This window comes from Polypterus senegalus, chromosome 9 (genome assembly GCF_016835505.1).
Source record: "Polypterus senegalus isolate Bchr_013 chromosome 9, ASM1683550v1, whole genome shotgun sequence".
Lineage (NCBI taxonomy): Eukaryota > Metazoa > Chordata > Cladistia > Polypteriformes > Polypteridae > Polypterus > Polypterus senegalus.
Genome location: NC_053162.1, coordinates 169,464,042 through 169,573,923, shown reverse-complemented (window position 1 = coordinate 169,573,923; position 109,882 = coordinate 169,464,042). Strand labels below are relative to the sequence as shown.

The 109,882-nt window shown below is 40.0% G+C and overlaps 2 protein-coding genes across 4 annotated transcripts; both read right to left on the bottom strand.

Annotated features, from left to right (window-relative positions):
* Positions 1–28,044: 28,044 nt before the first annotated feature.
* On the bottom strand, positions 28,045–63,674 carry slc37a2 (solute carrier family 37 member 2). Of its 3 annotated transcripts, none has more exons than XM_039764204.1 (19): positions 63,278–63,673; positions 51,980–52,061; positions 51,132–51,222; positions 48,907–48,985; positions 47,066–47,201; positions 46,800–46,876; positions 44,331–44,497; positions 44,079–44,116; positions 43,532–43,684; positions 43,045–43,135; positions 40,114–40,176; positions 38,510–38,595; positions 38,372–38,420; positions 32,211–32,284; positions 31,790–31,868; positions 31,441–31,538; positions 30,440–30,504; positions 28,848–28,867; positions 28,045–28,452 (listed from the first exon to the last, which is right to left on the bottom strand). In XM_039764204.1, exons 1-19 carry the CDS (start codon positions 63,334–63,336, stop codon positions 28,289–28,291), a joined length of 1,671 nt encoding a protein of 556 aa, XP_039620138.1. In that variant the 5' UTR covers positions 63,337–63,673; the 3' UTR covers positions 28,045–28,288. The 3 variants fall into 3 exon arrangements, with proteins under 3 accessions (XP_039620138.1, XP_039620139.1, XP_039620140.1); XM_039764205.1 differs by having other exon boundaries at positions 28,325–28,452; positions 28,838–28,867; positions 63,278–63,674; XM_039764206.1 differs by lacking the exon at positions 28,848–28,867 and having other exon boundaries at positions 28,325–28,452.
* Positions 63,675–85,614: 21,940 nt separating this feature from the next.
* Positions 85,615–101,581, bottom strand: ccdc15 (coiled-coil domain containing 15). The gene is made up of 10 exons (XM_039764208.1): positions 100,215–101,581; positions 99,983–100,132; positions 98,130–98,327; positions 97,362–97,478; positions 95,474–95,653; positions 95,152–95,262; positions 94,754–94,857; positions 90,019–90,210; positions 88,661–88,809; positions 85,615–86,288 (listed from the first exon to the last, which is right to left on the bottom strand). Exons 1-10 carry the CDS (start codon positions 100,398–100,400, stop codon positions 86,170–86,172), a joined length of 1,506 nt encoding a protein of 501 aa, XP_039620142.1. The 5' UTR covers positions 100,401–101,581; the 3' UTR covers positions 85,615–86,169.
* Positions 101,582–109,882: the final 8,301 nt, after the last annotated feature.

The following is a 109,882-nucleotide window of genomic DNA, read 5'->3' as shown; positions in this document are numbered from 1 at the left end:
CTGACCTTCATTCCTCTCCTCTCATATCTCCACCTCTCCAGGGTCTCCTCAACATGCTCCCTACTATCGCTACAGATCACAGTGTCTTCAGCGAACATCACAGTCCACGAGGACTCCTGTCTAATCTCATCTGTCAACTTGTCCATCACCATTGCAAATAAGAAAAGGCTCAGAGGCGATCCCTGATGTGATCCCACCTTCGTTACTCCTACCGCAGACCTCACCACTGTCACACTTCCATCCTACATATCCTGTATAAGTCTTACATACTTCTCTGTCCCAGAGGGAAATGTGTTGCTGCAGGAAAGTACAAAAGCAGAAGACATTGTTCCAGAGATCCAATAGATAAACAAAGACACAACATTTGATAACCAATGGTATTGCATAAACACACACTCAAGATCAATACAAAGAAGAAGAATTACTTTCAACAGTAGATAAAATAGTAATGCAGAATTTAACAGTTAGCAGCATCCCTACAAGTAACAGAATTTAAAATGGGTATAACTCTAGGAATAAAAGAGTTCTTAAACTTGCTGCTCTTTACCTTTGAAAACCTAAATCTGCAGCCGGATGGCATCAGCTGGAATTTGGAGCAAAGAGGATGGCGTCTGTCTGACAGAACTGACTTCGCTTTCGTTCTAACCCATTTGCAATGCATTTCAGTGATAAACGTCTGCTGTGAACCAATACTTTTACTGCTAATTTCTATAATGTTGTTAAGATGATTCATATTCTTATTGCTGAGATGGCCTAACCAACAGATAAAAGCAAATGTATAATGGATCCAATAAAGGACTTATAAAGAAATTACATTACCATTTTGTCCACTTTAATTCTTTCAGAGCTAATTATTTTTTTCATTTTCTCCCAGGTCTGAATATTTTTTTTTTTCCCAAAAACTCAGTTTACATTAAACATTATATGTATGTAACATTAAACATTAGCTTTCTAAAATCGGGAGTAACACTTCTTTACACACTTACTACACACCTCTTTGCCTAACCTTTTATATTATGAAAGGGACGTTCTGGAAAAGAAACAACTACCTGCCTTTCGTTTTTGATTTCCAGATCACTGGCATTAAAATCGGAGTTTGATACGTCAGAGTCTGATTCACTGCGGTGGGTTGGCACCCTGCCCAGGATTAGTTCCTGCCTTGTGCCCTGTGTTGGCTGGGATTGGCTCCAGCAGACCCCCGTGACCCTGTATTCGGATTCAGAGGGTTAGAAAATGGATGGATGGATAGAGTCTGATTCAGCAATAATATGTAAAAAGCCAAAAAATTAATAATGCCCACGGAGGATTTTGTTTTGCACATTCGCTTTGCTCTTTTGCCCGATGTTGACGCCATTTCAGACGTTGCTTACGCTCCTCACACACACCCAGGGATTCGATGTCAAGTCAACGAGTCTAACAGTCCTTCTAGGACAGAGGGTCTACCCGTAACGTGATGGTGAATTTTGCTGACGTCTACAGATGATTATTACTCTGTGCCCCAGGATTTCAACTAAAGTCAACCTCAACCCCTGCTGTCGACACAAGTCGGCATGAGCCCTAAAAGAGGTACAACAACTGAGTTTCCTTTTTTACAGATTTGCACTGTATTAACGTCAAAGTTTAGTTTGTTGTCAATGACAGTTCCCAGATATTTGTATTGCTCCACCATCTCCACTGTGTACCCTTTAATTTAAGCTGAGGCGGTGGATGGTGTCACAAATCCTATTCTTTAGGCTTAAAAATGATCGTTTGTGATACATTTTGTAACAATGACATCAGCATCCTGCTGTTTTGTGGCATCACCACTTTGCAGTATGGAAGTGCTGCCAGCCTTCTGCTTGATGTTGCCAAGGCTGGCTCTGGACCCCACTATCACACTGAACTGGACAATCCAGGCTTGAGAATATTATGTTACGGTATGATTTATTACTTAGCCATTGTTTTTCCTTTCTCTCTTGTCTCTTGACCTCGGTCTAAATGTTACTGCTGCAGACCACCCCAAGTTCAGCCTTCCAGACGCACCACCTCAGTCTCTAGACAATAACTAGGCAGTTTCTCGCTGAGTAATGCAGCAGCCTTATGGTAACTACTGAACTTCTGTTTTTCTCGTTCTCCATAACAGCAGCATGGTGGCGCAGTGGGTAGTGCTGCTGCTTTGTAGTTAGGAGACCTGGGTTCACTTCCCGTGTCCCCCCTGTGTGGAGTTTGCATGTTCTCCCTGTGTCTGAGTGAGTTTCCTCCCACAGTCCAAAGACATGCAGGTTAGGTGATTTGAGTGTGTGGGGGCTTGTGTGTTCGCCCTGCTAGCTGGTCCAGGAGACCACCATGACCCTGTTCAGGACTAAGCAGGCTAGCAAAGGACTGACTAACTGTCCTTCATGACCTATTGGCCTCTAATGCTTTCTATTTGGTTTATTTTGAAACTTGACTATCTGCACAGTTTTTAGATAAAGCATGGGGCGCTTTATAAAACAGACAGACTTCAATATTACACTCATAAGAAAGAGTTAAAGGTACAACTTCACCCCTGTGCTTAGGCACGCTGCACATATACTGCTCTTGCACTGACATGTTCTTAAACGTTTTATAGCGAGACCCCCTTTAGTCTTGTTTGGCTGGCTGGCAGATGGAGTGATTCACATGACATTGCATGCGTCTGCTGCTGCACGTGGCCAACTCTAGTGTCTCAAATCACTTTAATTGCACCCTCGCTGAGCACTACTGAATGCAAAACATGGCGTGGAGAGGCTGTCAGCAGTGTCATAAACATCTGCGACCCTCCATCTTACCAAACACTTGAACTTCAATGGTAGCTGACAGTAGTCTGCCTGATCCTGCCAGTGAAGAGGCTCCCAGAAGAACAAAAGCAGCATAAGAGGATGAAACCAAACAATACCTTGAGAAGTAAAATCTGAAATATCCTGTTGTTGTAACGTAAGCCACAGGATGGTAACTCGAATGGAGGGGACTTAACACAACCGGGAATACCAGTGGTGACCAAGACGTAAATCTGTGGACACAGTGAATAATTTTGAAAGGTTTAGGAATAAGAAGGGTCCACACCACTGATATAAAACAAGTATGGCATAAAGTAGTCAACAGCCATACTTGAGTAAGAGTGGAGTTACCTTTCTTAAAAGTGACTTAAGTAAAAAACAGAATTGTCCCAATAGAAAGCTACTTAATTAGAAGTTTAAAAGTATCTGACATTAATTGTACTTGAAGTGAGCCTTTTACTTTAGTCTCCCTCACAATCTGACATTTTGGTCAGCAACAGGAGCGCCACAGTGGACTGTACTTTCTCCGGTCCTGTTCAGCCATATATACATCAGGCTTCCAATACAACTTGGAGTCCTGCCACGTACAAAAGTTCGCTGACGACACTGCTATCGTGGGCTGCATCAGGAGTGGGCAGGAGGAGGAGTACAGGAAGCTAATTAAGGACTTTGTTAAATGGTGCAACTCAAACCACCTACAACTGAACACCAGCAAGACCAAGGAGCTGGTGGTGGATTTTAGGAGGACCAGGCCCCTCATGGACCCCGTGATCATCAGAGGTGACTGTGTGCAGAGGGTGCAGACCTATAAATACCTGGGAGTGCAGGTGGATGACAAATTGGACTGGACTGCCAATACTGATGTTCTGTGTAAGAGAGGACAGAGCAGACTATACTTCCTTAGAAGGCTGGCGTCCTTCAATATCTGCAGTAAGATGCTGCAGATGTTCTATCAGACGGTTGTGGCGAGTGCCCTCTTCTACGCACTGGTGTGCTGGGGAGGCAGCATAAAGAAGAAGGACGCCTCACGCCTGGACAAACTGGTGAGAAAGGCAGGCTTTATTGTAGGCATGGAGCTGGACAGTTTGACATCTGTGGCAGAGCGACGGGCGCTGAGCAGGCTCCTGTCAATCATGGAGAATCCACTGCATCCACTGAACAGGATCATCTCCAGACAGAGGAGCAGCTTCAGCGACAGACCGCTGTCACCGTCCTGCTCCACTGACAGACTGAGGAGACCCCACACTATGCGACTCTTCAATTCCACCCGGGGGGGTAAACGTTAACATTATTCAAAGTTATTGTTTGTTATACCTGCATTGTTGTCACTCTTTAATTTAATATTCTCTTTTATCAGTATGCTGCTGCTGGAGTATGTGAATTTCCCCTTGGGATTAATAAAGTATCTATCTATCTATTATATAGTGCCTTTCACATCTATCTATCTATCTATATAAATAACATAGATGAGTATAACAAGGTGTACCAAAAAGGTGTTTGAAGTGAAGACTGAAGGAAAAAGGGTGAAGACCTAGAAGGGTATGGGAAGAAAACATCAAAGAAGCAGCCAGAAAGAAAGGACCATGGAATGAGTGACGCGAATGGCAAAACGTAGGAAAAAATATAATATATATATAAAATAGAATGACCGCAAAGGTATAAAGGACAAAGATAGAGTAAATATTGTGGACTAAGAGTCCTAAAGTATGTGAATTTCAATAAGTTCTGAAAACACTTCCTAAAGTAGAGAGAAGGGTTATACCACCAAACCACTGCTAGATATTAGAACAGTAAACCAATCCAGACGAGAAGAGGCCATTCAGCCCATCAAAGTTCACCAGTCCTATCCACTTAAGTCCTTCACAATAACATCAAGACGAGCTTTGAAGGTCCCTAAAGTCCTACTGTCTACCACACTAGGTAACTTTTTCCATGTGTCTATGGTCATCTGTGTGAAGAAAAAAGTCCTAATGCGTGTGTGAAATTCACCCTTAACAAGTTCCTAACTGTGTCCCCGTGTTCTTGATGAACAAGCCACTGTTTCGACACAATGCGCTAATTCCCTTCATAATTTTAAACACTTGAATCATGTCTCCTGTTAATCTTAATTTACTTTTGCTTAAATAGTATATTATATAGTATTATAGTTCAGTTGCGGCACTGATTTATTCGAACAAATCCGAGAGAGTGGCTGCAGGCCGAGGGAAGGGAGAGGCGGGACCTCAGGAGTTGGGAGCCGGTCAGGGCCCTCCTCAATCACGCGCCAGCCTCCGTTCCAGTCGGTCTTCCTCTCACCACGTGTTGGAGTGTACCCTGCCTCCGCTTAGCTAGTGATGCCTGTTTGTTCAGCAGACATTATCATCTAGATACCGTTAAGGAGTAACGTTTGACGTTTTTGAGAGAGAAATCACAGCTACGCGTATTTTAGAGGGTACCTACTCATTGGCAGAGATACCAGATACCATGGGCACATGCACATTGGCACTCTCTCATCAGAGCTGAACACGATCAGATACAGTGCCAACATTTGACGTTGGAGTGTGCCTACCTTCCGCTTGACCAGAGATACCTTGCCAACTTTTTACATTTATGCGAAAGAGATCACAGCTGTATTCTCACCCCTGATAGCAAAACCAAAAATATTGTATATCAAGAAGCCCTCGGATACGAATGCTATCAATATAAATTCTTCTTCTAAAGTTTGTCTTGTTTCACTACAATGTGGGTACGGGGGACAGCTAGTTATATTATACTAGCAAAATACCCGCGCTTCGCAGCGGAGAAGTAGTGTGTTAAAAAAGCAATGAAAAGAAAAGGAAACATTTTGAAAATAACTTAACCTGATTGTCAATGTAATTGTTTTGTCACTGTTGTGAGTGATGAGTGTTGTTGTCATATATATATATATATATAAATATATATATATATATATATATATATATATATTTACACACACACACATAAACATATATATATATATACATATCTATACATATACACATATATACATACATATATATCTATACTAATAAAAGGCAAATCACTCATTTACTCACTCATCACTAATTCTCCAACTTCCCGTGTAGGTAGAAGGCTGAAATTTGGCAGACTCATTCCTTACAGCTTACTTACAAAAGTTGGACAGGTTACATTTCGAAATTCTACGCCTAATGGTCATAACTGGAAGGTATTTTTCTCCATTATCTGTAATGGAGTTGAGCTGGAATGACATGGGGGGGCGGAGTTTCGTGTGACATCATCACGCCTCCCACGTAATCACGTGAACTGACTGTCAACGCAGTGCGTAGAAAACCAGGAAGACCTACAAAAAGCGCTTAAGAAAACATGCATTATATAATTGAGAAGGCAGCGAAACAATAAGAAGCGAGCGAGTGACATATACAACAATATTCATGAGTGCTGCTACCTCGGAAAGAAAGCAAGGTGTAAACCTAAACTTTAAATTAAGTTCATAGACAGGCTACCGCTGGCGTTTCACATGCCCACAGGTAATGCGGGATACAAGTTTAATGAGAGGACGCAGGATATAAACGAGAGTTTTGATCACTTTGTAACTAAGTTAAAATTGTAGGTGAAGGGGTGTGCTTATGCAAATTCGAGACTGTGTTTGTGGGGGATTGACAGTTAAGGCGGGTGGGGGAGTCACGTCATCATCTCCCCTCCCATTTACCTCAAGTTAATACACACGCTGTCTCTAGAGTTTCTACACACTGAATCCTCCAGGCACTACTTACAAAAGGTCACATTGACAATCGTGTTACGTTATTTTTAAAAACTTTCCTTTTCTTAGCACAAGCACAGCTGAGAAGCTTCGATGCATGTGCTCCATAACGTTAAAAATAATGCATTTAATCACACTTTGCATTACAAGCAGATTACATTGATCAGCGCATCTCAATTCATTTTACCCTCGCACCACCTTAGTTTGAGAAGAAGTATGAAAAAATATGAGGTTAACACAGAAAAACAGATCACCAATTCAAGCTTTATGAATAATCGATTCGCCATCAATAATTGTTTTGGTAAAGCCATCCTCCTTCCATTTTATAATTTTTCCGCCACTAGCCATGATTAAATGAACGGTAAAAAAGTAAGAGCAAAGCGAGGGTGACTTATTTAGGCAGGCATATATATGACAGCAACACTCATGACAATGTTAATCATGGTACGTTATTATTAAAATGTTTCCTTTTCTTTTCATTACTTCTTTAACACACTACTTCTCCGCTGCGAGGCGCGGGTATTTTGATATATATATATATCATATAATATATGAATGACCTCCAAAGATCGCTGAGACTTTTGATATCATGAACGAGTCTGCAAAAACTGTGGTCTTCTGCCCAGCAAAATTCGAGCAGCCAGCGCGCGTGCATAGCTGTGCCGGCCTTTGAGACGCTGACTGCGCTTATGCCTTAAGTCAAAGTGAGCACTTTTAATTTTTTTCATCCTCCCCCTGCGCTATAGCCCAGACAAGTGCAAACACGGGACCCCTTTTCTACACCACGGATAATAATAATATTAAGGCAATTCACACTTTCTTTTGCACGTGCCATCACAGCCGATTAATGGCAGGGACGTCTCACCAGTCTACACAAGACCCACCACGACTGTCCCCAAAAGCCGATCATAACGTCAGCGAACACATCTCTCTATACTATATAAAAGAAAAAGGCAACTTTCCTTTCTTTACACCTTTTTTCCTTTGATCCCAAACCAAAGCCTTTCTCGCTTAACACTGCAGAGGACACAAAACTAATTTTCTTTAAATGCCGGTAAGGCACATTACCAGAGGCACAAATTTGAACGTTCACATAGAAAATGTAATTTCTATACCACAGCCGTCGTGTAGCACCTTTCAAAAGGGATCTACTACCGAGAGATGATCCATATACATTTTAGCTGCTGTTAGTTTCTTACCTGTTGTGTTACACAGTCTTTAAAATGTAGTTTACCCACAACCACTCCAGTAGTGCTCAATGTACCTGTACTTCTTAAAACGTTAATGTTTTACTTTTTAATAACTTATAGACTATATTTTATTATTTCTCACTTGCACTCAGTGACCAAAGCTATACACACACATATATAAAAGCTATACACACAAGTATATGTATGTGTATATATATGTATGTATGTGTGTGTATATATATATATATATATATATATATATATATATATATATATATATATATATATATATATATATATATATATATATATATATATATATATATATATATATATATACACACACACACACACACACACATACATACATACATACATATATATAATTTGTGTGTGTGTGTATATATGATGTAGATAGGTACGTATATATATATATGTGTATATGTAGATATGTATATAGATATGTAGATATGAAGATATGTATGTGTATATATATGTGTGTGTGTGTATATATATATATATATATGACAGCAGCAATCCAAGCTGTGAGAAAACAGTAAAAAGGAGGCGTGTCAGACGTCGTGGTACATTTTCTGATGCAGCTAGACGAAAAAAACTTTGTGACGCTGCCAAATACACAAAACAATTACTTTGACAATCATGTTACATTATTTTCAAAATGTTTCCTTTTCTTTCTCTTTCCTTCTTTAACACACTACTTCTCCGCTGCCAAGCGCGAGTATATATATATATATATATATATATATATATATATATATATATATATATAGATAGATATGAGAACAACACTCAGTAACACTCACAAAACAAATACTGTATATTGACAGTCATGTTACGTTATTTTTAAAATTTTTCCTTTTCTTTTTCGTACCTTCTTTAACACACTATTCTCCGCTGCGAAGCGCGGGTATTTTGCTAGTATCTACATATATACACACATATACATACATACACACACATATATACACACAAATACATATATATATATATATACATACATACACACACACATATATAAACATATATATACATATACATACATATCTACATATATACACACACAGCTATTTCAGCATCAGTGCAATACGCTGTTTGTTAAAACGGTTGACTCTCGCTCTTACGTGCAATAACAGATCAAATCATTCAGTTGTCTTTGCTCATATGTCATTTTAGAGCTGGACGCCTGGCATCTTTTTTTGGCCACAAGTTCGTTTCTGTTTGGTGTGAGGTTCTGTGTTGTGGAGATTCTCAGGATGGATTGCAGGAGCTCATCAGTGAGGCGACTCCTGTGTGCTGTTTTGTTAGTCTTTATCACTGAGAAGAGCTTCTCACACAGATATGTGCTACCAAACATGCACAAGGTTCGAGCCGCATGTAGACGGACTTTTTTTGTTCTTCAAAGTCACCAAAGCGCCGTGCAAACTCAGTGCGCAATAACTCTAGCTTCGCAATAACTTGCAGCATCATAAGGTAGACTTGATTAACGCGGTAAGTGTTCGGCAAGGCAGCTGAAGCGCTGCATTATGGGATCTGTAGTTTATTGTGTTACCAGCGCTTCATATACCCGGGCTTTAATAACAATAATACAGTATATAAAATGATCTCGGGCGGATATAATTACACGCCGGGCTGGATGTGGCCCGCGGCCCTTGAGTTTGACAAATATGGACTAAATAGAACTTGAAAAGATATGTTTTTTAAATGTGATCGCGCAATTCAGATAGAGTTGACGCAAGACTACAGCCTGCATGCCTCAATGAGTCATCCTCCCCTCGCTCTTACTTTTTTACCGTTCATCTAATGAATACACTGAGTATGGCTTTACCAAAACAATCATTGATGGCGAATAAAGTATCCATTATTCGAGTATGTAGATCGGAATATATATATATACATATATATATACCCGCGTATCGCAGCGGAGAAGTAGTGTGTTAAAAAGGTAGAAAAAGAAAAGGGAACATTTTAAAAATAACGTAACATGACTGTCAATATACAGTATTTGTTTTGTGAGTGTTACTGAGTGTTGCTGTCATCAAGGATTTGATTATCATTATTTCTTTCAATCAGGTTCGTATTTGTAGGATGTGTTGTGTTCAAGTTACATTCCGTGTTTGTCAATCGTTGTAAAGATGACAGGTTTCATTCATCGATTCGTTTCTTACTGCATCAATAAACAGCTCGTCTTCTTCTTTATCTGAGACCTGACACACTGCATGCACGGGTTTTTTTACACTGTCTTCCTTTAGCGGGACATTGACTTTTTCCACCGTGTGCTTTGTTTCCGCAGTAGCTGGATTTATGAATATGCTTATCAGGCGCTTCATATTTTTGCTGCCTTTTCAATTGTGTAATTCGGTTTTTGTTCAGCGCTCTTTGGAACTGTTGCTTTTTATCTGTGCACTGCGTCAGTTCACGTGAGCCACTCGGTATACTTGCATCGAAGGTTCCCAGCTGTGCTGGTGCCATCTCGTGCTATGTCCATAGCTTTATTTAATGTTACCTTAGTCCTGGCACTTAAAACTTTCTCTCGCAGTTTCGCTGAGTTTGTGTCAAACACCACCCTGACCATCTCATCTTCCTCTCCATAAGCACAGTCCTTCACCCGTGAATATTTACCCGTGGCAGTTTGCTATTGGATTGCCGCTGACGGACGGCCTTATATGGGCAGGCACTAAATTACAAACGCCAGCGCAGCCTGTCCTATGAACTTAATTTAAAGTGTAGGTTTACATCGTGCTTTGTTTCCGAAGTAGCAGAACTCATGAATATGGTTGTATATGTCACTCGCTCGCTTCTTATTGTTTCGCTGCCTTCTCAATTATATAATGCATGTTTTCTTGAGCGCTTTTTTGAGGTCTTCCTGATTTTCTATGTACTGCGTGATTACGTGGGAGGCGTGATGATGTCACACGAAACTCCGCCCCCACAGCGTTGAAGCTCATCTCCATTACAGTAAATGGAGAAAAACTGCTTCCAGTTATGACCATTACGCGTAGAATTTCGATATAAAACCTGCCCAACTTTTGTAAGGAAGCTGTAAGGAATGAGCCTGCCAAATTTCAGCCTTCCACCCACACGGGAAGTTGGAGAATTAGTGATGAGTGAGTGAGTGAGTGAGTGAGCGAGTGAGCGAGTGAGTGAGTGAGTGAGTGAGGGCTTTGCCTTTTATTAGTATAGATTATATTATACTAGCTGTGCATGCCTATGCTGTAAAAAGCCTGGGGTCCTAGAAACTATTGAAATTGTCAGTAAAAAACTGAAATGTAGAGATGTCAGGTAATTGAAAGGAACAACTCTGGGCATTTCCCTCCGAGGAGGTTTCGTTTTCTGACGTGCTCGCCTTGCTTGTGCATTAGTGGCTAAGCAACTTTGTCTTTCTTCAGAGGTTTCATTTTCTGACGTGCTTGCCATGCTTGTGTATTAGTGGACGGGAGGAAAAGTAAAAGGGATTTTGCCAATTTTGCCGATGTGCTCTACTCGCTTCTGTATTAGCGGCTAAGAGAGTGACTTTCTTCGTTGGTTTCGTTTTGCCGACGTGCTGGCCTCACTTGCATATCGTCGGGGGTGGAGCCCTTACTCTGACTCCACCTCTCACTTCCGGGCTGGACAGACACACACACTTCCACGTGTAGACGTTTGTAGATAAGATTAGATTAGATATTATGGCAACAAAGAATCTTTATAAAAATAAAAAGGTTTATTTCCACAAAAAAATGCTTGTAACAAGAATGAACCCCCATAGAGGACAAAAGGCAAAATATACTGTAGATGCTTAAAACAAAATGCAATCCAGACAAACAAGGTCCTACTAAAGAAATCCAGAATAAGTTCAAAAAACAATAAGCTTTAAGGTTCAAAATTCAATAAACCAAAAGAAACACAAGAACACTCCCCAATGCGCTAGCACGTTTGTAATGAACTAGCACGTGGATTTACAGGGTGGAGAGCATTTTATGGTGGTGATTGGCATGTGGGCCCCATCTCTTAGGGTAACCACCCCTACAACATATGAAACATAACACAGGCAGCTTATGGACAAAATGAAAAACAAAGAATAATGCTCATAACCAACACAAGCAAAATGAACATAAATAAACAGAACAAAAAAAAAAAGACATGAAACAACACTTGAGTTGAGGAATCCCGCCTGAAACATGACAGTAAGAAAGTAAATTGAAAAGAAGAAAAGATGAACTTTTGGCCAGCAATTTAGTTAGATTAAGTCTACTGGACAGGTTTACACGTTAAGTATCAATTAATTAAGTGAATTAAACCTCTTCAGTCTTGAAAAGTAATAGCCATATGGGACCTCAAGTTTTTCGAAACCTTTAAACGCTTTAATAAGGTTGATTTCACAGAATTATTTCTATTCAACAATTATGAGCAGGGCCTAGCTGTAGACCTCCAGTAGCAGGACCCTGTGACGACATTCAGGGGCCTGAGACTGGAGGTGTGAAGTTGAGAGTCTTGGCACAGGGTGATATGTGCATGTAAATGTAGCTAAGAATGCTGAGCAAGAAGAATGAAATACATGTGGCTGCATTTCACTAGAAAAGAATGATATCATAAATTAACGTGCGTTACCAGGTACAGTTAGGTCCATAAATATTTGGACAGAGACAACTTTTTTCTAATTTTAGTTCTGTTCATTACCACAATGAATTTTAAATGAAACAACTCCGATGCAGTTGAAGTGCAGACTTTCAGCTTTAATTCAGTGGGTTGAACAAAACGATTGCATAAAAATGTGAGGGAACTAAACATTTTTTAACACAAACCCTTTATTTCAGGTGCTCAAAAGTAATTAGACAAATTAAATAACTGGAAATAAAATGTTCATTTCTAATACTTGGTTGAAAACCCTTTGCTGGCAATGCCAGCCTGAAGTCTTGAACTCGTGGACATCACCAGATGCTGGGTTTCCTACTTTTTAATGCTCTGCCAGGCCTTTACTGCAGCGTCTTTCAGTTGTTGTTTGTTTGTGGGCCTTTCTGTCCGAAGTTTAGTCTTCAACAAGTGAAATGCACGCTCAGTTGGGTTAAGATCAAGTGACTGACTTGGCCATTCAAGAATTTTCCACTTCTTTGCTTTAATAAACTTTTGGGTTGCTTTGACTGTATGTTTTGTGTCAATGTCCATCTGTATCATGAAACGCCGCCCAGTCAATGTGACTGCATTTAGCTGGATTTGAGCAGACAGTATGTCTCTGAACACCTCAGAATTCATTCGGCTGCTTCTGTCCTGTGTCACATCATCAATAAACACGAGTGTCCCAGTGCCACTGGCAGCCATAACACTGCCTGCCTCCACCGTGTTTTACAGATGATGTGCTGTGCTTTGGATAATGAGCTGTTCCACGCCTTCTCCATACTTTTTTCTTGCCATCATTCTGGTAGAGGTTGATCTTAGTTTCAACTCTCCTAAGAATGTTTTTCCAGAACTGTAATGGCTTTTTTAGATGTTCTTTAGCAAAGTCCAATCTAGCCTTTCTATTCTTGAGGCTTATGAGTGGCTTGCACCTTGCAGTGCACCCTCTGTATTTACTTTCATGCCGTCTTCTCTTTATGGTAGACTTGCATATCGATATGCCGACCCCCTGGAGAGTGTTGTTCACTTGGGTGGCTGTTGTGAAGGGGTTTCTTTTCACCATGGAAATGATTCTGTGATCATCCACCACTGTTGTCTGTCGTAGACATCCAGGTCTTTCTGCGTTGCTGAGTTCACCAGTGCTTGCTTTCTTTCTCAGGATGTACCAAACTGTAGATTTTGCCACTCGTAATATTGTAGCGATTTCTCGGATGGGTTTTTTCTGTTTTCGCAGCTTAAGGACGGCTTCTTTCACCTGCATGGAGAGCTCCTTTGACCGCATGTTGTCTGTTCACAGCAAAATCTCCCACATGCGAGCACCACACCTCAGATCAACTCCAGGCTTTTTATCTGCTGAACTGATAATGAGATAATGACTGACTTGAACACACCTGCCCATGAAATAGCCTTTGAGTCCATTGTCCAATTACTTTTGAGCCCCTGAAATGAAGGGATTGTGTTCAAAAAATGTTTTATTTGCCTCACATTTTTATGCAATCTTTTTGTTCAACCCACTGAATTAAAGCTGAAAGTCTGCACTTCAACTGCATCTGAGTTGTTTCATTTAAAATTCATTGTGGTAATGTACAGAACCAAAATGAGAAAAAAGTTGTCTCTGTCCAAATATTTATGAACTTAACTGTATGTGCTTTTATCCAGCCAATATCTACTGTAAATGTACTCTCTTGTTAAAGAATATTTCCATCACACACTGTTAATGTTTAGAACTTGCCTTGCCTTAATATTTTCGCAGCATGCTCTTTTAAGTGGTGGCTCTGAGGCTAGGGCTCTGCACTGGCAGATCGGAAGGTTGCCGGTTCGAATCCCATAAATGCCAAAAGGGACTCTGCTCTGTTTGGCCCTTAACCTGCAATTGCTCCATCCTGGGTATGACGTTAACCTGCATCCAGCCCTGCATGTAGGCCTTCCAACCTACAGGGAAATACTTGGTGGGAGAATTGGCACTCCAGCCACCATTGAAAAGCTCTTGTGGTATCACTTGTCCATACCGTGGGAAGTCTAATGTCACTAGTCACACTTTGTTGTATACTGTAACACAGACCTTCCCAAGACCACCCTGTTCACCTGCATGACAGGTCGCTGTCTGTTTGGTTCCTCCATCTTCAAAGCAATCAGATGGCTGCAATCGTACTGTATTTCCATGAGATAATGTCACAGTTGAATAACTAAGAATCATTTTGTGTTAGATATACTGCGAGTATTTCGATGAGACGATGCCAGGGTCCTGTAGGCTGGAGTAGCCACAGGGGGGTCTGCCACTGTAGGTATGCAGCCGTACTCAAGTGATTTTTTTTTACGTTTTGTTGCTGCATTTATTGATTATTAAGCATTGTGTGACAAACATTATAGTATATGTCTTAAATATCTTAAATTGTGATATCATACTTTTCAGATATTATCTGATTAATCCAAATGCAATTTAACTAGTTTTAAGGAGGGAATGCAATTAAAGGTGATAGATGAACTCAAGTTTTAAGGAGACGTCTCCTTTTTTGCTGCAGTACAAATGCAGAAGTAATAAATTACCCTTTGTTACCAAAGTCATAAAGTTGTTAATTTAGCATATCAGGCTTTCTTTAGTGACATGTGGCCACATTTATGCATTTATTTTGCATGTTCAGCATCCATATCTGCCTTTACATGCACACATCGCCCTGTGCCGAGACCCCCCACTTCACACCTCCAGCCCCAGGTCCCCTGAGTGATGTCACAGAGTCCTGCTGGTCTCCCTCTGGATGTCTGCAGCCAAACTCTACTGGGGGCTCAGGCACACTAATCATCATGAAGGAGGGAATGAACTACAGGCCCAAATCGATGAAGGTGAGTCTCTTGTTGGTGTTTAAGATGTGGATGAGATACCTTAGCTACCTGCCAGCTACCTGAATTAGCTTGCTAATGTGAACTGTTCTCATTTGTAAAAGTTCTGATGTTTTATTGTAAAGATTGTGACAGATAGGGGGTGCCATCGAGTCCCAAAACCTGGACAAACCCACCACAAATACAGTCACGGGTTTATTAGATAGATAGATAGATAGATAGATAGATAGATAGATAGATAGATAGATACTTTATTAATCCCAAGGGGAAATTCACATAATCCAGCAGCAGTATACTGATACAAAGAAACAATATTAAATTAAATAGTAATAAAAATGAAAAGAATTAAAATAAAATTAATGTTCGCATTTACTCCCCCGGGTGGAACTGAAGAGTCACATAGTGCGGTGGAGGAACGATCTCCTCAGTCTGTCAGTGGAGCAGGACAGTGACAAAAGTCTGTCACTGAAGCTACTCCTCTGTCTGGAGATGACACTGTTCAGTGGATTCTTCATGATTGACAGGAGTTTGTTTAGTGCCCGTCGCTCTGCCACAGATATTAAACTATCCAACTTTACTCCTACAATAGAGCCTGCCTTCTTAACAAGTTTGTCCAGGTGTGAGGCGTCTTTCATCTTTATGCTGCCTCCCCAGCACACCACCGAATAGAAGAGGGCACTCGCCACAACCGTCTGGTAGAACATCTGCAGCATCTTACTGCAGATGTTGAAGGATGCCAACCTTCTCAGAAAGTATAGTCTGCTCTGACCTTTCTTACATAGAGCATCAGTATTGGCAGTCCAGTCCAATTTATCATCCAGCTGCACTCCCAGATGTTTAAAGGTCTGCACCCTCTGCACACAGTCACCTCTGATGATCACAGGGTCCATGAGGGGCCTAGGCTTCCTAAAATCCACCACCAGCTCCTTGGTCTTGTTGGTGTTAAGGTGTAAGTGGTTTGAGTCGCACCATTTAACAAAGTCTTTGATTAACTTTCGGTACTCCTCCTCCTGCCCACACCTGATGCAGCCCACGATAGCAGTGTCATCAGCGAACTTTTGCACGTGGCAGGACTCCTGCCTCACAAGGTTTTCTTTAAAGGTTGCAGAAGCAATTGCAAACAAAATGTGTCTTGCTTCCTTCTCTCCTCTCTCTGTCCGTCTCCCTCCAGTGAGTGTTGCCTTCATTCGTCCCAACTTTAACTTTCTGAGGTAAAGCAACAGGCTCCATTTATATTGGACCTGGAACATCTTGTAGGGAGCACTTCTGGGTTGTTTAACTCCTTGAGGGCTGAATATTTGTTTTTCAAAAAAAAAAAAAAAAAACACAGTTTTCTGAAAAGCAGACAAAGAAATGCAAAAATGCAACATAAAATGTCTGTTGCTGTGTGCTGTGACCGCCCGTTTGTCGCAGCGCACCACAATCTGGTTTGCACATCTTGTCATGGCAAGTGGTGGTCCTCCCATACCAATGTTGCCATATGCATGTCAACTACATGAACCTCTTTAGCACCGCAATCAGATGGGGATGGATCAGCTGATGCTGGTATATCATATTCATTTTTGATTACTTATCAAAATTGGAGTCTGACAAGTCAGAGTTGAATTCAGCGATAATATGCAAAACGTTGTCCGTTGAATATTTTGCTTTACGCATTCGCTTCAGTCTCTTGCCAGATGTCAATGCCATTTTTGCCATTGTTTCCTCCTTGCTACTCACCCAAGTGCAAGGAATCTCAGTCAAACCAATGAAGTTAACTTTCCTCCTAGCAAACAGAGTCCAACTAAAACATAATGTTTTCAGTTGATCACCAACGTCAATCCCACCTTTTGACAAAAGTCGACGTCAGCCCTGAAAGAGTTAAGAACCAGGGCAGTCTTTCCCCAAACAGCACACTCTTGTGGTACCCAAGAACCCAAAAAGGGTTGCACTTCCGAATTCCACTTACCATGAACCCCGGCAGGTGTCCAAGTGTGGATACCTCCAGCAGACCACTACCACCTAATGCATAGGGGATGAAACTACTCCAGGCCTCTGACTTCTGCTCAGCCATCCCCATCTTGGTCAGATGTCATGCTGTCATCCAGCCGGGATGCCCGTCTGTCCTCCATGGCACTCACAAGATTAACACCAGCCTGTCCCTTTTACAGACCACAGATATTAAGCTTTTCTATTTGTACGTATAAATTGGATTGAGTGATAAATATTTGAGACTAACAAAACACAAGCCTGCAGACTCAGGCCTAGCCACGGTCTCGACATGTCATTTGAACTGATGGAGGTGCAACTGGAGAAACATGAAAATATTTGAGCTCTGTCAGTAAAACACCTCAGGATGTTGTTTAAAACAGTAAACTTCCACGCATGACGGTTCATTTTATGTAAATGTCAGATGATTTAAAACACACGTGGAGCCATTGTCAATTGGGGGGCTGAGAGTGCCACAGCACCCTCTACTGGAATGCTCAACATCCATAGTCATTCAAAGGCGATTTAAAAATACTGCCAATTTGTATTGGTTAAAGCAGGGGTTCTCAAAGTCGGTCCTGGTGGGCCCACTGTGGCTGCAGGTTTTTGTTCCAACCAGATTCATAATCAGTGACAACACCTGATAATACTGATCTCAGTTAATTAGCTGGTATTTTTTTTTCCATTTTTGCGAGAGATTTAAATGCTTAACTCACTTTTGCTGATTTCATTATATTTTGCCCTTTCTCTGTGCAGTTTGCTCCCTTCATTGTATCTTACTAATGACAAGCCAGTAAAGCAGATAGCCAGGCAAACAACACTGTATAATCAATGGCTGCAACTACTTTAGCTTTAGACCCACTAATTACAAAATAATGAATTAATTAAACAATTAGATCACCCGGCAAAAAACAGAATGAGAATCAAAATGAAAATATTGTTAAAAAGAAAAAAAAAGACATCATTCCCATATAACTGCTTGGTATATTTTAATATATATGTATATATATTTTTTCTTTTACAAAACTTAGTTTTCTAATTTCTATGTTTTTTCCCAAAACACAGAATCTGGAAAATAATAGTTCACTTAATCAGCCTAGGATTCCATTTAAAAATAAAAGCTGGTTGGAACGAAAACGTGGAGCCACAGTGGGCCCCCAGGACCGACGTTGAGAACCCCTGGGTTAAAGCAAGGGGCGCAGCATTATATTTATGGATATTTATTGAAAAAATGTATACAAGCTTGTCTTTGGCCATCAAACAGTGACAGCAGAGCTACCTCATTAGAGTCTGAGTTGTCACCTGCAGGGAACACTGGAATGGTTTACAGCCAAGTGTCATGTGGTTGGAATGACAACAAGCATCTCCAAATTGGAGACTGAGGTCATCTCTCAGTGGTGGTAGGGACCACGTCAGTAGCATCTCCAAGTGGGGCAACTGAAGTGCCTTCTGGTCTTGTGAAGTTAGAAATAATCATGAGTTTGACTCACTAATTTTATGGACTTTGTACCACACAGTTGAAATCCTGTGACAGAACTTTTAATTTAACAGTCTCTCTAAATCCTCACCCTCATCAATGTGTTTACAGTATGACAAAGAAGACACAGCAGTGCAGTAGAAAGGCCAGAGGACAGCGACTAGGCCCATTTAGAGACTGCAGGGGATGAGTTAATAATCTTGACCCCTCTGCCTTTGAAAATTTTAGACCCATTTCTAACCTGCCCTTCTTAAGTAAAATTCTAGAGAAGGCAGTCATTTTGCAATTAAATGACCACCTCAATAAACCTGCTATTCTTGATACATTTCAGTCGGGTTTTAGAACAAATCACAGTACAGAAACTGCACTCGTTAAAGTAGTAAATGACTTGCGGGTAAATGCAGACAGAGGCCATTTATCTGTTCTCATCCTCTTAGATCTGAGTGCTGCATTTGACACCATTGATCACAATATTCTTAGAAATCGCCTTAGTCAATGGGTGGGCCTCTCTGGCAGGGTCTTAAATTGGTTTGAATCCTACCTGGCAGGTAGAAAATTCTTTGTGAGTTGTGGTAATCAAATCTCAAAGACACAGGATATCCGATATGGTGTTCCACAAGGCTCTGTCCTGGGTCCGCTGCTCTTCTCAATCTACATGCTTCTGTTAGGTCAGATTATCTCAGGTTACAACGTGAGTTACCACAGCTATGCTGATAACAACAACAACAACAACATTTATTTATATAGCACATTTTCATACAAACAGTAGCTCAAAGTGCTTTACATATTAAAGAATAGAAAAATGAAAGACATAATTATAAAAAAATAAATCAACATTAACATCGAATAAGAGTAAGGTTCAATGGCCAGGGGGGACAGAAAAAATAAAAAAAAACTCCAGACGGCTGGAGAAAAAATAAAATCTGTAGGGATTCCAGACCATGAGACCGCCCAGTCCCCTCTGATGACACACAGCTGTACTTATCAATAGCACCTGATGACCCCGACTCCCTTGATTCAATTACCACAATGTCTGACTGGTATTTCTGAATGGATGAATAGTAATTTTCTCAAACTAAATAAAGAGAAAACTGAAATTTTAGTGATTGGCAATAATGGATTCAATGAGGTTATCAGAAATAAACTTGATGCACTAGGATTGAAAGTTAAGATGGAAGTAAAAAATTTAGGGGTAACTGTTGACTGTAATCTGAATTTTAAATCACATATTAATCAGATCACTAAGACAGCATTTTTTCACTTAAGAAACATAGCTAAAGTTAGACCTCTTATATCATTGAAAGATGCGGAGAAATTAATTCACGCTTTTGTTTTCAGTCGACTAGATTACTGTAACGCACTCCTCTCAGGACTACCCAAAAAAGACATAAATCACTTGCAACGAGTGCAGAATGCAGCTGCTAGAATCCTAACTGGGAAAAGAAAATCCAAACACATTTCTCCAGTTTTGATGTCACTACACTGGTTGCCTGTGTCATTCAGGATTGACTTTAAAATACTGCTTATGGTTTATAAAGCCTTAAATAATCTTGCTCCATCTTATATATCGGAATGTCTGACACCTTATATTCCAAATCGTAACCTTAGATCCTCAAATGAGTGTCTCCTTAGAATTCCAAAAGCTAAACTTAAAAGAAGTGGTGAGGCGGGAGGCATTCTGCTGCTATGCACCTAAAATCTGGAATAGCCTGCCAATAGGAATTCGCCAGGAAAATACAGTAGAGCACTTTAAAACACTGCTGAAAACACATTACTTTAACATGGCCTTTTTATAACTTCACTTTAACTTAATACTGATACTCTGTATGTTCAATTCTTCATAATAACTATTCACAGTGGCTCCAAAATCCATACTGACCCCTACTCTCTCTTCTGTTTCTTTTCCGGTTTCTTTGTGGTGGCGGCCTGCGCCACCACCACCTACTCAAAGCATCATGATGCACCAACATTGATGGACTGAAAGCCAGAAGTCTACGTGACCATCATCATCAGGTCCTTTCATGAAAACCCTAAATACAAAGAGGACTGTTTGACTTATGTTAGGTAGATTGCCCAGAGGGGACTGGGCGGTCTCTTGGTCTGGAACCCCTACAGATTTTATTTTTTCTCCAGCCTTTGGAGTTTTTTTTTGTTTTTTCTGTCCACCCTGGCCATCGGACCTTACTTATTCTATGTTAATTAATGTTGACTTAAGTTTATTTTTTATTGTGTCTTCTATTTTTCTATTCATTTTGTAAAGCACTTTGAGCTACATTTTTTTGTATGAATATGTGCTATACATGTATAAATAAATGTTGATTGATTGATTGAGTTACGAGGAGAGACTGAAGGAGCTGAACCTTATCAGTTTAAACAAGCAGAGATTAAAAGGTGACATGACTGAAGGGTTTTAAATTATGAAGGGAATTATTTGAATGGATCCCAGCTGTCACTTTAAAACGAGTTCAACAGGAACACACGGACATGATTGGAAACTCCTTAAAAGATTTCGCACAAATCACCTTTTTTCACGTAAAGAACCAGAGACCCATAGAATAATACTTCAGCTTAGCATACCCTGACTAGAGCTGCTGATTAACTGTACAGACTGCATCTCTGTTGTTGGTCATTAGCACTAAAACATAAGTGACATGATAGTTGGAATTTGTTACTAACCCTCACCTATTCTGTTTCTCTTATTGTACTCAAATGTGGCACTTAGTGCAACTGCCCACCTGCCAAGTGGTTTTAACTGCCTAAGGTAAAGTCATCTCTGATGGAGGATCACAGGAATAATCAGGTAGATGGGTCTTTTCATCGGATTGCTGGCCCGGCACTGACTCAGCTGTGAAATGGCCAATAGGGGAAGGCAGCTTGATGGCCGAGGTCTCCAGGACTCTGAACAAATCCAAATCATATTATGTGATATCATCTACTGTTGAATTCTGCTCTGTATTTGTAATATTTCTATTTAACTGTTATACTGTATTGAGGATTACTTATGTTCTGTTCTGTGTATTGTATTGTATTTTATTGTATTGTATTGACCCCCTTCTCTTTGACACCCACTGCATGCCCAACCTACTTGGAAAGGGGTCTCTCTTTGAACTGCCTTTCCCACGGTTTCTTCCATTTTTTTCCCTACTAGGTTTTTTTTTTTTGGAGTTTTTCCTTATCTTCTTAAAGAGTCAAGACTGGGGGGCTGTCAAGAGGCAGGGCCTGTTAAAAGCCCATTGCGGCACTTCTTGTGTGATTTTGGGCTATACAAAAATAAATGGTATTTTATTGTACTGTAATAAATGGCAAGCAGTGTAGTGGCAAGTAGAACTTTAGGGGCCTTCAAATCTCAACGTGATGTTATAATTGATGAGCTTGTTGGACTGAAAGGCCTGTTCTCATCACAATTGTTCTAATGTGAGGAGCTCTGGCTAGCGAGCAAAAGAATAAGATCACAATGACGACCTGCCCAAAATGAAGTTCTGTCACAGGACTGCTCGGTTCACTCTCTGCCATAGGGAGAGCAGCTTAGCATGGCAGGAGGGCTTCAGGGTGGCTTTTCTACATTGAGAGGAGCAGTCACAGGCATCCCGGGTCAAAGGAGCACGTCAACTCGAGCAGGTAAAAGAGAATTAAAAACCTCTTTAGTTTTGAGCAGCAAAGACCACAATGGAGCTCAACTCCGCTCTTCCAAATTTTTAAAGACATCAATAATGTTAATCCAACAGAATTCTTTTGATTAAACAACTAATCATCTACTTAAGGACCCGAGTATAAATTAAGGGGAAGTGAATTTAAGATTTGCAAGTCACAGAGATGAAGTGGAATCTTTGACAACTTTTACAAATGATCAGGATGAGATACTGGGACAACGTAGCTCTTAACCACTGAAATGAATATAATGGCCTCCTCTCATCTGTCGAAAGTCTCACGTGGTTTGGGCAAAGCCATTAATATACATCCTGGATGTCTCCAGCATTGGGTATACCAGGCACATACTACTGGGAGACAAACAAGGACACACTGGGGGAATTCGTGAAGACCCAGTAGTCTAGTTTATCCAGCTCAGCAGCTTTCCACCATGACCTTCATCAGGAATAGCAGAAAAGCTAAGGTGGCCTCCGTTTACCCAAACTGACATGGACTTCTCGTAAACTTGTGCTTTTAACAAAATTCTCTGACAGTCTGTATAAAACATTAAGCAATATACAGTACACGTATGATTCACATACATTTTTGCAGAGCGCCTATTATTGAAGATAACCTTGCAGTGTATTTTTGGAAATCGTTACTGCTATTAATTTAAACCATGACTCTTAACAATTTGAGTCATAGACCCTCTTCCCCAGAAATATTCACATAAACACAACTTTGCATGCAATGAATAAATGAGAAAGTTCACGCGAGAAAAATCAACAGCACCGGGCTGTATAGTGAATATAAATTTTAATTTTTATCTGACCCTCATGGACCCCCTGATATTAAATTAGCACACGTCATTTCTGCCAGTAGCAACTCCTCCTTCGAACCTCTTACCAGGACTCTTTTTCAAACATTCAAACGTCTTTCCTTGACATTTTCATACACAGGATGGAACTTAAGTGAGTTACAAGTTACAAGAAAATTTCTTTAACAAATTACTTGCATGGTAATTAAAAGCTTTTAGTCTTGTCCAAGTAATGTATTCCTAGCATTTAAAATCAAATATTAATAAAAAAAGGACATTTGCAAGACAGAATTTACTAAAATTTACACAACACTGATGCTGCTCCGACCTGAAAAGCATATGCTGCTTAGGAAATACATGCCTTTTGCTAAATGAAACTGAACAAATTAATTCTTCGTCAGCTCATTAACAAGCACAGATGACTTTCTTTTTTTTAACACGTTTATCTCCTAGAATGCAAATGGCCGCCACACCCCTAAAGTGTAATTGGCAGATTACTGACTTTCCCGTCTGGACATGCGCTCCCCAAAGTTTCAATTAACACTTATTAAGAAAAGAAAAAACAGCACACACACAAGGCCTATTTATAGCTCTCAACTTGAACATATAGAACACACACAAACAGTGTGCAGATTTTCAAAATTGCAATTAAGCAAGTCTCTTAGCTTCATTCCTGCCTCGGAAATCAGCTGAGCGTGATTATCAGGAGTAATTAGGGTTCATCTATCCCCTTTAATTGCATACCCTAGATAGTCAAGTTCTGTACATAAATAATTGCCAACCTTTCTATTCTTGATACTTTCCTAGTGTGTACACAAAGTGCGACATCCCCAGGGCTGAGGCGATGTGCTCTGGGGAAAAGCTAGAACTGTAGTGCTTTCGACAAATTTCCAAATGGACTTCCATTGATGTGTGAAGGCCGCATTCACCAGCACATAATATAATAAAACAATATTCTTATCAGTAATAATTTGCCTTGTGTAGAAACAAGAGAAGCGTGTATAATTTAAGCAATTTAATTACAAATTTGGCATGGATGGTGACAGCTGATGTGATCAACAAAGAAATACATAAATGCTTTGACAACAGGAGTCCATTCTCCCCAACACAGCTCATCATTTCCTATTCATCTAAACTTACAAAACTACAGCACTGAGGTTTAAGAGTCCCCAAGAGTTACTTTCAGCTGTACTGCTAGTAATTTGCTCCACATCACTGTGTCATACTTCCCGACATTTGATATTGACAATCAGAACATCTGCAGTCTTCTTAAAGAGTTATTTTAAATTAACATCTTTGACACACTCTAACCATAAAACACTTGTCATCTCCAATAAGCAACATTCTGTCACTACTTGTAAATCTCACAAACTGCACCCTAGAAAATAATAATAATTCTTTATATTTACATAGCACTTTTCTCACTACTCAATGTGCTCTCCATGCAGGGAGGACCTGGGAAGCGAACTTTCAATCTCTTTACTGCAAAGCAGCAGCACTCAGTCCCATCTAGTACTGTCTGTACCCTGACCTCCACTTTGCTGTTGCATCCTTTGTTTAATAAAGATGATGAATCTGCCCAGGTTATTTTAGATGTCATCTCACAAGTGCCTTTTACAGGTTATTCAAAACTTTTTTCAACTTTTTATTCACATTATGATACATAGCTTAAGCATTCTCTTAATTTTTTTTACCAAGTGCCATTTTACGACCATGTCTAGTTAGGAACACCAATATAAGTTAATCAATTATTAATACAGTTATTATATACACTAGCAGTAAAAGGTTTTAGAACACCTTCATTGTTTCAGTTCTTATGGAAATGCATGCAGTTTAATGTCTTAATGTTTCATGAAATGAAGACACAGAACAAATTAACAATGGAAAATATTAAAAAACAAGACATTAAGCCCGTTACAATAACGGGCGCTAGAACAGTAGTGCATAAACATTTGTATGAACAGTAGTGCATAAACATTTGTATGAACAGTCTATATTAAATGGCAAGGGATCTTGTATGTGGCTGTAATATGTGTCACTGTATTGTGTGCCTTTAATTTTCTCTCTCAGTAATACTGGTTTGTATTTCCGTAAAATGCCTGTAATTTTGTCTGACAGTAATACAGTGGAACCTCTGTTCATGACCATAACTCGTTCCAAAACTCTGGTTGTAACCCGATTTGGTCGTGAACCGAAGTAATTTCCCCCATAGGATTGTATGTAAATACAATTAATCCGTTCCAGACCGTATTAACTGTATGTAAAAATATATTTTTTTACATTTTTAAGCACAAATATAGTTAATTATACCACTGAATGCACAGCGTAATAGTAAACTAAATGTAAAAACATTCAATAACACTAAGAAAACCTTAAACAACAGAGAAAACTAACACTGCAAGAGTTTGCGCTATAGCCATACGACCCGCTCGCTAAAAACACCTTTTTAATGAGTTTTAAGCACAGGGAAAAAATGAACATTTGAAAAATCTGTAATTTAATAAACAACCAAGAAAAGTAACATTGCAACAATGTACGCACGTGCCTGTGTGTGTGTATCTCTCTCTCTCGCGGGCCTGTGTGTGTGTGTCTCTCTCTTAAGCGCGCGCCTCTGTGTGTGTGTGTCTGTCTGTCTCACACGCGCCTGTTTGTGTGTGTGTGTCTGTCTTTCGCGCACGCCTGTCTGTCTGTCTGTCTGTCTCTCTCTGCACACGGAATGGACAGGAAGAGACTGAACACGTGCTGTGTGGCCCCGCGCATGCGCACTTCACCAGAAGACACACACACACACGGACACCTGGACGCACACAGGGGTTTTATTAAAGAGGATAAGTCAAGGAATCATTAAGTGTACAAACGTTTATTCCAATTTTTGATTCATCAAAGTAGCCTGCACCTTTGCTGATATAACAGCCAAACTGTGTAACCTTTTTGATTCAGAATGCGATTCAATCTGTGCAAGTTACTGGATATGCCTTTGGCAAAACTACCCCAGACCATCACACTTCCCCCTCCATATTTGACAGTTGGTGTCACACACTGAGGAACCATCACCAAATTGATGGCATACAAACACCTTAAGTGATGAACCGAAGATTTCAAATTTTGATTCATCAGTCCGTCAGACGCTCTTCCAGTCTGCAGTAGTCCACAGCCGGAATTTCAAGGCCCTATTTTGTCCTTTAAGGAATGGCTTTCTTACTGCAACTTGCCCTGTCAAACCTGCAGCACAAAGTCTCCTCTTCACTGTACAAACTGACACTTGCTTTATGTCGACCTGCACTGTAAGTGACCCTCAGAAACTTTGGCTCTGCCAGATCTCCTCCTATCAGAGTTTCTTCCACTTTCCAATTCACCACTGGACTCACTGACACTTTGATTTTTTTTTTTTTTGCAATTTCTCTAAATGAAAAGCCTACACTTCTAAGGGTAATAATGCTCTCATTTTATTTGTTAATTGCTGTTTTCGTGCCATTATCACTGGAATGTAAAACTTTCTACAGTGTAATATTGTCCAAGTAGCACTTCAGGGGGTGTATTAATACAGTCAGTTCCAGCTCAGCTTTAAGACAGATGAGAATGTTTAAGTAATCAATGGAAGTTGTGAAACTTGTACAAATTGTTTTCTTCAACTTGAAGGGCTTCATGTAACTTAATTGTAACCTATTAATTGCTCCCTGCAGAAGGCCCACTTCTAATATTCTGTAATTTCCATTTTTTTCCAGTTTTGTTATCCTAAACTTTAAATTTAAACCTCTGGAAGTTTAATGCTTGCCTCTTCACCATTTTAGGTCATTCATTGCATTCCAGCTGATTCAATTTGAAGAAAAACTGGAAAAACTGATGTGTTGTAAAACTTTCGACCTATAGTGTATGTGTACCCAATGATCAGCTTTCTTGTGTACCTTTGTGTAATTGATGTTCAATCCCACTGCCTTGTGTTTAAGCTTTCTGATCCCGTCTGCACCTTACTCTGAATGTTTTCTGAACTTGACATTACTTTATTTATATTACCTGTAGCTAATGGCACACTTATGACCTCTTCAAAGCTCAGAATACAAAGTGTGCTGCTTACTTCCTGCATTTATATTTATGCCATGCTATTCTTAAAGCACTGACTTTCTTTACTGCTATGACACTCAAACAAGCTCATAAGATTAACTTTTGGATTACTGGAAATGCTTATGACACTTGCTTCAAAGAAAAGTGTGATGGAGTTCAATACCACAACATAGTAAATTCAGCCTGAGGAGAGCAGCACTAGAATAACTTACACAATGATGATGAACTAATCTTTCAGATGTGGTGTGTATACATTTTGAAGAATGTCTGTTTGTTCCAACTATGAATTCACCACCCTGCTCAATTAGCTAATTTCCTCTATAAAGGTTGTTAACTGGAGTTTTAAACTGTAGTCAATTAGCCATATAGTCTAAAAGCCGGATCTTCTGTTAGTCAGACTTTAGCTAGTGTAGATTTAAACCATAGTTCATTGATCTTTGAGCTGCTTTTACTTGACTAAATGTCTGAAATGTTGTATGGTTCCATTCTCTGTTCATTATGTGCAAACAGCAGAAAGTCCTGTCCTCAGCAAAGTGCTTTGCGCAAAAGTAAACAGAGTTAACTGTAATCATAAATACTCAAAATCAGAAGTGGAAAGAATTTATAACAAGTGACGGGAAGCTTTCACAAAAAAAAAAAAAAAAAAAAAAAGAAACAACTATAGCACACAGAAATTTTTTCACAAAGTAAAACAAATCAGTTGAACTTGTCTCTTTTTTAGAAAAACATTTTGACTGTACCCTACAACATTCAGCCCTTAATATATACAGTAAACTCCAGCTGCCAAAGTCTGTGAAGCCATTTAAGGTGAGACTGATAATAAAAAGAAATGATGCAGATAATGGATGTTGTGTAACTGAAGCCTTTGAAATGCAGAATAAATTATTCCACAGAGAGAAAGTTTCCCGGGCAAAGGAGAAAAGCACAGAATAGCATATGTTTAGAAACATTTTAATGACAAAGAGTACAGATCAGAGACAGTCATCAACCAGCAAAAACAAGCAGTACTAATTACAAATCAATCACTGGAAGGCCAACGGGAAGGCCATGGATATAAGAGACAATGGCAGCTTTAGACAGAGAACAGTCCTGCATTCTTCAATCTTCTCCCTTACCACACTCAAAACTCCTTTGACACATTTACTCCTGTCCACAGTTTAAAAGCTATACACGTCCCGTTTACGTGCACTTATTTTTTTTAAACGGGGTGGAGCTTTTCTTCAGCAACACACCCGCCGAGTCACAATCTCCATTGGTCCCATTTCTGTGGATCACACGGACTCTGGGTCTGTTTGGGTTAGTCAGACACATCCATTTGGTCCATCTGTCAGATTTCTTTGAATCTGCAACAAGCAAAGGAAAGATAATTAAAGTTGTCAAAATTTTCCCTCTGAAAGGAGAAAGATCGTGAGAGAGACAGAAGCAAATCCCCGCCAGCAAAGGCCCGACAAATAGTCGACTGTGCCACACCAGTCCCTAGCGCAAGAATTTTTGAGTCTGCAAAGCATGATACTCTGGAACTCTGATAGAAGTCCAGTTTGGAGCTTGTTTTTCCTATTATAAATGGCATACATCTCACAGCCTCAAAAATTCAAACCCGAATAAAAGCACTGAAAATAAAAATAAAAATAAAAAAGGAAGTAAAAGAAGAAGAAGAAGAAAACCACTCATTGATTTGGTACAACAAGGTGGCTAAGTGGCACACTATCTGGGATTAGACAAACTCACTTAGACAAACCTCTCACATCCATGTCTGTCCTGGGAAAACAAAAATACGAAAGGATATAAAGTGAATGTGGAAAAATGTAACAAAAGTTCAGATTAGATCAGGGGAATCCCAATCTTTTTTTTTTCTTTTCGTTTAGTTTTTTTACTTATTTTAACTACCCAGTTTTTATCTCAATTAAGTTCATACTTCCTCGGCAAAAACATGTTTACTGCTAATCTTTAAATACTTAGCTCATTCTTTAGGAACGACATGGAGATAAAAGTTTTTATTATTGTGTGTTATGCGCAGATGTATGACGCTTTATCTATATTTAAATAACGATTACAACAAATACATTTAGTGCGTACAAACAGAGTGGGTTAGATAATACAGTTTCAAGTACAGGTTGCTTTCATTGATAGTTGCAACACAAAAAGCTTTTTGTTTTTTTCACAAATCAATTGAAAAAAATTATTCTTGTTTAAAATCTACCTATTTTCTGATGTGAAATAATGGTACATTTTAAAATTTATTTTCATGGAACAAAAAGTAACATTAGGACTATTTTTTAGAAAGATACTAATTTCTGGTATTCTATCTTTTTCAGTGCTGGGACTTAAAAATGTGTGGAGTTGTTCAATGTACTCCATTTTTGTAAACCCCTATGACATTAATAATTATTATTTTAGCCATAGAAAACCCATTTTGTTTATTTCTGATTTAGTGAAGACATGAACGTCTTTCTATGGGAATTTTCTTTGTAATTTTTTTCTCATTAACAACTCACAATGCAGTTTTGCCAGACACAGTTGCAAAGAACAGTAACATGAGAAAACAGCCACCAAGCTGAAATAAACCTTCCATAAACCAGCCTTTTAAAATTTGCTACCAGGCAGGTTGGCATCAAGCTGCTTCAAGATAAAAAGCTGGACCAAATACACAAATTAAAACCATACCAACACCAAGGAGAAATGGCCCCTCCACCAATTACATACATCATGTTATAGAGCACAATGAACATTGTGCACAGTATAGAATGAGAGCTGAAGTCATCTAATCCATTCAATATGCACATTACTTCTTTTACTTTTTTTATGCTTATCAACCTCCTTTCGGCTATCATATTTACTGATTAATGAACTCATCAAGCTGTGAGCTAATCACATCCTATTGGTCCTGTTCTGCAGTTATATTATTTATAATTGATATGGCTAATCAGTTTCTTGAAAACACTTCCATTTAAATTCTCCATTTTGTATCCACGTTTTACTACCTACTCCATACCTGCTTGGAAAGGCTTACTGAATGAAAGAAATCAAATGCTTTTATTGTAAAGTTCTTGCTAGAATGAAGAGACACTGTCGTTCAGTTCAGAGCAAGAACTACTGATTCAATATAAACTCATGGACTCTATAAGACGTTAACTTTGACACACAATACTCTTTTTTTAATTAGCCTTCACTTAAAATAACATCTCTTACATATCAAATTTTCTGCTACTGTACAACAATCATCCACAATAACTAGTTACCTCTGATTACTGTCCAATTTGCTCTTCTACTGTAATTATGATACTTTATACCTAAAACTTTAAAAGTGAGGGGAAAAAAAAAGGCACTCACCCTCTCTGACGCGTGTAGTACCCACACCAACCTCTGACCTCCTTGAACACAAGCCGGGAAAGAAACTGCAAAAAGAGAGAATCTAGTCAGACAGGTTCCTGACTGGTGGATACCACAATGTTGCTTCACCCCACTGATTTCCAGATCAAGTGACTTCATTAAGTGATATGGCTCTTTAAGGATCTCTTAAGAATTTTTCACCACTTGTATCTGATACTTTGTGGCCCATAAAAAACTTTGTCATTGTGATGTTGAAAAAAAATACAAAAACACAAGTGTTTCATAAAAGTTCACTTCTAAAATTTGGAAGCTACATAAAGCTAAAAACATGAGAAATCTTTGGTAATTTATTTTACATACTTGGCACTTTATTGTATAAATTATTTTAATGAATATAAATTGTTATTGTTTTATTATTCTTAAGTGTTGCAGAATTTCTTTATGTCACTTACTGTTTACTACTTGCTTTTAATGAAAGTCCAATATATATGTCACTTTTATGCATACATAAAATACACCATGGTAAATAATCCAAACATACGAGTTACTCCAAGAAGAAAGAGCAAAGTCACTTCTGCTTATTGAAATACTTGCACTGCCAATCAAAGATGTTAGGAGGCATACAAATTTCTGTTCCCTTTATATGTGTATTAACTTTTTGGATTTTTGTGAGTCTTTCAATGTAATTGCATATCAGGAACATGAAATTTCTAATTTGAAATCACAGTTTGGAGAATTCTGTTACAGACAGAACCACTTCATTATCTGAAATCAAGAACTGTGAGTTTAAATTTGAAAAAGAAAAGCAGAGACATGGAGCATAAAAAAATAACAGCAAGAAAATGAACAAGAAATTATAATCTGCATTTTTCAGTCTGGCCTAAGAAAGTCTGAGGCTATGAGTTAAAAATATTACCCTCACATGTTCCCTTTTCTTGTTGGAAAAAAGTAAATGCTTTATTAGACATTAAAAATAAATGCAGACTGTTGAATAAACATACCAGACAGGCAAGGATGTCAGCAGTGATGAGCATGTAGAAAACATTATTCCACCCAGAAGGAGAGATTAAACCGGCTAAGAGAGGGCCTAGAGCAGCACCTACAGGACACAAGAGGAACTTTACCTGAGAAATTCATCAAATGGGACAGAGACCAAAACAATCACAACTTGTATAATTCTATAATTAAAGTACATGCCACTTTTTCTATGATGACCATTTGTGTTTTTATTCTAGACTTCAGTTTAGTACTCTTCTTATAAAAACCGGACTGGAAAGAAAATAAATTGAATACAAGACAAGTTTATGTCGTGAAGGGCATAGAAAATGGAATAAATGTTCTACAGCATACCTATTGATCCAGTTCCATCAATGATGGCTGTCACAGTTGATAAAGCCTTTGCATTTCCACGCAAACACTCATGAGTTCCCTGAAAGGAAGTGGAAAATATAGATTTATGAATCTGTCCTAAAACAGAAGCCAATGTAGTAGATTTAGATCCTAATATTATTCATTCCCATCGTTTTAGTGAAGATTGATGGAAAAAGACACAACAGACAACTTTTAAAACTGAATTATATTTCCCCTCATCAACAGTTCTCTATATCCATAACCATAATCCATATTACCCAATAGCTCTGTGTAATTCCCTTTCTTCAGAGACCCACATCGTGTTTATATAGTGCATATATCAGAGTTTAGGTTATTTTATACTATTGTCTATATATGCTTCCCTCAAAGTGAGTCAATGGCAGAGTCATGAAATACTCACCAGATCAGCTGATACAGCTGTTGTAATAAGAGCATACGGACCATTTACAAGGCTTCCACAAAACATGAGCATTCCTGTAACAAAAATTAAACGACAGGCATAATACAAAGATAATGATGTTTCATGAAAAAAAAAAAGAAAGACTAGAGAGCATGGGAATTATTCAGCACTCAGAGCTACCTTTTACAACTGTGTTGATAAATTGAGTATTTCTAAAATGAAAGGATACAGAAATGAAAAAAAACCCAGCTGTAACTTTTTCAGATGAGAGAAGGATCTGAAGATGTGTAGCAAACAGTTCAGTAAAGCTTTACGAGTGGCCTGGTAATTAACCTTTGCTGCAGTTCTCTGATAATACTTGCGTCTAGAAATTAAATTTGCCATTTTTCCCACTATTTTGTTTAAGTTCCTTGTCTACCATTTTTATGAGTGTTAAAAAAAAGGACAAGGACATACCAAATTAAAATTAACAAGATTTCATACCTAAAAGGTTCAATTACTACTACTACTTTTAAGATACAAACAAAAACAAAATAAAAAGCTTAAAGGTCTCTAGGAAATTTTTACAAATCAAGAAATCATTTCCAACTACCCAAAAGATTTTTCATTCTTCTTAGCCAGAGCCAGAATCTATTTCACCGGAGTTGTATACAATTTAGCCCAAGAATGTATGTTAGTCCAGGACATTGTTATATATGGAGGTAAGTAACAAATAAACAAGAAATAACTAAAGTAAAAAATTCAAGAATATCTGTATGATGAAAAAGATTGGAGTCATAATATTTCAGACACATAACTAATGAATTCTATAAAGAGGACATGTTTTGTTTCTGCACTCTTCTTTAAGTGTAGGAAAAACATTCTATTTTATTTATTTTTTTCCTTTTTAAGATATATGCTGAGACAGTCTTTCACTAATTCCAAACAAAAATTGTTTTAGAGGCCTATACAAGCATTTTTTCCAATAAATAAAGGAAGGACATTGGGTTCCAGTGTACATAGTGCAAGTGCTGCAAAGTCTTAGGCCTGGACTTTAATATATACTGCACAATGTTCTTGCTAGTTAGAAGTTACACTGTCAAAAGTAAATAGCAAGCAACTTTAACCATTTATTATGTACACTTGCACAAATTCTTAATCTAGCCTTAATTCAGATTTTCTCTCAGGAAAACATTAAGAATGACATAACAGCATTGTGACTGCACTGTCATGGTTAGAAGTACTGAGAAAGGATTTTTGCCCCAGAAGAAGCTTTCTGATATCATACACTAGAAAGATCATACTAGTATATCCAAATACACAATTATTCTCAGACATTCAGTATGCAAAGTATATAGACCTTTTTAAAACATTAAAATCTTCTAGCCTTTTTTTTTTTTTTACATTTACTAGTATTTAAACATTTAATAGCCTTAGATTCTGAAATATTATTCGACGATTGAGCTTTATTAAAATGGCTTGATAATGCATATACTGTACAGCTCTCAATAATCAACTGTAAATTATGCTGTTCGTTTTGAAGTGGGAAGTCAGAACTTCCGAGTTCCTAGTCAAACCTTTCAACTGGAACGCCCCCTTAAGTCAGATTTCCAATATAAAAACTCTGGGCTGTCAAGTCCAAATTTGTCTGGCTTCAAATTATGACATCAATCCAAAATGGCGACATACGCCACAAACTCTAATGAGCGCTGTAGTATTATACTGTTTATTAGCACTTCTGTGTCTACCTGTGGAAATGTTGATATGCTGTTTGGATACAACAAATACAGCATAATGAGTTGTTATCAACTGCTATCTATTCCAGTGGAAAAAAATGTTTAGTCACAAAAGACTGCAGCACTTGACTGTGAAATGTTGATGCAGACACATCTGTCCTTTGTGATGCCACAATTGAAGATTACCATGCTAACTCATCCTTTATATACAATGCACTTGCCTGATATGTATATTTTACTTAATTATTTTTTCACTTTAACAAATATATGTGATGAGCTGCCTTACTTAATAAAAGCACTGCTCTCTAAACAATGTGTCAGTGCCTATAACCCAGTTATAAGCTTATGTGCTAAAAAAACAGTAAGAACAGCTGGATAACAGTTTAGTAAAAAAAATTCCATATTGTAAAAAAGGTCTTCGAATAGAAAAACATGGGAACAAATTAATTAACTTATAAATACATAATAAATATCTGAGTGGTATGTGTAAGTTTTAAATACTAAGTAAATATGGTCTCCTTTCTGACAGAATAACAATCAGGAGTGATGTCTACTTAACATACCATTTTAATAGTACATGCTACTCCAATCAAACTCACAAAAATAAAAAAGTGGAAGACTCAAGCAACTGCGGTGGGTTGGCACCCTGCCGGGATTGGTTCCTGCCTTGTGCCCTATGTTGGCTGGGATTGGCTCCAGCAGACCCCCGTGACCCTGTGTTCGGATTCATCGGGTTGGAAAATGGATGGATAGATGGAAGACTCAAGCAATTAGCTTGATTTATCTAAGACTTTAAACTTATGCAGTACGTAAATAGGTTTACCCTGCTTGTACAGAGGGTAATATTGGGAGAGGCAGCTTAGTAGCATTATAAAGGCAGGGATGTGGAAAACTAGTTGCAGTGTAATGGCACATACTATACCTGTATCAGAAAGTCAGGTCAGGATGCTGAGGTCTAGGGAATCGGAAATGGCAGGGGGTAGATTTTTTAATTTCTACATGGCAATGGAGGAATACCCATTGTACATCTCTAGACAGATCATGGTGTATTCCTAGTTCATAGGTGAGGTCGATTGCACTGAAAATTGTATTAAACTTCACACTGAGGATTAACCATACTTTTAAATGTTTAATAATATTCAGTTTTATTACATTATTAAATTACCTTTCAAATATCTGGACTGTTTTTGTATGGCATAAAAATCTCCTAATTTTATGTCTTGTTTCAATTTCCAAATGCAAAGATGTCTGTACATGCTTAAATGTGACAATACTTCACCACTTGCTTAGGTGGCATTGGTTGACACCCAGCAATTTGCATAAACTTGTATCTAAGATTTAAGGAGAGCCTTCAAAGCTCACTCAAGGCTCTCTCACACTCTTAGCGGTATTGCAAGAATTGTTAAGCTTACTTAAGAGATTTTTAGTTAAGATTAACAAACAAATAAAGAAAATGTCAAAAACAACAAATTCTATTATCTGTTAAAATAATGTAAAAAAATATCTACTACAATTATAACAATAATGAAATAACAATATAGACAAGAAAATATTGCAGACGAAATAGTCATAAGTGTATCAGCTTTATTTATTTAACAAGTCAGCAAGTCTCAACAGCTGAGCTGGCATTTCCTAATGTCTTATTATTTTCTAACATAAGGCTGTGACTCTTGCTAGTTTGAGTGTGTGCAGCCTAAGACACACTAGCGTCATGTCCTTCCTGCCTAACACCTGCACTAGGGGTGAATGCTGCAGAACTGATAATAAGTTCAAGACCTAATTATGTTTAGCACAGGGCAATACAACAAAGGCCATACAAGTCATGTGGACCTGTTCCTGTTGAACTCAAGCTACTACCTCTAAGCAGTAAATTGCTCCACAACTCACTATTATTATTATTATTATTATCATCATGATCCAAGGCAACTTACAACATTTGAAAGATATCAACTGGTTAAATTTCTTTTACTTTTAGTTACTCCAATTGGAGTACAGGCAGGTGAAGTGACTTGCACATGGTCACATAGTGTCAGTAGTGGGTTTTGAACCCACAACCTCAGTGTCTGAAGTCTAAAGCATTAACCACTATGCCACACTGCCTGTCCAGCAACAAAATAACTTGTAATCATGAGATATAAATATAAAATAATGCAAAAATGAAGAATTGAACTTTTTTATAATATAGAGCAAAGCATTTTTTTGGCCTAAGATGACAATTACCCAAAAAAAACATAAAATGATACATTAAGATAAACTTAAAAGAATATTTTTAGCTGATGCTGAAAAGGACAGCCTTTCACTGCTTATTTTCACAGTTCAAGTTTAAATTCAAAACCTAAAAAAGCGTTTTCAGAACATATAGACAAAAAAGAAAAGGCAGACGTTTTGCATTGGGAATTGATAAATGTACAATCACAAATAAGAGTATCTTTAATCTATAGATCAAACTAGCAGTAAGCACCTCAAGCACTCCATATAATATACAGATACCTGTGATAAGCACACTATTAAGAGAACAACAGTTAGTGTTGCCTTTAATACAAATATTGGGTAACTTCATTTTTACTGTAATAGATTCTTATGTTTTCACCCTGCATCATTGATAGACAGATAGATACATATGTCCGATAATAACTCAGCCTGTTAAATGCTGTTTCAAGAAAAGCTTCTAGCTCCTTAAATCTAAAATATTAATAGCAATGATAATAATAATACAAGTTTGTGAAGTACAAAATCATCTTGACAGGAACAGAAAAACCTGTGTTTTTGGTATGAAGAGCAGAAAGAATTCCATACATAAAGGTTTAGATTATATTATTATCTCTATGCACTTTCACTGGGTTTTGTAGGAAAAAGTGTGCTCTGCAGACTTGCTGAGAGTTTGTCACTGCACTCGCTTACTCAAATGTCCATGGGTAGCTTGTCCTTTTACCTGTCACCATCATTTTTGCAATCCAAAAGATTACCACAATACTTTACACAGCCAATGGATAAAGTGCTTATTTGAACTTGCTCAGAGCAACACACCTATTTGCAGTTAAAGCAAAAACAAAATTGAGGATTAAACCAAGTTTTTCTACGTTTTGACCCATAAACCGAAAAAAAAGATTTTCAGTAGGTCAGTACTTCAAGGTAAATCCTATATAACTGGAAAATGGGATAAAGCAATTCAATGTTAGATTTGAATTGCAGTTAAAATTGATTATAAAAATGCACAATTCTCTTTCAGTTAGAGGAATTAGGAAATAACAAAGTTTTAACGTAATTTGGAGATTTCAATGACAAATAATACAATTCTGGCATATAAAATAGTTTAGTGCATGACATCTGCCATTCTTAGTCTTAATTTAGCAAGAATTTCAGGTTTAAGGAATAATGGTTAAAGATTCAAACATAACACACAAGGTTAGTACTTCAGTATATCATGCCCTCCATACAAAGGCTGCTTGCTTAAATAAACACAAAATAAATATGCATGAATGTAACCTGTGGTTGTGTCATTAAGCAAACACTTCACCCGCTCTCATCTACTGCTGTACTTTAGGCACTTTCATGAGGTAATATAGTGTAAAAATACCTTGACTGCAGTGTCTTTAAATAGGAAATTATACTGGATAAAGCTTTGTACACTCTATTCCATGATAAAAAAACATGCATCTGTTTGCTGATAAATTCAGGTGGTTTAAACGGTTAGCTGTTTGCTTTCAAGCTTAGATTTCTGGGACAAAAAAAGTTTGCTACAATTGCCAAATAAAAGTCCTTGGTCTTTAAAAATATCAAACCTATCCTTTAAAGTGGAAAATCTCAGATTTACTATAATATTAAGATACGTCGTATCTAACATGTATTTAGCTTAAATAAATATATTAATACCATACCTTGTTATGAAATTATACAAGGAAATATCATTAAATTGAATAAACCTGGCAGATTCTTTTAAAAGTGTCTCTTCATACCCCTGAAGAATCGTGATTAGTGATTGAATAGCACCTTTCACACATTACACAGAACGCTTCTGCATTTACTGCATTGTAGCAGAAAAAGAAATGCATTACTACACATATGTAGAGCAGCAAAAGATAATCAAATAAAGAAGAATGTGATTTAAAGTGTTCCTAATGCTGATTTTTTTCAAATGTAGTATTTATCATCAGCCTCATAATAATAAACCCATTAATTGAGAACATTTTTTTCCTACAAATATGGCAGAATTACTTGATTACTTGCCAACTACTCTATTTAAAAAAAATAAACTAGGAAAAAATTGTCCCCTGTGACTTTAGGGAGCAGATGTAAATGTTGTGTGCATAAAGGAGAAAATAATAATTAACAATAAAAATAAATATGTAAATAATAAATCAGTCTCGTTCATGAGAGAGTGAAGGTATTCTCTTAAAATTAGTTTTGATGAACTAGGATGCAAACTTAAGAAATGTCTGTAATTACCTATGGTGGTTGCCAGGCCATTCTGTCCAATATGATTGTACAAAAAAAGCTGGGGGTGGAGAAATAATCAGAAATAAATCACCCAATAATAGAACAATGAAAAGGCTTGCATGAGTCGTGCAGTATATGCCCACTTACCATAGGGGCTGCCACAACCAACATAACACAGCACGTCGTGGCCCTGCCTCCAGTGTAGTCTGATATAACACCAGCGAAAATTCCACCTGCATGCAGAAAGAAAAGATGTCAGCATCCAGCTAGTTGACTTCTGATGCTGCTGCCTACACAAAAGCTGTTGTTTGAGTGATCAAACTACACCCCTCTCAAAGTATCACTAAAATATCTTTAAAACAAAAGCCAAAAAAAAAAAAAAAAGGGTCACTGCTTTTTGCAGATGATGAAGTCCTGTTTGCTTCATCGGGCCATGATCTTCAGCTCTTTCTGGATCGGTTTGCAGCTGAATGTGAAGTGGTTGGGATGGGACTCAGCACCTCCAAATCCAAGACCATGGTCCTCAGCCAGGAAAGGGTGGAATGCCCTCTCAGGGTTGGGAGCGAGTTCTTGCCCCAAGTGGAGGAGTTCAAGTATCTTGGGGTCTTGTTCACAATTGAGGGAAGAATGATGCGCGAGATCGACAGGCGGATCGGTGCGGCATCCGCAGTGATGCGGGCTCTGCATCGGTCGGTTGTGGTGAAAAAAGAGCTGAGCCATAAGGCAAAGCTCTCAATTTACCAGTCATGAGCTATGGGTAGTGACCGAAAGAACAAGATCGCGAATACAAGCGGCTGAAATGAGTTTCCTCCGCAGGGTATTTGGGATCTCCCTTAAAGATAGGGTGAGAAGCTCAGTCATCCAGGAGGGGCTCAGAGTAGAGCCGCTGCTTCTACGCATCAAGAGGAGTCAGATGAGGTGGCTCGGGCATCTGATCAGGATGTCTCCTGGACGCCTCCCTGGATAGGTGTTCCGGGTACATCCAACTGGGAGGAGGCCCCGGGGAAGACCCAGGACACGCTGGAGGGACTATGTCTCCTGGCTAGCCTGGGAAGCCCTCAGGATTCCCCCGGAAGAGCTAGAAGTGGCTGGGGAGAGGGAAGTCTGGGCATCTCTGCTCAAGCTGCTGCCCCCATGACCCGATCTCAGATAAGCGGAAGAGGATGGATGGATGAATGAACAAAAGCCATACTGATAACTACTGTAAGCTAACTGCAAACAACACTTCTGGCCTTTTCTATGTAATTCCAGAGGTATTTAAATTTAGTTCTGTACAACAAAAAGAACTTTTGGGCTATCAGACAACCATGACACGATAAGATTAAAGGAAAAGTGGTGGGCAGCTCTTGTAGACCTACTCAGATTCTAGTTATACTAAAAAATCTCTATAAAGCAATTTTCCCCAAAGTGTACTTTGCACTCATAATATTGATCTTTCCCAATCCCTTCTCATTTTCTTAGGATAAGGGACATTAACATCTCATAAGTCCCTAGGATCAAGCATCAGGAGAGATCTTATCAGCGGAGTTGTGCAGACTTCACCATTGTAAAATGAAATCTTTTATTATATCTTACAGAACAATGGAAAGTATTTGTTGCTGGTTCCACTGAGGGAGAAATATTAAAAGTCAAATACACTAAAGGTCTCTGATAAATAAAGCCCAGGTTATAGTGCACAGTAGAGTGCTTTTCTCTTAAAAAATCAGAACTGTCAAAAGCTTACAAAGTGAAAAAAATGACTAACATCTTACCTAGTATACCTCCAACATCAAACAGGGTGGACATGTCCCCAGCACCCTTAGCATCAAAATGTGCTGAAACAGAAAGTAGCTATTTAGATTGGGGTCTTAAAATCAGTTTTATTTTCTCACAAATATTGTCCCCTCTTTGTAATAAGTTAAATAAAATTTAATATATCACTGTGCTCTGTGCAAATATATTTTATAAATCTACTTTTCTTTCTACTCACATGCACAGTTGACACAGAGCCAGATTTAGCAGAGGGGTTCACCATATAGAACTGCTAGGCAAGCATCGTAAGACAAGACAGTTAGGGACAACTTGCGAAATGGGCAGTCAGACTAATGACCACTGTATACTATTTTTGTGTGTCAAAATCAGCATGAAATTGTATCCTCTTTTGCCTTGTTTGGAATGGCATAATTTACCTAAGTGGAGGGCCTGCACATGAAGAAAGAGTATAAAGCCTTGGAACATTGCCCAGCACACCTTTGAAGCCGACGGACGGACGGACGGGAGATAACATTATCCGATCCTGAAAATCCTTCCAATGCAGCAGTGAAAATGGCAGACTCTACACACCGGGCTACCACTCCCAAACTGGGTTCTTGCCTTTGGCGTCCTTTGTCTGTTATGCAGCGTAAGCCATCATTAAACAAAGCTAAGTTATTTCTCCTATGTGATTCTTACCGTTGTATCACTAAGGGAGGGGTATCGCCTTTTTATATTATATCTAAATAGATTCGGGTTAGGTAACATGCTGCAGTTACAAAAGACCTCATTCCAACAAGGGAGCTAACACCCCCTGCTGGATATACCCTCCCCCTCATTTTTAAAATTTCTCAGATTTATATTTTGTAATTTGGTTGTCTAGTATTTACATATTTTTATTGCAAGAATGTATGTGTAACCAACTAGAATAGCAGAAACAATGAAAAAATTACACTTTACATTCTTTTTACAACAAGTGCACAAATTGCATATACATATATTAGTAACAGCAAGTTGTCTGGGCATAAATAAAAATTCATAATTATGTTTCAGGTCATAATTGAAAATAAAAATGCAATTTGTAGCATATGAATTCACAAAACAAAATGTACTCTTATTCTAATGTCCTAAACGAGACTGGTTTCTATTGACTTGTGGCTGTGCTTCACTTGACTTATTTCTATTAATGACACACATCCCCACTTAAGTACATGATTATGAAGTGCTCGCCATGTGACTCTCTCATTTGTGAAAAGTGCAAATGCTACCTTTGCGACCACTGAAAATTGCTGCCTTGCACTCTTCTAATAGTCAGCAAGTGCCGCTGAAGGAGAGAGACCCTTGTTTGAGGCACAGTGTAGATATATGCTCCAGAAAAGCTGTTGGTGCAACACCTTAAAATCACTGGGATATGGTTTTGCCCTGAATTGTACACTTCTTGTGTCTGTAGTTTTTTGGACATTGTTGGGGTGCCAGACACTGGTCACCTTGACATTTTCAGTAATTACTCCAATGCAAGTAGCCAATCCATGTGCCTTTACTGTTATGTATTCATAACTAAACAAATACAAAGAAGCATAACAGTATTTCTGTGAAGATAAGCATTCTCTAAAAGAACAATAAGGATGAACAAATTATCCAAATAATATAAAGATAAACTACTCAAAATGTTAATATTAATACATTTTTAATAATCTCTTCAAATCTCCAAATTCTGTATGTTTCTGTGTTTATTCTGAAATTCCCTTTTATATGTCAATTCTGCGATTGTTCCTGTGTTTTCCATATCAAGTAAATCATAGGGCTTGGATTTAAGTTAAAAGAAAAAAAAAATTCTTTAAAGGATAAGTTTGGTATTTTTTCCAAGTCAAAATTACTTTTTCACAAACATGGCATATATACATTTGCCAAGCAGAATTGTGTTCTAAAATTAATTGCTTTCTACAAATTTAAAAAAAACTTCTTGCCTGCATTGGCACTAGACATTGTAATCTATGAGGCAGACAGGAAAAGCTTCAAAACTTACCAAATACGTCCATTTTTCCAAGTCAAGACAGTTGTTGAGTATTGATCTGCGTCATGTAATTACATATACATTGTGAAATAGTTTATACATGTCACTTTTGAACAAAAAAAAAACACCAATAATATGAGATGCAGCCATTTTTAGAAGATGACTAGCCATGAATGATAATGTTGAAATTCAAATAAGTGAATCAAAAAGAAATCTTTACCACATAAAAAAAAAAGCAGTATCAAGAATATGCAATAAAAATGAGTATTTCCAGATCCCTTTTGTTGTCAAAAATAAGCATTAGAAACACAGAATGGGCGGATCAATACTCGACAGCTGAGAAATAGACATATTTGGCAAAGTTTTTAAGCTTTTCCTTCTTGCCCGATAACCTCTACTGTAAATTTATAGATAGTGCTTAACTTTAGAACAGAATTCTAAATGCATATATACAACATTTATGAAGAACTTTGACGTGAAAACTACTGAACTTATCCTTTACCAGTGCTTTCAGATATTTTGACTTTCAATTTGATAAAAAACTGACAGTAGCATGACTGAAAGTTTGCATCAAATATCTAAATACGTAAAATGGTGAAAAATAGAACTCAACTTAGGAGGTCAACCATGCCTTTCTTTCCTTCCCTCCTAAAATGCACATTCTATCAAGCATATGTCAATTTGTTTATACAGTACATTATACAGTGGATTCTAAAGTCTAGTGGCATGCTACAATAAAATCATTTCAGTCACTGTGAACTATGGAGGGAAGAACTACTAAAGACAGAGAAAGTTTTTTTCAATCACCGTTCTCGTACATAAAAAAAAACTAAGAGCTTGTATAAAAAATTCAGAAGCACACAAACTGAAAACTGTTCCTTTATAGAAGTGCAAAAAACGCCACATGGCTCTAAAGCGGCTAACAGGTTTCACTTACCCACATTGGCAATGTACAGAGGAAGCCAATACAGGAACGTATAGCTAACCAATTTGGCAAATAACAGACACAGGGAAAATTCCACCACACCCTGTTAATCAGAGGAAATAAAATTAGTGCATTAGAATACTCACCCTGTTATTACAGATGACACCAAGTGTCTGGCCGTATCATTTAAAGCAGATCTTCTATGGATATGGTTACATACAGTAGGCACATTGTTTTTTTTTCCCTCTCATAATATCACAGAATATCTTAATCAGATTACAATAACACTGCCAGCCATCTAGAAACATTACTTGATGACTGAAAATAACAGGTTCAACTCTCAGGATATAGTTTAAACCGCTGGTTTGTTTTGCTAATCTTTATACACATACAGGTTACAATTTTCAGAGCACCCTAAAGTGTAACCTTTTTCTGCAACTGGCTTGATGGCTTAAAGTCCATTCCCTTTTAACATTCACTACTTTAGCTGAAGACTCACCGGTATTCGGAGTGCTCCCAAAAAGCTGATGGCTTCTGGCTCATCGCTTGCCACCTGCACAGATCGCACACCGTTTACCTGGTTGTGAGCAGGACTACCAAATATTTCCTCATTGCTACTGGAACGCAGCAGAGGTTCTTGTTCGGGAAGATCCTAAAAACAGAGTTACCTTTTGTCAGGAATACACAACAAACTTCATCTGAATAAATAATAAGAGCTACATTTTCATCTGTAACAACATGTTAAGTACAAACACACAACAGAAGTATGCTGAGCTTGTCTAACTATACTAGCAAAACAGCTTATGAGATACAGTCTCTCCACATAGAATACGTCACACTTGGAATTTACAACAGACTAAGTAGTAAGAGTGTTTTAAACTGAATTTACAAACTAATAAATCTTGCACCATTACCAAGACTTTGGTAAAAGAGAGTTACGTATATTTAGTTTTAAACCAAACTGTCACCTCAGAAACTCCTGACTACATGCACAAATCCACACTCCACATCAAACGAATAAGCAAGATGGAGGGCATCATACTTACATGGTGCTGTGGTAGGGAGCAGTTCACATCTTCTGGTTCTAAAAACAATAAAACAAAATATGACATAGTGAACGGATTTAAAATGAGGTCTATTCCTCTACTGATTCCAGTGTAAATCATCCCACATAAACTGAATGTCTAAATTTTACAGCAGGTCTTTGTCATGTGCCATATGACGAGCTTTTTATGTTATCGCAAAAAATGAGTGCAGTTTTATTGTGAACTTCTACAAAAATTGAATTGGCAACTTACTCTCAACAAGGAAGAAAAAGCAGACAACTCCCATTACAGCAATGATGATGCCTGGTACAATGAAGGACAATCCCCAAGAAGTAGACACAAAGACTCCTGCAATAAGTGAACCCAAGATGTTCCCCACAGATGTGTGTGAATTCCAAATACCCATGATGAGGCCACGCCTGAAAAAAGAAAAACCTGTTAAAATCACATCAGTGAACTTACCTTTCTGTGACAACCAGTTTTTCAATGAAAAGGAAAACAATAAACTGTGCTAAATGCTCAAGATATAAATTGCTAGCAGAAGTACTAAAAAGATAGACTTTTAATTTGGGATGATGTTATTAGTTTGTAGTTCAGGTAATGTTCACACGTGCATTTTCTTCTTCTCATGCCTTAGCTCAGCTTTAAATCTAAAAATATGACGGCAAATCAGTAAGTTTCATGGGAAGGCATCCAAGATATTTAAAAGTCGTAGATTGGTACAAGTAGCTAATATGGTTGGTGGCTCTGCCAATGTTCAGGTTTGTTAAAAATTCTATAATCTTTAACAAAACACATACCAAGTTAAAGATAACAGCACAACTATGTCAATGTTCAAAATGTTCAAACTTTACTAAAACACCGATAAAAGTACCAGCAACAGCATGAAAATATACTTAGCCCTAATACACTGTAAGGAAAGTAGCAAAGAAGACAATAACAAATTCAAGGATCACAACTGCAGAAGTAACATTTCTATGTGCATTCTGAGGTCACTAAGGCCGGGCTTATACTTCATGAATGCGACGCATGCTCCAGCGGACACTCCTGCTATGCAAGTGTTTTACTGTTTATACTTGCAAATCTGGAAGAATCCACCAGGTGGCAGTGTGAGATATTACCACGGTGAGAACAGGTTTGGCTTTGCTGTGTTGTGAATTGCTTGGAACATCCATTAAATTCCAAGGACACCTTTACGCAATACTGTATCCCTGAAAAGGATGTTTAATAATTAAATCCATCAATTCAGGGATGTGTCCATTCCAGCAAGCATTGGGCACGAGGCAGAAACAATCCCTAGACAGGGCATCTGCTCATCGCAAAGTGAATACAAATACACTACATACAAATACACATATACTACATCCTGTAGGATCCGTATAGCGGCTTTCTGTCACATGTAGATAGTATAAACAGAGACTCTGACGTCACATTCAAACTTTTATCACACTGCACCCCCCATCTTTTTGCTGGTACTGCAACTCGCACACATGTTGTGTTAATTTCTGAGGACCTTCTCAGAGGACAAGTCAAATGAATGCTGGGAACGCGTGGCAGCCATGATGCATGCGCGTATTTATTCTGAGCGTGAAGTATAAACAAGCCCTTAGTCTCACAGTCAACATCTTCATAATATACCCTTACCAACAGGCTAAATGGAGGATGCTGCAGAATAAACCCGTTCACAAATAAGTGGATGGACATTGCCACAAACCATAGACATTCTGAACATAAATAGGTGATATTGTGAAAGAAAACTGAAATAGAACTATTTTGGATATTTGGGTTTCTCACACCTTCATTACGTGTGAAGTCAAAATAAAGGAATATTGTACCCAAATAAGTCAGGAGTTATTATATACTATAATAATATGATTTATATTGTAGGGATGGGGATATTTTGATGTTATTAGGCTTTAGATCGTTAGTAAAAATCATCATTGGTATTGACTAACAAACACAAGGTATTACAGCCAAAAAGCTAATTGCATTCAACAGAAAGCTGTACCTTGGTCTAACGGGGGCTTCCCTTAATTAGATTAAATTGCAAAATGACTTCCAACCAACAAAGAAACAATTTACTGAAAACAAAATTAATATCCTGCTATAGTCCTCTCAGCCTTCATATTAAAAAATTAAACCTGTAGTTTAATTTGAATGGTATATTTCACCAACAACATAATCCTGAATAGCATCCACCAATCCATCCCAAGAAAATTCCCAACTTTATTAATTGCAGAAATGGTTTTCTGCTGTTAGAGCGGTTTGCACAGTAGCAAACAGAACAGATTAATTTTCACTAATGTCCTTAAGAAAACAAAAAACCATTACTCATTTCAAAACATTTGTTTTAGATATCTAGTAAACAACAAAATGTCATTTTTATATTCTGGTTCATAAAATATAGTTTATTATCCATTTTCTTTATATGTTTTGTCATTCATCTTTAAAAAAAAGGTGCCAATCACTTTTTATCAGTGTCTTGGCTATTGAATTGTGCACTATCCTATGTTGCACTACTTCACGCCTACAAGACAATTGTGATCTATGAGGAACATAAATAACATAAATATGAGGAATAATAAATAACACAACTGTTGCTTTGTCTGTTTTGCAGCTGGCTTACTCCTTAAAAAGGTATACTAAGAGGCAGAGGTTGACAGTTGCAGTCATAGTTATTTATGCAGCACAAATTAAACTAAAAGAGCTATCCATACTTACTTGCCCTTTCCAAACCAGTTCCCAACACAGGCTACAACTGCTGGCCAGCCAGTAGTCTGAACTAGTCCGTTCATTGCCTGTGAAAACACAATTTTATACACGAGTCACAAGCCAGTGAGAAGATGGCAAATGAGTTAAGGCTGTTTGTATTTTAATCTACTCAAACATTAAAAGAAAGCATGTAACAGGACACAAAATGTACACAAGACTTAAAAGAAGCACTTTGCCAGATGATTGTCCAACAGTTCAAAAAGTATGCAACTTACCTGTGCAAAAACATAGAACCAGATAGAGTGTATTTTCCAGTAGAAACCGAAACCAAAGAGTGTAGTGAAGAAGCCACTGAGCAGCATCCCAGTTGACAGGTAGTAACGTAGTGGGAGACGCTCCCCAAAGATGCCACTAAAAGAAAAACAATCAGCCAATGCAGAAGTAGAGATATTACAATAATGAGCCTAAAAATATAAACAAATTAATGAAGCAATGTCTTATTATGTTATGTGGTGCCTTATACATCTAGTATCAGCACAAAGTTCTTTAGAAAAGAAAAAGAGATTCAGTATTTTAAAGAAATGCCAAGGGATCAATTTAACAAAAGTATCAGTGCAGTAGAACCATAAAATGTGCAAGAACTGAGAAGGACTGACTGAAGGAGAAAAAAAATTTTTTTTTGTTGTGCCGTTTGGGAGTTCAGAGGCTACCATAGCAACATCAGGCACAGAACAGGACCCAACCTTGGATGGCACACCAGTCCTTCATATATGGTCTATTGATGCACACACCGACAAAGAGACGATTTAGAATCACCAAATAACCTGATTAGCACATCTTTGGATGTCTGAGGAGAAACCAGAGTACTCAGAGAGACAATGGAATAGCCATAAACTCTACAGAGACAGTGACCACTGCAGACCCTGCACTACCAGAACAGTCACCACTTTGATTAGGCCAGGTATATTAAGAGACTGAAAAAGAGTGGCAGAAACATTGGCATCTGTTTTAGTGACACTGTTACATATAGGGCAAACCAAGAAAGAAATAATCAATGCTACATTAACAAAAGATAAGGGAGTTGAAAACATAATATTAAGTGTTGATCGCTCATAGATTGGTTTTCCTGCTAGTCCAATCTTCTAAATGCTCAAAGTGCATATTGTGAACAATGTCATTTGCTTATTAATTTGAATTTGTAAAAAGTTCACCCATAAGCAAACAGGTATGTATGTTTCAAACCTTCAAATTTTAATGGCCTACTGAAGAGGATAAATTGAGAAAGTACTGAGATAGTCCCAAGAAAGCTGGTGAAACGTTGTTAGAACATAACATTTAGAAAAAGTAAAACAAATGAGCATTACTAAGTCAATTCCCTGAAGTAGTACTGAAGCAGCACTATAAAAGAAAATTTCAGGCCAGTAAATGCAGGAATATTGGTTTAGATAGCCCAACAGAGCAGACTGGTCTTTACTCAGATAAACAAAAATGATTACACATAATTAAACAGCAGGGAAGCAAAATTGCTGTACAGTTTTTAAATCCCTTCACTGCCTCCTCAATAACGGAGTGCAAATAATGTACTACAAAACAAATATATTTCCACATAAACTGTTCTTTCTGTAGCAATGTTATAAAGGTCACAAATAAGTAACAAAAATGAATGCAAAGGAAACTGATACAACACAGGTGACACAGTGGTGACAATAACAGCTAAACAGTTTCTGATGTCTGGTTTCAAATGCCAGTCCAGTCACTGTTTGAAAAGAGTGAGAACATTGCTTGTGTGTCAGTATAATCTTTCTCCAAGTACTCTGGTTTCCTCTTGTAAATGAATAAAATTAACCTATGGCTGACTGGAAGCTATTAAAAGTCTTCAAATAATCATATTTGGGTGTGTGGATGAGCATGCCCTATATTGGACTGGCACTTTACTCAGTTGGTTTGTTTCCACCTTGTGCCCATTTCTGCCTGAAAAGTTCCCTGTGAGCCTGTAATGGACTTAGCCGATTCAGAAAATTGGATGGATGGTATATAACAATTATCAAATGACACAGTATGTAATGCTTTTCTTCAGGGTAAGGCACATAACAGGCTACAAACTAGGCTGACCTACCTGATAAACATTCCTATGGCGTAGGTAACCAGAAACGAATTATCCAAGGCACCAAAGAGCGTCTGATAGTTTGTTTGATCTGAAAATAAAAAAAAATATATATATATAAAAGGGGAACTGAAAGTTAATTGTTTAGAAGCACAAAGAAAACGACTTGCCCTCTTGCAAATTCGTTCTGATAACACGCCCAGATGTTCACCATAAGATAGCCTACATTTGGTGAGGCCAAGGGTCTAGGGGTGGTTATAGAACTGCTCAGAAAAAGGAACTATATATTAGTAACTGAGAGATAAAAATGACCACCTAACTGAGGAGCAGCAATTCTTTACACCTTTTTTTTTTGCACACATTTAATTTCTTGGTTGTACTGCCAGGCTTAAAACTTATCATGGAATCACAATAAAATAATAAACAGTAGAAGCTTTCTAGTCACATATTCTAAATATTAAAATAAGTACAAGACTTATTCCTAATGCATTTTTAACCTTTAAGCCAGCCTGCCTGCTAATTAAAAAACTAAAATTAATAAGAAAAAACACAACTACACACTAACAGCACCTGATGGGGCCCCGGGGAGATGGGAGGTGGTTGGGATGTTAGTATGCCGTTCAGCATCACAAAAGAAAAACTAATAGTGTAACACTATAGCATCAAGGTGTGCTTTTGTGCATTTTGAAACATAATATAAAATAGCTCAGCTAAGTCACTCTATGTTTGCTTCATGGCCAGGTCTAGTTTGGAAGTGAAAACACATTGTCTTTTCAATGTAGACATTGAAGATTTCCTAGAATTAGTATGGCAGTGCCACTTGCAAAAACTGAACGAATCAGGCAATGTGCAAATAAGAACAACTATAAAAAGCACAGGCTTAGTGTCCCACAGCAAGGTAGGCTGAAGGTTTTACACTTGAGAACATAATAACATATTTGATGAGAACATATCAGGCTGAACAACCATAGTGTGACAATTCCTTTTCATCTCACTTTCACATAAAAATCATCTAGTTGAGTGTTAAATGCTCCCAAGTAAGGGGCCCTCCAGTTCTGTTTACTTTTACTCTGTTCTCCTCCAAACATTTGAGTTAAACTGTATGGGTGAAGGTATGAATGCAATAGTCTCAAAAAATCCAAAATAGACAGTGGGTCATATTAAATATATTCTATAACAACTTGCATTACACATAAAACATACACAGGTAATACAAACTCAAAGTGGCAGTGTGTTGCAGTGGTTAATGCTGCTGCTACAATTTCCCCATGTCTGTGCTGAGTTTTCTCTGGGAACTCTGATTTTCCTCAAATATCCGAAATGACGTATGTTTAAGATTAACTGCAGATTCTAAACTGGTCATATATGAGTGTGGAGGTAAGTGGGCCCTGTGGAAAAAAGGCATCATGTCTAGGGTTGGTTCGTGGATGCTAGACCTGCAACACTGAATTAAGCAAGCAGGTTTGAGAAGGCTATGAATGCCACATTAAAATTCAGACTCTAGCCATAGTTCTGAAAAAGAGAAATTCCAAAACTAATTTTATATTTACAAATGTATTACTGTTCGGGAAGGTCACATTTCATGCACTTTGGCCAGTAAAAGAACACACATAACTCAAAGTCCATGAACAGACATGCAATTGAAATACTCTTACTGATATGTAATTCAATTCTTAAAATCTCAAAAATACATAAAAAAAAAAAAAGGTTGCTATGCTGTGTGCTATGAGAGGTACAATTTAGTGAACTTTGTTACAGTAAAAGAGTGATTTTTCCAAAAAGTAGAGCACACTAGTATAACAACTAGGCTTAAAGCCTTGATTTATTAGTGCCAAACATAAATGCTTGGCGTGGAAGCTCTGAGGCTAAAGATCTGTCCTGGTATCTAGAAGATTGCCAGGTTCAAATTCTATTACTGCCATAAGGGATCCTATTCCGTTGGATAATGCAATTGTGTGTGCACCAGTCATAATGAATCCCAAAGAAGAAGCCATTTAAATGTTTCAGAAGTAAACCTGAAAACTGCTTCAGAGGTGTTGTACAATGGCCGACCCTGCACTCTGACCCCAAAAGACAAATATGAATAATGATAAAGTAAAAAAAAGGAATAAAGTGTATCAAATCAAAAAACAACACTTAAGAGACAAAAAGTAAAACATCATGGTAGACCACCTGATAAAGCTGCAAAAGAAGTCCAACTTGCCAATTACTGTGCAATTACTAGCTGCTGCTCTTACCAAAAGGTGGCCAGTCACACCATGTTTCATTGTTGGGACTGCTGAAGTTTGGCGGCCGGATAACTTCTGAACAGTTTCTATGCAGCTCACTCTAGAGGAAAAAAAACAAAAAGTATAAGTCCGTTAGTCTACCTTTATTCATTCTAGCTTCATCCATTCTGCACACAATTACAAAGTTACTTCTGTAAAAATGGCCTAATGCAGCAGACATAGCAGCACAGTAAGATACTCAAGTGTTGTTATGAGGTCAGTTAGGAGGTTCTCGAGAGTTCCGGATCCCTTGGTAACCATGTTAACTCGGGACTATCCACTTGTGAATCAAACAATATTATGTTTTAAACAAATAATTCATTTTCAAAGCAAATAGTTGTATCAAATGGTAGTGCTGCTGCCTCGCAGTTAGGAGACCTGGGTTCGCTTCCCGGGTCCTCCCTGCGTGGAGTTTGCATGTTCTCCCCGTCCCTGCGTGGGTTTCCTCCGGGCGCTCCGGTTTCCTCCCACAGTCCAAAGACATGCAGGTTAGGTGGATTAGCAATTCTAAATTGGCCCTAGTGTGTGCTTGGTGTGTGGGTGTGTTTGTGTGTGTCCTGTGGTGGGTTGGCACCCTACCCAGGATTGGTTCCTGCCTTGTGCCCTGTGTTGGCTGGGATTGGCTCCAGCAGACCCCCGTGACCCTGTGTTCGGATTCAGCGGGTTGGGAAATGGATGGATGAATGGATAGTTGTATCAATAATTTTTTTCTTTTCCTATCTGTACACTTTTCTTTTTCTACATCCAAAAGGTACTAAACCTCAAAAATATAAAAAGTAATTAGTAAAAAGTTAGAACAAGATGCAGCAAAGTCTTACCTTGACAATGCTGATAGGCTTCCGTGACAGATGATAACTTGTGTAAAAAAGGAAGGTTAAAAGAAGAGTGAATCCTCGATACCTGTCACAATACACCAAAAAAAAAGGGAAAAAAATCATTATAAAGACAAATAATTGACCTTTATAAAAGAACAAGGAGTACAACTTGTGAACAGACTGAAATCTTAATATATGACAAACAAAAAAAAAAATGACCGGAGAGCGGTAAACAACTTGCTGCATTTTATTTACAGGGGTGGGCAAAATTAGGTCTACAGTTGTTTGCATGGAAAAAGACATGTAGGTTGTGATTATTACAATAGCTTTATTAACTCAATAGCTTTAAGAAGAAGGCAAATAATACAAATAAACAATACAATAAGTAATAAATTAATATTACAAGAATAAACTATAAACCTCCTTTTGCCCTGTATATACTGTATACACACACACATACACAAACTAAATAATTTTAAATAAGTTAAAATTTAACACATATGTACAGTCCTGAAAGTATGTGTACAGCAGTCCAAATTAATCTTTAAGATTCTACGCCCTGTGAAGCATCACCTTTAGTTAAAAACAAGGCCTAGCTAGTGAAAATGCCTTTCTGCTCATAGAAGTGGTGTTCTTTCCGGGAAGAATAAACAGTATCAGCCTTCCCCCTATATTTTCTGGACCAGTTAAACTAGAAAAACAGGCTGCCCTGCTATAATACCGGAGTATAAAGCTGGAAGTTTAGTCTGAAAGAAAAAAATATACTGAGTACTAACCTATAAAATATGCAAATCAGCACTGCTGGCATTTCAAACACAAAACATCCAAAGAAATTTTCGGCGAGACATAAATCACCATTCAGATTAGTGCTTTAAACCTTTGGAACAAATTCCTGTCAGACAGCAATCAATGCATGTCTAAAACTGTCACTTGGCTATTGCTGTCTGTTTAGTTTTGACTTAGGACGCTGGCAACTTCAGTAACGTCAAGGAAATGCCACCGCACTATAAAAGACTTGAGGCTCCTAAAAGACTCATGACATGGTTTAGTGGATTCAATGTATGGTCTCCCAGACATACCACTGACACTAGAACAATCTAAGTATAAAACAGACTAATTGCCACATATTTGGCAGAGCTACTTCCCTCTATATCTGGATTTTGAACTAAAATCAGTACACATTAAGGTGTCAGCCAGCTCCTTTTCCTGGTTAGAATGAGGTGACAAAACATGAAGTAACATAATATGATTTAGTGGCTAAGATATTGGACCCAAAAGCCACAAGACTGTGGATTCAGCAAATATTAGTGAATCATTGAAGAACCCTACGAATATTCCAACCTTGAAAAAATGAAAATCACTTCAATGCTTTAGTGATGTTTAAGTTACGTTGAATCAAAATGTAAACTAAATAAACATAATTAGAGTGGGGAATATTATGTCTGGTTTTCAGGGACCATAGAGGGCTATAAGCTATAAACATTAGGGGCCTCACATATGAAAGGTGCGTATGCACAAAAATGTCGTGTACACCCATTTCCATGCTCACTCCCAAGGTGTATAGAAACTAAACTTGCCCTAATGCTACGCACAATTTCACAGCAGCCTTACACCATGCTTACGCACTTTTCTGTTTAGTTTTGCAAAAGAGCGGCACCCAGCATCAAAGCAGCTCTACTGTTTCTGTGTTATTTCTCTTTGTTTTTTAGATTCACATCCATGATGTCAGCTTTATCACATACACCGAAATTAACTGTATATCTTTTGCAAATTTAATTCACTTGATTGTAATCATTCTGCAACAATATAATGGTGTATGGAATGGCCAAACTATTATAACTATCTTAGCTGCTTTAGTGTTGTTAGAAGACATCACAAGGGCACGTATTTAGAGTTCATACTGACTTCTTGTCCTATGAAGAAGACTGGCTTCTAACTTGAGTTCTTCTCTTGGAAGAGTGTGCTGTCAGAATACTAGGATGTATACTGGATATCATTTTTATGATGAATTTGCATTCATGTTTATTACATTTTACAAATAAATTCTTAACTTCATTTAAATAATGTATACTGGTAATAACTGGTGGGGCATGGTGGCGCAGCAGAAGTGCTGCTGCCTCGCAGTAAGGGGACCATGTCCTGGGTGTCCCTTGCTTGGAGTTGGTATATTTTCCGGGTGGGCTTCCTCAGCCTGCTTTGGTTTCCTTCCAAAGGCATGCCGGTTAGGGAATTTGGTGATGCTAAGTTGATGCTACTAGTGTGTGTGTGTGTGTGTGTGTGTGCATTCACCTTGTGATGAGCTGGCGCCCTGTCCAGGGATAGTACTTGCCAACAGCTTGATGCTTTATGGGATTGGTGTGACCTTGGCTGGATGGATGGATGATTGGAATAATTAAACATTTATAGCAAAGAGTTTTCAATGTTCCTTAAAAGTTTTGAAGAATCAGCGTTCTAAACTTACAGCTGGTTTTACATTTATTACAGATGCTTATTGTGTGGCGACTGGTTACATGGAGAAAGAAAACAGAAGGATAGGAATTGGGGGTTGGTGCATTTGGCAGACACAGTGCTGATGCAATAAATTATTCCATTTAGGGTGGCGCGTAAGGTAGGAACAATCCTTGGATGGTGTGCCAGCTCAAGGCTACTGCTGCACCACCGTGCCCCCACATGCTTAATACATGCTTTAATCCATTTCATCATGAAAATGATAAAGTATATATCTTATTATTCTAAAATGTTCAAAGAACTGTAATATCATGAATTAAATATATTCTGTGTGGTGATCACTGCCTGCGTGCTCCTGTTGGCATAAGAGAAGCCCGTTTCAGAAGCATGTAGCGATTAATGACTGGGGCGTGGAACATTTAGAATATGAAGCATTTAATTAGCTACTTTAATTACTATGGGTTTTGAGAAACACTAGTGAATTAAACATTGATTTTAAGATGAAGTTTACAATGTTATACTTTAATGACAAAATAAACCATGAGATTAAAGTGGAAATTTCAAGATTAACGATGACATTTTGACTTTAATCTCGATGTAAGCCTTTTTTTTTCAGATGGAGGGCTGCTACTTGCCTTTTCATGACGACTTTGATATATGACCACTTCTTTTAATTTTGAGCACTGCACAACCTTCTGAATTCTGTGTGCCTCTGCCATGCTGTACCACTCCTTCCATTTCCTTTTGTTGTTCATAACACTGCTTATGCCACCAAATAGTGCGTTTTTCTTTGCCTCCACTTCATTGAGCAGGACCTCTATTTCTCATTCACTGAAATTCTTCTTTTTCATACATGCTTTTGCCGTTGTCTTTTAACAAAACACTGAACAGAAGAGGCTATTTACATTGATTTGCAAATTTGCAAAATCCTAGGAGGATTCAGGGTAGGTCTGTTGGCTTTGGACATCGATTGGGATTCATAAAGGGTAAGTGCGCAGAACTTTTCTTACGTACAGTTTTATGCATGTGAATGGTTTTGTGCTTATGCACATTTCTAGTTTTGTCCATACGCCATGTTTTAGTGGGAATTCCATACAAGGCATATATGAGGCTGAAGGTCACACAAACTAGCTTGTTAACCATAATCTTTATGAATGGAAGACATTTGGACAATTGGTCTATCTCTCAATCAGACAGAACCTACAACCAGAATATACACTTGTACCAAACAAACAGATGCATAAAACAAAAAAACAATACCCCCAGCTGAATTACTCTAATCAACCCATTGTGTTTTTTTGCCGTTTTCTGTTTTGTTGTTTTCTCTGTCTATGGAAGAACAGTTTAAACCACACTCCCACAGCATTTAAAAGAACCAAGTAAAAAACTGGTTTCAGTGATGTCAGCAATAACCACTAGCAGTATGCAAAATATCCTGTGAAGGAAGATTCTTCACTTAGCATAGCTGCCAGAGAATAATCTTTGCATGTGCTGCAAATAAACAACCTCACTTACTACAAAACAATTTTCAAAAAATGCTGCAATTATATTTTTGTCTAGGAAAAAGTGAGGTGATTTTTTTTGTTTTCTCAGAGTTCAGGATTAGTTGATTTTATAACATAAAGTTTTTAAGTATTACTTATTACTGAAAAAAATTCTAGCCGCTACACAAGTACGTTAAGAAAATTAATGGACGAGTGTATATTTACACACTCCAAACTCAACGGACATGATCTGATGCGGGTTTTTAAGATGCTGTAATCCACAGTCAGCATTCTGACTGATGGTTTGTTAAAATTACAAAATTGAATCTGAGCTCCCTCTTTAGCACAATCTTAAGTTTTATTGAAATAAATGTCTATATTACTTCTGTATTAAATGAGGTTTACTAAAAATAATGTTTCCAATTGTTTTCAATATTTTGAGACATACTGGCACAGCGGTTAGCACTACTGTCTTGCATCTCCAGTTGGAATGATGCATCTGGAACACTGTGTGGTATTTGCATGTTCTCTCCATGTCTTTAAAAGCTTCCACTTAAATTTAAAGATATGCAAGTCAAATTAATTGGAAAGTCTTAAATGAATAGTAGCATTTTTGTTGTTTTTGGTATATGATCGATCAGCTTGCAACACATTGCCACTGACCATCACAAAGGTAAGCAAGAGTGTATTAAAATGCACATATTATTTATCTAGCCGAACATTCACAAACCCCCTTTAACCAATTTGGGTTTATGGTGGACTGGAGCTTACCCTAGTCAAGTTCTCCAGATGTATGCGGTTTAAATAAAAAGAATTATATTAACAAAACTGGCCTGTAAAATACACGGATTCCAGTTAATTTTCCATTGCTGACACGCTGTGTGACTCTGAGCAATTTGCTCCAAATGCAGAAAAAATTTTTAAAAATGAAAATAGTTGATCTATAGCTGTAAGGTGTTTTGAGGCCCATCTGCTACAACTTTTAAGTAAGGAAGCATGAAGTCGATTGCAAAATCAGCTGCCACCCTATCAACACCGGAACAAAGCCTTGAACCATTCAAAAGTTGGGCAGCGGGCAAGTGCTTTGTTATGCCAACACAAGAATGGCCAGCGTGTGAGTATGAGTGAGACCCGTGATGAAGTAACGCCTCATTCATGGTTGATTACTGCTTTGTGCCCAGCATTCCCAGAATAGACTCCTGCCCACGTGACCCTGAAGTAGATTAACCAGATTTGAGAATACTGTATTAAGTTAAATGTATTCACTGTAGCTTCAACACTAAGTCTCATATCATTAAAAAACTATATAGTTATATTTGCTTCACATTTGACCCAGACGTGAGATACACTATTTGAAACTATATATATGTAAATCTTACTTTTCAAACTAATGTTTCATAGGAGGCAGAAACAATGTAATTGTAATCGTCAGTGCATTTAACATGGAATAACAAAGACCTCAATTGCGACTTTAAGACAAAAAAGGCAGTACTTGTTACAGTTACAGTTGTTACTGTTACATAATAAGTAAGGATCCGTTTTGGCTGAAACAAGACTGGGTAGGTTAAGTTTTCATTCTAAGATAAGAAAACCAGAGATGTAGAACTCTTAACTGACAAAACCATTTAGTTTATCAACAATAACATTAGTGATGGGCAACATATTATGATGGTGGAGTATCCATACAAATCTAAGCAATTTTTTGCAAATATACTGTGTATGTATGCACTAGATATGAATGACAGAAAATTCATGCTTAAGGCATTTGTATTAGTTTCAAGTATGAGCACTCACAAACTCATAATGACTGGAGACTTTAACAACGTATTAAATCCAGACTTAGGTTAGGTCCTCAGCAGCTACAACTATAACATCTGAAACTGAGATGGAAAACACACAGGTTAAAGATCCCAACTTCTCTGACTCAATTTAGATTTCTGTATTACAGCTCAACAGTATTCTCTTTCTTCTCACCAGTACACCACAGTTACTTAAGAATTTATTTTTATTGGTAATATATTATTACCCTTTGTTAGCTCTTGCAAACATGAACCTCATTATCTCTGACCATGTTTCTTTTGGATCATCAAGCCCTATGAACCCTACCTACAACTGACAACTTAAAACACTAATGTTAGCTGATAAGGGCTTTATACAATTAATTTCCACACATGTTGATATTTTCTTAGAGATCAAGTTAGACGCACGTGTTCCATTGTTTAATCGGGAATGCAAAACAGCCACATATGAAAAAGGCGACTCCTCAGAGACCTAATGCAGATGACATGGCAATAACAAACTTTCATATCTATTACTTGGCTGCAAATATACACATTCTAAAATATTTAAAAATGGCAGTATCTAAACTCAACAAAACAACACCTGTTTGTTTAGCATTAGAAAGGAAATCCTTCTCTAAATCTTCTTTGTATGCCCTGCTCTCTACTGCACTTAACACTGATTATCATCAATTTACCAGCAACCCAGTGGTTCACCATATAGTAAAAATAAGGAACCAATGCAGGACACAGTTTACTTTAGAAAACACGTATTTGATGGCCCTATTCAGGGTAGTCTCCTATTCCAAACCTGCTTTAACCTATGCAGGATTCAACCTATGGAAGATGCTAACAATAGCAAGATTTAGATATCTCTATATTGAGAAGTATTGGCTTCTTTTGAAAATATTAAACTCTAAATTTAATCTTTTAGTGGCCTACTTCTTTTGCTACATACAAATTATAACTAAGAATTATTAACCAGTATTTAAATGTACAGGGATTTGATTTGGAAGATTTGGAGTTGCTTATAACTGAACACAACATCACTTACAAATAAAATAAACAGCATAAGTTAAAAGGAAAAACTTCATACAAAGCTAGTGAATAGTACAACTATAAAGGAGATGTGCATGAGTGTGTAATGTGTCTGTGCGTGCACACGTACATATACTGTACACACACACCTTCATACAGCATATGCCAAAATACAAGGAAGACAGACTAAGTTACTGGTTTGAGGGGTCTATGGCTCTGGGAAAGAAACTAATTAGAGTGGCAGAGTGGTGGCTCTGAGGCTAAGGAGCTGCACTGGTATCCTGAAGGTTGCCGGTTCGAGTCACTGCCAAAAGAGATCCTACTCTGCTGGGCCCTTAGGCAAGGCCCTTAACCTGCAATTACTCCAGGGGTTCTGTACAATGGCTGACCCTGCGCTCTGACCCCAAGGGGTATGCGAAAACTAACAAATTCCTAACACAAGAAATTGTATAAGGCGAAATAAAGAACAACAACAACAAAAAAAAAATGTAGGTGTCTGTTAGTTTTAGTTTTAATTGACCTGAAGTGTTTGCCAGAGGAGAGTTATGTAGTAAATGATGAGCCTCTCCAGACTCCATAGACAAATTTGAAGGATCTTCTTCCTCTTCTATGAGGGGTCAATGTGCTTGATCATCCTTCTTCAAACAGCTCCGTCAAGCACCTCCTCACCAGTCACGCCCTTCTCCTCCAGATCTTCTTTTATTTTATCCATCCACCTCTGCTTTGGACTCACTTGTTTTCTCTTCCCATGGACTTCCATTCCCATCACTCTTTTGCACACTTATCCATGATTTCTCTACATCAAATCTGATTACCACTTCATCCTGCTTTCCTCTACTTTCTTAGCTATCTCTCCCATTGTTTTTGTACCTGTCCTGTCCTTTTCTCCTGCACTCCGTTTACTGCCCATGTCTCAGCTCCATACATCATTGCTGGTCGTACCACTGTTCTAAAAACCTAACCTTTAACTTTTGCTCTATTTTTTTTTTTTTTTTTCAGGGCTGGGCGAAATCAGCCCAACTTGGTGTCGGTTAAAAGCCCAGAGAAACAGACAGGGCTAGTGTCAAAAAGGGAATCCCAAGTTCAGTCCCAAAGGATCACTCAATGTTTTTATTTTTTTTTAATTGGTGCTGCTAAACTAGTTATGTGACAACCAGTATTTGTGTGCTTCATTTAATTTACTTTTTTTTTTTTTTAAGATTCTCAACCTTTAAATGATTCCTCTCCTCTTAAGCAGTTCCATTTGTTGTTGTAATTGATTCTCACTTTCTTAAAAAGCTGCTAATTAACATTGAGATGCAACAAGTGACAAAGCACTATTTAACATGGGTCCCTTTACACACGTTCTCCAAGATGTTTAAATTTTTATAAAACATTTTGAAACAAATGGAAGAGAACATATGAGAGGCTACATATCCACTCTGAGCAACTAATCACATTTTTATTATAATTTTTTTTCCTTTCTGAGAATGACCCGACATGGAAAAATTCAAACAACAACATGCAATAAAATTTGATAACAAGTTCTGTTATCAGAACGGACTGATTTCTAATTAGGCAGCTGGGTTGGAGTATAACCCTGCCGCTGCTATGTCCTCCTGGACTCACACTGGAAAGCCCTGGTTTACTGGAAGTTTACACGCCATTTCAGGCAAATGTATGGCTAATTCTTAGAAAGCTTGCTGTCATTTTGGATCTTACACAAGCCAGTTCAGAGCTGCTTCCCATTTGTGTTACATCCACATTGTGAACAGGAAATCTTTCTAGGCAACTACTGCATAGAGTTTGACAGACCGGCTATCACATTGTGTCACACACACCTCAACAGACAAATTCAGAAAGACACACTCACACAAATCTATGAAGACTTGTTACCCAGTTGTGTTGGAGAACAGTTTCAGGGCAACTTGCTGTCAGGTTGAGTGTGTAAAACACACCAATTCAGACATGCTACACACTTGAATTATACACACAAAAACAGTGAGTACAGAAGGTTTTTTTTTTTTTAATACTGCAGGAGTGTACAAAAAATTAACTTACCGCCAAGTTCTACTTCACTTTCTCTCACACACAAACAATCAGACTTGCTGTCCACTTAAATACACACACTTTTGGCAGTAATCATGTGTATACCACTGCAGCAAAAAGTTTATGGTAGACTGCCTGGAAAGATGTGACAAATTCATGTGCACAAAGACATGCGTTTTTTACCTGATGTATGGTTTCTAATTTTATAATGAAATCTGATAAAATGCTAATACATCCTCATGTATAATCCTAACAAGTATTTATTTTGAAGTCATGTACTTTTTCATGAGTTTGTCTTCACTGCCTTTTGAATAACTTCAAGTCTATCAATTAAACTCATGAATGAAAAACTTTTAATATTTGGTTTGAGATATTTGCTAAGACATGAATTAAGTGTTTACTTATCTGACCACTGATCACAAGATGATGATGATGAGGTGGATAAGTAATCCCTAATGATCCAGGGTCTTGTCTGAGCCAATAAAATGCATTGTTTATCATACATGTTTCTGAAATGATTGTGAGTGTATCAGCTACTCCATTGTCTTTAATTTCAGATGGCTCAGATGCCCAAAACAGTGATGCACACACCTTTACGGAGGAGCTGCTGCCTAGATATTGGTTAAGGAGAGGCCATACACACACATCTTCAGGCAGCACTTCTTATCAAGCTGATCTTACAAAATTCGGACCTGCTGCACACACTCACTGTACATAAAGTATGTCTATACTGCATTTCTGTGCAGTTTACGACAGACTTCCTGTCAAGTTCCACTTTAGATACGTAAACCAATTTTGCATTGCCACATACACTGTACACTGGCATTCTTTCCACACCACACCTGTACACAGCTTCCGAAAGGCTTGCTGTTTAAGTGTAGCCACAAACACAGGCATATTCAGACTTGCTTCACACTATTAACAAACACACTGTGTACTGACAGTGTTTCTATACCGTAACTGTATAGTTTCTAACAGACCTGCTTTCAAATTGTAGCTTCCTCACACACACATACTCTTTCTTGCTAAACACTCTATATACACATAGTTAAGCGATATTTTTTCTATACCTTATCTGTACATGGTTTCTGAGAGACTTGCTGTGCAAGTGTAGCTCTTTCCCAAACACACACACAGACAGCTTTAAACTTCCTGCACACTCTTACTCATTTTATCTGATGTGTTTCTATAACATACCTGTATACAGTTTCAGGCAAACTCGATCTGAAACTGTAGACTTCTCACAAATGCACACGCTCAGTCTTGTTAAACATTCTCACACACACCAAGTAGTGTCCATACCACATCTGCATACAGGTTATTAAATGATTTGATGTCCAAGTGTAGCTCATTCACACACACAGAAAAACACACATCTTCAGACTCACTCCACACCTTTTACAAATACACATTATGGCCTGACATGGATTCCACAACATATTTGTATAAGGTTTCCGACAGACTTGCTCTTAAATTGCAGCTGTCTCTCTCTCTCTCTCTCTCTCACACACTCACAAACTGAGTTTGCTAAACACTCTTTATACACACACAATGAGTATTGATAGTCTTTCCATTGGGTGAAATTTGTACCAATGTGTAGACTATATCTATATACAGTTAGCACATAAGAAATATTTTTGATGAGAACAACCCATTCAGTCCAACAAAGTTTGCCAATCCTATCCAACCAATTTCTCAAAAACAACATCAACAGGACTTCTGAATGTCCTGAGTCCTACTGTCCACTTATTCCTTGAATCTGCATCTCTCTAGGTGAAGGAAAACTTCCTAACGTTTGTGTGAAATTCACCCTTATCAAGTGTGCTCTTGTCAGACACATCTTAAAGTAAGAACTGGTATCCACTAAATTCCCATTACAATTTTAAACATTTCAATTATATCACCTCTTACTACAACCTGTTTGCTTAATGGGCTGACTTGCTATCACATTGTGGCTCTGTCTCACACAGGTACTCCGTCAGATTTGCTCTCCACGTATGGACTTGTACAATGTACATGAGGTTTTTCTCGAAGATTGCTCCAAAGAGTTTCTGAAATACTCCTTGTTTTGTGTCACATGCCGATTCACAGAAGTTCATGGTGTCTACGCAGACTTGCCGATACACAGAAGTTCATGGTGTCTACGCAGACTTGCCGATACAGCAGTTGTGGTATACACACCGATATCGTTCAAAGGGAGTCTTTCATATAGTTTTGTAAAGGCTTGCTGTCAAAATTATAACTAGGTTGTACTCAGATACTGATTTGCTTACCACTTGCCTTTTACACACACGAGTAATGCATTCTAGTCTTTCGACACTGCGACAGACACTCTTTCAGTACGTTGTGTTACTAAACACGTTTGGGCAAACTCAACTTCGAAGTTGTAACTCATTCACTCCGTCTCACGCTTACACACACACACACACACACACACACACACACACAGTTTTCGGTTCAGAGACATCTGCTCTTTGTGCGTTTATTTCAGCACTTGCAAACCGAAACATCATGATATCACTCACCAGCTATCCCGTGAGAAGGAGGTGATGAGACGGATGCCCGGTGCCAGGGAGGTCCTCATGGCTCCGGCTGCGTGGGACACAGCGCTCCCGTGGCACTTGGTGAAGCCGGCGACAACGTTGGCTCAAGACGAGATCTCGGGGATCGGCTTTCCCTTCCGCGTTCCTCACTTACGGAGCGTCATCGTCTCCAGGAGCTGTTTGTTGACTTTATCGACAAAGAAAAAGCAAAGGTAAACGAGCCGGCTTTTAGAGGCAGGGGGAGGCACCCCGGAGAGATGTTTCCCATGCCACCGCCCCCACAAAGGGAGAGAACAGGAGAAGCCACCCAAGCCAATCTAAGCGACGCTCCGTAGGGTCATCGCGCGTCCCTTCCTCCCGGTCACGTGGCCCGCTTATTCCAGCTCGCTCTCGTCACCGCGCCTGTTTTGTTTTCCAAGGAGGCGGAGAGACACACGCTCGGGAGTGCACGTGACGCCTGAACGCGCGCGTGCCTCCTGCGTCGCTGGCGAGGTTTGCAAAATGAGTTAAATATGCAGATGCTTAAAAAAAAAAACAAAGAAACAAAACGCGATACTAAACAGAAATTAAATGACACACGGGTGCAGAGGATCTTGTTCAAATCTGTGCGATCCGTCTGTGATATGTTGCGTAACTCAGGTCGAAGTGTCCGCCGCGTTCGTCTCTAGTGAGAACAGTTGGGGTATTGAGAGGCGAGGCGCGGCGCACCCTAACGCAGTCAAACCGCACATTTGAAGTCATAAACTCTCGTTTCCTCTTGTGGCACAGAGACCTTCACATCAGCAGATGAGCTGCAAACAAATCATACTTTGTGTTTCTTGCCGTGTGTTAAACCATTGGGAGCCACGCGCCGTTAACGGAGAGTATGGGCTTTGCCTGAAGACAGTGATTCCTGGCAGAAGATGCCAGCCAACATTCTTGATGCAAATTTTTATTCTTTCAGCCACATCATTTGACTGGCAGCACACATACTACCCATTTCACTTAACGTGACAGTGGTAACACGCATCCAAAAAGTCCGCTAGTGTGTGGTTAAGTCAAGCAGCTTGCCCAGCTGACATGTTGACAGTGCCATATTGGAAACTGTGCAGATGGTGATGTTACCCAGCAAAGTCTAGCATAGTGATAAGTGTATCTCATGACAGACAGAGACACAATCTGGGTTATAGCACTAGGACAGTTCTGCTGCCCAGCTAAGTCTACTGCCATATTTAGTGATGGTAGTTAACCAAGGGTTACATAACAATACTGTCAGGCCAAGCAAGGCATAATGGTAGTAAAATGTTAAATTGGACAAGCTACCCAGGTAAGTCTATCACAATAAACAATGATGGCATCAATTTAGGCCTGATATGTTAGGCAGGAATGCCATCTGGCTATGACTAACTAAACAGTTATGCCATCAGGTTAAGAGGTCATGTTAGCCAGATAAAGCTAATGTGAGACGGTCTTGCCATTCAGTGGCTCTGACGTGCCAGCAACGCCATCTGGTGTAGGAGGACACGGTTTTACTGTCCAGCTACATCTATCACAATAAACAGTGGTGGTCTCTACTTAAGCTTGATAAATTTCAAAGTGGAGCATATGATATTATTTATCTTGACTTTCAGAAAGCATATGATAAGTGGCCACATGAGAGGTTGGGCATCAAACTAAAAGAAGTGGGAATTCAGGCTGATGTTTTTAGATGGGTGCAGAATTGGCTCAGACACAGGAAGCAGAGGGTGATGGTGCAGGAACCTCATCAGAACTGGCTGACGTTAAGAGTGGTGTTCAACAGGGGGCAGTGCTGGGGCTGCTGCTATTTTTCTCTTCTTCTTTCGGCTGCTCCCGTTAGGGGTTGCCACAGCGGACCATTTTCTTCCATATCTTTCTGTCCTCTACATCTTGTTCTGTTACACCCATCACCTGCATGTCCTCTCTCACCACATCCATAAACCTTCGCTTAGGCCTTTCTGTTTTCCTCTTCCCTGGCAGCTCTATCCTTAGCATCCTTCTCCCAATATACCCAGCATCTCTCCTCTGCACATGTCCAAACCAACGCAATCTCGCTTCTCTGACTTTGTCTCCCAACCATCCAACTTGAGCTGACCCTCTAATGTCCTCATTTCTAATCCTATCCATCCTTGTCACACCCAGTGCAAATCTTAGCATCTTTAACTCTGCCACCTCCTGCTCTGTTTCCTGCTTTCTGGTCAGCGCCACCGTCTCCAACCCATATAACATAGCTGGTCTCACTACCATCCTGTAGACCTTCCCTTTTACTCTTTCTGATACCCATCTGTCACAAATTACTCCTGACACTCTTCTCCACCCACTCCACCCAGCCTGCACTCTCTTCTTCACCTCTCTTCCACAATCCCCATTACTCTGTACTGTTGATCCCAAGTATTTAATCTCATCCACTTTCACCAACTCTACTCCCTACATCCTCACCATTCCACTGACCTCCCTCTCATTTACACACATGTATTCTGTCTTGTTACTACTGACCTTCATTCCTCTCCTCTCTATAGCATATCTCCACCTCTCCAGGGTCTCCTCAACCTGCTCCCTACTATCGCTACAGATCACAATGTCATCAGCAAACATCATAGTCCATGGGGACTCCTGTCCAATCTCGTCTGTCAGCCTGTCCATCACCATTGCAAATAAGAAAGGGCTTGTATGCATCCGTCACTCCTACCACAGATCTCACCACTGTCACACTTCCCACGTACATATCCTGTACAACTCTTACATACTTCTCTGCCACTCCCAACTTCTTCATACAATACCACAGCTCCTCTTGAGGCACCCTGTCATGTGCTTTCTCCAGGTCCACAAAGACGCAATGCAGCTCCTTCTGGCCTTCTCTAAACTTCTCCATCAACATCCTCAGAACAAACATTGCATCAGTGTTGCTGTTTCTTGGCATGAAACTATACTGCTGCTCACTAATCATCACCTCACTTCTTAACCTAGCTTCCACTACTCTTTCCTATAACTTCATGCTGTGGCTTATCAATTTTATTCCCCTGTAGTTACTGCAGTCCTGCACACCCCCCTTATTCTTAAATATTGGCACCAGTACACTTCTTCTCCACTCCTCAGGCATCCTCTCACTTTCCAAGATTCCATTAAACAATCTGGTTAAAAACTCCACTGCCATCTCTCCTAGACACCTCCATGCTTCCATAGGTATGTCATCTGGACCAATGGCCCTTCCATTTCTCATCCTCTTCATAGCTGTCCTTACTTCCTCCTTGCTAATCCACTGCACTTCCTGATTCACTATCTCCACATCATCCAACCTCTTCTCTCTCTCTCGTTCTCTTCATTCATCAGCCTCTAAAAGTACTCTTTCCATCTGCTTAACACACTCTCCTCGCTTATGAGTACGTTTCCATCTTTATCCTTTATCACCCTAACCTGCTGCACATCTTTTTCAGCTCGGTCCCTCTGTCTAGCCAATTGATACAGGTTCTTTTCTCCCTCCTTAGTGTCCAACCTCTCATACAACTCATCTTATGCCTTTTCTTTAGCCTTTGCCACCTCTTTCCCCACCTTGCGCCTTATCTCCTTGTACTCTTGTCTACTTTCTGCATCTCTCTGACTATCCCACTTCTTCTTTGCCATCCCCTTCTCTGTATACTCTCCTGTATTTCCTCATTCCACCACCAGGTTTCCATTTTCTCCTTCCTCTTTCCAGATGTCACACAAGCACCCTTCTTGCTGTCACCCTTACTACATCTACTGTAGTTTCCCAGCTGTCTGGTAACTCTTCACTGCCACCCAGTGCCTGTCTCACCTCCTCCCTAAACTCAACCTTGCAGTCTTCTTTTTGAACTTCCACCATTTGATCCTTGGCTCTGCCCTCACTTTCTTCCTCTTCTTGATCTCCAACGTCATCCTACAGACCACCATCCTATGCTGTTTAACTACGCTTTCTCCTGCCACCACTTTGCAGTCTTCAATCTCCTTCAGATCAACTTTTCTGAATAGGATGTAACCTATCTGTGTGCATTTTCCTCTACTCTTGTATGTAACCCTATGTTCCTCCCTCTTCTTAAAATACGTATTCACCACAGCCATGTCCATCCTTTTGGCAAAATCCACTATCCTCTGACCTTCTTAATTCCTCTCCTTGACACTATACCTGCCCATCACCTCCGCTGTACGCTGCTCATCACTTCATCCAACTCACTCCAAAAATCTTCTTTCTCACCCATTGCACACCCAACTTGTGGTGCATATGCACTAACAACATTCATCATCACATCTCCAGTTTCCAGCTTCATAGTCATTACTGTGCCTGACACTTTTTCACCTCCAAAACACTCTTGACATACTATTCCTTCAGAATAAGTCCTACCCCATTTCTTCTCCCATCCACACTATGATAGAACAATTTGAATCCACCTCCAATTCACCTGGCCTTACTCCCCTTCCATTTAGGTCTCTTGTACACACAATATATCAACCTTCCTTCTCTCCATCATATCTGCTAACTCTCTCCCCTTACCAGTCATACTGCCAACACTTAAAGTTCCTACCCTCAGTTCCACTCTCTTTACTTTCCTCCTCTCCTCCTGCCTCCGGACATGTCTCCCCCATTTTCTTCTCCTTCTTCGGCCAGCAGTAGCCCAATTTTTGCCAGCACCCTGTTGGCTAACAGTATTGGTGGCAGTCGTTGTTAACCCAGGGCTCGACCGATCCAGTATGGAAATTTGTAATGTTATCTGCATATTGATTTGGCAAAATTTTACACCGGATGCCCTTCCTGACGTAACCCTCCACATTTATCCGGGCTTGGGACCGGCACGAAGAAACACACTGGTTTGTGCATCCCCTGTGGCTGGGTTGGGCTGCTGCTATTTTTAATATATATAAATGATTTACATAGGAACATAAATCACAAGATGGTTAATTTTGCAGATGATACCAAGATATGTGGATTAGCAGATAATTTGGAATCTGTTATATCATTACAGAAGGATTTGGATAGCATACTGGCTTGGGTAGATTTGTGGCAGATGAAATTTAATGTCAGTAAGTGTAAAGAATTACACATAGGAAGTAAAAATGTTACGTTTGAATACACAATGGGCAGTCCTTATGAGAAGGATTTAGGATGCGTAGTGGACTCTAAGCTATCAACTTCCGGATAGTGTTCAGTAGCCATTAAGAAGGTAAACAGAATATCAGGTTATATAGCGCCCTGATGTGTGGAGTACAAGTCACAGGAGGTTCTGCTCAAGTTTTATAACACACTGGTGAGGCCTCATCTGGAGTACTGGGTGCAGTTTTGGTCTCCAGGCTACAAAAAGGACATAGCAGTGCTAGAAAAGGTCCAGACAAGAGCAACTGGGCTGATTTAGGGCTACAGGGGATAAGTTATGAGGAAAGATGAAAAGAGCTGAGCCTTTACAGTTTAAGCAAAAGAAGATTAAGAGGTGACATGAATGAAGTGTTTAAAATTATGAAGGGAATTAGTGCAGTGGATCGAGACTGTTATTTTAAAATGAGTTCATCAAGAACACGGGGACACAATAAGTAACTTGTTAAGAGTAAATTTCACACAAACATTAGAAAGTTTTTCTTTACACAAAGAACTATAGACATTTTGAATAAGTGACCAAGTAGTGTGGTAGACACTAAGACTTTAGGGACTTTCAAAACTTGACCTGATGTTTTTTTTTTTGGAAGAAATAAGTGGACAGGACTGGCGAGCTTTGTTGGGCTGAATGGCCTGTTCTTGTCTAGAGTGTTCAAGTGTCTTAATGTTCAATGAAGGAAAAACAAGTTAATAATCAATTCCTTGATTTTGCTGAAGTGAAGATGAACCATTAGAAAGAGGAGAGGAGTAAGAATCATGACTGTGTAGGAAGGCCAAAGTCTTCAACTATACTGCATGTCTAACTAAGGCAGCAAGTGCTATACGTGTCCTGAACAGAACACAGCTCAGGTCCTGTCATACTCTGTGCCATGCTCACCACTCTTCTGCAGTGCTTTATGATCTTAGGCCAAACAGATGCCATACCAGGATGTGATGCAGCCAGTAAGGGTGGACTCCACTCTGCCCCCTGCAGAAGTCTGTGAGAACAGCGAGCTGCCCTCAGATATCCGTGGAACTAGAGGTGTGGGAAGCCTTTACAACAAGTGACATCAATCGCTAATACCACAGTTTTTCTTTACACAAAGAATGATAGACACTTGAAATAAACTACCAGGTAGTGTGGTAGACAGTAAGACTTTAGTTACTTTAAAAACTCGATTTGATGTTTTGTTTTTTTTTTATTATAAGTGGATAGGACTGCCAAGCTTTGTTGGGTTGAATGGCCTGTTCTCGTCTCGATTGTTCAAATGTTCTAATGATAGTCAGAAATCTCATTTCTCTGAGCCGGACATGCCAGCAAACTCGTGATTAATCATGACAGCACACTAATGCAGTCTTGCTTCCCAGGTCAGTTTATTACAATAAGCAGTATGGCATCTTAACCTGATAAAATAGACACCGATGCCACCTAGTTAAGGATGACATGGTAGTATTACCGTCTGGTTCAGGTGGAGAAGACATTCTTGCTGCCCAGCTGTCTACCTGTATGTCAGTCATACTAAATGGTGATGGCACAGTTCTACTGCCCAGCTACATCTACCACAATAAACAGTGATGGCACCTATTTAAACCTGATATGATTATCAGAAAAGACATCTGTCTAAGACTGAAAAAACAGTAATGCCCTAAGGTTAAGACATCATGTTATCCAGTGTGGTATACGGCCGGCAGATCATCCCGGCCAATATCCCCAAGCCGGCAGGTGGACCATACCTGCAACTTGGAGGGGCCCCGAATTCCAGCAGGGAATCATGGAACTTGGAGTCTTTCATCACATACCTGCTGGATAACGTGGGGGCCGCTGCAGGGAGGCCCAGTGACTTATATTTTCCATATAACCCGGAAGTACGTCCTAGTCACAGGGACAGAGGAAATGACGTACTTCTGAGCTGAAGAAAAAAGAGGACTTTTCACCTGACCCGGAAGTGCTGGGGAATTGCATGGACTGAGGGATCTGAAGCACTTCCAGGTTAAGAGATATAAAAGGACTGTGGGAAACCCCAGCAGGTTGAGCTGAATTGGGAGGAAGGGTGACAACGCGTCTGGGAGTTGGAGGATTGTGTATTATTGATTGTTTATTGTATACTGTGGAGGTGCTTTGTGCACTTTATTATAATAAAAAGTCATTATTTTGGACTTTTAACTGGTGTCTGGCATCTGGTCTGAGGGTTCAAGTGGACGACAGTGCCCCCTATTTGTCACACCAGATAAGCAAATATAATTGGCTGTGTTGAAACTCAGATGAGCCTGGTATGATGGGCAGCGGTGCCACTCAAGTAAGCCTAACATTCAATACAGCCATACATTTTCCCACCACTTTAATATAATTCAGGGTAGCATAGCTTATCCCAATAGCACTGGGTGTAAGGTTGGAAAAACTCAGACAGGATGCCAGTCTGTCTCAGGGCACACATGCAGACACCCACACTTACTTACACTGGGGCCAGTTTAGAGTTGGCATTTAGGCTACACTACACAATCTTAGGAGAGGTGGGAGAAAAACCGGAGTCTCCAGAGGAGAACCCACACAGACAAGACCTGGGTGCTGAATTTGGACCCAAGACACCACATCCATTAGGTAGCAGCACAAATCATTGGCCCAGTGGGCACCCTAAGCCTAACATCACCTAGTTTACATTTCAGCACAGCTAAACCTGGCACAATGGATGGTGATGCCTCAAAGACAAGACCTGCATGAATTGCAGAAGAGAGGTAAGCCACTTGGCTAAGCTTGGTATAACAATAGTGACAAATGGCTAAACCTGAATGTCAACGTTACTGCCAAGCTAAACTGACAGTAGCGTCACTCTGCTTGCCCTAGCGTGGCAGAAAGCAATTCCACTCATACAGTTTCAGCCTAAAATAACAGTAATGACAGCTTGTCAGCCTTCTGAAATTTACTAGACCAAACAACAATGGCATGGAGCTAAATCACACATAATAGAAAGGAAAATCACTCAGATAACCTTAACACCAATGCTGACTAGTTCAGCTTCACATGACTGACAGTGATTCCATCCAACTAATTCTGATCAGCAGTCATGCCATCCACTTAAATTTGAAGCTATAGTCATGAGCACCATGTAAGTCTGACATGTAGGCACTTACTGTATCCTGCTACTCAGTTAAACTTAGCATGATATTCAGAAATAACATAACAGAAACCTAACACAACATTCAGAAATGCCATCTAATTAAGCCCAAGTTGATTAATGGTTACAGCCCCCAACACTTTTGAAAGAGATGCCATCCAGCTGTGGCATACAAGAAAGTCACAGCTGCTTCCTACTAAGCTTACAATGATAAATACAAATGACACCAAGTTAGGGGTGACATGGCAGACACCGACGCATATACGATTACATCTGAAGTGACAGTGATGTCATCCAGGTATGACTGACGCTAAACAGTAATGTTGCCCAGATAAACCTGATCTAATGCATTAATCCCAATACAGTAGGCAGCGATGCCACTTGGCTAAAAATAACATGACATTGATGCCACCCAGCAATTTGAACAAAGAGCCATACTATCAACAAATGATAGGCAGTGATGCCACCTTTGCAAATGTGGTATTCTTAGCCCAGTGACATCACAATGCTAAAATAAGATTAGAGACAGAGTTGCCATTCACAGTGCAGAGAGCTGAGGGCCGACATAACCTTAGTTGCAGGGTTCAAGATAAGCAGGGCACTCAGATTGAGTGAATGGGCATTGACAAGGAAAACCATTTTACTTCCAACATCCATCCATCTTCTAACCCGCTGAATCCGAATACAAGGTCACGGGAGTCTGCTGGAGCCAATCCCAGCCAACACAGGGCAGGAACCAATCCTGGGCAGGGTGCCAACCAACCGCAGGACACACACAAACCAAGCACACACTAGGGCCAATTTAGAATCGCCAATCCACCTAACCTGCATGTCTTTGGATTGTGGGAGGAAACCAGAGCGCCCGGAGGAAACCCACGCAGACACGGGGAGAACATGCAAACTCCACGCAGGGAGGACCCGGGAAGCGAACCCGGGTCTCCTAACTGCGAGGCAGCAGTGCTACCACTGCGCCACTGTGCCGCCCCTTACTTCCAACAATTCAGTCAAATTATATGTGTGCATTTTAATGAATTACAAATCAGGTCTGACACTACAAAATAAGGTTAGGGTGCTTTAGTAAAAGTTTAGGAGGCTGGGTATTTTGAGATGCCCCAGGACACAGAATTACCAAAAGCGCAGGTAGAGAGACAGTTAGATCTGAAAGGCACTACAGTATATAAAGATAGATGTTATAGGCACTGTATGATAGATAGATAGATAGATAGATAGATAGATAGATAGATAGATAGATAGATAGATAGATATATAGATAGATAGATAAGATAGATAGATTAACTTTATTTGTCCCCAGGGGGCATTATGTCAGACGTATTGATGCTGGTATAAAGCAGCACCTGTAACATTTCTTGACACACCTCCTCAGTGTTTGTGTGTCACAGAGATAACCACAGACTGGCCATCACAGAGTTATAGAAGATGTGAAGGATGTCACTTCCCACATTAAAGGAGCGTAGTCTCCAAAGGAAGAAAAGCCTGCGGTGTCATTTCTTCTGTAGTTCCTGTGTGTTATTAGACCAGTCCAACCTGTCACTGATACAGACCCTCAAGTACTTGTAGGAGTGGACCATCTCCACATCCACTCCTTGAATAGTGACCAGACATAGAGGCTCTTTGGCACGTTGAAAGTCAATCACCTGTTCCTTGGTTTTGCTGATGTTAAGATGCAATTTTGTTGAACCAGGAGACAAAGTTTTTCCCCCAACTCCTCTCCTCTGTCTCATTCCCCTTTATCAATACACCCGATAAGTGCAGAATCATCTGAGAATTTCTGCAAGGAGACATGACCTGGTGGGATGGGACATTTATAATCAAAGTTGTGTAGAGTGAAGAGAAATGGAGACAGGCCGGTTTCTTGTGGTGTTCAATGTTGCTCACAACTATATCAGATGCCCTCTTTAAGCTGGACACAAAAGATAAATAGGTTGCCAAGCAGTTATGCCTGAAACCATAGTGATGCCACCCTGTGGACAGCAGTCTGTGATATAGTGCCATTCATGTCCCATTTTTATACAGAACTAGTGTAGTAGTAGTGTTTTTATGGGTCCATTTCCTATCTATCGATCTATCTATCTATCATATAGAGCCTTTCTCTATCTATCTATTTAGCTATCATATAGTGCCATTCATATCATACCATACAGTTTCCTTTCCTACTCATCTCCATTCATCATTTAACCCTTTCCTCAATCTGTCTTTTTATCTGTTGTACATTTGTGCCATTCATACCTCTCAGTCATATAATTTCCTTTCCTGTCAGTCTATGTCTGCCATGACAATGACACCACCAATCTAAAATGCCTTTCGTGTGATATTTGTAGAGGATAGGCAGTTTTGATGCTTAGAATCTTAATTTAACATGAATAGGCCATTTAACTAAAACTAAACTCTAAATTAAAGTTAAATCTAAAACTAAACCACACACACTTTAACATTTTAATTCAGGATGTCACCCTGCCATGACAATGATGCGACCCAGGTAAACCTGATTTGATAATGACAGTAATGCCTTCTATATGTGATAGTTACACAAAGGCATACAGAGGTCACCCTGCGATGGACTGGCACCCTCTGCTGGCTGGAATTGGCCCCAGCAGCCCCACATGACCTGTTCAGGACTAAGCGGGTTAAAAAATGACTGACCTACAGAGGTAGGACCAAGCATCCCAACAGAATGTAAATCGTTCTGCAGGTGCCAATAAGCTAAATGTGACAGGCTCATGGTTATGCCATTCAGTTTACTCGGACAGAACAATGATGCCACTCCGTTAACCTTCATAGGGTAAACCGCAGACATCCTAAGTGCCATATTTCGCTATTAATAAGAGAATTGCCATCTTGCAACCGCAATAACTCTCAGAGCAACATGAGATGGAAAAAGAGTGACTTTGATAGGCGAGTCTGAAGACACGGGTGGTCGCTGCCCTGGCCTCTTAGTTTAGCTCATTGAGAGGGTTGGCAATGGTTGCATCTGAGACAAACTTGTTCATTCCTTTTCAAACCATTGTTTTTCCAATTCTGGGTTAAGGCCTGACCTGACACAGGATGCCAGTCTTTCACAGGGCACAAAGTTTGCACCTTCAGGTTTCCTTTCCTTCACCCGTTTATATAAGCGCAAGAGGTCGCTGCTCAGGTGCCATTCACTATAGTATCGAGGTGAGGGGGGGCAGTCCTCTAGTAGAGTCAGGCTGTTACTTCACCTCCTCTAATTAAAGTACAGGCCTTTCTTGTGGTGTTTCATTGCTGTCTTATCTCGGAGTACAGCTCTCCAGTTAGATATAGTGAGCCACGATCACAATGACCTGAGTCACCTTGTTTGTCATGAATCCCAGGGAAGGATTAATAAACCACAATTGCAGGTTTGTGCCAAGCAGTTGCCCAATACACATGATTCCATGCTGCATGAAAAACAGCAAACAGTAACTTACATCACAACTTTCAAGCCATAAAAGAGAGCAGTGATGGTGGCCTGGCAGTGACAGTACTCATGTGACCAGGCTGGTCCTGGTATTTGGCATGTATTTTCATCAAGTGGAGAAGTAGGGTGGCAACGGGAAGTATTCAGAGCCCTTCACTTTATTGTGATGTAGATTTCATTTTAAATGGACACTTTTAGCATTTGTGCCCATCAGTCTACACTCAATAAGCCATAATAACAAAATGAAAACAAGTGGAGCATTGCTACGTCTTTTTTGTAGCCTGGAGACCAAAATGGCAGACAGCACTCAAGCTGAGGTCTCAATAGGGTCTTCTAGCGCTTAACATGACCTCCATTGAATTGTACTCCACACATTGTGCTGTACACAGTGGACTCAGAAGGTATTCAGACGCCCTTCACTTCTTGGGTTGTAGATTTAATTTTAAATGGACAAATTTGCCATTTTTACCCATACTCTATTCTTAATAACCCATAAAGACAAAGTGAAAATAGGTTTTCAGAAAGGCTTACAAATTTATTAAGAGTTAAAAACTGAAATATTTTCATTCAAATATGTATTCAGATTCTAAGAATCCCCTTCTGACATTCCAGCTTTGGGTCTTCTAGGGTAAGTCTCCACAAGCTTTGCACATCTGGATTTGGGAAGTTTTTTTATTCCGGCCGATCCTCTCAAGCGCCATTTGATTGAATGGGAAGCGCCGGTAAACTCTATCTTCAGGTCTCTCAAAAGATTTGTCAAGGGTTGGGCTGGATCACTCGAAGACACACACAGACTTGTCCCGAAATCACTCTAGCATTGTCTTGGCTGTATGCGTCAGGTCATTTTTATGCTTAAAGGCTGAACTGTCACCCCAGTTTGATGTGGTGTGCACTCTGGAAGAGGTTTTCTTCAAGGACCTTCCTGTATTTGGCTGCATGTGACCTTACCTTAATTCTGACCAGTCTCCCTGCCCCTTAGAAAGCAGGAAACAGAGCTGGAGGTGGTAGAGTTAAAGAAGCTAAGATTTGCACTGGGTGTGACGAGAATGGACAGGATTAGGACATTAGAGGGTCAGCTCAGGTGGGGTCAGAGATGTGAGATTGCGTTGGTTTGGACATGTGCAGAGGAGAAATGCTGAGTATATTGGGAGAAGGATGATGAGGATAGATCGGTCGGGCAAAAGGAAAAGAAGAAGGCCTAAGAGGAGGTTTATAGATGTGGTGAGACAGGACATACAGGTGCTGGGTGCGACAGAGCAAAATGGAGAGGACAGGAAGAGATGGAAACAGATGATCCGCTGCAGCAACCCCTAACATGAGCAGCCGAAAGAAGAAGACTCTATTTGGCCAGATAGCCAACTCTAGGAAGAGTCCTGGTGGTTCCATATGTCTTCCATTGCACAATAATTGAGCCCACTGTGCTCCTGAAAATGCTTTAAAAATGTTTTTTATCTCCTTGCCCTGATCAATGCCTCACCACAATTTGATCGCAGAGGCCTACTGTATACAAAGAGCTCCTTTGACTGCATGGTTTGGTGTTTGTTGTGACATGCAGTGTGAATTACAGACCTTCTATACAAAGGTTCACGTGTGCCTTTCTAAATAATGTCCAGTCAATTCAGTTGGCCACTAAAGTTATGGACACGTCTCAAGGAGAATTAAAGGAAACAGGAGGCACCTGAGCGCAATTTGAAATACCACAGTGGTAGGTCTGAATACTCACATGAAGGAGAGATTTCAGTTTTGATTTTTTATAAATTAGCAAACCTTTCTGAAAGCATGTTTTCACTTTGCCATTATGGACAATCTAATAGAGCAGGGGTCCCCAACTCCTGTCCTGGTGGGCTGCAGGTTTTCAATCTAACCATTTAGTGAGCCGTTTTTGCTCCTGATTAACTTGTTTTGCTTTAGTTTTAATTGATGTGACACAGACCCCTTAGTTGTCTCTTTTTCCTTAATGAGCAGTCAAAAAATAATGAGACACAAAACATGACCAGCAAACCTGAAAATAAAGGAAGGCGAAGATCTCGGTCATATTGGTCTGCTCAAGTCAGAAAAACATCTTGATTGTGGTCTTAAAAAAACAGAAAATCAACAGTCTGCTGTGGCACAATGAGAGCAGCAACAATTCATGATATTTAATAATGGCTTTAATTAACAACAAGAATTGGCTTCTCATTAAGAAACTGGTTGGAATGAAATTGGTTTGAGTTTGACATTTCAATTTAGCTGTCCATCTGTCGGCTTGTTTCACATCTCATTTCTGTTTGGCTGCCATTTAATGAAGAAACGAATCAATTCAGGGGACTGAATCCTTAAAAACAGGGCTATTAAAATGAAGGGAAAAGGAGTTCATTACCAGTGAAAACTGGTCACTGATTAGGAAAAGGGTTAGAATGAAAACCTGCAGCCACTGCAGCCCACCAGGACCGGAGTTGGACAGTCCTGTAACAGAGCTTGAGAGGAACTGATAGGAAGAATGGGGGTAAAAAAATCTAAGTGTGCAAACCTTGTGGAGACTTGCCAAAGAATACTTGAAGCTGGAATGGCTGCCAAAGGGGATTCCACAAAGCACTGAATGAAGTGTCTGAATATATTTGTATCACTGACAGACACCAGTTTTAGAATTTTAAATAAGTTTTTAAACCTTTCTGAAAACACATTTTTTATTAAAGGTTATCGAGTGTATAAAGAGTGTTCATTTAAAATGAAATCTGCAACTCAATAAAGTGTGCAGAAAGTGAGGAGTTCTCTGTACTTTCTGAATCCATTGTACAACTCAATGAGTTCCAGCTCCTACATTGTGCCTCCCACCTTCAATTTTAGGGCACGTGTCTTTAAATGCCAAGAAAGGCACTATAAAAAGCGAGTTAACAGACCTTAAGTTGCCATTATTACACAACATTCTGTGTTCTCCATACTCAAATGTGATTGATGCCAGTGGCATTGGGCACAGGGGAGGAGCTCAGCTTTATAAGAGATGCCAGTCCTGATTAGGGTCTACTCACGCTGGGGCAATTCAGCCAAGTGTTTGGGGAAAGAGGCCACACAGACAGACCTGGCAGCCAGGCACAAAGCTGCCACTGGAGTGTGAGGACTGGGCATTGCCACCCAATCAGTTTAAATTCCTTTGCCTGCGCTGTTTTGCTTTGCTATCTGGAAAGTTAAAGAGATTTCAGAGCCAATTTCTATGCCTTAGTCTAATGTCTTAATGATGAAACCACCATGCCAGAATGGTACTCATGGTAAATGAAGCCCAGCATCCAGCCCGCTCTCAAAGCACAAATTCTTCTCCTCTCCATGGCATCGCAATAAAGTTACCAAAGACAGTTTTACATTTTGAAGTGCTCCCTTGGTGATAAACAGAAACTAAACTCAAATTTTGCTTCTCAGCACTGCAAAAAAAGGAGAAGAGATGCAGGAAACGGATCGCAGAGTAAGCGTTCTTCCCTACATGTGATCTGTCATCTTTTACCAAAAAAGAAAAGCAAAATGCTAGTAGCCTGATTTCCCCCCCAGTCCCATTTTGCCTACTTGGCCACCTTGGATCTTTTACTGTGCTTACCATTCAGAAAAGAACAGTAACACTCCATCCCTACTTCTGTCACCCTGACGCTGCCAAGTGCTAAATCTGCTCAAGGAGGCCCTGCTGTTCAACCCCAACACTGTCCAATGCTAAGCCTGTTAAACCCACCATCACCACCATCACCATACCAGAGGGGGCGCCAACTACACGTTACCCTGCCTCCTTCATCCCAGCTGTCCAACGCATAGCCTATCAAACCCACCACCATCATCATCACTACACCAGAGGGGGTGCTAACGACATGTACCCTGCCTCCTTCATCCTAGTTGTCCATAGGTTAAGCTCCTACTGTCACCACTGTGATCCTTCCCTTGACCTGACCTTCATCAACATCACTGTCCTACCGTCATGTCTGTGCAGTCAGAGGGGCTGCTGTGTTCCCCTTGGTCTGCTCTGTATTACTTAGCTTTTCAACAGCACCACCCCCATACAGCGAGAGAAGGTGACAACCACCACCCTTAATCTGCTTTGGTCACCTCCAGACTGCCCAGTGCTTGGGCAGCTTCTGCCAGCACTACTGGAGATGGTGCAGTCCTACTCCATCACCACCACCAACATCTAATGCTCAGCCTACCAAAAGCACCATGGCTATCTAGCTAGAAGGGGTGCTTACTACATTGTACCCCGCCTCCTTCACCCACACTGCCCACTACTCAACCCTACTCTGCCATCATCACAGAAGGCATATTTGCACACTTCTGTAACCATCCCATTATGCTAAAACTGCTGATGTTTTGCTGGAGAGGGTCCTGTTTTTTCCTTGACCTGTCGGTAATCAGTATCACTGTCCCACCCAGCACTGCAGTCAGGTGGGGGTGCTTTCCTACACTTAGCAATGGTGGCAGGAGCACATTTAGCATTGGATAGTAGGATGACAATAGAAGTTAGCTGTTCTTACCACCACCTCCCCATTAACATCATTGCTATCCACTCAAGTCCCACTGCTTAACCTACTCCTGTCACCACTGCTGTTCAACCAGGGGGTTTGCTATCCTTCCTTAGACTAGCCCCCACATTAACATCATTGCTGTCCACTCGGAGGGAGTGCTGTTCCACTGCTTAACCTACTCCTGCCAGCACTGCTGTCCTTCCCCACCATCAGTACTGCCCAATGCTCAGTATATCAAAACCACCACCATTGTCCGGCTAGAGGAGATGCCGACTACACTACTTGTGTCTCTTTCACTCCCACTGCCAATTGCTCAACCTTCCCCTGCCGTTGCCACTGTCCTAGCTTTCACATGCCCTTTCCAGCACAGTTGTCCACCAAGAGGGTGTGCTGTCTAAACCTTTGCCTGGTCCCTAACACCATAATCTCCCCCAACCACCGACATGCTCAGCAGCAAGTAGAAACCACAGCCGTTACAAACACTGAGCCAATTGCAGGATGTGGTTTGGTGTGGGGAGCACAAGACAGAGATTTGGTGTAAAGCCACTGGCCGATTACTGTCAAACAGCACACTTTACAAATCTCCTTTATTATTAAAACTTTTCTCACACTCTCATTGGGCATCTCCAAAAACAAAAAAAAAGGGAGCAAAGTATAAAACACAAACAGTAACTCATTACACCACACAATCTGAGCAAACAGTCAGCAGAACCTGGACACAGTTCCGCTTGATATCACTAATTTTAAACACACCTTCATTCGGCTGTCATCTTTTGGGAAGGGTTGGGGGTTGGGGGGTCACAGTGACCTGTTTGATTTTTTTTTTTGTGTCATAATGGAATGAGGAGACATGTGGAATGTGGGGTGGACAAGCAAATGGAGTCAAATTAAAACACAGCAGGGGGAGCAAGATATATCCACATAAAGAGTGAGACAGCATAAGGAGAAAAAGAAAACAACAATAAGTATCCAGAAAAAAAAGAGCAAGAGAACAGAGAGGTGTTGATTTAAAAATAAAAAAAAGGGAAAAACATAAGGAGCCTGTTTCAACATGTTGAGAGAAAAAAAAATGAAAGAAGGGGAAGAGAAAATGAAAGCCAAACGCTGTTGGTAAACCATCTAACTAATGTCTGGACCTGCTCAGTTCAGGGTTACGGGGACACCAGATTCACCCAGCAGCATCAGGCATTCAGAAGGACCCCACCTCTGGATAGAATGCCAGCACACTACTATGCACACAGACTCACACGCAAGAGGAGGTCATGCCAAAGAAAAATACGCATGATCAACAGACAGCATGCACACGCTACGCAGACAACTGGGCAGTGGATTCAAACCAGAGGTGCCAACATCTGTGCTTCTGTTATTTATTTACTGAAAACTGAGAGGAAGAAGGAAATACACAACACCTTAATAAACATGTATGGTGACGTTCATTAGAACAACCGTGATGAGAACAGGCCAGCAAGATCATCAGTCCTACTCACCAAAATGACATTAAGTCAACATCTGAAGGCCCCTAAAGGCCTACTCTTCACCATTTTTACTCAATGAGTCCGTGGTTCTCTGCGGGAAGAAAAACCTCCTAACACTGGTGCAAAATTTGCCCGTTAAACTTCAAACCGTGTCCCCATGTTTATGTTTTTCATTACAAATTTTGGAGGGATCAAGAGGGGTCACCTTAAGTGTATGCTCATCCATTCGCCTACTCTTCAAACCACCAAGGGTGCCACAGTGCTTACAATGGTGTTGTGATGTGAAATTTTGCATACAAGTTGATAAAATATTTTGTATGTCTTTATTTGTACATAGGCAAAGCAATGTCATATTCGTATTTCATAAGCATTCACGTTTACGCCCTAGGACTAAGTCAGGATAGTGAATTTTATGACAGGGTTAGTGCCTCAAACAAGTTTGGCAAATGTTTCTCTGCAGGAGTCTCTCAATCAACCCCCACATGGAAAGCCAAACTGACTAACTGGCAAGCTTCATCTTAACAAATGGTTTTGGGGGCAGGTGTGAAGGTATTCTCAGCCCCCCCATTGGTCTGAAGTATGGCTGTTTGGAATTTGCTGGTATCAGAAGCCTTTAAGTACCATGACGCCCTATTGGCTCTAGAGGTTGGACAGAAAGTCTATAAATTTGCTTGCTTTACCCCTCTCTCTCTCTTACAAGCATCAATGAAGAAGCATATCTGTCATACCATGAACTGAAAAGGACAACACAATGAAGAGCACAGCTCAGCAGCCATATTGACACAGGCCTGTTCTGCAGAAAGCTGACCAAAAATGAGGACTTAACTGGAGACATTTCAAGTATAACAAGTCCATGTGCTGCTTGAAACTACAGATCAGCACTTAGGTGGGGAGACGTTATAAAGTACACCACCTTATAAACAGTGATAAATCTGATAGATTTGAGGCATTCTGACAAAGGCTACACATCAATAATACAAAAGGGGAAAGTCGAGTAATACACTCACCTAAAGGATTATTAGGAACACCTGTTCAATTTCTCATTAATGCAATTATCTAATTAACCAATCACATGGCAGTTGCTTCAATGCATTTAGGGGTGTGGTCCTGGTCAAGACAATCTCCTGAACTCCAAACTGAATGTCAGAATGGGAAAGAAAGGTGATTTAAGCAATTTTGAGCGTGGCAAGGTTGTTGGTGCCAGACGGGCTGGTCTGAGTATTTCACAATCTGCTCAGTTACTGGGATTTTCACGCACAACCATTTCTAGGGTTTACAAAGAATGGTGTGAAAAGGGAAAAACATCCAGTATGCGGCAGTCCTGTGGGCGAAAATTACTTGTTGATGCTAGAGGTCAGAGGAGAATGGGACGACTAATTCAAGCTGATAGAAGAGCAACTTTGACTGAAATAACCACTCGTTACAACCGAGGTATGCAGCAAAGCATTTGTGAAGCCGCAACACGCACAACCTTGAGGCGGATGGGCTACAACAGCAGAAGACCCCACTGGGTACCACTCATCTCTACTACAAATAGGAAAAAGAGGCTACAATTTGCATGAGCTCACCAAAATTGGATAGTTGAAGACTGCAAAAATGTTGCCTGGTCTGATGAGTCTCGATTTCTGTTGAGACATTCAAATGGTAGAGTCAGAATTTGGCGTAAACAGAATGAGAACATGGATCCATCATGCCTTGTTACCACTGTGCAGGCTGGTGGTGGTGGTGTAATGGTGTGGGGGATGTTTTCTTGGCACACTTTAGGCCCCTTAGTGCAAATTGGGCATCGTTTAAATGCCACGGGCTACCTGAGCATTGTTTCTGACCATGTCCATCCCTTCATGACCACCATGTACCCATCCTCTGATGGCTACTTCCAGCAGGATAATGCACCGTGTCACAAAGCTCGAATCATTTCAAATTAGTTTCTTGAACATGACAATGAGTTCACTGTACTAAAATGGCCCCCACAGTCACCAGATCTCAACCCAATAGAGCATCTTTGGGATGTGGTGGAACGGGAGCTTCGTGCCCTGGATGTGCATCCCACAAATCTCTATCAACTGCAAGATGTTATCCTATCAATATGGGCCAACATTTCTAAAGAATGCTTTCAGCACCTTGTTGAATCAATGCCACGTAGAATTAAGGCAGTTCTGAAGGCGAAAGGGGGTCAAACACCGTATTAGTATGGTGTTCCTAATAATCCTTTAGGTGAGTGTATATCACTCTACATAGACAAAACAAACGGCAATGCTGGGAACAATGTGAGAACCAACTGTGCACAAGCTGAGGCCCCCCAAGCACAATCACTTGGGGGCAATGTAAACTAAGATGCACAGGTATCCAGGTGAGAGGCAGGTCTTCAATTCAAAAGGGAGCGCCCAATTTGAAAAGGCTTTCATTTTACTAGAGGAATCAATTTAACAATATTTTAGCCAAACATACATGAATTTTGCATGTTTTGAGTATACGACTTGACATGTATTTCGTAACATAAGCTTTTTGTCACAGATGTGTTGATATTGTTTTCTGATGTCTAGCGTTGGTCAACCACCTGCTTTCATTAAAACAAACATGGTTAGCTCCTTACCGCACACATATCCAAGATTAATATGGTTTCTTGGCCATCACTAAAAACCACATGGTGTAGATACTTATTTTTTTAAATGTTATCATTTTGGGTGAAGTATTCCTTTAAAACTGAAGTAGGTGGAGGGCACTGGACCCCACACTAGGATTTGAACCCAGGACTCGAATGCCTAACCACTACACTACTCTTGCTTAAATATTCCAAAATCGAGAAATAACTTGGGGAGTTTGAGTAAACACAAGGCACACATACAGTGCTGTGTAAAAGTTTGGGCCCCCCTCTGAGGTTGCATGATAATTTGATTGGAAATTCATAATTGAAGATCACAGCAATATGCCATTTTTTACTAGAGGAATGTAGACAAGGGGATGTTTATCAGACCAAAAGTTTCAGTGTAGCATTATTGAGTTGTATGAAGTAAAATAAAAAAAATAAAAAATGTGCTAAAGTTTAGGCACCCTTTTAACTGCATTAATTTGAAAATCGAGAAATAACTTGGGGAGTTTGAGTAAACACAAGGCACACATACAGTGCTGTGTAAAAGTTTGGGCCCCCCTCTGAGGTTGCATGATAATTTGATTGGAAATTCATAATTGAAGATCACAGCAATATGCCATTTTTTACTAGAGGAATGTAGACAAGGGGATGTTTATCAGACCAAAAGTCTCAGTGTAGCATTATTGAGTTGTATGAAGTAAAAAAAAAAATAAAAAAAAAATGTGCTAAAGTTTGGGCACCCTTTTAACTGCATTAATTTGAAAATCTGTAGTCATTTAATGCCAACAGGTTGCAGCACAAAATTAAACTACAAAGACAGATGCAACCAATCATGAAAAGGGTTTTTTAACATTGGTATTTGCTAGTTGTGCTTGCCCTTGGTTCCCTTTTGGAGTGTGGCAACCTCTAAAGAACTCTCTACTGACCTAAAACGAATTTGTCATTATGAATTAGGAGAAGGGTAGAAGAAATAATCACAAAGGTTTGGACTGTCTGTCTCCACAGTCAGAAATGCAGCTAGGAAATGGAACAGTCCTTGTGAAGGAAAGATGTGGTAGGCCAAGAAAAAATATCTGAAAGGCATGACCCAGCCAAAGGCTGGTTAGAATGGTCACCAACAAACCACAGAGCACCTCCAGAGAGCCACAAGAACATCTGGCTGCCGATGGCATCATTGTACTGCGTTCCACAGTCCAGCACACTTTTCACCAGGAACAGCTCGGTTGGAAGGGTGATGCACAAAAAGACTTTTCTGAGCACTCACCACAAGAGTTGCATGAGGGATGCAAAGGCACATCTGGACAAGTCAGAAACATTTTGGAAAAAAATACTGTGGCTAGATGAGACTAAGGTAGAGTTATTTGGTCACAACCAGAGGTGCTATCTATGCATGATGAAAAAAATATATATACAGCATTCCAGGAGAACTTGTTGCCTACTGTAAAATTTGGTGAAGGGCCCAGTCCATCATGTTATGGGGCTGTGTGGCCAACACAGGTACTGGAAACCTCATTAAAGTTGAGAGCCGCATGAATTCCTCCCGGTATCAGCAGATTCTTGACAAGAATGTTCAAGAGTCAGTCACAAAGTTGAAGTTACGCACGACAATGATCCAAAGCACCGTTCAAAAATCTACCAAGGAATTCGTGCAGAGACACAAGTACAATGTTCTAGAATGGCCATCCCATCATTGAAAATGTATGGATTGATTTGAAGCAGGCTGTCCACACTCGGAAGCCATGAAACCGGACTTTACTGGAGGCATTTTGTAGTGAAAGAATGGTCCAAAATACCAGCCACCAGAATTCCGGGACTTGTCAGTGGCTATAGGAAGCATCTACAAGCTGTTATTTCAGCAAAAAGGCGACTCTACTAAATATTGATGGGATTATTCCTTTGGGGGACCCAGATTTGTGCACCTGCCTATTTTTGTTTAAATGCACATTAAGTTGGTTCTGTTGGTACAATAAAAAAATATTTCTATAAAGGTATAAAACGTGTTAAAATAAAGTTGCTGCTTCAAAAAGCTCATCAAGTTATAAATTGATACAGTGATTTTTATCAGGGGGGCCCAAACTTTTACATAGCACTGTATATAAGAGCGAAATCTAACAAGCTCACTTGAACAAGAGAGAAGAGCAAGATGACCCACCTTGAATGTGTACATTATGTAAACTTTTCTATTATTATTATGAAAAATACAGTACATGATATGTAAAGTTAAAGATGAAAGAGCAGACAATTACCCTAAATATGACTGAAGAGGAATGGGAGTTTAAAAAATACAAAACATGAAAAAAATCAAAACAAGAAGAGACGTGAGAATACAACAAAGGGGAAACCAGAAGCTCCTTCACAAAACTACAGCAGAGGAAGGATAAGCAGCCTGTCTGAGCACGCGAGTGGGGGCACCTGGGAGGGGCTGCAGGACATGAAGGTGTAGGCCTAAACAAGCACTACAGCACAAGGAAATGTCTTAAGATGTGGAAATTAGGCTGGGGCCTCCTCTACAGCAATATGTGAAATAGTCTTTAATGATATGTTGTACTGTCCCAATCGAATACTCAACAACAGGGGCCACCCTTCATTCTGTCCCACTCTGGCTGCTCTACTGGGATGTCAGCCTAAGCCCCTCATTGAGGTTAAACATTTCCATGAGCAGCCGAGAATAGTGTGCTGCTGTGACGCCTTCTCTTCACGCTGGGAGTTCACTTCTTTGGTGAGCGAGCGGAAGCAGAAGCGATCTTCTGCACACAGGCTCGGTGACCAAGGCCTCCTTCCCACAGGTCACAGGAGGACAGGACAGCCTGCAGGGCTTTAGCATAGGCTGAAATGAGAGCACATATAACAAATGAATGAGGGATCTTCAAGGTAGTGCTAGAGAACCCTCAAATGCACCCTCCCATCACTACGGCACACACACTAGTGGTATCAGCCATTTCAACCCAGGACAGAGCCAAGCAGCTGATTGCTGAAGATGACTGGGCACAAATGGCCTATTCCAACACTCCCCTTATTGCGAGGGGGTTCTTTTTAGAATATTAGAAATATTGTGATGAGAACAGGCCATTCAGCCCAACAAAAATTACCAATCCTATCCACATAACGTCTCCAATATAACATCAAGTTGATATGTGAAGGTTCCTAAAGTCCTACTCTCCACTACACTATTTTATAAACTATTCCGTGCGTTTGTGATTCTTAATTTAAATGCAAAAGTTTCCCCTGACAAGTTTCCAACGGTGTCCCCGGTGTTCTTGTTTAACTCATTTTAACGTAACAAGTCTCGATGCACTGTACCAATTCCTTTTGTGGTTTTAAACACCAATCACGTCACCTCTTAATCTCCATTTGCTTTTACTGAAAAGGTTCAAGTCCCTTAATCTTTCCTCAAAGTTGCAGCCCTGGAATCCACCTAATCAATGTTCTCTTTAAATTTTCCAGCACTGCTATGTCTTTTTTGCAGCCTGGAGACCAAAACGGCACACAGCACTCCAGGCGAGGTCTCAACAGGGTCTTTAAAAGCTTAATATGACCTCCTTTCACTTGTACTCTACACATTGTGCTGTACACAGTGCACAGTGGACTCCAAAAGTATTCAGATCCCCCCCATCACTTCCCATGTTGTAAATTTAGTTTTAAATGGATACATTTACCATTTTTACCCATCACTTACACTTCATCTCTCTATCTATATCTATATATACAGAAAATCAAACATCTGTCTGTCTGTCTATATATACTGTATGTCTGCTTTTCACGAGAGAACTACTTAACAGATTTAGATCGGGTTTTTTTCTATAATTTGCTTGAACATTCCGGTTGATTTTGCGACCTCTCTAATGGCACTAAGTATCATAGTTCACTTGCAGGAGCAATATATTCACGCTATTCAAGATGGCAGTTTACAGATGCTTTCCATTCAGATCATAACAGAGCTTTAGAGGACTGCCAGGCAGAATGGGAAAAACTACCCAAATCCCGAGTGTGCGATACTTATAGACAATTACCTAAGGCAACTCGAAGCTGGACATGCTGCCAGAGGGGCTTCTACAAAGTGCAGAATTAAGGGTCTTAATTATATGAATGAGAGATTTTAATTTTTGATTATATAATAAATCTGCAAACCTATATGAAAACATTTTCACTTCATCATTGTGGGTAATTGAGTGTAGATTTATAGCACAAATGGAAAAATTATTAATTTAAAACTAAATCTACACAATAAAGTGTGCAGGAAATGAAAGGATCTGAATACTTTCTGAATCCACTCTAACTGAACATTCAGGTAGCCATCTTAATGGCTTCTTAAACATATCTGGATGTAGATTGTGACGAGTCCACTATGACCCTCTAGTCCTTGAACTTTGAAGATTCAGAGATTGTGTTTATAGATCTGACATTTCTACTTCCCACTTGTAATGCCTTACATTTAGGTACATTAAATTTCACCTGCCACAGATCTGCCCAAGTCCCCTTATAAATATTTAGCGGATTCTAAATTATCTGACAAGCCACCTAGTTTGGCATCATCTGCAACCTTAACCAGCTTGTAATTTATATTCTTATTAGACTGTTTATTGCTATTAAAAATAGCAGCTGCCCTAACACTGACCCCTAAGGGACACATCACCCAAGTCTGATAAGCTTCCTCACATCGAGCCCTTTGCTTTCTTTGTTTTAGCGCCCATCTATTACACCCACACAGTGCAGAAATCTCCATCACTGGCCTTTCAGTGAATCTCAGTTCTCTTACAGTCTTACTAGTAATTGGAATTTTAGAATATACAGGACATGGATCCCTGACCTGTGGTGAGCAGGAAATCATTATGAATTATCACAAAATCTAGACTTTAGTGAAGCTGTCCACGAGGAATCCAAAAAAAGGGGGGGGTTTGGGAAGAAATTATTTTGGCAGAAGGTAATGAACAAAGCAGTCATCTTTTTCCACTGACCTTCAAGTATATGACCATAAACTGCTAATTTTAATTTCATTAAACAAGTGGAAATATTTTTAAAAAATAATAAAGCATCAAACTGTTGAGTAACGGTTGTCACTTTCAAGTGACAAAAAAAAAAGGGAAATGGAAAATCTACACAACATAAAAGTGGAAGTGCGCCACTATGCCGCAGTCTGTGCTTCTTTAGTCGTCTCCAACCTGCACCCCAACCTAACCCACCCAAACCCCACCTCCTCACCTTTTGGGTTCTTATAAAACACACAATTGTTGGCACAGGTGTCAGGGTGCGAATCCCAAAAGCTCTCCCCACAGCAGCAGAGTGGTGGAAGGTCAAAGTTGTGGTGTTCAATCTTCTCTTTCATCATCGCTCGTAGGGCTTCAATGAACCTGTGGTCCAACAGAAGACAAGTCAAGTCCAACCAATAACTCAGCTCACTTGTCTTCAAGAAATGTGTGACAGCTGACTGCATTCCGTCTCATACTTTATTCAAATGGTTATTTATTAAGTTGTCTCCACCTGCCATTTTGTGAATTGTTGTAATATTCAGGTTCATTTGGTGCAATCCACATTAAAAATAATTGTCCAGCATTTTCATAGGTTTTATGACTGCATCTGAAGGTATTGTCTGAATAACTACTTGAGCTATTGGCATTTGTATTTTTACTCTCTTCACACAATGGTTAGAAAATCCCTTCTGTTTGTTTTTAAATCTGTTTTCCTTTCTTTTGAGTGTATTAAACTCATCTGGTTCCCACACATTTCTCAAAGTCTTTACACTACAATCGCTTATTTTTCCAGTAAAGGCCATGTCACATTACACCACCTTTCCAGCAATTTTTGGCCACAGACTTCACATAAACTCCTCCTCTGACAGCCAGTCGTGTACTCTGACATAGCCAGCAACTAAACTCAACCAGGCTGCGACTCGCCCTGACAAAAATCAAACGGGACTGATTTTGCTTTAAGACATAGGAAGTGGGCTCTGTGTGTGTGCAACAGCGGAGGAGCCCAAGTACACTGCATATAATGCAGCAACAAGGAAAACAAAAACGCAGGTGTTTTGGACCTCACAAAAAGAAGAGAGACTCGTCTGTTTGAGGTCTGGGTTTTGCAAACCAAAACATAATAGAAAAAAGAAAATAAAGGGCTGAGATTGTAGGTGAACTCGTTGTCCTAGAGAGCATTTTGTGCAGCACTGGCTCCATCAGGCAGCATGTTATTGTATTATAAATTATATTATATGTTATTGTGATAGTTTGGAAAAGTGAAACTGTGCTGGAAAGTTCTCACAAGGTCACATAATTCATCACACTCTGTGATTTTTAGTTGTGTAATCTGACATACTCAAAGCAACACGATCAGCAACTGCAGTTAACACCAACTAGCAGTAACATAATGGGACAATGGGCTTGGCCCAACCTCAGAAATTTACATTGACCATCCGAGAGACTGGATTGGAGTGCGCAGAACTTGAAGGTTGTAATCTCCCTGCTGCCTCCCTCTGCAGTAATGAAACCCTACTGTGCAGTAAGGCGTGGTGGCTCTGTTCCCAGGGACATTTCTCGTACACAACCCTATGGTGCCCTCATAGATACCTAAATGACTCCCTCTTCTGGGCCTTTTTCTGCTTTTCCTTGCGCTCCCTTGCTTCTCGCTCCTCAAGTTGTAGACGAACCAGGACCTCCTTCTCCGTCTTGCCAGGGTCTTCATGGTCTTCTTCAAAGTGCCTAGGCTGCTGCATCCTTCTCTCTTCATCTCGCCTCTGGCGTTCCTTCTCTTGTTTGATGCTGTGGTAAGAAACCACAAAAAAAAAAAAGTCTGAATGGTTCAATTAGTGGACACACCATTGAAGGGGCTTGTGAAATCCTATTGGAGTTTGTGAAACCTGCAGCATAAAAGAAGGAGAGGGTCGTCTGGTAGAGGGAGTCAGGGCATGGAGGACAAAAAAAGGGAGTGAAAAATAACACAGACTGTAATGTGACATTAGGGTGGGAAAGAGTGCATTATGAAGGGACAAGACATGAAAAAGAAAGGTCCGACAATAAAGAGGATGGAGGAGGGATAGGATAAAGTGTAAAAAAGATGACATTAAGGATGGAAAATTTGAAAGGAACAGTTCAGCCATAGGATAGTACAATAGAAAAACAAAGTTAAAATGGGCAAATGAAAGTAGAGCAGTGGGGGAACCCTGGAGGTAGAGGTTTAATATCAAATGGAGAAGGAGTGGAGTATGCATTACAAAAAAGGATGTAGCGAGGACAGGGTTAAAAGTTGGGACAAGGCCATGAACAGGAAAGAAGAGATGGAAAAATAATCAAGGAGAATGAGATAAGAACAAAATGCTGTGAAAGGGGCAATAAGGAAATGGAAAGGACTGGAGACAAAAGGGACGGGCATGGAGGTGGACAGTGAAATGGGGTGGTGCAAAATGTACATTACAAAAGACACTGAGAGATGTGAAAATAAAATGGATACAGCAGGAGGGTAGCACAGTGTGAAAATTGGGGGGTTATGAGAATGAAAAATGGTGACAAAGCCCTGGAGAGGACAGATGGGAAAATAATCAATGAGAAGAGCAGAATAGCGTGATGGGGACGGGCAATAAATCAATGGAAAGGAGTAAGAGGGGAGATAGACCATTAAATGGAGCAGTATATTATAAAGGGTAAGACATGGAACTGAGCGGTCTGAAAATAAAAGAAAGAGAGTCTGGAAGGAGGACGGTGTGATTAAGGGCATTAAAAATTATATACTATTTAAAACGTGATAAAATCAAATTCGCACTTAGAGGATCTGTACAAAACATTTCCAATCAATAACATTTTAGAATAAGCATTTAAATTGAGGAAGTAGGTTCTCTCCCCTCTTTTAGTACATTTATCTCTATTTATTTATTAATTTATCTATTCACTTATCTTCACTAGAATAAAGTTTTACACTGCTGGCCTAGCTCTCTTTCTCAGGAGTGGGGGTTGATTTGTTTGAATTTTTTTTGTAAAACTTGAGTTGTATATGGAATGTTATTTGATTTTAATAAAATCGATAAAATTAAGAAAAGTAAATAATTAAAAACGTGGAAAGAAGGCAACAGAAAGGAAAAGTAGAAAAAATTCAAGAACCACCATATAGTGTAAAGGAGGCAATACAGAAATGGAAAGGAGTGGTGTGAAAAAACAAAATGGGTCTGGAAATAGAACATAAGATGGGAAGGGGAGCAGTACAATACAAAAGGGTAATTGAGAAGTAATGGAAGAAGAGGTGGAATAAAAGAACTGAGGACGTCTTAAAACTGTGAGGGCATGAAAAATAAAAATGACTACAAAACCATGGGCGTGATAGATGGAAAATAATCAAGGAGGGCACAAGAAGTGCAGAAGAAAATGATCGAGGACAATAAAGACGGAAGCCATCCTCCTCTTTTTCCAAAATTTCAGCTGCTGCTTTCAGGCTGCAGATTTAGATTCCCAAAGGTTAACAGCAACATATTTAAGAACTTTATTTCCAGGACTATACACAGGTTGAATTCTGTTACTTTTAGATAAGCTGCCAAATTATTACTATTGTGTACTGTTAAAGCTAATAATTCTTCTTTGTACAAATCTTGAGTTTGCATATATAAGACTTGCCGTCCCCGCGGCTCCACCTGTGTAGTAGTGAAACAGGACAACTTTTAAAAAATCAATAAACTAACAGGTATTGCTAGCTAAGTGGAGGCAGGGTACACTCTAAAACACAGAGGTAGACCGACTCGAACGGAGGCTGGCACGTGAGTGAGGAGGGCCCCACCCGGCTCTCCATACCTGAAATTACGCTCCCGCTCCCCTCGGCCTGCAGCCTATGTCTAGGATTAGCATGAATAAATTGGTGCTGCAGACAAACTATGAATCTTAATGTGATGAAAGAACTCACAAAAATTAACTGGAATGTTCAAGCAAATTATAGAAAAGAAAAAAAAAAAAAAAATCTAAATCCGTTGAGTAATTTTCTTATGAAAAGCAGACAGACAGATAGATGTTGTATTTTACATACAGTATATGGAGACTAGCCATTCCCCACAGCTCTGCCCGCGTAGTACTGAAACAAAACAAGCTTTAAAAATCAATAAACAAAAAGGTATTGCTAGCTAAGCGACGGCAAGGTACACTCCAAAACGCAGAGGTTGACAGGTTCCCTACTCCTGACGTCACACTTCCCCCTCCTCTTGCCTGCAGCCTCTATCTCAAATTAGTGTGAATATATCACTCCTGCAAGCGAACTATGATTCTTAGCGCAATGAGAGAAGTCGCAAAATCAACTGGAATGTTCAAGCAAATTCTAGAAAGAAAAAAAAAAAAAGATCTGAATCCGTTAAGTAGTTCTCTTGTTCATTTGCTAAGCGGATGTAAGATATGCCCCGAGGCTGGCATGTGAGTGAAGAGAGCCCCTTCTGCTACGTCTCCCTCAGATTCATGCAAATAAATCGCTCCTGCAAGCGAACTATGATACTTAGCGCGGTGAGAGAAGTCGCAGAATCGACCGGAATATTTAAGCAAATTCTAGAAAAAAAAAAAACCTGATGAGATATGATGGTTGTAAATTTGTGTCTTTGCTTTCTTTCTTGTATCTGTGTAACAATGGCTTATGTTTTGTTCTTTCCTGCCGGAAACAAATCCTCTCTCGGATAATAAAGTCAACCCACTTGAAAAAAAATAAAATAAAAATGAAAAGGAGCGAGTGTTGTAGTGGGGTTCAAAATAGGAGAGGGGTGCAGTATATTATGAGTGGGCAAAACATGGACTTGACAGTCTAAAAACAAAAGACAGATTAAAGAGGGTGAACAGTTATGATGAAGGGCACAAAAATTAAAAGTGAAAATGGGGCTATGGAGAGGAAAAGTGGAAGAAAAATCAAGGAGATTGAGAGATCCACAAAATAGGTTGAAGGAGACAAAAATGGAAAGGAGCTGAGAGGGGAAAAAAATGAATGGGTGTGAGGGTAGAGGTGGAGTATTAAAATGGGAAGCGGAGCAGGGGAACTCAACAGTGTGAAATAATAAGTGATGGCACCGTGTTAAAAAGCCAGGGAGTATAACATGAAAATTAAAGTGGAAAGGAAAAAAAATGTCATGGGGGAGGCAAATGGAGAGAGTAAAATGATAAGTGGTGCAGTATGAGTGGGTAAGATATGAAATTAAGAGGTCTGAAATGAAAAGATAAGTGTAAGAAGGAAGTACGGAGTAATGAATGGCACTGAAATTAAATGTTGAAAGAATGCCATGGAGAGGAAATGAAGAAAGGAAAATAAACAAGGAGAAGTGTTAAGGGTCCATCAAGAAATTGAAAGGTGTGGAGTGAAAATAAAAGGAATGGGTGTGGATTTAGAACATGAAAAGGGGAACTGAAAAGTGTGAAGACAGATGGGATGGGATGAGAAATGATGACGTTGGATTTAAATTATAAGGAGATGTATGGCATTAAAAATAAAAGTGGTGACAAGACTACTGGGATGAGACAGTAAAAAATAGTTGGATTGATGAAAAGAGCAGACTAATGTGAAGAAAGGAGCATTAGGGAAATAAAAAGGAGTGAAGCAAAATAAAAGGAAAATGTAGAGGTTGATGAGAATATGAAAAGGTATACTGCAGTGGGCTGGCACTGTGCCCGGGGTTTGTTTCCTGCCTTGTGCCCTGTGTTGGCTGGGATTGGCTCCAGCAGACCCCCGTGACTCTGTAGTTAGGATATAGCAGGTTGGATGATGGTTGGAAAAGGTATAGGGGTGGTGGTGCATGGTATTTATATAAAAAAAAAAAAGGAATTAAGACTAAGGAGAATGTTCAACAAATAGGAGGGGAGAAGGTGTAGGGCGTGAAAACTAAAAGTGGGGACAAGGCCCAAAAAGTCAAGAATGCCACAGACTTAGGGGGGGGCGTTAAGAGTGAAGCTAAAAGTCCGTTACAAAAAAGGGGCCAATAAATGGTACGGAGAAATGTTAAAATAATGGCAAAGGATAAGTGAGGGAGGACAATGTAAAAATGGGATGTAGGCCAAAGAAATTATAGTGGGGACAAGGCCATGAAGCAGACAGGTTAAATAATCAAAAAAGACAAAAAGGAGTGGATAGAGAGGGAAGAGAAAACAGGGAAGGCAGAAAGAGAGTAATGTGAACATCAGGGGTGCAGGAAATGGGAGGGAGAAGATAAATGGTTCAGTCACATTCATGGCTGGGTAAAAGGTTAGAATAAATAATGGATGCAGAGTGTGAAAATAAAAGATGAATAAGGAGTAAAAGGTGGAATAAAATAAAAAATAAGCAGTGGTGGTGCTGGTTGGGGTCTTAGTTTCACTGGAGTACCTGCTGATCCTCTGAAGATGCTCCCGATGGCGTCGTTGCTCCTTAACCTGCTCTCTCTCGATGTCCATAAAGAGTCGCCGATACATCAGGAACTGAGCCTGTCGCTATATGAGAGGAGACAGTGCTACAGTTAGAGTAAACAATGCAAAAATCCTCAGGGACTTTGACTTTACCCTCAGGTCTCACAGTTAAAGGCCCCACCTACAGGCTTTTACAGTTTATCTAACAGCAAAACAAGGCCTTGAGCTCCAGGCATTCAGCCAGGGGATAGATAATATGGCAGCCAGGCGAGTGGTAGCGTCCGCTTAGTCCTTTCTTATTTCGAAACATGAACGTCCCAATCCCCAACATACAAATGCTTAACAATAGCACTGTGCCACCTACTCAGAGAGAAGTACCTGTTTCCGGATATCCTCTTGGTTCACATCAGCCCATGGTGGCAATGTGCTGATGGATTCCATAAGGCTAGGACCAGCTTGGGGACGCTCCTGCTCTGAACGATCACACACCTACAACAAAGATACGACAAATGAGAACAGAGGGTGTGGATACAATATCACAATGGATCTGCGCTGCAATTAGGGCTTGTGTGTAATATCTGGGAACTGCAGGTGACCTTAACATGCAGTCATTGAGCACAACGCCCTCCCTACTCATGGTGTAAAAAAAAAAAACAAAAAAAACACATCACACAAGAGCAGGCCATCTCATATTCCTCACCAGCACATCCTGAAAGTTGACCGTCCTGCCAGTCTGCTTTGGAGAACCAGTTAGACCCTGCATGTAGAGGGGGAGGTCATGCTGTGCAGCCAAAGGGATCTCTTCAGTGTAGTCCTCTACATCATCATCATCATCATCATCACTACAACCAGTAGGGGGCAACAAAGGACCAGGAGATTTCTGAAAGAAGGAAATCAAAGTGGGCAAAAAATGATAAATTTTAAGACAGGTGAGTGCACATCAGGCTTGTACAAGTTGCTGTGTTAAAGTGTGTATTTAGTACTTTTGCTAGACTGTACAAGTCAAGTCAAGTTGGGGTGCATGCACTGGTACAGAGCGTTGCTGCACCCACCAAATGACAAAACAGCTCGGGATCCCGGTTGGCAACCCCTTGGCCTGATCCAGCCACTCGGGCTCCCAACAATGAGGATCCTGTTAGCTGGATCAACTTCGGGGAAACGCACCACATGGCCATAGTGCCGTAGCTGACGATCCCTCACAATGCAGGTAATGTGCGTCATTCGGGACTCCATGAGCAACCACTCATTTGACACAAAGACAAACCAATGGTACCCAAGGATTTTCCAGAGAGATACAGTACTGAAGGAGTCCAGTCTTCATCTTAGGTCACTAGATAGCGTCCACATCTCGCAACCAAATTGCAAGACATGAAATCCCAGGACTCTAAAGACTTGGACCTTCGTCCTTTTGCATAGATATCAGGAGTGTCACACATCCCTTTCTAGTGACCTCATGACCCACATGCTCTCCCAATCCATCTACTGACTTCATAGGAAGAGTCACTAGAAACATGAATGTCACTGCCAAGGTATTTAAACCTCTTGACCAAGTCGACACTCTCTCCGCAGACAGACACACTACTGATAGTCGTGCCTAAGAGCTCATTAAAGGCCTGGATCTTTGGTTTTTATCAGGACACTCGCAAGCCCAGACACTCAGACCCCTCGCTCAGTCTCTCGAGTGCCCCGATCAGAGCATGTACACTCTGCTGTACACTGTACACTCGGGTAAAAAAATCTCATGGTGCAGTGTACACAATTTGAAGGAAATCCCTGCATTTTAAGACTTTATTTATCAGGTATCTTTTATTTAAAGCAAATTTGAAATGACAAATATAGCGTCAGTAGAGCTTTGAGTTCTCCAGTGGTCCAAATACCTTAGCCACACTGCTTTAGCACTGCCACCAGGTCTTTTTTTTTTTTCTTGAGGCATGATGGGAAGGCAATGTTTCAGAAGAAATGCTACCTGCTTTACCTCTAGGGAGGATCCTTTATAGAATGGAGCTTTTAAATCAGACCTTATCTTAAAAATGAAGGTTTTGCTACAGGAATATCTCTCTTCCTGATATGGCCCTTTGGGACTCACAGATGAAATATGACATGCCATTTTCTGGGTTTACCCTCATTAGTCCTCCACATCTTCCTCTTCCACCCTTCACACTGTGGGGCATTCTTTGGGGTGAGACCCATTCTTTTAATACCATCTGATAGTTACAAAGTATTACAGCAGAATGCTTTTAATGGCTAGAAGCCCTTATTTGTGTCAGCCTCCTTTTGTCACCATGACACGCAGGGGGGTCAGTCAGCTCTAAACTTGGCCAGTGTCCCAGTCAGGGATTGCTCCCACCTAGTTCTGCTGGGCACCAGCTTCCTGTGACCTGGATAAGTAGGTAACAAAATGATGGATGGATAGGCGAATATACTTGAGCAAATATGGTGAAAAGGACTAACTAGGTATTACTAAAGCTAGGGAAGTCTATTAATATCCATTATAAAAAGTCACATTATGTCTTATGTAGAGTCTTGCCCCGTGACCACCAACCCATACTGCATGGACACTTCAGCCTCACAAGTTCAATGTGACTCACATCTCGTGTTGGCGAGACCCTCCAAACACCTCCTGGGAGCTCTGATGCAGAATTTTCCATAGGGAGAGTCTGGCAGGAAGCAAGTCGATGTCTAGCCTGCTTCATGACTTTACTCAACTGGAAATAAAAAAAAAAAAAAACCACCATGTGAGATATCTTGCTTATGACAGAAATATAAAACAAATGAGCTTCCTCTTTTACTTGACAGGAAAAAAAAGACAGTCAGCTGCTTTCCTAAGAGAAAATGGCCAAGCTTTGATCAGACCAGTTGGGCTCAGACCCTGGTAGAGTCCCCTATGTAGAGTCGGTATGTTCTAATAGCATCCACAATAGTTTTTACTCCAGTTATCCTCCCATATCCCCTAAGTTGTGTACAGTAGGTTTGGTTACTTTACAATTGACCAAGTTTAAATGTATGTGATGGGGGGTTGGGGTTGTGGGGGGTCCTGCAATGGGCAAGCACCATTTATAGAACTGATGATGCCAGAATAGGTCCCAGTCCTCACACACCTGCATTTCATTAAGTGGGTCTGTCCATGCTATGTAGAAGATCACAGCAGAATGACCTTGTTTAATAGTTAATCTGTATGCTGCATACAGTGCCTTTCACATAAGGCATCCCTGCCAATGTGCTTTACAAAGCAATCCAGGAAATCCAACACTTAAAAACAAATTGGCTAAGGTGTACAAGTATTTAGCATATTTTAACTTGTGGACGCCCATCCCGTAGCTCTGGGGGAGTCCTCATCTCTCAGAACATATACTCACTTGTTTGGTGTGATCAGAATCTATGATCCCATCTGCTGCATTGTCACTGCCAATCAGGCTCCTTGTGCTGACGAATCGGGCACTGGGGCCACAGATGGCCAACTCACTCTGCATGTGGTGCCTCTGCGCAGTCTTCTGAGGGGACAGGCGCTGGCTGGCATTGCACAGTTGCTGGACTAAACGCCCTTCAGATTCAGCCTGGGGGAAAAGTAACATTAATGAAGTTCATGTAGGCATTGCCAGCCTTGTTGTATACTACCATCTTACAACTGAATAATTGGCCAAGATGTAATGAAAGTAACCTTGGGGGAAAATTTTAACTTATCCAATCCAATGATATGCAGATACCGCTGGATGCAAAGCAGTAGCCAGCTCTGGATGGGACAGCAATCTCTCACACTCGCCAACTTGCTGTATTAAAGGGACAAGTTAGAGTCATCCATTAATCAAACCTGTATGTCTTTAGGAAGAAGGTCGGAGCACATGCAACTGAGAAAAGCCCAGACTGACACCAGGAGAACATGTTTAAAAAAAAACAAAACACAAAGGCTTGCATTGACCAGGCCAGAATCCGATGCCAGGTTTGCACAGCATGAAAGGCCATCACAGAGGCTGATTGCCCACTCTGACAGTGGCATAGATAGGCATTCTGTATCTTAAGCCCTGCATCTACATAGTGTCAGATCTCACCTCGCCACCTGAGGATTTCAGAGGGTGTCTAACTCGACACAACATCTTGAATTGCTGTTTAATATTGCCTCAGCTGATACGCCACTCACTTTTTTTGCTGGGTTTATCCCTGTTCTGGGTTGCAGAGAACCGGTGCCAACCTGGACCTAATGCCAGACACTAGCTGTGCATACTTACGATATTTTTTTTCTGTTTGTCAGTGTCAGAAAAACTCAACTTCAATCCACTGTCATTCAAACCCGTATAACAAGAAAATATGAAAAGTTGAAATAATTCAACAAATTAGAAGGTCAAAATCACAACATAAAGTTGCAAGATTTATTACAATAACCTAGAACCAAAGTTCAAGTGAAGTGTAAAGAAGACGTAAAATTAAAAATAAGAATGTATTTATTTTTCTACCCACTTATCCAGTTTAGGCTTGTGGTCACTGCCATACCGGCACAGAGCACAAGACAGAAATCAGGACGAGATGGGGCACCAGTTCAACTTTGCCTGTACATAGGGTAAATGCAGAGTTCCCAATTCACCTAAGATGCAGATGTGGTATAAAAAATTTAAAAAAAAAACTGTGCAGCAGGAGAACATGCAAACCCCAGAGTCTAAAGTTCTGAAGCAGCAGTGCTAACCACTGTACCAGCAATTACACAATGTCTTTGAGAAGGCCATGTTACTCCACTACTGTTTTCTTTTTGTTTGTCCACTCCATCACAAGACTATTGCATTGTAATCAGGAGGGCGGTATCAAAAGCCAGCAGTACCTGAGCTGTGGTGCCAGGGGATGAACCATTAACAAAAGCAGACAATGGTCCTTCTCGTCCACTAAGCAGGTTTGTTTGCTATCATATGACACCTAATATAACATTTGCACCAACCCTAGTCTGGATGCCAGGACCTAAGTGTATGCACTAGTAATATCGGACCAATTAACTTAACACCCTTATCAAGGAAGGAAAAACCGACGAAGTCGACGTGCACACTCCACAGAATCAGTGCCAGTGCCCAGGTCAAGATTCCAGTCCAGGACTCTGTAACGGTCAGACAACAGCGACACCGTGTGGCCACTCGGAGTTACGTCATTTTCTTTCAATTGTATAAACAGACTTCGTATTAGATGCTGGATATTCTTCCTACGTCTACTGCCCAGTGCCCGAGACACTTACCGTTTCAGAGAACATCTTGACCTGAAGTTTTTTGCGTATCCTATATTGCCTGGCCACTCTTCGGCGGACCTCTTCCTGGAAATGACAGAGGTGTTCGGCCATCTCCTCCCGCCTACCCTTTAAGCGCTCCTCCGTGTGCATCGCAGTGACCTGTGAAGATACGCTTGTGTCAGCACTTTACGTCGCGTTCCATTCGAGAGGGACAGTGCAAGGCAACAGAGAGCGTACGTACCCCGGCATGTTCCTGGCATTCGGCTTCATATTCGACCCTTGTCCCCTCTGGTCGTCCCAGTTGGCACCTCCCTGCTAAGACATGCTTCACGTCCTTATAGAAGGTCTGGGGTCTAGTGACAGGGATGGTGGGTCGATTCTGGGTGACCTTATGCTTTACCACTCTGATCCGCGCACCCGATTGCATCGTATTAGTTAACGTAGCATAAAATAAATCTAAGCCGCCATACAGTATTGCCACTGTGGCATATGCGGTTTCTATTCCGATTCTACGATCAGCTGCAAACTGGAAAGTCGAAGGCTTGGCATTCGATGAAGAGTTTAAATCAAATTTCTTGAAAAAAGACTAATCTAATAAAAAATATTATTTCCGATTAACGAATGGATAAACGACCATCTTCAAATAAAATAAACACAGATGTTATTTATTCTTACGCAGCGCGTAGCCATTAGTCGCCGTAAATCAGAACGCTTTGCTCAGAACACAGTATCTCGCCGACTTCTGTGGCTGTAAACGGAAGGAATACATGTGAAGAAAATCTCGTTATTTAAAACAACAAATAAGTATATTATATTCACCAACATTCTATTCCAGGCCGTAACGTTCAAACACATAGACAACCATTCACAATTAGCCGAGTTTATGTAATAAGTGAAGTCGCCAAAAAAACCCCGCCGCACAATTAAATCGACACTCTCAGCAACAACCCGCCTTCCTTCCGGACAGAGCGCCAATTCAAACTGTTGTTGCTAAGGACGCCGCTTTCCCTCTGACAGCGCAAGGCCAGCCTTCTTTGTCTAGTGATTGGATAGTATCAAATGTACTCCCTGGTCACTGGATAGATTTACGTCAGTTAACCCGTTAAAAAAGGAAAAATCATACAAAACACGCCCTTAGTGCAGCAGTTTGTATCGTTTCGATGGGAAACACTACCGTAATTTTTTTGTTCCTACTTTAAAATGATCGTCGTTAATACATTTCTGTGGTGTCGTTTCCGTCAAGACCATTCATAACAGTGTATAAACTCTTTCACATTTTTAACAGGGTGTATCATTGTTTTAGCTTCCGTAAATATTTAATTACGTAGGTATACGTTGAAAAAAATGCTTTGATTATTGCATCATTTGTATGTGTTTTTGGGCGCCGAATTCAAAAACGAAAACAACTTTTTTCCATCAACAAAACATATTTCTTTGTGTATTGCCAAGTCAACAGTCCGGGCATACAAAATGTACAGGTATTCGCTGTAAGTGATACAGTAGAGCCACGAAATGACAAGGAAATCAGAAGGAACGGAAGCGAGACAAAAAGCTACAGCTTAGTGCCAAAAACATCATCACACCGATCCTGGTGGGTCCTCATAAAGTGCTGCAGCCACTGCTTCGTATTCAGCTTGGTTTAATGAAGCATTTTGTGAGAGCCCTATCAAAGGATGGAGCCTGTTTTATGGGTCCGTCTGAGGCGAAATTGAACGAGGGCATTTTTGGCTGACCTCATATTAAAAACTGATTACTAATTCAGAATCCGATGGTGCGATGAACAACCATGAACGAGAGGCTTGGGCTTCATTCAAATAACTCATTTCCAAGCCTTTAAGTAACAATAAAGAATCCACATTATAAAGAACTTATGAAAAGTTTAAGGGACTGGGTTGCAATGCGAGTCTCAAAATTCATTTTTTGGATTTGCATTTAGAAATTTTCCCTGAAAATCTGACTGAAGAGTAGGGGGGAAGATTCAATGGAAAGAAGGTATAGTATCTATCTATCTATCTATCTATCTATCTATCTATCTATCTATCATATAGCACATTTCACATCTATCTATCTATCTGTCTGTCTGTCATGTAGGGCCTTTCATTTCTATCTATTTATTATATAGTAACTTTCACATCTATCAATCTCTTATATAGTGCCTTTCATATCTATCATTAACATGGCTATACAAAGCCAGCCACCCACTTTCTTGCTGGTTTTGTCCCAGTTCTGGGTGGCAGAGTGCCAGTGCCCTCCCCAGCACTAATCCTGGGCTGAATGTTGTGTTACAGTAAAATGTAAAGACTTAAATTGTTACAATAAAATGTAAGAACAGCTTACTTCAGCGCAATAGAACTGTCTTGAATAAACTGAAATAATTACGATGACAATATGGGAAAATGTCAAAGCTGATGTAGCTGTAATTATAGTATAAAGATAGAATACAAAAATGATAATTGAAATGAAACAAAGGCTGAAAAATTATCAAATGGAGTGTAAATCTACCAAATCAACCTTAGTCTGATCATCAACAACCAATAAACATTAGAAAGATCAAATGGAGTGTCAAAGACCAAGGGACTGACCTTCTTTGTCCATTAATAGAGTCAGAGATGGCACCCTCCCTCGGTGCCAGCGTATTACCAGACTAATTTAAAAGTCCCAGTTATCTGAAGAAAATCCACATTGACATAAGGAGGGCGTGAGGTTCCACTAACACTGGACTCAATAAAGATGTAAACCTTGGTCTCTGGATAGTTGTGACCACTATGCCATTGGGACACTCTGAAGGACCTCCTAAATAAAAATTCCATGCCATGAATCCACACAGTTCTTCACAACCATAACAATGACAGCCAGGGCAGTGGGCCACAACACTGGGATGATGTCTTCATAATATGACACCTGAGATTCAAACTGAAAGGAAAAAAAAAATATCCCATGGTGATAAATCAGTATGAAATAATAAGCCCTAAGGTCAAGGCATTCTTCATATGATGATGGTTAACGTTTGTGCCTCACTACTCCAGTGACGCATTCCCGGTTCTGGAGGCTGCCTCTGTGTACGCAGAACATGAAAGATTTTTCTGATGTTCTGTGGGTTTTCAACAAGTGCACCAAGAGACCCCCACATGTCAAAGACTGGCATCAGTGGCAGTAAATGTGCCCTGTGCCCCCCCTTAATCCACAGCTGGTTCTGCCTTGCACCTGTTGTGAACAGGACAATGAAAGCTTAGAAGAAGGATGAATGGATGATTAACTTTGCAAAACTTTGTCAGCCTAGAAAAAAAAAATGCACAGACGACTGGCATCCAAAGCTTTCTTTATTTGGGTAGAACAGATGCCTTTAATACTGTTTCAAATAATGTTAGTCACAACTTCCCCTGCATCTCTGCGTTTGTCTCAATGTTCCTTTTAAAAGGACACTTTATTCTCAAGAACTCAAAACGGTACAATGAACAAACAGTGGCTACAGCCGTCTCCATGGTAACCTCAAACGGTTCAAAGCCTTTCTGTGTGTCGCTGGGTCAGACTCGGCTCTCTTCAGCAGTAACTGCACATTTTTACTCGAGCATAGGTTTTCAATGGAGGCCAATTCCACTTTCTTATTATTTAGACAACCTGCACCTTACTTTGTGAAATCAGCACCCATTAAAACTGGAATACCAAATGTCAGGAGTCTTATGACAGCTAAGAGGCCTGCTCAGCTGATGGGAGGGGCCATTGTCTGCTGTTGCTCTTGGTTCCGCCCCCAGTACCTCAGCTCCTGTGCTGCAGGCTTTTGACCGCACCTATCTGATTAGTCTGTGACAGTCATGTGATAGAGAAGTGAACAAAAACAACGAGGCCTTCTCAAAGTCATGGTGTAATGGCTGGCACAGTGGTTAGCACTGCCAAGTCACAGCTCCTGAGTCTGGGGTTTGAATTACATCCCAGTCTGGTGCTGGTTGTGTAGAGTTTGCATAATCTCTTGGTGCACAGGGTTTTTTTTTAATACTAGGGGGCCTTGCCCCATTCTCGCTTTGCTCGCCAACACAAGCCTACATTGCGCACCAGCCACTGCACATCTCTGCCACTTTTGTATGTGCATTTCACTTTCATCAAACAACAAATCTGTTAATTCTCGCGGATATGCCTCTTCATTGGGAAGAAACACTACTTTTCCCTGATGGCAACACAAATTAGACAATCTAGGAGTCTCCTACTTACTGAACAATATATTCAATCTCTTTTCGCTGTTCCATTATTTCACTGAGTAATAATTATCATTTATTTTTGTTAATGCGATCTTTACCATCATTTTTTTGAGACTTTCAAATTTTAGTACTTTCATTATCTCTAACCTGCTCTGCATGTGTACCGCACCCATGTTTTTGAACCTCTTTACGACGTTCTACTTTGTCATCTTTTCTTTGTCTTTAATTTCTGGCCTCCGGTGTGATTAAATCTCTTGGCACAAAGCCTTGTCTCGCGGGACGTAAAAGTATCTCTCTGAAACAATCACATCTCGTCCCAGGCTTAAAAGTCACATCTTGTCCCAGGATTTTTTTTATATAGTAGATATATATATATATATAGGTGGCTCAGTGGCAGCACTGCTGCCTCGCAATAAGAAGACCTAAGTTCGCTTCCTGGGTCCTCCCTCTGTGGAGTTTGCATGTTCTCCCCGTGTCTGCGTGGGTTTCCTCCGGTGCTCCGGTTTCCTACCACAGTCCAAAGACATGCAGGTTAGGTGCATTGGCAATCCTAAATTGTCCCTAGTGTGCGCTTGGTGTGTGTGTTTGTGTGTGTGCCCTGCAGTGGGTTGGCGCCCTGCCCGGGTTTGTTCCTGCCTTGCGCCCATGACCCTGTGTTAGGATATAGCAGGTTGGATAATGGATGAATATATATATATATATATATATATATCCACAGAGAGAGGGAGAGATTTTAATTAAGTACAGGGGTGTCCATCTCCAGTCCTGGTGGGCTGCAGTGGCTGCAGGTTTTCATTCTAACCATCTAATTAATTAGTGAGCTGTTTTTGCTGCTGATTAACTTGTTTTGCTTTAGTTTAAACTGACGTGACTCAGACCCTTTAGTTGTGTCTTTTTCCTTAGTGAGCAGCCAAACAATAATGAGACAAAAAACAAGCTGTCACATGACTTGCAACCTGAAAATAAAGAAAGGTGAAGGTCTCCAAAACATCTTGATGGTGGTCTTAGAAAAAACAGAAGATCACCAGTCTGCTGTGGCAAAATAAGAGCAGCAACAAGTCCTGATATTCAATCAAGGCTTTAATTAACAGCAAGAATTGGCTTCTCATTAAGAAACTGGTTGGAGTGAAGTTGGTTTGAGTTTGATGTTCCAGCTTGTTAAATGGTGCGACTCAAACCACTTACACCTTAACACCAGCAAGACCAAGGAACTGGTGGTGGATTTTAGGAGGCCCAGGCCCCTCATGGACCCCGTGATCATCAGAGGTAACTGTGTGCAGACCTATAAATACCTGGGAGTGCAGCTGGATGACAAATTGGACTGGACTGCCAATACTGATGCTCTGTGTAAGAAAGGTCAGAGCTGACTCTACTTCCTTAGAAGGCTGGCGTCCTTCAACTTCTGCAATAAGATGCTGCAGATTTTCTACCAGATGGTTGTGGCGAGTGCCCTCTTCTATACAGTGGTGTGCTGGGGAAGGCAGCATAAAGAAGAAGGGCGCCTCACTCCTGGACAGACTTGTGAGGAAGGCAGGCTTGACAGTTTAACATCCATGGCAGAGCGACGGGCGCTGAGCAGGCTCCTGTCAATCATGGAGAATCCACTACATCCACTGAACAGGATCATCTCCAGACAGAGAAGCAGCTTCAGCGACAGACTGCTGTCACTGTCCTGCTCCACTGACAGACTGAGGAGACCCCACGCTCTCTTCAATCCCACCTGGGGGGGGTAAACGTTAACATTATTCAAAGTTATTGTCTGTTTTTACATGCATTTTTATTACTCTTTAATTTAATATTGTTTTTTGTATCAGTATGCTTCTGCTGGATTATGTGAATTTCCCCTTGGGATTAATAAAGTATCTATCTATCTATCAGTTTTGCTAGTCATCTGTCGGCTCATTTCATATCTCATTTCTGTTTGGCTTCCATTTAATGAAGAAATGAATCAATTCAGAAGACTAAATCCTTAAAAACAGGGCTATTAAAATGAATGGAAAATGAGTTAATTAGCAGTGAAAACTGGTCACTGATTAGGAAAAGGGTTAGAATGAAAACCTGCAGCCAATACGGCCTACCAGCTTTTACTGGTTTAGTAAAAGCTGCAGCCTCTAATGAACATAATATGCCCCCTGCTGGATACAACTGTGCTGCCCACAAGCAGATATACACTGAAAAACACAAAACCAAAAAAATATTTTTCCATTGTCTGGTCATTTTTTATTGAATATTTGCACGTAACAGAAACCTTTCTAAGACCAGAAAGTAATTAAAATGGAACATTTCATTAGCTCATTACATTCTGCGCTCCCAATGTCACTACGTAGAATGTGGTTAGTCATGTTACTGACGTGGAAACGGTGCAGAGATCAGCAGAAGGCCTGCAGCCTGTTTCTCAGTCCATAAAGGTAAGGGACTGGACAAGTGGTGTAGCTGGGGACTCACCCACCTGTCCACAGTACAGCACTGTCACCCTGTGGGGTCTGAGATGTCTAAAAATGACATTGCCCCCTGGTGGCTGCTGGGTGTTTGGAGCCAATATCAGCATGGTAAACTACTGCAAATCCTTGTGCACCTGGCGCATCATGTAACTTGCACCACATAATCTTATTCTGAGGACTGATTATCAGTTAATAATCTTTTATTTTCTCGTAGTGTACAGCATCACAAGGCATTTTACAAAATTCAAATAAAACAAAGAGTAACATAAGTCATATATGTAATAAATCATAGAGAAATAATCAAACACTGCTGCAGATAGATCCCATCCCCTTAGCCTGTATGACAAGTCTACAAAGCAAAAGAAAGCTGCAGACAAATGCTCTGCTAATGAACAGTCTAATCTGTTGTATTGTGGGTCCACCACACAACTAACCACCTGCCCACTTTTGTAAAAACTGTGCTACACTCTAACTGAGACCATGAAAGGCACTAGCCTATATAAAAACAAAGGCTGTTGATCGTTTTAGTTTGCTGGATATCAGGTTCTCCCCCTGCCTTGTGGAAATTTGCCCAGGGAAAAATCACATTTAAGTGGACGTCACCAGACACGACCTCTGGTCAGGGGGATGTCAGACTTGATGACTGCAGTTACTCAGGATGCCAGATTACATGAGTAGAAATCAGTGGGCACGTCAATTCAGATGACTTTCCAGAACAGATTTTCAAAGTGTTGAGAGGTCGCCCCTTTTCTGAGAGCGAGTAACATGCCGCCTGTTAGAGCTGTTGGCTGTGTGAAGGGTTTACAAGTACAATACATTTGCCTGCAATCTCTCCCCAATTTGCTTTTTTCTTTATCCATTCTACCACAGTACATAAAGCACAACACATCAGACACACAAGACTCTCTTCTGTTTGTGAGGTTCAAAGCACCTGCTTTCCTTACTCCTCATAGCTGCATTATGCATGCAGCTGCACCCACATAGTAATGAAACAGGAGACACTTTAAAAATCAATAGACATTGGCACTGTATCTGATCGTGTTCCGCTCTGATGGGAGAGCGTTATCTGTGTGGGGAGAAAAGCACGTGGCCATGATATCTCTGGCAATCAGCAGCTACCCTCTAAAACACACAGGGCTCTGATCTCTCTATCAAAAACATCAGACGTTACTCCTTAGCAATCTGCAGATGATAATTTCTGTTGAGCAAACAGGTATCGCTAACTAAGCGGAGGCAAGGTGCACTCCAACATGTGGCGAGACGTAGACCAACTCGAACAGAGGCTGGCGAGTGAATGAGGAAGGCGCCACCCCCCTGCTCTCGGCCCACAGCCACACTCTTGGATTTGCATAAATACTTCGGTACCGCAAGTGAACTTTGGTACTTAACACGATGAGAGAAGTCGCAAAATCAACAGGAAAGTTCAAGCAAATTATAGAAAACAACCAGATGTAAATCCTTTAAGTAATTCTCTCGTGAAAAGTGGACCGACATACAGACAGAACGCACTTGGACCACGAAATTTTTAAAACCGTTTCTTAGCGAGCACCTATGGGCCAAGGGTAACCTACATTCCAAATTTCAATTCCCAAGTCCTCATGGTTCGAGAGATTTCATGTTGAGTGAGTCAGTGATATTTGGCTTCTACATACAGTATATAGATCGTATTTCCAGCTGAGCACTCATTGGCTGTCATGCACACAGAGCCCGCCCCTACAGCTTAGGACAAATCATTTTCATTCTGTTAGTCAAGTTGCAGATTAGTTTGATTGAGTCACTGGGTTTGTCACACTACACACTCGCCACAACTGCCTACAATGTGCTAAGATTACGTAAATGATGTCTATGACTGAAAATATTTGGGCACATCCTTTAATGTGACGTGGTCTTTAGATTCATGTTAAGTGGAAATGCAGAACAGTTTGCTATAACTCTTGTTCATAAGCATGAAAAGCAAACAGCAAAGTAAGGCATTAATGGAGTAGATGGGGCCTAACACTAAAGGAGATGGACTGGAAGTCTCAATCCCACTGCTGACACGTTCTCTCACCCTGTTGTAGTTGCTTAACGTGGCTTCTTCTTCTGTTAATCTACTCATGCAAATAATTTTGACAAGAAGTTATTATAAAACATCAGATTAGTGGATAAAACATTAAGATAGCCAGGAAACCCTGCAGCAGACACACTGTACTGACTGCACAAGGTGGCAAAGTTATGATCTGAATTTCATTTCTTAGTTATGTTAATATTGCAATTTTTTGCTTATCTTTTTTTGAGGGGGGGGGGCGTCTATCATTTCTGAAATCTTTTATTTTTAGGTAGCTAAAATTATTTAACATTTTCTATCATGCCATCTTGAAATTCTTGCATGGTTCTATTTAGAGTACACGTTGCTAAGGAGTTACAGCCAAGTGACAATCGGGGTCGTGTTACACATTTTGGCTAAATAAAATGGTATAAAGTTCAGTCCCTTAGACCTCTGGGTTATCCAAGTTCAGTCCCTTAGACCTCTGGGTTATCCAAGTTTGCGCACATAAACCTAAGAATTAGCACCCGTGTGCAAAAGTTTGGGTGCACAACAAGGGTTTTTGTTTTTTCGACTACAAGTTAAGACTTCACTTTTCGTTTTGATGCTAGGCTTTTTGATCTTTCTGGTTACAAATCTCTTTTTCTGGCTCCTGATCCCCCATCTTTCTTGTGGTTCCCTATCTCTCTGCCCTCATGGTGTGCCATTTTTATTATAGGTACAACAAGAAGCAGTTATAATTAGAAATTGGAATTAGAAGATAGAATGAGGTCAAAAGTAAACTAGGGTCAAAATGGGGCAGCCAGGTATCAAAGTCCAGGACTCGTAACAGGAATCGCTGTACAAGGACAGCAAAAGGCTCAAAAGCCAGAATAGCACACATAACTGGAGTCAAAACCAAATATATAAATCAGAATCAGGGACTGAAGAGAGTTCATATTCAAAGTGCTTCTAAATTCTCCCAACTTCCTATCTCTATACAGCTTGGCTCATTGTCACCAGCACCTGCCAAGTCAGTACGTAACCTTGGGGTGGTGACTGATGAGCACCTATCTTTCTGTGACTCCATTTCGGCTCACTCTCATTCATGCAGATTCACTCTGTGAGACATCCACAAAATCAGAACTTATCTGTCTGAGTATACTGCACAACTTCTGGTCCTGGCTTTGGTCTCATCATGTCGGAATTACTGCAACTCACTATTAGCAGGAGGACCCACATGTGCCATCAGGCCTTTGCAGATGGTCCA

Coding starts and splice junctions, on each gene's coding strand:
- slc37a2 (XM_039764204.1), bottom strand. CDS start 63,336: ATGAGGACCTCCCTGGCACCGGGCATCCGTCTCATCACCTCCTTCTCA. Junction 51,223..51,979: donor AGCCTATCAGCATTGTCAAG/GTAAGACTTTGC, acceptor TTTTTCCTCTAG/AGTGAGCTGCATAGAAACTG. Junction 38,596..40,113: donor TGATGTTGGAGGTATACTAG/GTAAGATGTTAG, acceptor TTCTGCATGCAG/GTGGAATTTTCGCTGGTGTT.
- ccdc15 (XM_039764208.1), bottom strand. CDS start 100,400: ATGCAATCGGGTGCGCGGATCAGAGTGGTAAAGCATAAGGTCACCCAG. Junction 100,133..100,214: donor AATGCCAGGAACATGCCGGG/GTACGTACGCTC, acceptor GTATCTTCACAG/GTCACTGCGATGCACACGGA. Junction 90,211..94,753: donor CATCTTCAGAGGATCAGCAG/GTACTCCAGTGA, acceptor TTCTTACCACAG/CATCAAACAAGAGAAGGAAC.